This window comes from Oryzias latipes, chromosome 9, assembly GCF_053564925.1.
Source record: "Oryzias latipes strain Hd-rR chromosome 9, Olatipes_Hd-rR_3.1".
Classification (NCBI taxonomy): Eukaryota; Metazoa; Chordata; class Actinopteri; order Beloniformes; family Adrianichthyidae; genus Oryzias; species Oryzias latipes.
This window is the reverse complement of record NC_136245.1, coordinates 13187171-13309066: the sequence shown is the minus strand read 5'-3', so window position 1 is coordinate 13309066 and position 121896 is coordinate 13187171. Positions and strand designations below refer to the sequence as shown.

The window sequence follows — 121896 nt, the reverse complement described above, 5'->3', positions numbered from 1 at the left end:
GGTCTAGATGACCCAACTCCCAATGTTAAAGTGCCTAGGATAGCACGAGCGTTAAAACCCAGCTTCTTCCATGTAGATGTATTCTTGGGGTCTTCCCACTGCATCCAGTTGAAAAACCCTCTGTACAAATAGATATTGTTTTGTGAGTGATACAGAAACAGTGATTTTGGCCATACAGTTAATCACTACATAGAGTAAATAATAATTAATGTGTCTGGATATATGCCAACCTGTACAAACTGGAATCTTTGCTGTTTGACTCTGAGTTGCAATCACAGGGCACTCTGTATAGCTATTTCATGCGAAGTCTGTTGCGTTTGAGGACACGATCAACAGTAAAGAGGCTGACACTGTTGACAACCTAAAAACTTACATGGTCCTCAATGATCTTCTGTTGAATTTCCCCCAGTTTAATCGCATTGTTCTAATGGACCATATCCATATCCACAATTAGGGTCTCTTGGTGTGGGGAGAATATACCTGTCCTCCCACCTCCAAGTGGCAGTCTTTCAATTCTACGAAAACAGAATGTCACACTGGTGATTCAATCAGCTCAATAAACTCTGTGCAAAATTTATTTAAACAATAAAAATATTTAAAATGTTATTTAATAAATAGTTATCTATGAAAACAGTTGCAACAGGTTAAAATAATAACAAAGATAAGACAAAAAACACGATTTAAGTCCCAGCTTAAAAAAGTCCATCTCCAAAGCCGCCCCTCAAAGGTCCACCATTGAAAGGGATAATGGAGGAGGAAAACCAGCGTTTCTGCGGCTGAAGAGAACACAAACAAAGGGGAACTTTCGGGTGCTGCACAAGCATCAGCCACATGCATCAAGGCAGATCAGGAGGGGAGCAGACTGACAGGCTTTAAGGTCCTTCATGCAGCTTCCCGGTCAGCCCTGGCGTCCCTCCGATGGGCGTAAAATCTACTTTTGACACTTTTAAGTTGTATGTTCAGCTCGGAGCCCTTAAACTGTTGGGGGTTTCAGGCAATCGCATACTTTTGCCTTATGGTAAGTCCACCCCTGGTGTAAAATTAAAGTGATGTTTGAACATAGTATGTTAAAAAGCCTGTGTCCTCCTCAATAAAGCCAGCTCGACTGAACAAAAGTTCCGTAAAATTCTTTTTTTTTTGGTTACAGAAGCTACATTCTTATGATGAATACTATATTTATTTAAAAAATGTGATCAATTGGTTTGTGAAATTTTAAAAATGGTCATTCTAGAGCAAAATATTACTCATGTTTAGTCGCAAAAGTCCTACAGACTTCGTTGAAGGAGAAAGCTCCGCCTTTTTCCAGGTGTGTGTCGGATTCTGTGGGTGGGGCAGATCTGGAAATCGCTATGCTGACAAATCTGAGCATATTTGATCTGATCCGGTGTGGGTACCGGATGTTCTCGGGCTGCCAGATGTTCTCGGGGTCCTTCGGGGTCCTTCGACCAATGATGACGTCACACTATTTGATTGGCTGTAAGTTGCCACGACCAATGAGTTAACGTCGCTAAGTTTTTTTTAAAACTTTATTGACAATTGCGGTATCATACATTAACAATGACATCAACGTTAACAACGAACAATAACAATGTAATGAATATTGCTTCGAAGATCAGTCACCATTGCCAAACATAATATATTAACATAGAAAATAAAGAATAGAGGGGAAAAAAGAAACAATGAACATAACACACAAATAAATAAAAACATAAGTAAAATAAAATAAAGGAACATAGAAAAAATCTAAATAGTTAAGTTAGGGGTACTCATGAAGTTTGTATTTCTGAACAAAACTAAGCAATTTCAAGCCATTCTTCTTTTTCATATAATGAAGTGATTGAAAGTAAAAACAGAGCTCTTTATTAAATGTTATAAAAAGTGGTTTGGTCTTCAAAACTTGACCTCACCAAGATGGCGGTGCTCTCCTCCCATGAGGAACCACGTGATGTCTCCTCTAGTGATATAACTCATTGGAAGGACCCTGAAGGACCCCGAGAACATCTGGCAACCCGAGAACATCCGGTACCCACACCGGCAATGTTTTGAAATATTGGTATAAATATCTTTGATCCATGGAATTAGATAAAAGGATTTGGTAATCCGGATCACTTTAATTCTGATCCTACATTTTAAAATACTAGGGATAGTACCTCATTTTGCAAACTGTCACTTTTTTTTTCAGAGAGATTATTAAAAGTTTCAATATAAGCTGGTTCAGTAACTGTAGCAGTGTTGAAGAATACAGCTACATGTTTAGTAAAACCATATATTTATATAATGTAAATGTACAGGAAAGATTTAGCTAAAATGTCTAATCAATCGTTTTTAAACAGAACACAAAACAAATGGCAGCTGTAATTAATGTGTTTGATGCAGAATTGTCTGAGAGTGGTCTTAGAGTGGTGAGGTAGTAGAAATTTTTTGTTTGAAAAGAAATGCATAGCCACTGAGGTTTACTCTTATCAGGAGGGATAAGATGTTGTTTAAAAGATTCAAATCCTCATATTTTCCTTCATTCCTTCAGAATAAAATTTTTCAAAATAAAATCATTTAAACTTGTAGAAATGATCACATTTATTATCTCAATATGAACCCCTCCAGCGCAGTAAAAACCCATCTTTCACAGTCCTCCCTCATTCTCTTTCTCATTGTAGGTGTGGAACTCTTGGCACTTATTGTGCTGAATCATGTGAATATCAAACAATGACTGGCTGGACAAAACTGACAACTAATGAAATAACTCTGTGGGAGTGTGACGATGACCCCCTCATATTGGTTTTTGTGGGGCCTATGGCTGGTTGATCTGCTCTCATGTTTGGACGCTGCAGGCCCTGTTGGCAAAGTTTCCACCCCTGGGCGTGCAGTATAAATTAGGCTCATCATGCCAACACAAGCACACTGGCACAGACAGGTAACGGCAAGGATTCATGGCTGTTGTGGCAAAATATTTCAATTTTTTTTTCTATTTTTTAGGTGTTCAGGTTCATTGTGGCTGTCCTCTGTGTTTATTATCTGGAGACTCTGTTTGTTGATGTGTAGTAATGTGTGCTCATGATGTTGTGCCTTTTCTGATAGAATCAAAGATTGAACCTCTTCATAAATATCCATCCAAAAATAACAGATGAACTTTTTTGCGTCATGAAAACACTAACTAGCGTTTGATATCAACTGCTCAGTATCCCTAGATTAAGTCAGAAATTTCTTTGATTTACTTTACAGTTTTATCCTTGCAAATCCATTCGCTATGGCCACAGACCATCCAATCCCTGCATCCAAGCAGCAGCAGCCCGGTACCAGTGCTTTTAAGGTGAGTAGAAATCCTTTAGAGATCAAAAAAGTTATAAAATAAAAAAGTTTTAGAGGTAGTATTTTTCAATACTTTTATCACTAGTTCATCAGTTTGATCTTTTTTTTCCTCCGTGAACACAGCTGTTCATCTATGAGCAGGAAAACTTCCAAGGACGCTGCCATGAGCTGACTGGTCCCTGTAACAACCTCCAGGAAGCAGGCATGGAGAAAGTGGGCTCCATACTGGTGCTGTGTGGGCTGTGAGTGTGGGCTAGATAGAAAAATAGATGATTAACTAAGACAACAAAAGCATGGGCTTAACATATTTGTAGGGGGTTGACTAAAGGAATGGAGAAGCTAATTGAAGTTGAATGCCTTTTCACCTGTGTGAACCATGTCTTCCTTGTCAGATGGGTGGGATATGTACAGACCAGCTGTAAGGGAGAGCAGTATGTGTTTGAGAAGGGGGAGTATCCTCGCTGGGATTCCTGGACCAACAGCAGGCGTAGTGACACCATTCTTTCATTCTGCCCAATTAAAGTGGTACAAAAAAAAAACCTTTTATAACTCAATCCATAAAAGATGAATCTATCTGCTTTTAAATATGTCATCTATTGTTTGTTTGTTTGTTTGTTTTTTGTATTTTAGGACAGCCAGGAGCACAAGATTGTCCTTTACGAAAACCCTGGCTTTGCAGGAAAGAAGATAGAAATTATTGATGATGATGTTCCCAGCTTCCATGCTCATGGCTACCAAGAGAAGGTCTCCTCTGTTAGGGTACAGAGCGGCAAGTAAGTACCTCCTACGAAAGCATGTCTCTTGCCAACCATCATTTCACCTCTAAAATCTACTTTCCCTCTCGGCTGTGCTCCTGCTGCACCAGCTGGGTGGGCTATCAGTATCCAGGATACAGGGGCTATCAGTACTTGTTTGAGAAGGGGGAGTACAAGGACAGCTCAGAGTTTGGATCCCAGATTCCCCAGATCCAGTCTGTGCGGCGGATCAAAGACATGCAGTGGCATCAGAGAGGGGCATTTCACCCAGTAAACTAAGCATGTGACTGATTTGGGTCATGAATCCTAACCTCAGCGACCTTGACCTCTTCCAGCTGCTATTCCTTGCCTTTCAATTACATAATACTGCATTTTGATATCTATTGCAGCTGTTGCAGTAGTGAGATTCTGTTCTAAGCTGTCAAGCATACTAATAAATGAGTGTTGCCCTAAGACTTTGTGCTTTATTACTTTTATTCTGATCTTTTTATTATTATTAACTGTTTTGAGGTGACTATTAAAAGCATGCGCAGTGGCAAATTCCGAACAGTAGGGTGCGCTGCAAGCAGAATACACTTCCTGTTTTCCGCTGAGGAGGAAGTGTTCTGAAAACAGGATTTATTGAAAGTCTGCGCTTCCACTACAAAAGTATGGATATTCTTATATTTTAAGAAGCGATTTCCCTTTTTAAAATACCCAAAAGAAACACATGTTGTTTGAATAATGGTAATACATAATTATTTCATGTCAAATTTACTAATTCGTTTGTCGTAGCTTGCTAGCTTACCTAACTTTTGTCCATCAGATCATGTGGTGCTCTACAGTACCTAACCTACTACGGTACGACGAGTCATTTGGTGTTGTTTTGCTTCTCAAATATTTAAAACAATTACAGTAGGAATGACTTTTTTGTATTTATCGTATCCTTAATTATATGCTCCAGGTATTACTTGTTTGTTTAGTAGTCAGGTCGGTTTTCTGGTGTGCAGTGCAGAGTTAAGGAACTGGTGGGGTTAATGAATGTAAACTTTTGGTTAAAAATAAGTTGGAAGATACTACTATTTAGAAAAGTTTTAATAAACTTAATAGTAATGTAATGTGGGACGAAAAACAATTTAACCCGAGTGTTCGTGTTCCAAACTTAATTTATAATTATTATTATGAAAAACCTAAATCTGAATTTGACTTTGTCATCATTGTTATGACATTTAAGAAATTTCACCTTCGTGAGAGCAATTCATATTTACAATATTGAATAATGCTTGAAATCTAATAGCTGATTCTAATTAAGTTAACTAGATTTACCTTTGTATTCCACCTATGAAGTATATTTGCTATGTTTTTGGTGGATTGATTACTCTATATTGTCCCTTCTTGTGACTGTGAGTATGAATGGGTGTGTGATTTGTGTGGCCCCGAAACAGCAGGCTGGCGACCTGTCCAACGTGTACCCCGTCCTAGGGTTAGGCTCTAGGAGCCCTGTTATCCCAAAAGGGATCACTAAGAAAATGAAGGGATAGTTTTCCTTTATTCAGCTAGATTTAGACAAAACATAAAATGGGTTGAATATGGATTTTTGTACATTTAATTTATTATGTTTTATTTATAAATATTTTCAGGGACTTCTAGCAGAAACAGTTAAAGATAGTTGTCAGAGTATGAAAGTGGTCACAAAGAATGCAACTATTGACATTTAGTAAGCATAAAAATAAATAAAAGCAACCCAATATAAAAAAATAATTAATTTCTATAGTATACCTTAAATAAAGAGTACTGTAGTCTTGAGTTATTTGATTGTCCCTAAGCCTGTGAGTATTATGTTTTAAAAGTATGCTTTTGACTTGGAAACAATTTTTAAAGTGTAAAAATTATTCATTCAATTTTTTCATTTCATTCAAATGAATGAAGTATGGATGAATGAATGAATGAATGTAATAATTATTTTGTTTTTCCCGTATTCCACAGCTAAGATGCCTGTTTCCTGCAGCAGCTGCGTTGAGAAGCGAGCCATGTTGAAACGCCCCAAAACTGGCCACTCGCTCTGCAAGGAGTGTTTCTTTATGGCCTTTGAGGAGGAGGTACATCAGACCATAGTCAATGCAAGTCTCTTCAAATCTGGTGAAACTGTAGCAATCGCTGCCTCTGGAGGAAAAGATTCCACTGTTCTTGCACATGTCATGAAGGTCCTGAATGAGCGATACAACTATGGTCTTGAGCTTATGCTCATCTCAGTGGATGAGGGGATCACAGGTTACAGGGACGACTCTTTGGAGACAGTGAAGAGGAATCAGCAGCAGTATGAGCTTCCCCTGAAGATTGTGTCGTATGAAGAACTGTATGGCTGGACTATGGATGCTATAGTAAAGCAGGTGGGACGGAAAAATAACTGCACGTTCTGTGGGGTGTTCAGAAGACAGGCGCTGGACAGGGGAGCCCTCATGCTGAAAGTTGATAAGATATGTACAGGTATGTGTCAAATATTACAAAAGTGTGAATACATTAACAGTTTTAACTTTCTGTTTAAGAAAAATATTTTCTTGCCCAGGTCATAACGCTGATGATGTAGCAGAGACCGTTTTGATGAACGTCCTGCGAGGGGACATTGCACGTCTGCGACGCTGCACTACAATTTCCACAGCCAGTGAGGGTGAAGGTGTTGTGCCACGTTGCAAGCCTCTCAAATATGCTTATGAGAAAGAGATTGTTCTGTATGCCTATTTTAAGAAGTTGGACTACTTTTCCACTGAATGCATCTATTCTCCAAATGCTTATCGTGGACATGCAAGAACCTTTCTGAAGGATCTAGAAAGTATAAGGCCCAGCTCCATTGTAGATATCATCCACTCTGGTGAGAACTTGTCTGTGCGGGAGGGGGTGAAGATGCCTGTCCAGGGAACTTGCAGCCGCTGTGGCTACATCTCGAGCCAGGCACTGTGCAAGTCATGTGTTCTGCTGGAGGGACTGAATCGAGGCCTGCCAAAGCTGGGAATAGGCAAGCACCACAGACTGCATGGGAAGATCCTGTCCCAGCAGCCCCTGACTGAGAAGGAGGAGAGAAAACTAAAATCAGTTGAATCTTAACTTTTAACAATTTAAGCTTTTTTTTTTAAATGTAAACTTAAGTTATGCCCACAACCTGTGTTTGCAACATGGAAAAATCTGATGACTAGTTGGAGAAGGGAGGAAATAGAACTTTTCTTTTTAAATGTCACTGGCATTCTGATTATTACGAATAAAAAAATGTTTTTACAGAAATGTGTGACCCACTTGTTTTTCATGTACTTTTCCTTTAAATCGTTTTACCTGGCCCCACAAGTAGTTATCACAGAGATCGCGTTAAGTCTTAGACACATCATTTGAAATGAACCGGCTGAATTTTTATAGTAGGATCTGTGCTGTTATATCTTTATATTCATTTTAATGTTTTGTAATGTATGTAGTCTATTTTTTCATGTAGGTATTTTAATTTTTATTGTCTTTTTATTTGCATTTGTCTTGTATGTCCTTTTTATTGATATTTTCAATTGTTCTTTTTAGCTTTTATGGTCGACATTTTTCAAATCTGTTTCGGGGAAAACAGAAGCGGAATAGCCGCTGGTCTAATTCTGGCTCATTGTGGTGATGCTTTTAATGTGCATCATTCATCTGTCCCTGAGAAATAAAAAAAATTGAATTTAACTTTTAAAGGACACACTGAAACAGAACCACAGATGAATTTTTGTGCCTTATGACTTCCTTTTTCCTTCTTTTTTTAACTAAAAGCTTGCCAGAAAAATTATTTAGTAATATAGCGACCCCTGCTGATCGGTTGGTGCCATGAGAAAAAAGGATTTTATCTCCCCACCGATTGGACCAAAACTTTTCATCATTCTCATTAGAGTGAGTTTCTTGTAAACGACAACATTGAACTTTTTGGCTTTTGCAAAACAAGAAAAGTGATTTTTCTTTTAACAGAATCCCTAATACCCCTAGTATTTAGTGAAATGAAAGACCACACAGAATTTAAAGACATAAATAAAAAACAAAAAAGGAAGTAAACAAAAAGAGAGCTTCTTTAGGATTAAAGAAGCTGGTGTCTTTAATTAAAGGTTAGCTGCGCCCCTAACTCCGGAGCTGCTGGAGCTTATCCCAGCCACTTGTGGGTGAAGGCAGGGGATGCCCTGGACAGGTCATCAGTTTTTCGCAGGGTAGAATGTCCACATCACATACCCATTCACTCTCACAGTCACACCTATGGACAATTTAGAGTTGCCAATTAACCTGAAGCATGCTTTTGGACGGTGGGAAGTAACAGAATATTCTGTCAGTTAAAATGATAAAGAAAATGGTATTTGACATTTCATTTTCAAAAGGTTCTATGTGTAGCTAAATTCATTTAGAAATGTCTAATTTGACAATTAAAATGAATTAACAGGAATGCTTTTTAATTTTCAAAATGAAGCTGCATTTTTTGACTCAAAATTAAAATGAAAAAGCATTACTTTTAGAATGCTTTTTCCTTTTCTTTTTCAACACTGCTTATTCTGTCACTTAATTCAAATGATAATGAAAATGGTATTTGACATTTCATTTTCAAAAAGTTATCTGGTATATGTGTAGCAAAATTCATTTAGAAATGTCTAATTTGACAATTGAAATGAATTAACAGAAATGCTTTTTAATTTTCAAAATGTAACTGCATCAAATGACTCAAAATTAAAATGAAAAAGCAATACTTCAAAATGCTTTTTCATTTTATACTTTAAAACTGCTTATTGTGTGTCATAATTAAAACGAAAATGCAAAGAGGGGATTGCATTTGTGTTGTCACATCCACCCTGCGAAAAGTGTCTCATAATTCAATTCCACTTAGCATTTCCAGAGGGGAGGCGGGGTGATGACGCCATTGCTACCTCTGTGTGTCCGGCTGCTAAGAGGCACAGTCATGTCTAGAAGCAGCTTTGTGTCAGCGGCAGGGGAGATGGCTTTGTGACGTTTGTACTCCCCTGATGATGTACACAGCTTCTCGGGACGGGGAGGCTGGCCAAGATGGCGACCACGACCGCATGTAAGAAACTTCTGTGAGTTCTTAAAACTTGGAATTCGCTGCACAAACTGTTTTTTTCGCCGACCCTTTGCCTTGAAACAACAGAAAAAGGTTTTCCGTGGAGTTTTTTCAAATTAATATTTCGAAATCTAAACTAATAATGATGAAGAAATCAAAAGATATCCGTGGCTCTCTCAACCGCAGCAGCTCTTTGGAAAATATGGAAGTGGATGCTTCTAAGGAAAAACGAAACATCAGAGAGACCCATTCTTATGCATGTCACATGAAGGATGATGAAGAATGCTCTTCAATGCCAAATACACCTATGAAACATCCCCCCCAAGAAGGTGAGAGGAGAAGAAAAGCAAAATAATCCTGAGAAAAGCGCTGCAACTGAGCCGACTTTGTCTGAGCTTCAGTCCACCATCATCAAAGCAGTTACCGAAAAAATTAACGAACGAGCAGACAAAACCGACGAAGCTGTGCATTACAATACTGTCCAAATTGACAATTTGAAGAAGTCGCTTGAGTTTTGCCATCAGGAGGTCATGGACTTGAAAAAACTAAATGAGAGCCTATAAAAGCAATGTGAAGAGCTGGAAAAGAAGGTTGGAGAGATGGAAACCAAAATGAATGATGCAGATCGCTACAGCAGAAGAGTGAATCTACGCCTGTCTGGTGTCCCTGAAAGAAATCCAGAGGATGTCAAAACAAGAGTTCAAGACATTTTTAAAGAGATGTTACCAACCAAAGATTCTGCAGTGGTGGTTTCAGCAATCGACATCGCACACAGAGTTGGAAAGCCCAGTGGGAATGGAACCAATCAACGTCCCCGACCCATAATCATCAGGTTCCTGTCCAGATCGGCCAGAGATCTCCTGTGGAAAAGTTCTAAAAAGAACGTCTATCTACTGGATCATCATCTTCGTCTCCAGGAAGATCTCACATCTGCTGATAAAGAAGCTCGCAGCCGCTTATGGGCAGCAGTGGAGGCAGCCAGGAAGAAAGGAGAGAAAGCCTATTTCATTGGAAACAGGGCTTTCGTAAACGGCAAGGAAATACTACTGAGTTAAGCTGAAATCATGTTGTAATCATGCTGTAATCATGAAGTGCTTCGAGAGACTGGTCCTCCAGCACATCAACGATCACCTCCCCCCAGACCTCGACCCCCACCAGTTTGCATACCGCACAAACCGGTCTACAGAAGATGCCATCGCCTTAGCCCTGCATGCAGCGCTGAGCCACCTGGAGGAGCAGCAGAGCTATGTTCGGATGCTCTTTGTGGACTACAGCTCTGCCTTTAATACAATCATCCCGGACATTCTCATCAGGAAACTGGACACTATAGGCCTGCCCCCCCTCACATGTGCCTGGATAAAGGACTTCCTCACTGACCGGCCCCAGGCAGTGAGGCTGGGCCCCCACCTCTCCCCCACACGCACGCTGAGCACTGGCTCTCCACAGGGCTGTGTGCTGAGCCCCCTCCTGTACTGCCTCTACACCTACGACTGCAGTCCGCAGCACGACAGCAACCTCATCGTGAAGTTTGCTGATGACACCACAGTTGTCGGACTCATCTCAAAGGGAGACGAGGCAGCCTACAGGGAGGAGGTCCTGAAGCTGGCAGCTTGGTGCTCAGACAACAACCTAGCTCTGAACACCAAGAAAACCAAAGAGATCATGGTGGACTTCAGGAGGCACAGCACCGACCCAGCTCCCCTCTACATCAATGGAGAGCGTGTGGAGAGGGTTCACACCTTCCGGTTTCTGGGTGTTGTATTGTCCAACAACATCTCCTGGACAGAGAACATCACAGAGGTCATCAAGAAGGCTCAGCAGAGACTCCACTTTCTGCGGGTCCTCAGGAAGAACAATCTGGACCCCAGCCTGCTGACAACCTTCTACCGCACGTCCATAGAAAGCCTTCTGACGTACTGCATTACAGTGTGGTACGGCAGCTGCACCATGGCGGACAGGGAGAGACTGCAGAGGGTAGTCAAAGCAGCTCAGAGGATCATCGGCTCCCCTCTCCCCTCCATGTCGGACATCTATTCCTCCCGTTGTCTAGGCAGAGCGGGGAAGATCATAAAAGACAGTTCCCACCCTGGCTCTGGACTGTTTGACCTGTTGCCCTCAGGAAGGCGCTACAGGTGCATCAGATCAAGGACAAACCGCCTTAAAAACAGTTTTTTCCCAAAAGCCATAACCATCCTGAACTCCCACATGCACGGTCACTGACAGCTCCACCTCCATGTCTCTCTCTCTCACTATGCGCATCCCATCATGTAAAAACCATCCCAATATGTGCAATACCATCCCATCATGTGCAATACATTAAGTGCAATATATCTCTGCATTCATGGACACAGCAGGTTTCTTCTGTCTGTCATAACTACCTCTCTGCAGAAATTTCTATTGTAGATTTTGTTCTTTTGTAGTTTGTAATTTGTAAATTGTGCCCTTCATTTTGAGAAATTATTTTATTTTATTATTATTATATTATTCTGCGAGTTTTTTCTCTCTTGTATGTTTGCACTGAATAGTGAGCGGCTTTAATTTCACTGCATGTGTGTGTGATGTGAATTGTACATGTGTACAGTGACAATAAAGGCATTCTATTCTATTCTAAATACGTTTGTAAAGGTCAGTATGACGGTATAAACAGACTCAAAGTTTAAGGCATATTGAATATGTGCAGCGGTTCCTGAACAAAACCAGGAAGTTCCTAAGTTAATTTTCTCTTTTTTCTTGTTCTTATAGTTCATGTCATTATCTGTTCTAACTGTGAATGCCAGGGGTATTAGAGACCAACTGAAAAGAAAATGTGTTTTTTTATATTGCCAAAATAAAAATGCAGACTTTTATTTCATTCAAGAGACACACGCTTCTGAAGCAGATAGGGAGTTTTGGAGAAGTCAATGGGGTAAAAATGTCTGGTTTTCTTTTGGTAGCAACAGGTCAGCAGGGGTAATTATTCTACAGGGCAAATTTAAAGGCCGCACTCTTGAGCATTTAATTGACAAAAATGGGAGATGGATTGTTCTTGTAGTGAATTTTGACCAATTTTATTTTATTTGAATTAATACATATGCCTCCAATAATCCAACAAACAACAATACAATCTTTTTAACATTGGAAGAAAAAATTAAGACACTCCTACAAAAATATCCCACCACTGAGATTTTATGGGGAGGAGATTTTAATGCTGTAATGAATGGCCACCTTGATAGATTTCCACCAAGGAAAGAAGACGCAAAAGAGTTGAAAAACATATGTAATAGACTTGATTGACATATGGAGACATAAACATCCTGATAAGAAAATATTTACTTGGAGCAATAAGGACAGATCTCAGTGTTCCCGCATTGATTTTTGGCTAATTTCTAATGACGTAGAAAAACAGTTGATTCCGTTGAGATTATACCCAATGTTTTTTCAGACCACAATACAGTGTCCATTAAAATTAATATGGAAACTGATGCACCCAAATGCAACGTAGACTATTGGAAATTGAATAATTTACTATTAAACAATAAAGAATTTACTGGTGGAGTAGAAAAACTAATTGATAAATACTGGAAACAAGCCTTTACATTAAAAAAATATTCAAATAGTTGGGAGTTAATGAAGTATGAAATAAGATCTTTGGCAATATCATTTGGGAAGAAAATTGCTAAAGCAAAACAAAAAAGAGAGTCAGAACTAATAAGAAAAATAATGATTATCAATGAAAAAACGAATTTATCTGATCTAGAACAAAACTTACTCATTTCTTTGCAATCAGAATTGAATAAAGTGTATGAAGAAAAAGCACGAGGAGCATTTGTTAGATCCAGAAGAAAATGGTTAGAACAAGGTGAAAAATGTACTAAATATTTTTTCAACTTAGAAAAAAGAAATTTCGAAATTTCCTGTCTACGTCAAATTAAAATTGGCAATTCAATAAGTGAAGATACAAAAAAGGTTTCTCAATATGTTGCCAAATTTTATCAGAGACTTTACACCAAAGATTGCTTTAGAGAAGAAGATATTGAATTATTTATTAACAATATTAAAGATAAGATTGGAAAAGTCAGTGAAACTTTTGAAAAGACTTGTGACCAGAAAATTAAGACAGAGGAAGTTGAAGACTGTATTAAATCTCTTAAAGATAATAAAAGTCCAGGTAATGATGGACTAACAAGTGAGTTTTATAAATTCTTTATTGCTAAATCTACCCCTTTTCTATCAAATTTATTTGAAGAAGCTTTAGACATTGGTATATTGCCCCCAACTCTCAGACAAGGCCTCATCAAACTCATCCCCAAACCACAAAAAGATAAATTATGCATAGAAAACTGGAGACCAATTAGTCTGTTAAACAATGATGCTAAAATATTCGCTCTTATTTTTGCCAAAAGATTGAAACCAGGACTGGAAAACATAATTGATGAAGAACAATCCGGTTTCATGCCTGGTAGAAATATTGCCAACAACATCAGATTAATACTTGACATGATTGATTATAATGAATATATTAAAGATGATAGTTTTATCTTATTTGTTGACTCCTACAAGGCATTTGACACAATTAGTCACAGTTTTATGATTCGAGTTATTAAAGAATTTGGATTTGGAAAAAGATTTTTAAAGGCAATTGAGGTTCTATACAATGGATGCAACAGCTCCATTAAACTGGCACATGGCACAACTCCCAGATTTGACATTAACAGAGGAATCCGGCAGGGATGTCCTCTCAGCCCTTTTCTCTTTTTACTAGTTGCTCAGGTTATGGCCCTTCATTTAAAAAAATGTCCATTTCGTGGTATTACAGCTTTGGGGAGAGAATTTAAACTCTCTCAACTAGCAGATGACACAACAATTTTTTTGGCCAATAAACATGAAATAACAAATGCAATTAAAGGAATCAAGGACTTTTCTGGAGTCTCTGGTTTAGAAATGAACCTTAACAAATCTGTCCTGTTTCCACTAAAAGATTGTGATTCACCAGAAATCAACGGTATTCCAGTTAAATCTTCACTTACATATCTTGGTATAATTATTGATAAAAATGAAAAAAATCGCAGTGAAGTTAATTTCAAGCCAATAACTGAACAAATTATCAAAAGATATAACATGTGGTTAATGAGAGATCTTTCTCTGAACGGTAGAATTCTGTTATCTAAAGCTGAGGGAATCTCTAGATCTGTCTATGTGTCTCTGTCTTTAGAAATGCCAAAACACATCTGTAACCTATTAAACAAAACATTATTTGATTTTATTTGGAGGAAAAAATGTCATTACTTAAGGAAAAATGTTTTATGTAACACCAGAAAATATGGGGGCAAGGAAGTATTAACCTTTGAAACTTTAAACAACTCTTTTAAAATAAAGTGGTTAAGTCAGTTATTGAAAGAGGAAGACAATATCTTTATCCTTAATAAAAAACAAAACAATAAATCTTTTGTGAACCAGGCAAAGATAAGTGTTTTTAGTGTCATAACTTTCTCATTACTTGTCTAATCCAAGGAAAGTTGGCATCATTGCAAAGCTAGTCAAAAGAACCTCAAGAAATAAAGTTGATATCAAATTCATTTTTATTTTCTAAATTATTGATTAATCATTATTCAAGATCATTCAGAGGTTTTCTCCAACAAAACCGTATAGGCAAAAGGTTAAAAAAGGATAATACTAAAAACTGTTCTTTCTGTTTTCAATTTGAGGAAACACTGATACATATTTTTTGGACTTGCAGATACACTGAAATAATTTGGGACAGATTAAAAAATCTGTTTAAAAAAAATTATCCACATTTTACGTTAACATAGAAAACATCTTATTTGGTTCCATTAATTATGATAATAAACTTTCATCTCAATTTAATTCAATAAATCTCCTGATTTGGTTGACAAATCAAGTTTTGTATTCAAAAAACTAAATTTAACAATAACACTCCCAATTTCTTTTTCATTTATTGGCCCAAATTAGATTTTTACTTACATTCCATTTCCCCCAGTACAAACAAAAAAGCAATAAAAACATGTTATATTGCTCAGCTTTGTAATATTATATAATTCTGTTTTTGTGTAAGTATACTCCCTGGCGTTTATTTTGAACAATTAATATACAGTTTTTTGTTCTTTGTTATTTACTGTATTCCATTTGTGTTTTGAATGAAAGAAAAAAATCTCAAACAGCCTATACTAACTACCGAGTCTTTAAATAAGCACGGCAAAGCTCTGAAGGACGTGCATGTGTGGGAGGTCAGCAAGAAATTCATGTTGCTACAGGTAGGCTTTGGCCTTAGACATTATGCAGTTTTTAAAAATTCTATTCAGTTTTCCAGTATGCATTCACCCATCACCCGCCATGCTTTAACACTGAGCCGTCTAGGGTGACCATGAATCGAACTGGTGAGAAACAGGCCTTTGTTTGAGGCGCCAGCTGCACTCAGTTACTTCTTTAAAATTTATTGCATATACATACATACAGTACAGACCAAAAGTTTGGGCACAGCTTCTCATTCAAAGAGTTTTCATTATTTTCATGACTGTGAATATTATAGATTTACACTGAAGGTATCAAAACTATGAATTAACACGTGGAATTATATACATAACAAAAAAAGTGTGAAACAACTGAAAATATGTCATATTCTAGGTTCTTCAAAGTAGCCACCTTTTGCTTTCAAGGGATTCAAGGAGTATTTATTGCCATTTTCAGTGAACAGAGCAGTTTCACAGAATAGGAATTTGCTGCGGTGCTAATGTGCGACATAAAACACTTAAGAATAGAAAAAACGAACAACAGTAAGCAAAATAAAAAAAATTATAATGGTCAGAACAATAAATAGAAATAAAATTGTGCAAACAGTGCAAACTGAGGATGATCAGGGTGCAGGTAGTGGATTATTAAGTTGTATTACTGCTTTGCACACTTTTGGCATTCTCTTGATGCCAACAGCATTGAGAGATTGGTTAGTATGAAAACTTTAGTCAGCCACCAGTTTTCCCACCTAAAAGATTAGAGAGGTCTGTGATGTCAATCAAAGGTTTACCTAAACGAGCCCCCCCCTCGTTTAGGTAAATCTTTAAAAATCTCAATGTGTGATTTTTAAAGATTTTTTTTGCAAACTGCGCGGGAATCGTTTTTGTATTATCTCCGCCGGTCCAATGTCACTAAGCACAATTTTTATTCAGACAGAAACTCTTACAAGAAAGAAAGTACATTTTAAATATCGACCACGAGGTGTCGCATTTGTTCACTGAAAGCGCCACGGATGTACACGTGCCCGTCCTGTGAGTGCCGCGCGTTCACGCGACCAATCCTAACCTAATTTACAGAGCAGCAGTGAAGTTGGTGAAGTTAGAAGACGGGAAAACAAGACTTCGTGAACAGAACGGAAGCTTAACCAGCAAAACTACGGAGGCAGGCACCAACTAAGCAACCCACTATGGACGATTTAGGTAAGTCAATCTTGTTTTTCGTCCTTTAAAAAAATCGTGTTTTCAGTGCTAATGATGAGCGGTCAACACAGAGTGACAACTTTAGTCCTAACTATGAAGCAAAACTGTCCTTCGATTCCAAGTTAAGGAAACTATTCATGTTTACCTCAGGTCTTAGTCATTGCGTGAGTCTAGTAGCGATGTTCATTTTGTCTATTATGAGACAGAACAGTTGCAGACGGATGTAGAAAAAGTTACCCTACTGCACGTTTAATGAAATTTAATGTCCAATCTAAGCATCGCAGCGACTTAGCTAGCTACCGGACATCGCTAGCATGTAGTACCTCTTACTTTTAAACTCTCTCTATGCTTTCTGAGTTTCTCTAGTTGATAACCTCTATCAAAAGCGCTCGCACTTGCTAGCTGTTGTGTGTGTGTGCACGAGCTATTCGCTGACGTTTAGTCACGGAGCATTAACGTTACCTTCTTAACTCTTGCCCCGGGCTACTCTTTTTTTTTTTTAACTTGATGTCAGCAGGCCTCTGTACTTAACTGCAACCGATCGGATTTATAACAAAAATGCAGTCATGTGTATCATGAGTGTTGTCAGTTGTCGGTGGGTTTGTTCGTTGATAGATTGTGGTGTAGCCAGGATCTGGGGGGGGGGGGGGGGGGGGTATATTCCAAAAGTAAGGTTAAGTGTGTTACCACGGTAAGTTTGAGGCTAAGGAAGCGGATAACCTTTCCGTTCAAAAGACGGAGGTATGTTTCTTTCAGGTTATGTCAAGTTGCCATAGCAACTCATGCTCTAAACATAACCTGGTATGCAGCAGGTTTAGTTGAAGGTTAGTTGGTTTCGGAGAGGTGAAGGAGCATGGCCTGTCCATTTGAAGATGATTTAGTGGATGAAGAAGCTCAGATAATACCTTTTCCACCGTGAGAGGGTGATAAGACCACGTATCGATGTTGTAAGGATACATTTTTTTTTACATTGATCTAACTTAATTATGTGCTTCATTTAAGATAAATCATTTTTTGAGTTCAGTCAACTTAAAAATAACTCGTAGTTATCAGACAGTTATTTTACTTTCATTCAAATTAATTCAGTTAAGTAGGTGTAACTTCTGGTGCTGCTGTTAGATTGGAAGCAAGGAATTGTGGGATACCATTCCCTTTGCCTGTTTTTCATCAAATGTGTTTAGTTGTAGCTGTTTTACTGTGTTTTGCCGAGTTATTTTGTCCTACTATGTTTAATTTTTTCTACACCTTGAGTGAGAGGAAGTGAGAGGATGATGAGCTTATTTAGCACCCCTACTGTTAACAATCAAAAAACTGTAGATAAGTCAGTCATGATAAATGAATGCAAGTTTCGTATTGCAAATCCACACTGCAGCATCCATTTTAATGTTATAAAAATGAGAATATCTGCGGTCTCAATCTTAGACAAATGAGAGTTCAAGAAGTACAATAAATTAAGATGGAAAAACATTTAATTGAATTGGAGTAACATGACATTTAGTTGGATGAATTTGAGTTTTATAAACAATTATTGACTTGGATAGACATAAGAAATTACGTTGAATAATTTTAACTCAATTGCTTGTTACCAATTGAATTAATTCATTTGAGTTGGATAAGTTGAATATATTTACTGATGCAGCTGTATTATTTTTTTTTTGATGGGCTTATACTCTTCATACATTGTCATTAAAATCTCAGACGCCGTCTCACTGGAGTATAGCGCTCTTTTTTCCTCCACGCGTTTGCATGGTGACTCCGGAAATTGGTGATCTATTGAGAATTCCTTTATGTACTTGCCGTGCACGAGCATTAACCCAGGGTTATCAAGTCGAGCGTAATTACGCTAACTCATATCTGGTCTTTTGGAACCAACATACCCAGTGTAAGCAAGTTCAGGCGGACTTCAGCGAAAGTTCAGGGTTAAAATTAGGGTAGTGTGACGATAACCGCATCTACGCACGGTTTTTTTTGGAACGTTTTTTTATTGTTTGAAAGTTCTGCATATGGTGCGTGATTGGAACAAGATGGCTGCATTGGGATTGGGTCCAGCCGGGTCCCACGGGACCCAACGCAAATCTCGCGGGAGCGGGCGGCTTGAATTTAGCTGCGGGCAGGAATGGGTGGCTAAAAAAAACACCACGGGATATGGAAATTGCCTTGCGACATGATGGAGAAGATGTCAATAGATGATGTCGAAAATAACCTCAAACAAGGTATTTACAGCAGCGGTCCCCAATCCCCGGGCCGTGGACCGGTACCAGTCCGTGGGTCATTTGGTACCGGGCCGCACAGAAAGAATAAATAACTTGCATGACTTCCGTTTTATTTATTTCAGAATCTGAAAGATGTTTTATTTTGAAAAATTGCCCGATTCTCTGTTACATCTGTCTATGTGACTCTTTACACAGGACAATTCGCTCTTCTCGGTCATGTGATAAGTTACAGCTAAAATAAAACCCAGGAGCTAGCAAAATCAATAAAAAAACAAACTTCTTTGGAAAGTTGCTTTGCCAAGGGGAAAAGACCCAGCCAGGAGACAGGAGAGGAGCATTCGACTTTCAAAAAGACAAAGCAACATTTAATAGACAGTATCAGGAGTCCTACTTAAAATACAGCCCTATCCCAATGGGAAATTCCCTCGAAACATTCAGCATTGTGGTGAGTTGGATTTTCCATGCACTCATTTTGAAGGCATGTTTAAACATTAGCATAGCGACCAGAGAGCCTTGCGGGCAGAGACGACGTTGCTCATGTCATAATTCGTGTTTATTGTTGTGTTTAGAAAATACCACAGTTTTCATGCAAGTCATATTACTTTGTTGTATTGTAGTGTCGGTCACGTGCACGTTTGGTCTGCGGTCTGAGTTCCACAGGCTTCAGCCAGGGGTTACTCTCTGAGCTGGCATCACAGGGAATTAAATCAATCCCCTTTGCCTGCTTTGGTCAAAATAGGGTTGAGCTGGGGAGTTTCTTTTTGCCTGTGGGTCCTTTCATCTGGCAGTTATGTTGTTTCACCCTTAGTTATTTCTTCCTGTTGTGTTTACTTCTTTTTAGCACCATGAGTGTGGTAAGGAGAGAGGATGATGACACCTGTGCGATGTACAATGTTTTGAATGTCATAATAAAAGTGCAGAGTACGTCTTCTCATGCGTCTCTGCCTTTATTGTAGCGTTGCTGCAGCGTGTGTCTACCACATATAATATACCGGTCCATGAGAATTTTGCCAGACATCAAACCGGTCCGTGGCACAATAAAGGTTGGGGGCCGCTGATTTACAGCACAGCAGCTAAACAAGGAAAGTCTGACGTTTGGATAAGCTTCTCAATTGTTTTTATTTTACATGCAGGCCAAGGAAACGAAACAAACAACCCCATTAATCTCTTTAATAATATCAATACAAATACGTGTTTTTTTTTCCTGGGGGACGGGAGAAGACACAAAAACAATGCATCTTTATTATTGTGCGGGAATAAATTCACAGTTTTGCGGGTGCGGGCGGGAGTGGACATACATATTGCGGGATCGGGCGAGTGTAACACATACGTTTTGCAGGAGCGGGCGGTAATGGTCAAAAATTTGGGTGCAGGCGGGAGCGGGATGAAGAAAGCAGTCCTGCGCAGGGCTCTAATTGAAACTATAATAAACACATTCATCTTTGCTGATAATTTACTTTTTCTGCTAGTCCTGTGTTCAGACTTCATGGGCTTCTGGCGGAAACCTTTTATTACTGTTCTTCACTCCCTGCAGCTGCGCCCCCCTTCACTCCCTCTTGCGCTGCACGTGCTCCCTCTTCTTACACACATGTGCGTGGTTTCACAAGCACACACACAACCTCATTATACAACAGAAGTTTCCGTCTCGCAAGGAAATAAGACAAATTTACTGCATTTTAATGATTAATTTCCATTGTATTCATTTCCATTACAAGCTGCGTGTGTTAAGTGCGCGACGTGGCCCCCCGCCGGAAGATATTGTGTCTGTAGTCTGTAAAGTATAAACCTCAATTTTTTTTTACAATTATAATACAATTAAATACTCTATTATACAGTGAAAAGAAAGAAAGAACAAACCATATTACAGGCTCAAGCATTTGTTTCACAAATAAAAGTACTTTAGAAACGTTTTTTTCAATAAATAACTTCTGTACTGTACTGTCAAATAATAATTTTAATCATCAATGTGAACAGAAGGCTTCAAATTGATGCTAATCAAATTGGCGGTCGTGGTGGGCGGTGCTAATCTTGGATGCAAATTGGCGGGTAATTGGATTAAACGGGAGAAAATTTAAAATGATTATGAAAAAAATACAAAGTACACTTGGACAAATACTGACTCAGATGTATTTCACTGCTCTTCAGACTGAGTCACTGCATCCTGACTCCGCTCTGCAGTGTTTTCTTCTTTTGAAGCCTGCGGTTTGTTCGGGAGAAGAACATAGTGATAGGTAGTCGTTGTCGCAGGTGCTTTTGTCAGTTCACAGCATTTTGTCGACATTATGGGTTTTAGAGAAACTCGAAATTGGAAGAGAATTTTTGCGTACGTAATGTAAATTTGGCAAGCTGTTTTACGTACGTGTACTTATTAAACTGCAACGTTATTGACGCACAGATGGAGAAGAAGTGGAGTGACTTTTTAGCCAATCAGAATGCAGAACACAATGCACGATGCAAATCCGTGAAGTAGCGAAACCGTGAAAAGTAAACCGCGTTATAGCGAGGGATCACTGTACAGTCACATTTACCAATTCACACACACATTCACACACTACTGGCGGCTCCGCTGCAGAACACTGACGACACACTATAACCACCACCGTCAGTCTCTGTTCTAATTCATCCAAAAGCTGTTCTTTCGGGTTAGGGTCAGGACTCTTTGCAGGCCAGTCAAGTTCATCCACACCAGAATATATCATCTTCATGGACCTTGTTGGAAGACGACGGGGTCCTCTCCAAACTGTTCCCACAACGTTGGGAGCATTGAGTTGTAGAGGATACCAAAATGTTTTGGTATCCTGAAGCATTCAGAGTTCCTTTCACTGGAACTAAGGGGCCAAGCCCAAATCTTGAAAAACAACCACACCATAATTCCCCCTCAACCAAATTTCCCACTTGGCACAGTTCAGTAAAAAATGGAACCGTTCAGATTGCGAGATGGAAAAATGTGACTCCAGAGAACGTGTCCACTGCTTTAGAGTCTAGTGGTGGGTGCTTTACACCACTGCATCCAACGCCTTGCATTGCACTTGGTGACGAGTGGCTTGGATGCAGCTGCTCGGCCATGGAAACCCATTCCATGAAGTTCTCTGGACTGGATTTGTTATGTAGGTGCCATCCTAAGACAATTCCGTGATTCACTGAGCTCCTGAGAGCGGCCCATTCTTTCACAAATGTTTGTAAAAACTATCTCCATGCTGGATTGCTTGATTTTATACACCTGTGGCCAGGCCAAGTGATTAGGACATCTGATTCTGATCATTTGGATGGGTGAACAAATACTTTTGGTAATATAGTGTATATATGTTCTATAACTGCATAATCTGATGTACACTAACTTTTTTAAATCAGCAGAGAAGGACTTCCTTTAGAAGATTGTTAGCACACTCTTTGACAGTTCCACTGAGTCTAATATTTCCAGCAGATTTGTCCAATCAGTTCTTTACAGACACAAACAGGTGACAGCGAGACCTAACATTTTTTTCATTAGTTATGTGATCAAGAGGACATGTCAGTCACTCAGATGTTTACCTCACGGAAAAGCTTCTTGGCTTTTCAGGGCTCCAGACTAACTTTTTTCACTAGGAGCACAGTGGCCCCTAACTGAAAATTTTAGGGGCGCAACCAGAAAATTTAGGGGCGCATACTGTAAATCAACATTCTAATCAAATCTACTAATTTCCACTGTATTACTAATAAATACTTTAATAATAGATGCAGAAATTACAATGTGCTGTTTCTAATTCAGTGTCACATTTTATTCTGCACTTTTGAAGATGCAACAAGAAGGTAAAATGACAGCACCATCGCTGTCATGACAGTACAGATAAGTAAAGAAAACGGATGGAAATTTATCTTTGTGACACCAAATAAGTGCAGCCAAGATGCACAATAAGCGTGTTTGAGATCACCCAGGTGAACTCAACGCTGCGCAGATCACCTGGTGTGTGACATATATTTTTGTTTTTGCTCCAACATCAACTGTCAATCATCACAAAAATATCGCGAGAAAGGGGTGGGAGCAAGGGGCAAACCTACCCGGGCACAGCTGGAAACTGAACTGACTGAAAGCTGCCCTACAGACTACAAAACAATGCATTATGGGACATGTGTCCTGATGGTTTTTGTAGTGGAGTGATTAATTAAAATAATTTAAAATCTTCTTCTTTCTCTTTTGGCTTTTCCCATCAGGGGTCGCCACAGCGAATCATCCTTTTCCACCTCACTCTATCATGAACATCTTCTACCCTAACGTTAGCCAACTTCATGTCCTCTGTTAAGACATCCATATATCTCCTCTTTGGCCGTCCTCTTGCCCTCCGGCCAGGCAGCTCCATCTCCAACATCCTTCTACCAATATATCCACTATCCCTCCTCTGAACATGTCCAAACCATCTCAGTCTGGCTTCTCTGACTTTGTCGCTAACACAGGCAACATGAGCCGTCCCTCTGATGTACTCGTTCCTTATCCTGTCTAACCTGGTCACTCCTAAGGAGAACCTCAACATCTTCATCTCTGCTACCTCCATCTCAGCCTCTTGTCTCTGTCTCACTGCTACCGTCTCTAACCCATAGAGCAGAGCTGGTCTCACCACTGTCTTGTACACCTTTCCTTTGAGTCTTGCTGGCACTCTTCTGTCACACAACACTCCTGACACTTTCCTCCACCCGCTCCAACCTGCCTGCACTCGCCTCTTCACCTCTTTTCCACAATCCCCATCACACTGAACTGTTGACCCCAAGTACTTAAACTCCTGCACCTTCTTCACCTCAGCCCCCTGTAACCTAACGCTTCTACCTTGATCCCTCTCGTTCAGACACATGTATTCTGTCTTACTACGACTGACCTTCATGCCTCTTCTTTCCAGAGCAAACCTCCACCTCTCTAGCTGTTCCTCCACCTGCTCTCTACTCTCACTGCAAATTACAATGTCATCCGCAAACATCATTGTCCAGGGAGATTCCTGTCTTACCTCATCTGTCAGCCTGTCCATCAGCATAGCAAACAAAAAAGGACTCAAAGCTGATCCTTGGTGTAGTCCCACCTCCACCTTGAACTCCTCTGTCTGACCTACAGCACATCTCACCACCGTCATACTTCTCTCATACATGTCCTGAACTACTCTGACATACTTCTCTGCCACTCCAGACAATCTCATACAGTACCACAGCTCCTCCCTCGGCACCCTGTCATACGCCTTCTCTAAATCTACGAACACACAATGCAGCTCCTTCTGACCTTCTCTGTACTTTTCCATCAACATTCTCAAAGCAAAAATGGCATCAGTGGTGCTCTTACGGGGCATGAAACCATACTGCTGCTCACAAATCTCCACCTTCTTCCTAAGCCTGGCTTCCACTACTCTTTCCCACAGCTTCATTGTGTGGCTCATCAACTTTATTCCTCTATAGTTGCTGCAGTTCTGCATGTCACCCTTGTTCTTAAAGATCGGGACCAGAACGCTTCTCCTCCATTCCTCAGGCATCTTCTCACTCTCTAAAATCCTATTGAACAACCTCGTTAGAAATTCCACTGCTGTCTCTCCTAAGCACTTCCATACCTCCACAGGTACGTCATCAGGACCAACGGCCTTTCCGCTCTTCATCCTTTTCAGAGCCTTCCTAACCTCATCCTTTCCAATCTCTGCTACTTCCTGCTCCACAACAACCACATCTTCCTCCCTTCTTTCCCTGTCATTTTCCTCGTTCATCAGCTCCTCAAAATACTCCTTCCATCTTTTCTGTACACTCTCTTGGGTTGTTAGCACCTTTCCATCTCTGTCCTTAATCACCCTTATCTGTTGCACGTCCTTCCCATCTCTGTCTCTCTGTCTGGCTAGCCTGTACAAGTCCTTCTCTCCTTCCTTTGTGTCTAACCTGTCATAAAGCTCATCGTAAGCTTTCTGTTTGGCCTTTGCCACCTCTCTCTTCACTCTACGCTGCGCTTCCTTGTACTCCTGTCTACCTTCCTCAGTCCTTTCTACATCCCACTTCCTTTTAGCCAACCTCTTCCTCTGGACGCATTCCTGTACTTCCTCATTCCACCACCAAGTCTCTTTACCGTCTTTCCTCTTTCCAGATGACACACCTAGCACCTTCCTACCTGTTTCCCTGATAATCTCTGCTGTAGTTTCCCAGTCCTCTGGAAGCTCATCCTGACCACCCAGGACCTGCCTCAACTTCTGCCTAAATTCCTCACAAGTTTCTTCATTCTGTAGCTTCCACCACTTGGTCTTCTTTTCTGTTTTCCCTCTCTTCTTCTTCCTGACCTCCAGAGTCATCTTACACACCACCATGCGGTGCTGTCTGGCTACACTCTCTCCTACTACCACTTTGCAGTCATTAACCTCTCTCAAATGACCTCGTCTACATAGGATGTAGTCCACCTGAGTACTCCTACCTCCACTTCTGTATGTCACTCTATGTTCCTCTCTCTTCAGGAAGTAAGTGTTGACTACAGCCATTTCCATCCTCTTCGCAAAGTCCACCACCATCTGTCCCTCCAGATTCCTTTCCTTCACACCAAACCTGCCCATCACCTCCTCATCACCTCTGTTGCCCTCACCAACATGCCCATTAAAGTCTGCTCCAATAACAACTCTCTCTCCTCTGGGAAAACTCTCTATGACCTCATCCAACTCATTCCAGAATCTCTCCTTCACTTCTAACTCACAGCCAACCTGTGGCGCATACCCACTGACTACATTCACCATCACCCCTTCAATTTCTAACTTTAGGCTCATCATCCTGTCTGAGACTCTTTTCACCTCTAGAACACTGTTTACAAACTCCCCCTTCAGAATCACTCCTACCCCGTTTCTCTTCCTATCAACACCATGATAGAAAAGTTTGTATCCTCCTCCAATACTACGTGCCTTGCTGCCCTTCCACCTTGTCTCCTGCACACACAGTACATCTACCTTCCTTCTCTCCATCATGTCTGCCAGCTCTCTGCCTTTCCCTGTCATTGTGCCAACGTTAAGAGTCCCTATTCTCAAACCTATGTTCCTGCCTTTTCCCTTCTCTCTCTGGCAACGGACCCTTCTGCCTCCCCTCTTTCTTCCACCAACAGTAGTCAAATTTCCACCGACACCCTGTAGGTTAACAGCATCGGTGGCGGTCGTTGTTAACCCGGGCCTCGACCGATCCGGTATGTCTAAAGTGTTGTGGATGATTCGCATGGTTATTTTGGCAATTTTTACGCCGGATGCCCTTCCTGACGCAACCCTCTCTATTTATCCGGGCTTGGGACCGGCACAGAAGTTACTGGCTTGCAACCCCTGTGGCTAGATTAATTAAAATAATTTAAAATACCAATTCATTAAAAAAGGCTACATACATCACAAAACATTAAAATAATCATAAAATATGTAATAACACAGATCATACTAAGGGGGAGAAGAATATTGAAACTAAATTGAATGTTAAGGACAACTCCAATTTCCTGTCCTCCTTCAGTCTTGCTGCAGATTCGCTTTCATCTCACAGCCCCCCCACCTGGTGTCCCCAACGATCCAGGCGAGCCGCCGGTTCATCTCAAACACGTCTATCGTTGCATTTTCCCCACGTATTTTCAGTGTGTCTAAAACTAATGTTGTTTTTGCTCGAGCGTGTTTAAAGTTCAAGCCCCGTTAGCTGTCACGCATGTAGGTGTGGGACATTTATTCTCCTCAGCTGACCCGACTCCCGCGGGAGCGATGAGCTGCCGTAATAACAGCCGCGCATAAACCGTCTGATACGCCGCCGTAACCGTCACCAAAACCTAAACCTTCCTCCGGGTCTGTGCGGCCCAGAGAAAAGTTCAGCACGGACTGCATGTATTTAGAAAATTACGAGCGAATAGATACGTTCTAAAGGAAAGTAAGGAACTCCTTAATGTGGTTCAGGGAGGGGGCTGTCAGGTGTCCTGCTTTCGAACCCTGTCATTGTCACGCCCCCAAGAGTCATATACCCCACTGTGATTGGTTGGTCAGCTCCGCGCACGACAATGAAAAAGTGTCATTCATACAAACTGGCGGGCTGCAGTAACATTAAACCTTCATATTAAACATTAAACCTTCAAAATATCATCTTGGGGGCCGCAAATAGCCTGCGGGCCGCGAGTTTGAGACCCCTGCTGTACACTCTGGCACTGGTACACTAGCTGCAGGTCGGAAGAACGAATCAATAGTTCGCTTGCCCATAGTTCAGACGCACATATCAGGTTGTGATATTTGTCTCAGTTTCCTTCCCACAGATGTTTACGCGCACTCGATTATCTCTAGGCCCCTCCCCTTACACGCATTTTAGCCACTTACAGTGGCTTTCCCTATTCTTCTCACACGCAGTGGCCGCCTCACAGACAGGTATCACGCGAGAGTGTACGTTTTCGCGTTTCATGAGTATGTGCGCGAGTGTGTGTGTCTGCCTGCGTCCGTGTGGGCTTGCGTCTCATTGATTATTTCATTGATCATTGACGTGCCCCTTCCACGTTTAATGTATAAAAAATACGAAGGGTGGGGGAGGCAAATTTACTGGTCGCGCATGTGCGACTGGATGTAAAATTCAGTCCCACACTCTCAAATTTTGGTCGCAAAATGCGACCAATTGCTCGCAGTCTGGAGCCCTGCTTTTTTTGCTTTTGGGTTGCGAATTAGCTTTCTGCGAATTCTTCGTGTTTATGTCAGACAGACAAATCACCGTCTTTCACTCAGCCAAGTTTCATGTTTGCAAGCAATAACTGAGTGTTAAGGAGATAAAACTCCAGAAATATTGACGGTTTTATTCAAATGCAACTTTCAAATTTATTAAGAAAAAGAGCTCCCAGGAGCTTTTCCAAATAAGTACCATAAGCTTTAAAAATGTTCATGAGATAAAAATTGTTAGGTGCTATTAAAATTAAGTCACAAAATACAATAAATGCTTGAGATTTAATTTAATCTTTATATAAAAAGGAAATTGCTGTTTTTCATAGGGGTTTACTATTTGTTGGCTGTTGGAGTTGAGCACACAGTTGCACCGTCTTGCAAACACACATTGTTTCTGGAACTTATAAAGAATAATTTTTTTGTAATTTTTGTCAGACTTGGTCAAAGATATGTCCTATGGTTGCCGTATGGAGTGGGCCCCCCTTCTTTCGGTTTTATTTGCACCTTAGACATGTAGGGTTCTTGGTAGAGGGGTTGCTTGGACATCACTGCCAGCAAGCAGCAGTTGTCCTCCTAGCACCCTACCCTCCAATTTTAACCTCACCCTAGACATTCAGGGCCCCTTGGTGGGGAGGGTGAGGGGACATCACTGTGAGTAACCAGGAGATGTCCCCTTAGTGCCCTACCCGTCAATTTTAACTGCTCCCCCTTAGTACACACACCCCTCCCCCCTCAATATATACATTCCAACATAAATACACACACATGCACACACACACCCTCTCAAACACACATACACGCACACACATTTTGCAAGGAAGGTGGGACCTATGACCATCTGTCCCCTACCCCTTCCCCGGTGGGGGGTGCGGGCCCCTTGGCAACGGCGGCCGTGTCCCCTGGGTGCCTGCTTCCTGGGCCCGGCGGTTCTCTCTCCGCGCTGTGGGGGGGTATACATCACACCTGAGCCGGGGGTGTTCGTGTCCCTGGGGGGTGGGTCCTGGTCCTTGCCCCTGAGCGCTGGGCCCCGCCAAATTTCCAACTGTGGCCGAGCCTGGTCGGGCCATATATACAACACCACTTGTGGGCCCCCTTTTTTCCCCGGGGTTCCCCCCTCCTGGGAGGGGGCGGCGGGCCCCTGCCTTGCTCCTCCCTGGACCAACCGTGGGCCGGGTGGGTGGCTGCCTGGAGTGCGGAGCGGGTCTCCCTTGGGGGGTCCTGGCTCGTACCTGGGGTTGGGGCGGGGGGATGCCCGGAACTCCTGGGTGGTGATGGGGTGCTCGTCTGGGGCTGTGGGCGTCCTTCTCCGGAAGGGCCCTGCGTTGGGCTCTCCCGGCGCGGCGGGGGGGCTGCTCTCCTGGTTGGGCTGGGGCGGCGCTCTCTTTCCCTCCATGCCTCCCTGCTCTCTGGCTCTGGGGGCCTCGCGGCGGTCCTGCTGGCCCTGGCCTGGGTGGCGGTCTTGGTCGCCCGAGGGGCGGTTGTTCCCTGCCTGTTCCCGTGTGGTGTTGGGGGGATTCCGGCTGCCGCTGTTGCTGCGGCGGGGGTCTTGGGGTGGGGATGGCTGGGCACTCTCCCTCCTTCTTTTCACGTTCCACCATCCATTTTAGAAGAACATAAACACTCACCTGAGCACAGGTGTTAGCTCACCTTTGCACTAACAGTTTGCATGGTTTAATGACTGAAATATTTCACACTAGTTGGTTTTAAGGCATAAGTATGCGTGTGAACACTATCTGTTTTGTGTTCATGTCGACATGTGGACATTTTTGCAGCTAACAGGTGTGTTGATAACATTTGAGTGTGTGTGTGGACAGGCCCCGCCCTTTTTGTACTACATTTGAACCTTACCGTAACGATAAACAACCAGTAAACTTGTTGCTTTATGCTGCTTCATGGTCTTATCCCCCTCCCCTCCTATTATCACCCTCCTACCCCCCTCTCTCTCTAACATCCCTCCCTTTTCTTCCCTTCTTTCCTTTTCCGTCCGGTCCAACACCCAAGATTTTCAAACATGGTTGAAATTAATAAAGTTTGGCCTCAATTACAAAAGGGGTTTATTCAGACATACCTCTGGTTTGTATGAAGATTAATAACCCCTATTGTTAAAGTAAAATATGTCCAACACAAGAGGCCCTCAGCTCTCATCTGTCTGCCCAGCTGTTGGACAGGACAAGTTTATAAAAATAAAAATAAATAAAAGATATGTGCTGTTCTTTTCCAGCTGTCCTACATATCTTTAGACGCCTTTAGAGGTCTGAAGTGGTTTCTTTTGCTTAGTGTGGCAGCAGTTAGTATTGCCAAACTAACTATCATCACCATGTTAAAGCTTCAGCGTTTGTGCATTCCAACCCTAACCAGTGCACAGGCAGCAAGGCTTGAAAAAGTGCCTGGCTGTAAATCAGTTTTGTTCCAAAGTTCCACACCCATCCTGTTTCTGGATCTGGGGAAGAGGGGGCTGCATGGCTGACCTTATCACTTAGGCAACCAAGCCCGCACCACATCCTGAGTAAATGGAGAAAAACAATGAGCAAAGGCCAACAAACATGAGTGCAGAGGACAGCTTCAGCCCTCCATTGTAATCTTCCTGCAGCAGTTTGGGCCATACTGGTGTTTCCCTTTCTGTTTCTTTCCGTCATGTTTTAGGCATCCTCAGCTCCATGGCCTTGTGACTTTATTCGTCAGATATGGCTGGCTAGTGCTTATTATTTTACAAATAAGTCTGGGTGATGGAGTTAAACCAGTGTTTCTCAAACTTTTTCAGACCAAGGACCACTTAACCCATAACACAAACACTCACGGACCACCTAATTCTGAACTGCTCCCAAAACAACAGCTTTACCAATATCAAAGTCTCTACTCACTCACTGTCTTTTTTGCCATCTTAATGGGAAGAATGGTGCTGCTTTTTCTGGGCCATGAGTGAAGCAATGTCTGGCTGCAAACTGGAGAGTTTCAGTCTCATATCGTAGTCCACACTGATTCGGTTGCGCTGCTTTGTTTTCAGGCCAACAAGTGTGGAAAATCCAACTTCACAGTTGTAGGTAGTTGGAAACGGCATCAACAGTTTCAGAGCAGAGTCAGCCAGCTGGGGATGCTCAGGTTGGATGTGGAGCCAAAAGTCAGTCAAACCTTTCTCCCTGAAAGTTGTCTTCAGTGTCCCATCTGATGCAATGTCCACAAGGCTGTCAACCTCTGTTGGTGAAAGCTTGGAAGTGAATTGCTCAATGTGCGTTTTGTCCCCAAATGGATTTCTGATCCAATCAAAGCTTGCATCTAATTTTGGGAAATATATTCCTAGCTGTGAGTGTAGGTCTTGCAGATGTTGTTTGAAGGATGCAACTGTGCTCCCATCCACATCCTCCCCAGAAGCAAGGAGAAAATCAGCGAGTGTTGGAAAACTGTCGAATTCTCTGCGATCGAGACGGCCACACCACAATTCCATCTTGAGGCGTGTAGCTTTAATTTTGTCCTGGACATTGAAGATGGTGACAGTCTTCCCTTGCAGTGCCACATTCAAAGTATTGAGAGTGCTGAAAATATCAGCCAAGTATGCCAACTTTGCAAGCCACTGGAAATCATGCATTCTGTCGTACAGTTCATCACTGTGGTGCAGGAATAACATTACCTCATCTCGCAGTTCAAACAGACGGGTGAGGACTTTTCCACGCGACAACCAGCGAACTTCAGTGTGAAAAAGTTTTGTGTGTTCACTTCCCATTTCTTCACACACAGCTTTAAAAAGACGCGAGTTGAGTGGTTTTGCTTTGATCTTGTTAACTATTTTCACACTCTCATCCAGTACTGATTTTAGGCACTGTGGCATTTTTTTCACAGCCAGTTGTTCACGGTGGATGCAACAGTGTGTTGCTGCTGCAGATGGCGCTAATGCGCGCTATTGCGCGCTACGAGGCCTTTCTGTTTTCCAGTCATTGCGGTTGCACCGTCGGTGCAAATCCCGACACATCTTGACCAGTCCAAGTTATTCTTCACAATGAAATCATTGAGTGAATGAAAAATTGCTTCTCCTGTTGTGTTGGTTGGTAAGGAACGACAAAAGAGAAACTCATCATGCAATCCACCGGCATAGATGTATCTCACAAAACACAACAGATTTGCTTCATTCCCCAGGTCGATAGATTCATCCAATTGTAGTGAGAAAAACTGACTTTGGCGTAAACGTCTCACCAACTGATGTTCGACACTTTCAGCCATAGCTTTTATGTGCCGCTGGACGGTGTCATTAGAGAGGAATCCTGTTAATTTTGTCGCCGGCTTTTCCCCCAAACAATATGTTAGCCATCCCCTTTGCAGCTGGTTTAACTAAATTCTCACCAATTGAATGAGGTTTTCCTGCTTTAGCAATCAAGAGGGATACCTTGTATGACGCCTCTGTAGCCTTCGCATTTTCTCCAGGTGCAAAAAACTGGGAGGTCTCTTTCATCATATGTTTCTTCAGTTCATCGCGTTTTCTTTCAAAAAAATCCAATAGGTTTCCCCTGGTACTCCTTGTGCTTAGTTTCCAGATGCCTCTTTAATTTTGCAGGTTTCATTGCCTCGTTAGCCAAAGTTTCATAGCACAAAACACAGTGTGGTTTGGGATCTTCCTCCTCTCCAGTCCAAAAAAACCCGAACTGTATGTAGTCGCTGTGATATTTTCGTTTCACCTTAGCGGAGGATTTTTCACGCTGATGGCGACTTTCACAGCTTTGCGGCGGGGTCTCTTTTGATGAATTCGCTATGACGTTAGCCACATCTTCCTGGACCTCCGTACCGTTGTTAACGGAACTACTCGAATTTTCATCAACTCGTAGCACCTTTACAGTTGTGTCATATGTTTCATCTGAGTTTCTTTTAAGCGACCCTGTCCTATGCCACTGATCCACATTTTAAGTTGACGTTCAACTCCAAGGCCGACTAACTTTTCCGGTTGCCGCCGTGCCGCCTCACGGACCACTAGGGGGCGCTCACGGACCACCAGTGGTCCGCGGACCACTCTTTGAGAAAGGCTGAGTTAAACAGAACACAAGCTCTTCTAACCTTACAGAGCTTTCAAAAGCTTTTGCATTTTCCCCAGAGAGGTGAATTCTGTGATTTTCAGTAAAAATCTTTTCACTTCACTTTTTCATTACATTTTTTACTTAATTGCAGCTTAAGTTCTTCATTTTGCTTTTCAATTTTGTACTAGAAGTGCCTGGTTTGCCATACTGAATGTCTGTTAATGATTAAAATAATAAAAATGAATAAATGCACTCTTGGAGAAAAGTCATTTGACTTTTGTTCCTAATAAGGACTCAAATGTAATCGTTATGATTATGGGGAAAAAAAATCTTTACCTAACAGAACTAAGATTTTTAAATAATCTTCTCTGGCTTCTATGTATTTACTGAGTGGGCAAGTTACTGTCTATCTCAATATTTCACCTGGTCCTCACTGCTTGTGTCATCATTATGGGAGGAAATGTGTTTTCAGATGTCATGTTTCTGCTTCTACCTCAGATTAATTCCAGTCCAGCTTTCAGTAGTGGTGTCCTCTTTGATTTTAGGAGTTTGCAGTACTACAGACTTTTAACGATTAAATATTGTGTGCAGCTGTGGTCTCAGAATCCTCAAGCCTTCTAAATCTGGTGCATTTTTCTATAGTTTTCTAGTAGTATGGTGACTAACCTCCGGCTCCGGTGCCACATTCGGCTCTTTCATCCTTGTGCTGCGGCTCTTTATAGTTTTGTAAAATAACTGTTATGTTCTAAGATTGTCGTGGTGCCTTTAACACAGTCGGGTAGTGCGAGTGGGCAGGAAGAGGAGAGCAGCGTGAACAGGCGGAGGGGGCGTGTCTGCAGCTGTGAATGCAGACCAGAGTCTGTTATGGGATGGAAAGTTCTTCTAAAAAGACAGTCAGTGGCAATCTCGGAGGGGGCACATGAAAGCCATTTTTTTTCATAGACTAAAACCACCCATTTCCGCACAAAAATTATTTACATTTGCCTTAGTGCACCCTTCCTATCCTGTTAACTTGCTGCTATGATGACCGTATGTTACGCTGTCTGTGTAGGACACGCTGGAAGAGGGGGGTTGCATGCGGGACAAAACAACTTGGAGCTGCAGAGGATGTGAACAGGTAGAGAGGCGGGGAAAGGGGTTAGACTAACCACTTATGATTCCAGACCCTGCAACAAAGACAGAAAAGTTTATTCAAACTTGTGACAAATGGACAAAAGATCAGAGGAAACATCACGCTCATAAATAATTAAAATAAATAATTAAATAAATATTCTGACAGCATTTCGAATCATTACAAGTATCGCCAAATGAACTATCACGCTATGTAGAACAAAACAATTTTTTCTAACACCCTAGGCTCCCTGTGCTTTCATTTCTGTGGGAAATAGATCCTAATGGCTCTTTGAGTGGTAAAGGTTGCCGACCCCAGCTCTATAGATGGATTATTTGAACTTTTTTGTGGAGTTTTATTAAAAAAAAAAGTGAAAGAAAGAGCTGGACTATAATGATGCGAGAATAAAACATATTTTACTCTTTTTAGCATATTTAGACTAATTTCTGCTAATTCTCTTAATTTCTTTTCCATTTCTGAATCAGGACAAAATTTGTTACGCAGGTTGCTTTAATTTACAGTGTTCCCTTATTTATCATAGGAGTTGCATTTTAAAAACAACATGCGATCAGTGAAATCAGCAAAGTAGGATTACGGATGTGTACAGATTGTTTGCTTCCATCCTGTTTTGCATTGGATTCCCCCTGTCTTTCTAACTTGCATCTCAACCTCCATCCCCTTCCCCTGGCCCGGTCTGTCTTGTTCGATATAAATATCACGTTAGGTTGGTGAGGGGGCCGGGTTCCTTTTTGAGACTGTTGGTTGACAACTGGTTGTGCTCCTTAGCTCACTGCTATTAACAGGTAAGCTGTGGACCCTTATGACCCACCCCTGCTGCCCAACTGCTAATTGAAAAGGTTAGACAGCCCTGGCATTATCCAATTCACAGGATTCTTCATGCTACAAATAAGGGAAATAATAATGGCTCTTATTGTGGAATTCGAAGCATGCTGTAGTTAAAAAGGGCCTTGTAATTGTCTGTGTTACTTTCATTTTCTGGTTTACAAATGTTTCGGATTTAAGCACATTCTTGTAATACCCACAATCAAAATTCTATGGAAGTGAAAGTTTTGTCTTAATGTTGGTTTAATGCTAAGGGTCTTTGATTTTAGAGATGCACTATTTGAACTTTTATTGTGGGTTTGAGCCCTTCTGTTCTCACATGGTTGCTTGCTTGAATGATGGAATGTATGGAATTCTCCACGAAGCTTCATTCCCATCTGATAAACACTGCAGGACTGTGGCAGGGAGTTGTGTATGGCCTTCAATAGTCAAGACCAGACATGAACCCACTGCCACAAGAATGTGTGGGATATGTCCACATGACTTGTTTGCTAAACATAATGAAGATTTGTGTCTACACAGGACCTTCTGACAGAATGGCTGAAAACCAAGGTTTTGTTTTACGTATTTAATGAATTCATCAGAATTATTAGATCAAGTTATATTGGCTGGATTCATTCACAGAACGCACAATGGACCATTGAGTTGTTAGAGCAGAGCTGCAGTTTGTCCTTTGTCACTCCCACCCGCAGTCTGGAACCAAAAAATATATTTTTTTCTTTCTTTAAAGCAGCTTTCCACATGCCAACAAGCTTCAGTGCTGCTTTAGTGATGATAAAAATGTCATTGCTGGATTTCCTCATACAGTGGTTTGAACGTGTGGTGCTCATAGTCAGTGGCAATGCTTGACAGTTGTTATCAGTGTAAAAAAAAAATCAATTTCTTTATATTTGTGTGCAGGTGTAACACACTTCAAAGAAGGGATTGTTTTTGTTTATGAGAATGCACATTAGAGCCGTTCAGTTAGGGTCCCTGTGCACACAAGCCTGGTTCTTGCGGCAGTTAGAGCGAATAAAATAAGTCTGTTAAAATCCTTTAATATCGGAGCATCAGCTCCAATGTTTACATTCTTTTGTCTACCACAATTTTTTTTCAACATTTAAGATACAACAACAACAAATCCCAGTTCAAATGAACAAATACTAAACACAACGCAACAGCAAATCATGGAACTAATTACGAAATCACGGAACAAATTACTGAGTCCTGAAACACAAAAGCAAATCTGGGTGCAAATTACCAAAAACCGACTCGCATAAAGCAATCCCATCACAAATGACCAAATCCAGAAACACAACAACGAAGTGGAAACACGGCTTCTAACAGAAAGGGACGTAATATAAAACCAATCGTGTATGATTGTTTATTATTATTTATTATTAATTTCTTTATGTGGACATCGTAAATACCGTAATTTCCGGGCTATAGAGCGCACCTGATTACAAGCCGCACTCATTACATTTTTAAAGGATAAACCATGTCGTACATACATAAGCCGCACCTGTCTATAAGCCGCATGTGCCCACACTGAAACATGTGATGTAGATTGAGGATGTGTATGTTTTGAAACCTGCGCGTGTGTAAGTAGGAGGAGGAGGGAGCGGAAGGAGGGGAGAGCGCACTTGCAGCGTGAGAGGGAGTGAGAGCAAGAGCAGTGAAAGTGTGTTGGGGGTGTGTGTTTATCTCTGTTATACAGAGTGAAAGAGAACTGTTTTTAAAGAAAGTTTCCCCAGAAGACCGATGAATGATTCTTCATTAACCCACTCTGGAGGCTCTGAGGGTCCGAACGGGGAAGTGAACAACTTTAGGAAGATCCGCCTTCGGCGGATTTTCCGATCACAGTCAGAAAGTAAGAAAGTAATCGCAGGAAAGGTTCAACACATGATATATTTACCAAGAAAGACGGTACACAGAAAGAGTTTTCAAAGTTTTAATAATATACCTGAGCTCTTCTTTCTAAAAAAAAAAAGCCTAGATCAGAGTTCACAGTGGTGTCCAGGAGTAACTTATAGGCACGCGCGTGCCTCTGAGCAGCACACGCAGAAGCACGAGCTACGCAGCGCATGCGCTGGGAGTTTTCTTTCACGACAGTGACTCACCATAACACAGCACTAAGAGGGCTGGTTTAAAAAAACATGAACGTAAAAGTCACTGAGAGCTTTCTTCATCTTCCTCCTGTGCACTGAAACCATGGAAGTCTTCCTCCTCAGTGTCTGATTGGAATTGTTGTTGCTGTCAGTGTCATACTCATCCTGAGGCAAATTCCCTCCTGAGCTTGCGCTGTCCAAACCCGTTGTTGATGGTGGATTTTTTTCACACTGCTTTTAACAATTGCTTTTAACTTGAAAGCTGCGTCATATTGTAGTGGCGGTCACGTGCACGTTGGATCTATTGGCAGCAAGGGATTGTGGGATGCGGCAAAAATAGGGCTGAGCATGGGTGTTTCTTTTTGTTTCACCATGAGTGAGGGGTTTGAGGGCAGAAGTGACGTCCATGCTGTTTGGCTGATTGTGGGTGTGTTAATATAATTAGGCTTGATATCGGAAATGAGAGAGCGCATTAAGTTCCTCATTTTGCCTCCTCCTCTCTGAGACTGTTCGGAGTTGTGCGTTGGCTGGGACACGGACAGCCCTCCAGTGCAGCCATTTGAGCGGGAACTCACATTAAATTTGCGTCACACATATGCCGTAATCTCCCAGTCTCCAAGTGTGCACCAAGTGTGAGAGCATCATCATCATCTCTGTTCATAGTTTTTTGGGCTCGCTTTCTGATCTCCATTGCCTCCATGATGCATATACAATGTCTGTTTTCTTCAGTGCGGATGATAAAATATTTATTTCCCATAGTGTCATTGTTCACTAGGATGCCAGTAAAAACTACAATACAAATCATGGCGAGGCTTCGTAAAACGAAGATTATGAAGAGGGCTGTCCACGTCTTCTACAAGCTCGCTCGTGGCTGAGCAATCCAATATGGGAAAGGCAGACCCTGCAGCAGAGGCTGCAGGTGAAAGTCTGTTCTAGATTCAGTACAGTCGTGAGGCCGGCTATTCTCCTTTGTCGTTTGTCTTTTAGACTAGTCCGTCGCTTGTCTTCAAAAGAGGAGACAGCGTCTTTGATGTACTGGCGCCAGGTGTCACGATCTTTTGCCAGAGTAGACCACTGACGATGGTCGATGTTGCAAGCACCAAGGGATTTCTTAAGAGAGTCTTTGTATCTCTTTTTTGGTGCCCCTCTATTTCGCTGGCCTGATGCAAGTTCGCCATACAGAGTGATCTTTGGCAGTCGGTGGTCCTCCATCCTGTGTACATGTCCAGCCCACCGCAGTTGTGACTTAAGAAGCATGGCCTCTATGCTTTGGATGTGTGCCCTCTCAAGGACTTCGACATTGGTGACAAAGTCGCTCCAATGGATGCCAAGAATGGTGCGTAGACAGCGCTGGTGGAAACGTTCGAGGACTCGCAGGTGGTGCTGGTAGGTGACCCAAGACTCAGAGCCGGAAAGAAGGGTGGTCACCACAACTGCCCCGTAAACACTGATCTTGGTGGGTTTCTTCAGGTGCTTGTTGTTCCACACCCGACTGTGGAGTCTGCCAAAGGCACTATTCGCCTTGGCGAGCCTGTTGTCTAACTCTTTGTCAATCCTGGCATCTGAGGTAATTGTGCACCCCAAGTAGGTAAACTGCTGGACAGCTTTCAGTTCTGTCTCTCCGATATAGACATGGGGAGGCTGGTACACTTCCCGAGGTACTGGCTGGTGGAGGACCTCTGTCTTCTTCAGACTAACTTCAAGTCCGAACAGCTTGGCAGCATCTGCGAAGCAGGAAGTTAATCGCTGAAGTGCTCTCTGAGTGTGAGCTAGGAGTGCTGCGTCATCTGCAAAGAGGAGGTCACTGATCATTTGCTCACAGGTCTTGGTGTGAGCCTTCAGTCGTCTCAGGTTGAACAAGCTGCCATCGAGGCGGTAGCGAATGTACACGGCATCCTCGTCATCAGGGCCATCAGTGGCTTGCTTCAGCATCATGCTGAAGAAGATCGTAAAAAGAGTGGGTGCCAAGACACAGCCCTGTTTTACGCCGTTGATGATGGGGAAAGTGTCTGAAAGGTCGCTATTGAGCCTGATCTGAGCGTTCTGGTCTTCGTGCAGCTGAACAACCATGTTGAGGAATTTGGGTGGGCAGCCGAGACGTTCCATGATCTGCCACAGGCCTTTTCGGCTCACAGTGTCAAACGCATTGGTCAGGTCGACAAAGGTTACATAGAGTGCCTTGTTCTGCTCACGACACTTTTCTTGAAGCTGTCGGAGGACAAACACCATGTCAGTTGTGCTCCTGTTGCTTCTGAAGCCACATTGGGATTCTGGAAGATGGTCTTTGGCAATGGTGGGCACAAGTCTGTTGAGTAGGATTCTTGCGAGGATTTTCCCTGCGATGGAGAGTAGAGTAATCCCTCTGTAGTTTGAGCAATCAGAATTTACTCCCTTGTTCTTGTAGAGGGGGATGATGACTGCATCACGGAGATCTTGCGGTAATTTTCCCTGCTCCCAGCAGCAGATAAACAGTTCATGGAGTTTGGAGTGTAGCGCTGGGCCACCATGCTTCCATAACTCTGGTGGTATGCCGTCAACTCCTGCTGCCTTGCCACTTTTCAGTTGCTTAATGGCTTTTAAGGTCTCTTCCATAGAAGGCGCCTCATCCAGTTCCTCCTTAAGTGGTTGCTGGGGAATACGGAGAATTGCTGACACGCCGACCACACAATCAGACCGCTGGACGCTGTTCAGTCCAGCGGTCCAAGATGGAAGTCTTGTCTGCTAGAAGCTTCCGTTCGTCTGAGCTGCGCAAGGGACTCTGGATTTGGTGCGTGGGCCCGTACACTGCCTTAAGGGCTTCGTAGAACCCCCTGGAGTCGCCAGTGTCTGCACAGTGCTGAGTTCTTTCTGCAAGGATGGTCCACCACTCGTTCTTGATTTCTCTGAGTTTGCGTTGGGTGTTGCTGCACGCATGACGAAAGGCAGCCTACTTCACAGGACAAGATGGCTGGGCTAGATGAGCCTGATGAGTATGGAGTTAATTCAGTCTCAATAATCAGAAATGCACACAATCTGTTTTACAAATGCACACGCTCCGATTCACAAATGTCATTTTATGCAAACGTGAAAAATAAATTCGGAAATACACACCCTGTGTTTCACAAACACACAGATTGTGTTTCACACATGCACACTAAATGTTTTACAAATGCACAATAAGTGTTTCTCACAAATGTGCACACTGTTTTTCACAAAAACATTTTAGAAATTCACAATAAATGTATCAGAAATGCACAGTAAGTGCTTCACAAACATGATTTTTAGGTACACATGTGATGTGAACTCACAGATCATTCGAATTGCAGAATTTGCATTCAAAATCCCGTTCTCGTTTGTGAATCTCCCCGTGTGTGTGAGAGATTTTTCTACGGTGAATATTGAGACTCATCTGACGGAGCAGGTCAACTAATGTCACCATTGGCTAGTGAATCTGTCAATCAAACTCATCGGCACTAAAAAAGGGACAAAAACGGGTAAAGCAGAGAAAATACAAAGAAACAAGAAGAAGAAAAAAAGACAGACAGAAAAGGAATAGTCATATTGCCATACATTAGAGGAATAGCAGAACGCATCCAAAGGGCCATGAAAAAATATCCACATTAGTACCCCGGTCAAACCACACAAAAAATGTAGACAACTCCTGGTACACCCGAAAGCCCAGATCGAGCAAAAATAATAAATGCAACATTATCTACAAAGTACCATGTCTTATCTGCAATAAAACATACATCAGAGAAACGGGATGAAATTTTATGACAAGAAAAATAGAACACCAGAAGAAAGTGAAAAGAAGATGAAAAAAAGGCTAACAAGAGCAAAATGACAACGCGCATCTCAAGGAAGCATGAAATCAGACCTCTGCAAGCGAGAAATAAAAAAATCTGTTTTATTTTCTAAGACCTTATTATTGCAAAGCGGCAGGGGTTCATTAGAAATCCATCTCTGAGTTGTGGGCGGGACTGTTGGTGTCGAAGTAACAAAGATTGCAATAAAATCCTTGTTTACATTCTCTACCACTAGTTACAACCCCTCACAACCACAACATAACATTACTAGTGAAACAAAATCGGCAAGCGATATTGGAGTCTTCCAGACTTACAGTTTTGAGCCAGATATTAGCTCAGACAAGGAAAACAAAGATGGAAATTATTCTATTTATTAGGGGTGTAACGGTACACTTTAGGTTCGGTTCACGTTCGTACCGTTTCGTTTGTTTATTTTCCCCCCCGTAAATGTATTAACTTTGCGTTGAGGCGGAACTAACGTTACTCGCGGTATTCCGCCCAGACTCTCACTGGTTTCTGCACTTGCGTGCCTGTAGGAAGGGGGGCGGGGGAGGGGGGGCGGCAGAGCATGTCGCGCGCAGCGTAAAGGCCCGTACACACCGGGACTAATTTTGCGCGCGATATTCGCCGACGTTTAACGCCTCGTGACTAAACAAAGGACACCAATGTGAGTGTGCACACCGACGCGAAAAACGCCACGCGTAAAAGCGTAATTTTTTTAAAAAACGCCTCGGGTTCCTTTTTTTTTGGTTTGATGTACCGCGTCAAAAACTATACGACCAATGAGAATGGCGCTTCTGCACACGTGTCTGGAGCTTCTGAAGTTACAGTAAAACACAACTTGGGGGCGCTCAAACACAAAACTGTCTTGCTGAGCACACATACGTCACGGCGAAGAAGATATACGCCAAGTAGCGTCTACACTGCCGCTAAGAAATAAGACGAAGAAGATACACTCACTGACGGACATTCTAAAATATCCCCGAAAACGCTAATGATACATTTTCAGCTCTTGTACCAGTCGATAAAACTCCCCATGTTCTTCTCATCTCGTGACTATGGGATGTACTCAAAATCTGCGTCTTTTCCGGTGTCTTTCATCATTCAACAGAACAATTTCGTCATCGCTGGAACTGGAGCTGGAGCTACTGGTGCTTGAAATATTCATGTTTTCTTTGTTTGATTCTGACAAGCGCGTAAATACTTGCTCTCTTCTTCTGAGTGAAAAGCGACTTTAAGAAGCGTAAAGTTGCGCAGCGCCACCTTGTTTGCAGGGGGTATTTCTGTTTTACATTAAGCGCCATCTAATGTCAGGGAATGAAATTGCATGTTCGCTCGGCTCATCGTCAGCGAAAATCGCCTGGGTGTGAACACAAAAAACGTGGCGAAAAAAGCTGGCGAATATTCGTCCTGGTGTGTACGGGCCTTAAGACTGTGTGTGAGCGCGCGTTCAGTTTGTGTAGCTAAGTTATGGAGAACGGCAATAAGTCCAAACGGGTATGCAAACCCCGATGGAAGATCCGCCTTCCACGGTCAGAAACGTCATTGCAGTTCAGCTTCAACAGCTATTAGGTGACGGAGGTGACAGTGCGCATGTCCACAGGATCAGCATGGCTAATGCTTAGCTTACGCTCTCCTGTGCTCCTGTGCTGTTGTGTTGACATCGTTACACAAAGATAGTGTATGCCACAGAATAGATCTGTTAATGCTCTTAAAACGGCATGACCCGACCGTAACAATCGGGTATACAAGAAAATAAATGTGCAAGTAAATTTTCAGGCCAGTGTTAATGAGTCAAAGTTTGTAGTTCCTGGCAGCTAAGAGTTTTTATTTTATTAAGCAGATCACCTAGAGAGGTCAACTTTATTTATTGTTGTATAAAACCAATAAATGCATTTTGTAAGTAATTATTTTCTGGCTTTTTGTACAGAAAAAATACAGAAAATAGATAGATTAAAGCTTTATTAATCTCCCAAGGGAGAAATTCAGGTGTCCGACAGTAAAACACACACAATAAATAACAATAAGATAATATTTTATAAAATAGCAGTTCATATATCAGGCAGATTTGTATTTTATTAGGCAGCCGTACCGAACCGAAACGTATCGAACCGAGCCCTATGAAACTCTGAATCAAACCGAAATGAGATTTTAGCGTATCGTTACACCCCTACTATTTATCTATAAATGGATGCATCAGAACGGAGCGAAGCAGCAAGACTTTAGTCCACACATTTCACTTGGTTTCACAAATTTGAGCTTTTCAAACGGAGCATTTTTATTTGCTCTGAATAAAGGGATGCTCAAAAATGCTGTTTTAATCTTAAATTATTTTATATATGCCCTCTATCACAAGACAAATGCTACAAGAACATGTTCAAACAGCAAAAACACATTTTTCATAGAAGTGGGTCTTTAAACACCAACTTTTTCATGTAAATTAATCATTATTGTAGAATTGTGTTTCAAATACCAGTTTGTATGTTAATCATTTTCAAGTCCTTAATTGACACCAATTAAAAAGGAATGTGTGGGCTGCACTGTGGCACAGTGGTTAGCGATCTTGCCTCACAGCAAAAAGGCCCCCAGTTCGAGTCCCAGCTGGGGGACATGAAAAACATAACATCAATGGGGACCTTTCTGTGTGGAGTTTGCATGTTCTCCCTGTGCATGCATGGGTTCTCTCCGGGATCTCCGGCTTCCTTCCACTGTCCAAAATCATGCTTCATAGGTTAATTGGCAACTCTAAATTGTCCATAGGTGTGAGTGTGAGAGTGAATGGGTGTGTGAATGTGGACATTCTACCCTGCGACAGACTGGCGACCTGTCCAGGACATCCACTGCCTTTGCCCACAAGTGGCCGGGATAGGCTCCGGCAGCCCCGTGACCTTGAAAGGGACAAAATGTAATAGAAAATGAATAAATGAATAAAAATGTGGCCATGTAAAACTGCTGAGTTAAATGCAGTTTGGTTAAGAAGGTGGTGCACCAAACCTTCGTCCTGGTGCACCTAGGAAAAAAAGTAAGGCACACCGGTGCGACCAGAGCAAAAATTTAGTCTAGTGTCCTGTTTATGGTTGCAGAAAAGTGTGCGAAGAGAAAAAATACCCTCTGGCTCAGTGTTCATCATGTCACAGGTCAGACTGATTTGAAAAGACCATCCTCTGTTCAGAATATTTTTTTATAGCCTTTTATTAGTTTTATATAAAGAACGCAAACCTGTTGCTTTAATTGTGACTTTTACTAAGACAGTTTTAGGTAAAGGTATTTGGAGTTTACACCCTTTTGCCTGAATTAAACTTGTGTTTGATTATTCGATGGAAAGGCTTCACATGAAGGGCCCCATCAATGTCTCCGTTTTCTATGCCAAAACATACTTTCTGGGAATACATTTGAATTCCTTAAAAGTTTAATAATTTTTGGCTTAGCTAGTTCAATGCACTTTTTAAAATCACTTTGGTTCTAGAGCCATTTGTGGTATTTCTCTATCTCAAGTTTTTGTTTTATGAGGGGACAAGCTCAACTTGGGTAATGCCTTGTTTAGCGACTCAGCGCCAGGTGCAGATTATTTTGAGCCGGTCCTGATATTTCAGCACATTTGCACAGACGTGGGTACTCTCTGAGCTTAGTGCTTTAAATAGGTTGGTGCTACCATGTGGTTTAAAGCAAACTTGAACATTTGGCTTCTGGACAGGACCCTACATTGGTCCAAAGATGAAGAGTTGAAAGAGATTATAGTTTACACAATACTCCTACACTAACTGAATCTTATACAAGATTAATTACTTTGAATTTTACAACTAAGAATATAATATTCTTAATATTCTAACTTTTTGGTTGCGTTTAGGCATACATTTTGAACAAGATATTTTTTTTTTCCTTCTTAATTTTATGCTGGAAGGACACTAAAAGGATGTTCCTCCTGGGTCTTTTTAACCACTCCCCCATTCCTTTTAGTGTTCAGGCCACATGTTATCACTTCTTGATGTGAATGCTATCTGTGTCTGTTTAAAACAAAACCATGCCTCCACACATTCGGGCATCCACAGACAAGCCGAATATGTGAGTATGGAAATCATTGTACGTAATGACTGATGCACGTTTATGTGCTTCAGCAACACCTCCATTGATTGTAATGATGGGTTAGCTTTTGTTAGAGAATAATGTTTTACAAAGGTGAAGGGAAAATTGTTTACTGGGGATGCAAGGTTCATTTCCCTGGTGGACATGTTTTGAAAGTGATCAGTGTGATGAATACCTACAGCTATGAACAACATTATTGTACCTAAACCGAATAACTGAGAAAAGAAAACATGTTAGAGCATTTATTCATGTTACATTTAAGAGATTACCCATTAAAAGTGTTTCTCTTTTTCAACAGCAACTGCAGTTAGTTTTTATGGTAGTTCGATCTATAATGTATAGGGGTTTTAAAAAAAACTGTAGCAGATCCTAGTATCTGCACTATGACAGCATACCACCAATGATTACCTTCTATTCTGGACAGGCTGTTGATAGATGGGATGTATGACGTAAAAGTCTATTTTGTTCTTGTGTTGCGGAATAGTTTCAACAGGGTAACTTAGCCCCCTCCGTACTGGCCTGGATTCAGATTTGTTCTCTGCTTGTCAACTCCATTATCATTTATTACCCCAATGGTACACTGTAAAAGAACACATGAAATTTCAACACATTTTAAGAGCTGTCTTAAAATTTTAAGTCAAGATAACAAATGTGATTTTTGTTGACATAACATGCTGCTCATTCTTGATTTATTTATCATTCAGTTCTCCATGCCTCTGCATCGTGCAGTGCGATTCATACATTGTGCTCCAGCACACGACCATGTCCCTCGTCTCTGCTCCTGCTCCTACACCTGGTTGTGGACCCTACCTCTGGCTCTTCTTTCGCCCTCAGCCATCCTTCCTCTCATCTGGATGAAGCCCATCTGCTGGACTATTCAAACATGTAGTTGTAGAGTTAGATAAGCTAATTCTACTCGAAGAGCTCTGGTACATCGCCTATCCGTCCTGGGGAGGATCCCTCCTTCATGTGGGCGCATATTTTTGCAGAATCTGTTTTTATTTATTTGTGTATTTTTTAATTTTGAGTTTTTCCTTACCGTGAAGGAGGGTCTAAGGGCAAGGATGCCCAGTTTAGTTTAGTCTGTTTAGTTTAGATTAGCAAATACTCGTTGAATTCTATGACTTCATGTTCTTTATGATTCTTGTTTATTACGCAATTACCGGTATGAAGCCCATTGAGATGACTATTGTTGTAAATATTGGGCTATATTTTAAAAAATTGAATTGAGTTGAATTGAAGCCTTGACTTCACTGCATCTTGGTTTTTGGCTTTTTGGCTGCTCTGCAGATTGGAATCCCTGCCACATCACATCATCCTGTTTTTCTAAAGTTGTCAGACACATGGCATCTCATTTGACCCATGGACACTGTCATCTGCCTCCTCGATTTTGAAGCTTAATCTGTACTCCCACGTCCCTTTTACAGAGACAAATTTTATCCATGGAAATCACTCCGAACTATAAAAGGACGTTTAAGAGTTTTTGATGGTTTTCTGAGCTTTTTTCACACGTGACATTAGGGAGAGGAACTTTCTGGTATGTCCACTATTGGACTGTAAAATAAGATAACTCCAAAATAATTTTAAGAGAAATATGCAGATTTCTTTTTATTTTATTGTTTCCAAGATTGTCATCTTTGCCTTTCCTGATTCTATCAAAATACCTGAAATCACAGTCAATAAACAGTTAAAACTGTAACTCTTCTGGATGTTTATTATTTTTCCTTTGACATATTTGTTTAAAGAAGTCTAAAATAAATTTTGCAAAAAAAAAGACATGTTTTTCTAAAGTAGGTGGGAATCAATACTGGTATTTTAGTCATAATTGGCTTTGCCTTTACTTTGTTTCATGTCTTTCAGATGCTTTGCTTGCAGACTTAGAATCAACAACATCCCACATCTCAAAGCGTCCAGTCTTTCTACCTGATGAAACTCCGTATTCCATCCCCACCGGAGGACAGTCCTTCCAAGATGTGTCAACACCACCACCTCTTCCTCCCCCACCCTCAGCTGAGGCTCTGAACGGGACCCTGACTGATCGTCCAAACTCCCACCTCTCATGTCAGCTAGTAGGTCTCAGAGGGACTGGCTTTATACGAGGGCACCTCCTTTTACATTTATTTTTTTGTTAGGTGAGGTGAAACTGTGTGAGGGCCAACCATTCCATCTGCGTTTTTGAATTATTTTAATAAGATAAAATGCGAATCAACAGTTTAATGAACATGTTTTTTGCAGTGGTATTTTTATTTCCTCACATAGACTGTCAACACATCTAAATACATTTTGACCAACATTCCACATTTGAAGAGTAGAAATGAAATTAAGTAAAAAGTTTGTCTGAAAAAGAAAACGTTAAATCTAGGTTCATGAAATGTTAGATTAACTTTTACATTTAAACAGTTTGAACAGGAAAACTTAACAGTTATCTTTTTCGGTACAAATCCCTGTAGTGTCAACACACACAAAATGACCCACTGACTTTAGAATTGATTCACCACAGGAGACAAGTCAGATCTGGCTCAAAGACTATGGTTTTGATGCGCAAGATGTCCCACAAGTGGGAGTCCTTTACTCTAGTTCTCACACGGTTCTTGTTAAGGTTCATAACAGAACATGTCTTCTCTCACAAGTTTGTGGAGCCAAACAATCTCAGCATTTTCTTAGCAAATGTTCACATTTGTTGAAAGCTGCCTTTATCCAGCTAGCAGTAAAAGTTGGCAAGAGGGAGCTGTTGGTGTCGACTGCGACACTCACTGAGCTTCATCTGCAGGAGCGTCATCAGGGCGCTCACAGAGAAATTGTTCACTGCTATAAAACAAAATGAGTTGGATGAGTCGGTTTTGCATCGAACGCTACTGAAAAAACTCGAACTGTTCTCCTTTTGCCTCCAACTATCTCTTAATATCAGATAAAATGTCTTCAATTTGTTGTCTTCAAATGTCTTAAAATGTCTTCAAGTTGTTGAAAAATTTCCCTAACTTTGGACATGCCCTTCCTCCCCCCATGAGAATTAAAGTTTTACAAGATCTTCTCCCAAATTCTTTTCAATTTTAGTTTAGATTTTATCTTTCACTTGAGATTCTGTAAATTTAGAGAATTTTTGTTTGATCTACAGATTAATTGTCAGTTTTTCTTTTATTTTGAAATAAAAAAAATCAAGCCTGGTAAATGATTGATGCTCTTTCTGCAGTCTGTAGGTTCAGCCCAGAAGAGCTTGTGGTCTAGGGACAGCAGCAGTTCCCCCCTGTCTCACGCTGAAGAGGACCACGTTTACAGGTATTCTTCCTGCCCAGGAGATGTTGTAACAACCTGAGAATTCAATCTCATGTGTTTTGTTTTTTTAATCCTTTGGTCATTCTGTTCTTCACAGTTTTCCAAACAAACACAAGACTTCCGACTCATCTTCTGTAGCCATGACATCTGGCCTCGGCAGTAACCTGTCAGAGCTCGACAGACTTTTACTGGAACTTAATGCAGTCCAAAAAAGCTCCCCTTCCTTCCCCACTACAGGTAAGACTTGAAGACTCCTCGTGTTTCTCTGGTATGTGTCTCTAGTTAGAACAGTGTTTTTCAACCAGTGTGCCGCGGCACACTAGTGTGCCGTGGGAGATGGTCAAGTGTGCCGTGGGAAATTGCCCCCATTAACTGATCTAAAAACATTTACCATTTCCAGGATATCAGCTCTTTGTTCATCCAAACAGGCCCTGATAAAACACTGAGAAATTAGGAATATGAAAGATCATAAAATACTTTTTTCTTTGTGTTTATTTGATTTTATCAAAGACATTTTGATAAGAATGACGGTACCGCGATTTAGCCGCAGCTTAAGCTTTGTTTTAGGAAAAGTCCCGCCCCTTTAACTGTCTCCACCAATCATTCTTGGAGTCTTAATCACATGTCATCAGTCTGACCAATCAGAAGTGGTTAAAGTCTACACTTCCTTGTTTCGATTTAGCTAAAAATGTCGCTCAGTTCTAACAAAAATACCAGCTAAAGCTTGTCTTTAGCGGTGTGGCTTTCCACAGAATCCGGTGTCAGACCGTGGAACGAGTGATCAAAACAATGAAGCTCAGAGACGCTTGTCTGTCTGCGGTCGGCGGACTTTTGCACTACATCTCCCATGATGCATTGGGTTAAAGTGACAGCGTCTTACCGCACAATGAGTCTCTCCTCTTAACGTCTTAAAACTTTTAACTTTTCTTACATCTTTTAGAAAAAACAACTGCAGCTTCCAGCTTTTTCTGCCACAATTATCACAAAAATGCATGTGAGATTGTGGAGGGACTGTAGATCAATACAGACTATGAGTTTCTCCTTTTTTTTTGGATGCTGATGTGCCGCGGGATTTTTGTCAAGGTTAAAGTGTGCCGTGGCTAAAAAAAGGTTGAAAAACACTGCATTAGAAGAAAGTGCTGAGATAACTAATTGATGCAGACATTTAATCTACTAATCAGTGTTGGGAACACTTTAAAAAATAAGTTAGTTATATTTACTCACTACTTATTTCAAAATGTTGAATTACAACATGAATTAAAGCTATAAGTAGCATTTAGCTGAGGAGCCCTATGCCGAGGGGGGCTGGGGGACGCCTGTTTGACCACCGGGGGACAGTCTACCAGCTGTCCCCGACTTATCCCCTTCCTCATATAATCTCTTATTAGGGCGATGGGGGCAAGGGGAGGGGGTCAGCCTGCGATGCACCTTGGGGGGAGGAGCTACTTGGCAGTGTTCCCCCTCCCATGGTTGCCGTATGGAATACCCCCCCCCCCCCCCCCCCCCCCCCGGTTTTAATTGCACTTTAGACATGTAGGACTCTTGGTAGGGGGGGTTCTTGGACATCACTGCCAGCAAGCAGGAGATGCCCTACCTGCCAATTTTAACTGCACCTTAGTCATTTAGGGGCCCTTGGTGGGGAGGGTGATTGGACATCACTGTGAGTAATCAGGAGATGTCCTCTCAGTGCCCAACCCGCAAATTTTAACTGCACCCCTTTAGTACACACTCCCTTTACCCCTCAAATTATACACTCCAACACAACTGCCTTTGTCTGGCCATGTTTACAACACTTCCTGTGGACCCCTTCCAGGCTGGCTCCTGCCTTGCTCTCTCCTGGACCAACCGTGGGCCCCCTCTATAATCACCCTCCTATCCTCCCCTCTCTAACATCTCTTCTCTCTCTTCTTTCCTCCTTTCTTTTTCCGTCCGGTCCAACATAAAAGATTTTCAAATATGAGTAAAATGAATAAAGTTTGGCCTCGATTACAAAAGGGCTTTATTCAGACATACCTCTGGTATGTCAGAAGATCCATAACCCCTGTTGTTAAATTAAAATATGTCCAACACGAGAGGCCTTCAGCTCTCAACTGTCTGCCCAGCTGTTGGACAGGACAAGTTAAAAAAAAGAAAAAAGGACTTCAAGGATAGAGGTTCAATTCTTGTTAAGACATCCTCATTGAATCCAAGAGAGTCCAGCAAGCGCCAGAATTACCTCTTAATGGGGATTCAGCAGCTGGATCGAAGTGCCACCAGTGCAGAGCTGCTCAGGATAGCAAAAGGCAAGTTTGAGGGCATCTGCACGTACAGTAAGGCCAAGACTTTTGGAAGATGATCTGAGCTGGCCGCGACTGCTAAGCAATGAAATCAACGAAAATCATACGAAGCAGCAATGGTGCCTCTGATGCACCTGAGTAAAAACACATCAATTAAAACAAAATAACTATCAAGACTAAAACTGGCAGAGGCATAGACAAAATAAACTTTCCAGGGAGTCAGAGGATTGCCTGCAGAGGGAAGCATTGTCCTGCTAAATAACCTGACACCAGAGGTGCAGGCGGGGGTAGGGGGGCTAACGTCTGATACTCTGGGGAGAAAGGGTTGTAGCTGCAAATTAGAGTAGAAAAAAGCTGTTGAAAACTAATGTAATGAAGAATAATTCTTAAAATTCACCAGTTCATTTCTAAAATTCTGAAAATAATCAGGGATCATTCGGACACGTACAGCTATATGTTTATGAAGTTTGATTATGATAACTGAAAGATAAGTTATGAAAAAAAATATTTGTTTGGAGTCCAGACAGAAAAAGCACAGATTTTGCGATGAAAAAAATGTCTTAAAATTCATCTGTTCCACCTAAAATTCAGAAAAAATATGGAAGGCAGTAGGACACAGATACCTTCCTCTTTGTAGGTTTTGTATGTATATCTGAATGCTAAATAAAGAAAAAAATAGGTGTTTGTAGTTTTGCCTTAAAGAAACTTTTTTGGACATTTTTGGATGGAAAAATGTCTCAAAATTCATCTGTAACTTTTTAAATTCAGAAAATATTTAGGAAGCAGTAGCAAATAAAAACGTATATTTCTGGGCAGTTTGGTGTTGATAGCTTAAAGAGAAGTTATGATAAAAATTATTTGTTCAAGTCCGAAATTTCAGAAATCACTTTCAGCAAGATCAAGTATAGAGCTGCGTATCAAAGGTGGAGATTTGTAAATGGCATTGAATTCTGAAATCCTAGCTTCCTGATACAAAGGCAGATTTTTTTTGAATTTTTATTATGAGTGCAGCGAAATCAACCACTTCCTGTTTGGCTGTGGCTTACGCAGGCACGGTCAGGTGTACACCCATGAAACCTCCGATTATGAGAGAAGACCCTTCTGAGTACCTCCAGTTTTAATTTCATGCACATCGGACAAAGCACTGGGAAAAGACAGGTCAAAATGTGACAAAAACTGTGTTTTTCAATAATTAGGTGGGGCAAATCGATTTAATTTCAGTGAGATCTGACAAGGAACTTGCACGTGAGAGCAACTTTTTTGTGAACGGCGAGACGCCCAACTTTGCCACACTGTCACGACCACACCCCCGCATAGAAAGTTGTGTTTTTTTGTCTGAGTAAACTTCAATGGATTTTAACAGGTGGACATAGTTTTGAGGTGTGTCGGCTCATCCCACTTGGAGCAGTGCGGCTTAGAGCTGTGACGATGTAGGATTTTTGAACACCGCGGTGATGAAGCAGCAATAATCACGGTGTCGCGGTTAACCGTGCTAAAGTGTGTTGAAGTAGAAAATAAAAAAGCATTTTGGAGGATTGATTTTTAATTTCTTTTGAGTCTATTGATGCAGTTAAATTGAAAGCATTTCTGTTAATCCATTTTAATCATCAAATTAGATGTTTCTAATTGAAATTTGGTACACATTTACTAGAGTACTTTGTGAAAATGAAATGTGAAATACCATTTTCTTTATTATTTTAAGTAAGTGGCAGAATGAGCGATTTTGAAAAAGGAAAATGCGGTTTGGAAGATTGATTTTTTTATTTTAATTTTTAGTCAACAAACGCAGCTTTATTTTGAAAATGAAAAAGCATTTCTGGTATTTACTTTTATTTTTTAATTATGCAACAGAATGCTTCCATAGTCTCACTGAAAAAGATGAATTTGGTCTTTAATGTTTATCATAGATACCCTTTAACTGTGACAGACAGAATGTAAAACAAAATCCAGGATAATGTATGTTTTTAAAGAATGTATTTATATATCCATCTATTCATTTTCTAAACCCGCTATATCCTTTTCGGGGTCAGGGGTTGCTGGAGCCTGTCCCGGCTACAGATGGACAAAGGCGGGTTACACCCTGGACAGGTTGTCAGTCGCAGGGCACATAATCACTTCCACACACACTCACACATGCATATCTAGGGACACTTGAGAGTGACCAATTAACCTATGAAGCATGTTTTTGGACTGTAAAGGGCAACTGGAGTGCTTGGAGAAAGCCCACACGTGAACAGGGAAAACATACAAACTCCTACAGAAGTGTCCCAGCTAGGATTTAAACCCGGACCTTCCCGCTGTGAGGCAAGAGCCTGTACTACCATACAGTCCCTTATTTATGGGATGGTGCAGAAAATATTTAATTTGCTAATAACTTTGGAATGTAACTCTGGTAGTCAATGACAGAGGTCAAAGGTCCTCACCAAGTTTGGACTGTAGCTGCTATTTTGGTCCATTCTTATGTCATCCTGGTCCCTTTGCAGAAAAGCAACCCCAGACCATGATGTTCACATGATGACCCCATGCTTCACAGTGGGTTTGCTGTTCTTTAGATGCAACTCAGCATTCTTTCTTTTCTGAACATGGCAGGTGGTGTTTATACCAGAGTTCCGTTTTGGTCCTATCTGACCACAAGATTGTCCAAATCCTATGGATCATCCAGAATGGTCTCTGGAAAACATTAGACAGGCCTGGATATGTGGTGGCTAAAGCAGGGGGACCTTAGGAGCTCAGCAGTAACTGCTGAATGCTTGTTTATTCTCCTGTACTGTATGTCCTGATGTGCTTGATACATTTCTGACTTAAAGGAATAAAATATCAAAAAGGAACGAGGGCTAGATAAAGGACAGATAAAGGACAACTACTGTCAAGTATTTGTGTTTGTGGAAAGTGTCATTACTTGTGTTTCACTTTGCAGAAGAGGCAGCTCCACCTTTACCATCCTGCAGCATCATCCACTTTGAAAATGGGGGCACCCCTGAGATCCTTCTAAGTCCCCCATCTCAGGAGAAATCAATAAGAAACGGTGCAAAGTTGGAGGAATCCCGACCCACGGTGAAGAGCCTGCTGGACGAGCTTGAAGGACCAGTGCCTTCACCAAGGTGCTGTTCCTTTCTTTGACTCGCGTTGAGTCTTGAATGTGTCTGCTACAGTAATGAACCCATAAGCAGCAGAACTCACATCAGACCATCTGGTGCTTTCTGTCCTAAAAGAGCTTTTGCAAAATGTGTCTGTTTGTGTGAGGAAGTGTTGAAAGAATAAAACAAGATTTAGAGGATTAGAAAATGTTTGCATGTGTGCGCAGACACAGCTGCATTCTTTAATCTTGTTTGCATATTTTTACAGATATGAGGTAATAAAGTCTTATTCTGACAGTCTTGTCTTGATGGGGATTAAAATCTCAGCTGACCTCAACTCTTCATGTACAGCCCTCCTGCTCGCCACAGTGATTTGGATACGCCCTCGCAACAACAAACCAGAATTTCCGCTTCCTGTGCCACAAGGGAACTGGATGAACTGATGGCCTCTTTGTCTGACTTCAAGGTAAAAAGCTACAAGAGTGAAAAACTGTAAACGCTGACCCTCCTCTGATAGTTCTGATGATTTCGTTCCTCTTTGTCTTCATCCTATTTCTGCTTTCTGTTCTCTAGCCTAATTCTTGGGGGGCTTTGCAAGACCCAGGAAAGGCACCCTCCAGCTTTCCTTCATTTTCCTCCGCTGTCACCCTTGTGCCTTTCTCTTCCCTTAGTCTATCCCACCCACCTGCCTCTACTCTATTGTCATTGTCTGCTGGTGTAGAGCTGCACATAGACGAGGATGAAAGCAGTGGTGGCAGGTTGGTGCCTCGTCCAGGCCAGTGTCCTGCTCACAGTCCTGCATCCTCACTGTCTGCAGCAAGCGACGTAGACCTGGACTCTGAGATGGAAGGTTCTGCCACCATGCTGGTTTCTCAAACCAAGACCTTGCTAGTCCTCTCTCAGTCTGCTCCCTCCAACTCCAGTTTGTTGTCAAACGGCTCGAGCCTTTCCAATATTGCCAACCTCTTTGCCTTTCCTGTTGAAACTGTCGTGGACCAGAAGGCTTCCAAGTCTTCCAGCCTGTCTGGTGAGCGGATCTCGCCTTCAGTTGCTGTTGGTAAAGTGTCTTGTGCTGCGGAGCTTCTAAGCAAAGAGTATGCTTGCTGCTTTAAAAATAATTTAAATTTCTATAACTCACTTCCTTCAAAAAGGCTTACTCCTCCGGACTTGTTACCCCACCCTGTTGCAGTGTCCCAACCGTCTGCATACAGCCTGTCCAAAATATCATCACCATCTCCAGTCTCCTCAGTATTGGTGCCCTCACCTCCTAAGTTCACTTTTACCAGCAGACAGCTGTCATCAGTAGCCCAGTGTGACACTCCTCTCACTGTGCAGCAGCCCCCCATAGTGGAACCCTCCCTGGATGAGGCACTGGACAAGCTGCTGGAAATGAGCTTCAGTCCCAATCACACAGGACAGGAGGCGCACCTGAGCATAGACGCATGTCATCTCCACAGAGAAGCGCAGGAGGAGCTCATCCTACCGATGGACAGAAGCAGTGTGCAGCCGAACACTTTCACTGCAGCAACCAACACTCTCACGGACTACTCACAAGACGGGGGCACTGAGGGGAACGGAGGTCTGGATTGGGCTGACGAGGAGCTGTCAATGTCCCTGCGTGACGGACTGGATGGCACCATGACTCCTTACACAGAGAGGCTGTACACAGATGGCAGCATGACGCCGCTGACAGAGGCCAGCTGGATGGATGATTCCATGACCCCCTCCTCATGCCCGGGGAGCCCTGATGTTGCTCTGGACCTCCCCCTGCTTCAGACTCCTACTATTGACAGAGTGTCTGCATCAGGACATGTATGCATGCTTTGCTGCAGCTCTTGCCTGAACACATGTTTCTTCTGTTGTGCTCCACTAAGCTCCCAGCTAGTAAGAAGTAGGAAAAGGGAATAAAATCAATCAATAACAGGCAAGCATGATTGTCGTTTAGTTAGATGAGACTTTTCTTTAAGTTTTTAGATGTTGCACACAGTTAACGTACTGCTTTGCTGCACTAATCTTTGTGTGATAGTGCAGCATGAGGAGAGACCCTGAAAAGTGGCATCTTAAATGATCATTACCTCTGACCCAAGCATGTAAGAATGACATGAAGTGTGTCAAGACCTTCCTAGCATGCTGCTCACTCTGATTTCTGATCACTGTGGATGGACGAATAAGGTGCTCGCTGTGCCCATGTAGATCAAATCAGTGATCAGGCGTACTAAGGAGACGGACAACTTTCACCCCATGTACCGGGATGGCCAAATACGCAGGAAGATGGGACCCATCATTGTCAACAAAAACAGCTCCCAGGACCGCCTAATAGAGGAGCTGCAGGGGAAGCTGGGGATCGCTCGCTCAGAGCGGCGGCGCAAACAGTCTGACGACTGGCTGACTGAGGGCGTCGTCGTCTCCTCCAAACCTCAGCGTTTCCGTCTTGAGGGGGTTTCCACTGATGTGGACAAGGTTTGCTGTCAATTTTGAAAGAAAAAAAAAACATTTCCATTTACTTCCTCTTGCTTTCTTCACATTTTCCCATCTGTTTCCTCCTTTCTGTCTTTACTTTTCATTAGATTGTTTTTCCCTCGGAGTCACCTCTCCCTGCCAGGAGGGTACTCCCTCCTCTGTTTCCTCCTACCTCCTGTCGAGCCCCCGTTGTAGAAGAATCTAAAGCACAAGTCCCAGTTTCGCACTCTCCTGTCCCGATACCACCACCACCTCCTCTACCTGCCTGCACCCCCCCACAAACCACCCACGTTCAGCAGCTAGTTTTTGTTGCACCTCCACAGATTAAAACAACCCCACCTCCGCAAGCCCCAATTAAGGACCATCAGAGTCCAAAGCCGCAGCCCCTTCCTGTTCTCAACACCCCAGCCAGACCACCTGCAGTGAAGCCAGTGCAACCAGCTGCCCCCAAAGTCCTGGTGTCTGTAGGCTGCCAAACAGAGTATGATCCAATCTTCCCTCTGATGCAGGCACGAGTCTCTTGCCATCTGTGGTTTCCTCACTTTAAGATGTTCCCTGAATTTTACAACACATTATTGATCTCCTTCGCTTTTCTGTGGCTCAAAGTCCCACCATGAGTATTTTTCAAACATTTCAGATTATGGCACAATGGAAAGGTGGTGCTTCTGGCGGGCCTCCAACGCAGGTCAACAAGCTGGACAACATGCTGGGCAGCCTGCAGTCTGACCTCCACAAACTCGGAGTTCAAACGGTTGCTAAAGGAGTCTGTGGTGCCTGCTGCAAGCCTATTGTGGGACAGGTGAGTCAGAGGTGTGAGTTTGTGATGCATTTAATGACCATGGTGGCTGTTAACCTATTCAAAATCGACTCTCCCAACTGGTCAGGTGGTGACTGCCATGGGCCGCACATGGCACCCTGAACATTTCGTGTGCACGCACTGTCAGGAGGAAATAGGCTCCAGAAACTTTTTTGAGCGAGAAGGACAGCCGTACTGCGAGAAAGATTACCATAATCTGTTCTCTCCACGGTGCTACTACTGCAATGGGCCCATACTGGATGTAAGTTTTGCACACGGACGAGCGTTGCCATGGTGACGGAGGCACATATCAAATGTTGTTATGTCCATTTAGAAAGTGGTTACCGCACTGGACCGGACATGGCATCCTGAACATTTCTTCTGTGCCCAGTGTGGATCCTTCTTTGGCCCAGAAGGTATTTAGTTATTGCCAAGCTCATTTTGGAAAATTCCCTTCTTTAAACCCCACTCTGCTGAAATTTTTTTTTTTTTTTCCAACATGTTCTTGTGGCGTTTGTATGGAGTATGGAGGACGTGTGGCGTGTTCGAAATTACTATGCAAATTATATTTTTCCATGATTTTTCTAAATACTCAGTGTAAAAGACAGTCAGCATAATTTTTTATGTCACTTACCATTGAGTATATATTAAATTTTATTGAACAAACAACCTAAAGATAACAGTATTTTTATCAAAATTAAAACCCTTAAAATGCACTGTTCCACATTATTATGCACAACAGAGTTCCACAAAATTTTATAAATTCTAAAGAATTGAAAATGGTCATTTGTTGAATTTACTGCATTAAGAGGTCAAATTTACTGAAATCAAAAGCTATTCCAATCAAAAACATCTTAATCGGTCAAGTTCCATTTTGCTTGAGGATGCTCCAAAGGTTCTCAGTAGGGTTGAGGTCAGGGGGGATGGGGGACTACACCATCAGCTTATCTTCTTTAATTGATGATACAAAGGTATTCTTGGCAGCATGAGATGGGCATTGTCATGCATGAAGATCAGGGGTCACCAACCTTTTTGAAAATATCTTGATCGGATCAATGGTCGGGTTAAAATTCACCCGTGCACATGGGCGCAGAAAACCTTTTTCCGATTAGAACAAACGTTCCCATGGCTCACACTTTCACACTCGCATGTTGTCAAAGCTGTAAAATGAAAACTGCTAGTTTCCACAGAGTCATTTCACTTCTCACTGATAGTATCCCACCTGGTGATGTCACAAAATATGTTTCAGATGGATCTGATGTGGAATTTCAAAATAAAAAGCAATTGAAATCTGTTATTACAGCGTTATTGTCATATGTTGACAGACCTGTAAAATGAAAACTCCTAGTTTCCACAGAGTCATTTCACTTCTCACTGATAGTATCCCACCTGGTGATGTCTCAAAATATGTTTCAGATGGATCTGATGTGGAATTTCAAAATAAAACCCAATTGAAATCTGTTATTACAGCGTTATTGTCATATGTTGACAGAGCTGTAAAATGAAAACTGCTAGTTTCCACAGAGTCATTTCACTTCTCACTCATACTATCCCACCTGGTGATTTCCTAAAATAAGTTTCAGAGCGATCTGATGTGGAATTTCAAAATAAAACCCAATTGAAATCATTTATAAATGCGTTATTGCCATATGTTGACAGAGCTGTAAAATGAAAACTGCTAGTTTCCACAGAGTCATTTCACTTCTCACTGATAGTATCCCACCTGGTGATGTCCCAAAATAAGTTTCAGACGGATCTGATGTGGAATTTCAAAATAAAACCCAATTGAAATCTGTTATTACAGCGTTATTGTCATGTTGATAGAGCTGTAAAATGAAAACTGCTAGTTTCCACAGAGTCATTTCACTTCTCACTGATAGTATCCCACCTGGTGATGTCACAAAATAGGTTTTAGATGAATCTGATGTGGAATTTCAAAATAAATCCCATTAGAAATCTGGTGATGTCACTAAATAAGTTTTAGATGGATCTATTCCGACTATTCCGAATGGCGCGTTTACATGACGCATTTTCTTTCTGATCAGGCGTTCATTCCGATTACTTTTGCCCATGTAAACGCGGCTACTGAGAGCTACTTTATAGGTATTCGTAGGTCTACCAGTTTGATAGGCTCTCCTTAAATAACAAATTTTCCTCAGTTTACCTTTAGTTATTAATTAATAAAGATTAATGATACTCATATATGTGAAAAGATTCATCACTTTAATGATTTCTCACAGTAATTGTCAATAATGACAACAAGGCGGGAAACATACCAATATTCAGATGATCCCTTACATCCCTACATTTCATAGAATTTTTTTTCCCATTTTCCCTTTGTTGCATAATTTATCAATTATGTAATGTTAAAGAAAAATTCACTTACATATTTTTAAATCTTGTCACATTTTGAACTGATGACCAAATTTGCAGTGTCTTTACCAAAATTATAACCGCTACATGGCATTTCTTCAATATTTTAATTCAACTTTGCCATTGCCATGTTTCCACTGCAGGGCTCCAGACTGCGACCAATTGCTCGCATTTTGCAACCAAAATTTGAGAGTGTGCGACTGAATTTTACATCCAGTCGCACATGTGCGACCAGTAAATTTGCCTCCCCCACCCTCAATATTTTTTATACATTAAACGTGGAAGGGGCACGTCAATGATCAATGAAATAATCTGAGACGCGAGCGCACACACACGCAGGCAGACACACACTCGCGCACATACTCATGAAACGCGAGCACACACTCTCGCGTGATACCTGTCTGTGAGGCGGCCACTGCGTGTGAGAAGAGTAAGTCACTGTAAGTGGCTAAAATATGTGGAGGGGCGGGGCCTAGAGATATTCGCGCGCGCGTAAACATCTGTGGGAAGGAAACGGAGACAAATATAGTCACAACCTGATATGTGCGTCTGAGCTATGAGCAAGCGAACCATTGATTCATTCTTCCGACCTGCGGCTAATGTAAAGCAGGGGTCTCAAATTCGTGGCCCGCGGGCTATTTGCGGCCCCCAAGATGATATTTTGCGGCCCCCGACTTAATATGAAAATTTAATGTAACTGCAGCCCGCCAGTTTTAATGAATGACACTTTTTCATTGTCGTGCACGGAGATGACCAATCAATCACATTGGTGTAAATTACTCTTGGGGGCGGGACAATGACAGGGCTTGAAAGCAGGACACCTGACAGCCCCCTCCCTCCCCGGACCACACTAAGGAGTTCCTTACTTTCCTTTCTAGAACGTATCTATTCGCTCGTAATTTTCTGAATACATGCAGTCCGTGCTGAACTTTTCTCTGGGTCTCACAGACCCGGAGGAAGGTTTAGTGTTTTGGTTACGGTTACGGCGGCGCATCAAACAGTTATGCACGGCCGTTACGGCAGCACACCGCTCCCGTCCCGCGGGAGTCGGGTCAGCTGAGGAGAATAAATGTCCCACACCTACATGCGTGACAGCTAACGGGGCTTGAACTTTAAACACGTGCGGGCAAAAACAACATTAGTTTTAGACTCACTGAAAATACGTGGGGAAAATGCAACGATAGACGTGTTTGAGATGAACCGGCACCTCGCCTGGATCGTTGGGGAGACCAACGATGATTGACAGTTGATGTTGGAGCAAAAACAAAAATATATGGCTCACACCAGGTGATCTGCGCAGCGTTGAGTTCACCTGGGTGATCTCAAACACGCTTATTGTGCATCTTGGCTGCACCTATTTGGTGTCACAAAGATAAATTTCCATCCGTTTTCTTTACTCATTTGTACTGTCATGACAGCGATGGTGCTGTCAGTTTCCCTGTTGTTGCATTTTCAAAAGTGGAGATTAAAATGTGACACTGAATTTGAAACAGCACATTGTAATTTCTGCATCTATTATTAAAGTATTTATTAGTAATACAGTGGAAATTAGTAGATTTGGTTAGCATGTTGATTTACGGTATGCGCCCCTAAATTTTCTGGTTGCGCCCCTAAAATTTTCAGTTAGGGGCCACTGTGCTCCTAGTGAAAAAAGTTAGTCTGGAGCCCTGCACTGACAACACCTGGTATATTTTTTTTTTGGTAGTTTTAGCCCATGTCTGTTTATGACTTCACAGTACTTTTCTGCCACTTTGTCAAATGTCTCAGATGCAGAAGCAATGTCTTTCAGCACTGACGGCACAGAGGGAAAGTGCAGCACTTTTTTCTGTGTAAATCCACAGAGAAAATGTTGTTTATGATTTTCACACCGGGAGTCATCACATGCCAAAACCCGATCTCTTTTACACATAACACCTGCTGATGAATTATGCAGTGGTAATGCAGAAATTTTGGGAAATCTTGGTTAGCTTTAAAGTGAGCTATGTTTTTAAGTGCACACGCGGCTGAACAAACATTTCTGCTACTTTGTAAATCATTTGTTAAAATGCAAAAAATATTTTATTGCTCAACATAAAGAGATGTATTTACAGACAGGACCAAAAATATTTGGACAGAGACACATTCTTTCTAATTTTGTTTCTGTACATTACCACAGTGAATTTTAGGGGGCAACCTGGTGCCCGCGGGCACTGTGTTTGTGAACCCTGCTCTAGACTCTAGTGGCGGGGTTCTTTACACCACTGCATCCGATGCTTTGAAAATAGCTTTATCTTATTGACAGACACTTAAATAGAATTTGGAACACAGACAATTAAGCTTAACATTTCTAAATATTGTTTATTCAAATTGTTGTGAATCAGGAGCAGACGGAAAAAATGCAGCTGGGAAAAGAGTGTATTTCTGATGTAGAAAATATGCTGGGCAGGCTATAAGCTCCTTGCTCCACTCCATTCTAATATGTCCACTTGTAGACGACCAGATCCATGTATGTCTTGGATTTTCTCGTCCGAGCTGGCATTTGTCTCAAAACTGTACGATTACGTAGCTCCAACATTGCTTGTCATTTCTGTTGCACCAGTAATGTTAGGTTGGGATTGAGAGGGGCTGTAAGGGAGAGAGTGTAAATAGAGAGCTCTCAATAGTGGAGAAAGGAAGTGGGGGAAGGCTTACTCCACGCCAATGGTCCAGCTCACAACTCAGGCGAATTTCTAATGAACTCCTGCTGCTCTGCAGAAACTATTTCCTAGAAAACAAAAGTTTTTTTAAATTTTGCCTTAAAGTAAAAATAATTCAAAATAATAAAGAATATTTAAAAGACCACTTTTAAAATAGAAAAGCAAAAGCCACAGTTTTGAAATAAAAAGTCCAAAATAAGTAAATATATATATCTATATATAGATATAGATATATAGATATAATTTTTTAATCAAAATTAAAGCCGGTTTTCAACCAGGTTCCGTGTTATTTCCATGAGTGTTTTGGATTACCAAAACACTCCACGCATCTACTCCTTCATTCTCCATATCTTTCCCAAATAGCTAGTAGAGGTATCTGGAGGTAAGGAGGTCTGAGCATCCTTGTTACGAACTAATTAAAAATAATTGTTTTACCTTTGAAGGTTTTCATGAAAAGGATGGAAAAGCTTATTGCAGGAATGATTACTTTGACATGTTCGCACCAAAATGTGGCGGCTGTGCCAGAGCCATTCTGGAAAATTACATCTCAGCGCTGAACTGCCTTTGGCATCCGGAGTGTTTTGTTTGCAGGGTAAGTAACGTAGCATCCTCAGGTTATTCCTAACAAGACAAATGGAGCCTGAGTTTGTGTGTTTGTGTCTGCAGGAGTGCTTCACCCCATTTGTGAATGGAAGTTTCTTTGAGCACGACGGCCAGCCCTACTGTGAAGTGCACTACCACGAGCGGCGTGGCTCCCTCTGCTCTGGCTGTCAGAAGCCCATCACAGGACGCTGCATCACAGCCATGTCCAAGAAGTTCCACCCAGAGCACTTTGTTTGTGCCTTTTGTTTGAAACAGCTCAACAAAGGCACCTTCAAAGAGCAGAACGACAAACCCTACTGTCACAGCTGCTTCGTCAAACTTTTCAGTTAGGGATCTTATTAGCTTGGTGCGACATATGAGATGACATATATGTTCCAATCAGTAGCCGCGGTTACATGGGCAGAATATCTTGATCGGATCAATGGTCGGGTTAAAATTCACCCGTGCACAAGGGATCAGAAAACCTTTTTCCGATTAGAACAAAGGTTCCCATGGCTCACACTTTCGGTCGGAATGAATGATTTGGGCATGCGCAGTAGTGTTAAAAACTCCCGGATGAGGAAATAAGTCCCGTTCTAATCAAACAGCTGCCACAGACATTTATTTTATGCAGCAGCTCGGTAATATAAGAGACGATCTTCCAAACGTGCTTTTATTGATGTCATGAACATGCACGTAAATGTGTGGGAATAACATCAGTCTTTATTTTGTCGGGACACAACTGGAAACACAAATCCACGTGATTGTTTGAACAGTTTCTAAGGACTGAGCGATATTTATTTCTGCTTCCCCAAAGCCGCTGTGTGTGCTGGCAGTTCCTCTTGAGTCCTGCAGCCGCTAACCCAGAGCGGCGGGACGGCTCGCAGTCTGAATTCTCCCACACATAACAAAACAAAAAAAAACGCACACGTAACAAAGCATCCTCCTCCCATCAGACACGAAGTTATTGATCCAGCTGTTCTGCTCACTCGGGTGCCAGTGGACCGAGTGAGCGTTGGGGGGCACGAAGCGCTCCTTCCCCGCATCTCCCTCGTGAGGGGTGAAAGAGAGGGGAGAGCAGAGGGGCGCTTTTCACGAGGCGTCCGCAGAGCAGCTGGTCGGTCCTGTTTGAGCTCCAAAGCTTTCTCTCAGCGAAACACCGTCTATGCATGACGTAAACCAGAGCAGTAGTGACACACGATCGGAATGACCGTTTACATGCTCCACGATCGGATAAACGATCGGTATAACCCACCTATCTCGATCGGAAATAAATTTTGATCCGAACGAGTCTGACCGGGGCAGAGTATTCCGAATGGCGCGTTTACATGACGCATTTTCTTTCCGATCAGGTGTTCTTTCCGATTACTTTTGCCCATGTAAACGTGGCTATTGTGTCTCGATTATTAAAAGGTATTTCTAAATTTTGGGGAAAAACATTACACTGCGGTATACCCTTTATGTAGCTGCATTTTCAGTGTGCAGATACTTTTATATTTGACAGGATTCTTTAAATATTAATAGACAGGAGGAAAACAGTTTTGTGTATGTAGCTTTTGGCTAAACCTAATTTTGTGTCTTTTCAGATGTTGAATTAATAACACTGAATAAAACACCATCAAGCAAACACTGTGAGGGCTTGATGGTGTTGCTCACTGGTTGAGTGTTATTTTTAGCAGTTTTTGACGATATTTTTTAAGTAAACTTTTGTGAGTTAGTCAGTTTTACTCTTTCCAAAATCCGTTAAACACTTTTTTTGAAGGTAGAAGTTAATGTGCATGGTGTTTGTGGTGAAGTTTGAAGGAAAATCTGTTCTTAGTCATCCACAAACTGCTCTTTCACTTTGTGTGATGCTAAATCATTCCTTTTTCAATGAAAACCAATAAAATATCCATACTAGTTAAGGGGGGATGCATTCAGACACTGGGAGGAGAAATATACAGTCTAAAACATAAATATTTGGACAGACACACATTTTTTCTAATTTATTTTCTTCACATTACCACAGTGAATTTTAAATAAAACAACTCAGATGCCATTGAAGTGCAGACTTTCAGCTTTTATTCCATGGGTTGAACAAAACAATTGCATTAATGTGAAAAACTAAAGCATTTTTTAAACACAATCCCTTCATTTCATGGGCTCGTAAGTAATTGGACAAATGAAATAACTGAAAACAAAATGGTCATTACTAATATCTGGTTGAAAACGCTTTGTTGGCAATGACAGCCTGAAGTCTTGAACTCCTGGACATCACCAGATGCTGGGTTTTCTCCTCCTGGATGCTCTGCCAGGCCTTTACTGCAGTGGCTTTCAGTTGCTGTTTGTTTGTGGGCCTGTCTGTCTAAAGTTTAGGCTTCAACAAGTGAAATGCATGCTCAAATGGGTTAAGATCAGGTGACTGACTTGACCATTCAAGAATATTCCCATTTCTTTGCTTTAATAAACTCCTGAGTTGCTTTGGCTGTATGTTTTCGGTCGTTGTCCATCTGTATTATGAAACGCTGCCCAATCAGTTTGGCTGCATTCACCTCGATCTGCGCAGACAGTATGTCTCTGAACAGCTCAGAATTCATTCGGCTGCATCTGTCCTGTGTCACATCAATAAACGCTAGTATCCCAGTGCCACTAGCACCCATGCACGCCCAGGCCATCACACTGCTTTCAGTGTTTTACTGATGATGTAGTGTGCTTTGGATCATGAGCTTCTCCACGCCTTCTCCATGCTTTTCTCCTGCCATCATTCTGGTAGAGGTTGATTTTGGTTTCATCTGTCCAAAGAATGTTTTTCCAGAACTGTGCTGGCTTTTTTAGAGGCTTTTTGGCAAAGTCCAATCTAGCCTTCCTATTCTTGAGGCTTATGAGTGGTTTGCATCTTGCAGTGTACCCTCTGTATCTACTTTCATGCAGTCTTCTTTTTATGGTAGACTTGGATATTGATACGCCTACCTCCTGGAGAGTGTTGTTCACTTGGATGGCTGTTATGAACGGGTTCCTCTTTACCATGGAAATGATTCTGCAATCACCACTGTTGTCTTCTGTGGACGTCCAGGTCTTTTTGAATTCACCAGTGCTTTCTTTCTCAGGATGTACCACACTGTTGATTTTGCCACTCCTAATACTGCAGCAATTTCTTCTTTTTTTCCCTGTTTTCTCAGCTTAATGATGGTTCCTTTCACCTGCATGGAGAGCTCCTTTGACCGCATGTTTTCCGTTCACAACAAAATCTTCAAAATGCAAGCACGAGTCCTCTAATCAACTCCAGGCCTTTTATCTGTTTCACTCATAATGACATAACAAGGGAATTGCCCACAGCTGCCCATGCAATAGCATGGAAGACAATTGTCCAATTACTTACGAGGCCATGAAATGAAGGGATTGTGTTTAAAAAATGCTTTAGTTTTTCCACATTTTTATGCAATCTTTTTGTTCAACACATGGAAGAAAAGCTGAAAGTCTGCACTTCAATGGCATCTGAGTTGTTTTATTTAAAATTCACTGTGGTAATGTACAGAAACTAAATTAGAAAAAATGTGTCTCTGTCCAAATATTTATGGTCCTGATTGTAGATCACAATTCAGATTAACAGATTCTTACTCTTCTTTTTTTTTTTTTTTTAATCAATGCAGCTACACCATTCTTGTAGATTTGCAACTGCGGATTACCACTTCTGTGTTGAAGCATGTATTGATCTTGGAATTGTTTCTCAGTCCTATGTCAAATAACACTGGCAAATCCAGAAACTTCCTGGAGGCAGGTTAATAGTCTTTGTCCTGTTGTGCTGTTAGAGTGCTTTATAATGTGAAGGCCACTGAAAAAGACCTGTGTGGTTTGCCAGATGACTATTGTGATTTACTCCAACATCTCAACTGGCTTTATCTCTACAGTTATAAAATAAAAAATGTACCTTTTATTTTTATTCAGGTAACTGTAGTGACAAAATTGTTTTCCTTCTATTTGTCATGTAACCAGCCCCTTTAAATGAGTGTAACAGTTTTAACCAATGCAATATTCACTTTTTTTGTTACTTTGTCACTTTAAATGTCAAATATTAAAAGTGAATTTCTACAGTCATAGTTTTATTCTGCACATGAATGTTTCGCAAACAATAAGTTGCAACAGGATTTTTCTTATATCAATTGGTTTTCTTATTTTTTCTAACTTGTTCTGTCAAACAGCTGAGCAAACAGATTAGAGCTGAAGGCCATTTGTGTTGGACAGGTTTTACTATCACAAAAACAGGTTATAGAGCTTCGAGAAACCAGAGTATAGGTTTGTATAAACCCCTTTTTGTTGTATTATTTTTTATTCATTTGTTACATTAAGTGTCTGTGGGGAGGGAAGGGGAAGAATGTAAGAGGGGGGGTGGGGGTGGAAGAGAGTAAAGGAAAGAGAGGTGAGAAAGTGGGGGATACAAGTACTGATTTGAATAAGTTATTATTTTAAGCTGTAACAATTATACCAGATCTGCTGGAAAGACAAATATTACATCAAAGGTGAAATTCTAACACGAAGATGAGGGAAAATGTCTGTCCATCAATGCACTTTGGGTTAGGAGGAGGGATGAAGCAGACAGGGAGCAGTGTGCACGTGCACGTGGGGGTGGAGATACATGCATGCTTCCAAAGTGAACCATGTGTTCATAAGGGGAACCAGATCCTCGCCAGCCAGACCAGGAGAGGGGAGGACAGATTCACAGGCCAGGAGCGCCCCTGGCATTAGGACCCAAGCAGCCTGGGAGCGGGGGAGGAGGGGACCGCCCACCCCCCCAGTCAGGCACAGAGAACACCCCCCCCCCCCCCCCCCCCGGCGCCCAGAGGCATAGGCGAAACCGGCGTCCGGGCCCCCAGGCCACAGGACAGGAGCGCTTAGCCGTACCAGGCAGCAGCCATGGGGGCCACCGGGCACCAGACCTGAGACAAGGACCAAGGACGAGGCCAGGGCCCCGAGAACCCATGAGCCGCCCACCACCCAACCGGCACCCCGTCTCTGCAAGCCAGCACCCGACCCGAGCAACCCAGAGATCGCCGCGCACCCACAGCTCCACCCCCCCCACCCCCATAACCCTACCCTCTACAACCCTCCTCACCTGCCATATTATCTGACCGCTCCTCCCAAACCCCTCCACTGCCCTCCCTACTCTGTAATTGGTAGGGAGAGCCTCAGAGGATCCCAGTGAGCCAGCCCCCAGGTCCGTCCCACCCATGCACTCTCGCACACATACTCACAATGTTCTGGTTGCCCCCCACCCCCCGTCGCCACGCAGTAACACCCTCCGGCCGATCGACCCCCCCAGCGCCTCACGCCAGACCACCACCGCACCCGACAGGATACCCACAAGCCCGGCCGCCCTGAGAGGACCAGGCGGGAGAAGACCGGCCGCCCCTCCCCGACCCCACTGATGTATGGTGGTGTGGGTGTGTTGTGTCTGTGCTGCAGGTAAAATAGGAGGTCTCCACTGTGGCAGGCCCCACTGCTGCCAAGCAGCAGAGCCCCCCCCACTCCGGGGTCCCTCTGTGTGTGGTATGTATTTGCTGTGTGTGTGCTGCTAACATGCAGTATGTGTGTCTTAAGTGTAAGTTAAAATTGTGGGGAGGACCAGTGAAATATGAGCATGGATGTTTCACCGTGCCTCCCTCCACCAGACCATCCCCACAAGGCGCTAGATGAATCAGGGTGTCTAATATGTAGGTAAAAGTGGATGGAGGGCGGGCGCCGACGCGACCCAGAGAAAGATGCCCCCAGTGAGCCCTGCCAGCATAACCCCCCCATCCAGTTCCCGGAGCCATATGTGCCTGTGTGCAACATTTATTGGGTGGGAGCGGGGAGGAGCATGCAGATGGGCACAACCGGGGGAAGAAAGCACCCCCGAGCGACCGGCGCCCCAGCCGGCCGGGGTAGGCGCCCCTCCTCCCAGGGCGGCCAGGCAGCCGCAGATAGAGGCCAGAGCCTCGCCAGCGCTGATAGACAGTCAGCAAGGAAGGGGCCCGGTGCCAAAACGGAGGGGCAGGAGGTCCAGCCCCACCATTCATGCCCTGACTAGCACCCCTCCCCAGGGCGCCCCCCCTAAAAAAATAAATGGAGAACCCAAAATAGATTAATAATGATAATAAATAAGGAACTAATAATAATAATAAATACTACTAATAGTAATAATAATTAAAGCCGCAAGCGGCGTTGTATGGCCCGCAGACGCAACACGCCTTCTACGCCCAACTCTACGCACCACCGCCGCCCTCACCGCCCACAAATTAAAAGCTAGTAAAGGCTGATTTTGCTAATTATGCTAACTATGCTAATGTGGCTAAAAGTGCTAGCATAGCGATCAGCATCATCAACTGACTCAGAAAACCACATTACCTAAAATGCTAATTATGCTAATTATGCTAGCTATGCTAATGTGGCTTAAAGTGCTAGCATAGCGATCAGCATCATCAGCTGACTCAGAAAAACACATTACCTAAAATGCTAATTATGCTAACTATGGTAGCTATGCTAATGTGGCTAAAAGTGCTAGCATAGCGATCAGCATCATCAACTGACTCAGAAAAACAAATTACCTAAAATGCTAATTATGCTAACTATGCTAGCTATGCTAATCTGGCTAAAGGTGCTAGCATAGCGAGCAGCATCATCAACTGACTCAGAAAAACACATTCCTCCATTGGTGAGAGCTATGTGTCATAAGTTAGTAAAAAAAAAAACTTTTTTTCAAAATGGCGGCTTTTCTGTTGATTTTATCTCCATAGCAACTATTTTATGTTTTCGTCCCCTCGGGAGGACGAACAGATTGACGTCAGTTTCGGACAAATCGGTAAAAGTAAACTTTTTGTCGTCCTTAGCAACAGTGGTTTTATGCTAACCACGCCCACATTCCTTATATGTCCATATCCAGTGTTTTTCAATGTATGCAGTTTCAGGCATTATTGCATGCATTCAAATTTCACAGTAGTCCTTTGAAAAACATAGGAGTTATAACAGTGCGCCACTTTGCTAGCTCGCCACGCGCACGCCGTTTAAAATCTACAACTTCTAATTCCAACATTTTTTCCACAGTAGCTTGCCATTGATGCTCAAAAAGTTTCGAGACAATGGATGAAAATTCCAACGACAAGTTTACGTTTGAATCCGGTGGTAAAGGTGTTTTTTATAGAAAATTCAAGATGGCCGCCTTTTCCCGAGGTCAAAGGTCGACGAAACCCCAGAGGTGATTGTAGACTTACGCTAAGGACATTCAAGTCAAATTTCGTGAAAATCGCTCGAAAAAAAGTTCATTTTTCCATATTGTGTAAAAACGCGAAAAACTCAAAATGGCAGATTTTGGCACAAAATGGCCGCCAAACCGTAGGTCATGTCGCCACCACGTAATGATTTCAAAACTTTCTTTGGATATACCCGACAAAGTTATCTGGGTTTCGTTAGCCGATTCTTAAAAATAAAATCCGAAAAAATTTTTTTTTGCCGAGTCAGCACTTTTTTTTGCGATCGTTTTTTGTTTACCACGGCCACATTCCTTTATCGATTTTGTCGTATGTGACATCATTTTGTTCAGTGTGGGCCAGGGTATCGCATATTTCCGTTTCAGGCTATTCCGATAAAATATGTGCGAGCTAGCTAAAATGGCGACGGTTGCGAATTCGCCACGCGCACGCGTTTCAAATTCTACAACTTCTAATTCCAACATTTTGTCCACAGTAGCTTGCCATTGATGCCCGAGAAGTTTCAAAAAGATCGAGAAAAATCCCTAGGACGAGTTCTCGTTTGTATCCGTTACTAAAGGTGCTTTTTTATGAAAATTCAAGATGGCCGCCCCTTGCCAAGGTCAAAGGTCAACAAAACTTCTTTGGTAGTTTTAGAATCGTGTTTGTGGCATGTGTGTGCAATTTTGTGAAAATCGCTTGAACATAAGTGTCGTTTTCGCATATTGTGAAAAAACACGAAAATCGCCATTTCTCTGAGTTCGCCACAAAATGGCCGCCAAGCCGTAGGTCGTGTGGCCATCCCATAATGATTTCAGAACTTCTTTGGGATATCTCCAACACGCGTGTTTTGGTTTCGTAACTGTATTTCGAAATATTTTTTTTTGGCCCCATAAGCGATTTTCGGCCCATTCATTTTTTTTACGGGAACGCTCGCCGTGATGTCATCGTCGTGGGGGGGGTGACGTACTCTTTGCCGAAAATTCATTTTCAATTCATCCCAGATGTGTGCCAATTTTGGTGAGTTTTCGGGTATGTGGCGGGGGTCAAATTTGAGGTCAAAGTGGAAGAAAGAAAGAATAAGAATAAAAACGAAGCAAAAACAATATAGAAGTTTTTGCGGTTAGGATTTCCTATGTATTTCAATGCGGCCTGTCTTTTACTATAGGCTGGGCATGTATTTTTGGCTTTAAACCTGTCTTTTGAGGGCTTTTTTGTGTTTTTGTCGTCATTTTGCGATTACAACGTTGTCGTTTGTGCGATGGTGTTGTGCGTGTGTTTGTGTATTTTTGTTGCGTTACACAATTGTCGTGTCATTGTGTGCTTTGGGCGACTTTTGACCCCATTTTTTGGCGTTTTGACGCGTTTTTTTGACGTTTTGGACCTTTTTGAGTGTTCGACCCTCGTAGCAGTTACAATATGGTCCTTGCACTCTGTGAGTGCTGCGGGCCATAATAAAAGAAATAAATTGAAATAAAGAAATAAATTCAAAGAAAATAATTAGTATAATAAAAGAAATAAAATGAAATAAAGAAATAAATTCAAAGAAAATAATAATAATAATATTAAAAGAAAAAAAACACCCAAGGGAGCCCCATTACCCCTGCTGTGAATGCAACGTCGACCTCCGGGAGGCCAGGCCATGCGCCAACTACTGGCCACGGGCGAAACACCGGCCGTGGGCAGACGACCCCAGCCCCAGCCTCCGCCGCGGCGACCAGCCGCCCAGCACGGCACCTGGCCGCCGTTCCCGTTCAGCCGCAGTGCCTACCCTGCGCCCAGAAGGCACCAGCCCAGGAAACCCTGCCAAGTCCGGCAGGGTGCGCGATACATACAGCGGTGAGAACCATATAAGCCTTGTTAGATTCTATGTTGATGTTATTCAGGTCACCTAGTAAGCAGAATTTGGGGCATACAGGAATCTTATGATTAAACCATATTAACAAATTCTTGCAGACCTTTACGCCAGAATGATTGGAACGAATTGGTTTTCTAAATTAGGTCTGTCCATTGATCTGGAAGGGAACTTCAAATTGTCTTCCTCAGTTTATGACCCAGCACAGCAAAAGCTTTTCCTTATGTGTAAAAGATGAGCTTTAAACATTTGCATGAAATGCTGATTTTTAAATTAGTATCTGAGGCTATTGTGACTGAAATGTCTTGCTTGGAGTTGTTTAATTCTTGGAAAAATTCCGGACATTAAATTGTAAATAAACCGTGGAAGATGATCACCACACATTTCCTCAAAATTAATTAATTTCAATGCTGTCCACGTGGTGGCGGTAGTGCTAATTGTTTTTGCCATCATATCTAGGAAAAAAACAGAAAAGAAGACTTTTTTTGTTTTGATTGGACGAAGAACCATATGACCTGGAAACGAGAAAGACGGAAGAATGATATTTTTTTGCTTAGTTCTCGGGTGAGTCCTGTAATGTTTTTCTTGAATCAACATTTATAAGAAAATATATAAGATGTGTACAAAGGTTCTGCTATCTTGATAAGCTGATGTTATTCGCACGTATTTACGTGGGACCAGCATAAAAAGTGATGGGAAAACGCATTTCCCAAATATATTTGTGCGTGCAACAAGGCTATATTTTGTTGTTGGCCGCACGTATTTTAAACTAAAGTTAAAGTCCGATTAGCTGTCACATTCCTAGGTGTGTGAAATGTGTTCTCCACATTTGATCCATCCCCTGGAGGAGCGGTGAGCAGCAGAAACAGTCGCACCCAGGAACCATTTTGTGGTTTCTAACTATCTGTAATCCTAACTTTAACCCTTCCTCTTGGTCCGTGCAGCCAAGAAAAAAGTTCAGGGCTGACCGCACGCAACGACACTTTCTTCTTTTTTTCCTTTAGCTATATTTTCAGTTAAACTCCCTTCAATATTTGAAGTTTTGCTCATAAATGATAATGACCTCTGGCTTTTCCTTGACTGTTCTCGTGTTTCCTAACAGTATGTTTCGCTTTTGTTTTTTACGCAAACCCCATTCAATGCTGTCTTGGCTGCTTTGAGATAAAACAGGGTTTGCTTTGTTTACTGGTTGAATTTCATGACGTGTTTGGTGGAATGACACTACCATTAATCAGTAAGTTATGTCCAATTTGTCTGTTAGTAAGGTTCTGGTCCTAGAATGGCTTCTTACTTTGATGAGCACAACTGTGAGCCCACCAACCCAGAGGAACAGTACCGGCAGAACGCTCTGCTTGAGTTGGCCAGGTGAGAATAGACCGGTTCCAATCCACACATTTGGTTAAAACTCCTTCTGACTCATCAGTTTTCATCTGTTTGCGTGCAGGTCTTTGATGCAGGGTTTGGACTTATTTGACTCCGGGTCGCTAGACTTGTCAGACTGGGACCAGCGACTTCCTCCTCCAGCTGCTAAAACTGTTGTGCAGAGCCTGACTGTGGTAATCATTTCTGCAGAACAAGCAGGTGACCGACCAGACCAGCTCAAGGGCAGCTATACAAAAAAGATAATAAAGATATTCTGTTTAGATTAAGGCTCACCTTAAATGCACCACACCTTTCACAAGTGACTTTGATTTTACCTGCTTTAAATAAGGAAGGCACGTGTCTTTAATAAGATCAGAGCCAAAATTATGTCCGACCTATTCCTATTCCTCAGCTGAGAAGATGTAGTTTTGTATTTATCTGTAATTGTTTTCTATAAAGAGAAAGATGGAGAAACTACTCGCTTCTATTATTCTTAAATTCTTTGAACTGGTTAAAAAAATATTCATATAAAAGTCAAAAATTACTTAAGTTTTTGTGAAACCTTAGGTAACAAAATATGTTTTCATTTCCGAAATGTGAAATTTTGCTCTCTGGTCAACCTTTTGTTTTGAAAAAATAAACCTCAATAGACTTGAATGATTATCAATACGCAACAAAAATCACTAATTTTGCAGTTATTTATTTACCAAGCATTATTTTCAGGAAATAAAATGACTTTTTGTTGATGTAGACAAAGGAGTCAAATGTCCTGTGTGTTTGCTGGAGTTCGAGGAGCAAGAAACAGTTCGAGAAATGCCTTGCAAGCATCTATTCCACTCAGGTTGCATACTGCCATGGTTAGGCAAGGTAATGTTAGAAAGCATTCTGATGAATTTTTTTTTTGTTTTTTTTAAGTTTCATAAAGCATACGACTTTTGTCTGTTTTAATTGTAGACAAACTCCTGTCCCCTTTGCCGACTGGAACTACCGACTGACAATCCAGAATATGAGGAGTTTAAAAAAGACAAGGCAAGTGTGGAAATGTGAGATCAGTGTGTAATATAACATGTCAGCTGTGAAAACTTTTTTTTTTTTTTAAGGAGAGAAGAAAACAGAGGGAGCACCGGCTAGAGCACCTTCACGGAGCCATGTACACATGAAGCCACCCCACATCAGTCTGCTACTGAAACCCTCAGAAATGTACAAGCTGCACATAGTTGAAATCATGACTCTCTTATCTTTCTTAGTGTGAGCCATTCATTTTGGTACAATAACTGCTGCATCTGGCAGCTCTATTAAAAACCACATTTGACCAGTTTCGTGTGATAATTTGAGAACACAAAAAATCTTGAACATTTTAAATGCTCTTCAGTCTAAAGTGTCAGTGCTACAAAGTACTTTATATTAAAATGTGTGGGTTTTAGGTGCGACTAATAATTTTGTGTAATACAATAAATTATATTTTGTTAATTTAGGTTTAACTCTCAAAGATTAACGTCATTTTTTCCTACACCTGTCTTATTGAAATGCTGGAGTTTCCCTCTCATGCCTGTCAATGTTGCTCAAATGTGCTTTTCTGAAAATAATGCAACCCTTATGGTTAGAATTTGGCTGTAGTGCCTCATGATACACATTTAACCCTTGTTCTATCCTATGCCCCTCACTTTACATTGACGTGTTATCCCTACCATGAAAAAGGTGGTAAATGGTAAATGGCATATACTTATAGCGCTTTTCTACCTCCAAGGCCAAAAGCGCTTTACTCTCACAGACTCATTCACACACTGGTGGCTCAGCTGCTGAACACTGGCGCCAACCTCCCACCAGAGGCAAGGTGGGGTTCAGTGTCTTGCCCAAGGACACTTCGACTCATGGGCGTGCAAGGCGGGAATCAAACCTACAATATTACCATCATGGGTCGACCACCCTACCGCTGCACCACGGCCGGATAAAGGTGACTAGGATTTCATGTAATCCATGTACACCAGTGAAGATCACAAATCATTGAAGAAAAAAGGTTCAGCGCACTGTCTAGACACTAGAACCTTCACTGGTGTCCAAAGATTTCATGTAGAAATCTTTCCACCTTATCCACCTTTGTCATGGTACGGAGAACACGTCAATGTAAGGGTTGGGTCAATCTAAGATAGCACAAGGGTTACGAAAAGAACACTTATTAGATGTAAGCCCTTCTGGCCCACGTTAGATTTCCATCCTTCTAAATCTGTTTTAATGAAAATACTCAGCCGTAGATTTGAAGTTCATTTAATATCCCCTGAAATGTTCACAACATCAGCACAACTTTGAAAAAAAAATACTCAGTGAAAAATTTATCACTTTATTTATTTTATGTAAATCTGTCAAATGAAAACTAAATGATAGACAATTCATATTTACACAATTTAAAAAAGGGGAAAAAAATTGTGTTGGTTTTGAAGAATTCTTTGTTGCCTCTGTCCCCAGACTAGTTTAAGTCGAAGCAAACAGAAGCAGTACATTTCATAGACATGTAAAAGGTTCAAGAAATGTACAGGTCAGGCAGATCAAAGAAAACAAACCGAATTTAATATTTGGTGTGTTGATTGTTAGTGGTTCAGTATAAGTTGTAACCCAGATGTAAGGGCTCGCACAAGCTGCCAGTTCATCACAACCTGTGTGACTGGTGACGTAGGCTACACATAAAAAAAAACATGTATGTGCAAGGGATAAGGCTAAACCAGTGCATTGCTACCAGTTCATGACCTACTTCAAGTGAACAAAGCAAAAAAAAACTTTTCAGTTGATCCCAAAACATGATCTGCTGCAGTTCCAAAAAGAAACCAAAGGCTCAGACAGAGCTCTGAACCACCATCATGAAAACCTGAAACCAGCATAAAAACTGAGAACATGTAGACACTGCTGCTTTCAGTCTTTTCAGCCATCAAACCTTATAAAGGATGAGAGGTAGGAGATGCGCCCTTTAAAACGTGCTTTCACCATTAGCTTACATTAAGCCTTTCGGAGAGTATGAAATTAAAGCAGAGAAGAAAAGTGTTCAGACAGGAGTTTGTGAAGCAGATTCTTAAAACCAAAAGGCTGACTGTAGATGGCTTCTTTAAACAGCCTATACATGCTATTGTTAAGCCTTTTTTTGGGTAAACAATATCCATGTATATGATAATTTATTACCTTTGGCACACAAAAAAATGATTTTTTTAAATTACATATTATTTTCCTGAGTTCTTTTCCAATCCGGAAGTAAAACAACTCGATCTCTGAGGCACCAGCTTTCGCTCCTTGTGGGTGCCGCCAATTTCATGACGTCAACCTAGAGCCTGTGCTCTAACCATTTATCCTACCTCGTGAGAGTCTCCTAGCTGTTGCAAAAAATTATAGATATAGCTATCCAAATTTCCTACCTTATCAGATAATACTACCTACTGTATATGAACGAACGACAGTTTTGGTGTTGGGTCGTAAACACAGCAGGGTAGGAAAGATTTACGGGGAAGCAGCGCAGACTCACAGGAGGGGGTAGCACAGTGCCATGGGTTAAAATGTACATTAGGCCTGCACAATAAAATCGCAAATTTATCGCTATCGCTGTATTAAGGTGTGCAATACGCATATTGCAAAAGAAGGCGAAAATTGCAATAAATGGTAACCTTAAATGTGCTAAAAAAATCTAATGGCAGCTTGAAGTATTTAACGAATCAAATAAATCTCTGGATGGAGCCCTTTTATGTTAGATGCTTGTCTCCTCTGTAGACTAAGGTCATTTGGAGTATAATTTAAGGTATGATGACTTATTTAAATTAGGCTGTTGCAGTGTCATGGAAATGGTGTTTTTACTTGTTTTGCTATTTTTTAATGTATTGCAAGGTTTATCGTCATTGCAATATTGATCATTAATATCGCAAATCGTGAGTTTTTCTTCATATCGTGCAGCCCTAATGTATACATGTGTGCAGGCGCGAGTATAAGAAACGTGTGCAGCTGTCATTAATGAGCGGCATGGAGATAATCCAGAAGATCCACGGTAGATCCGTGTCTACAGTGCCCCTCTGTCATTGTAGGCACGGATCTGCTGCAAAGTTATGAAACCACAAGTCCCAGAAGTTAAGTAGTGAGCTCGCCTCAAAGTCCAGAACTAAGTTAACTAATGAAGAATTAAATTAGCTACATTAAGCATATGAATGTAACCTAAACTCACAAAATCGGCAGACAACAGCATAGCACAGATTTATGGGCGGTCTGTCAAAGCTGAAAATATGAAGTAATTTCGGTATAGGTTGGAAAATTTCACGGGTAGGAAGGATTTATAGAACACTGGCCTCTGCAGAGTATCCGTGTCTCGCCCAAGAAAACAAACAGAACTTTTGCAAAGATGGATGTGCATATTGTGCATATAAAATAAAAATAAAATAAAGTGTTTTTGACAGAGAAAGTGGGTGTGTGCGTTAACCTGAGGGCGATGCTGGCAGCGCAGACTATATCAGCTCGAGAACCTGCTCATTTTTGTGGGTTGGGAGGGGCTGGTGCTCAGGTTTTAAGAAAAATATTTAAAAATGCGTGAATGGATCAAAATACTGCTTTGAAGTTACTTTTAGTGAGGAATGAACATTATATAATATACTTAAAGCTTAATAAAGAAAAATGCATGGTATAGGCCTTTTAATGGTTTTGTGGCAGTCTTGTGTTTCAACAACAGCAGTAAATTCTTTCATCTTCTAATCCGTTTTTCCCTTTCGGGGTCACAGGGCTGCCAGAGCCTATCCCGGCCACTTGTGGGCAAAGGCAGGGGACACCCTGGACAGTTCACCAGTCTGTCGCAGGGTAGAGTGTCCGCAATCACACACCAATGCACTCTCACATTCACACCTAGGGACAATTTAGGTTGAGCAATTCACCTATGTAGCATGTTTTTGGACAGTGGGAGGAAGCCGGAGTCCCCGGAGAAAACCCATGCATACACGGGGAGAACATGCAAACTCCACACAGAAAGGTCCCCCATTGATGTTCTGGTTCAGGTCCCTCAGCCGGGACTTGAACCGGGGCCTTCTTGCTTTGAGACAAGAGCGCTAACCACTGCGCCACCGTGCAGTCTCCGCAGAAAATTCTTTATGAAAATAAAAGTTGAACAGGAAATGTAAGCACTGTTTACACACTGTATGGCAGTATCTTGATTGGGCACACCTTTGTAAAGAAAATCCTCTGTGCAACTTTTACAAAAGTGTCACATGATGTCATACTTAATAGAAAAGATTTTCTTTTGCATCAAATAAGGCTTCCAAGGTTCCAGCCTGGAGTCGGAGCAGTGTTCGGACTAAACATATGCAACACTTACATTATCATTTCACCTTTACAACCTATCAGAAGAGGTCACTTCAAATATCTATCAAACAACAAGAGCCCTGTGCTCTCCTCGAACACACGGGAAAAAAAGGCATAACTTGTTCCTGTGAAGCATCAAATAGTAGATCATTGAGGACAATTATTGCATTGTGACGTAAAAATGGTTAATGTGAAATGTCAATGTTACAAAGGAACTCGGATCATGCAGCACGTGAATTAATCCGTAACCACAGGAGTCATTACACACACACACAAAACATCAATTTACCTCTACTGGCATTAAATGCACTTATCCAATCTCACGTTTTGTAAGATCTTGCAAAAATGTTATCATTTGAGTCAAAATTTTTAGTGCAACTTATAAAGATTGAAGTGAATGGGACAGTTGATGCAGCACTGATTAGACTGACCGTGAACTTGCAGCCAGTGAAGTGTACTTTATTTACTTCTCAGACATTCACTATTTTCTATTTCCTTTACAAAATTCCAACAAAAAATGTAGTTTTCCTCTCAGCAGGTGTGCCGTGCAAAAAATATAAAATGCAAAGCAGGTGGGCAGGATTAAAAATGGGAGATTTGTCTTTTTATGAAGACAATGGTTTGAAATATAATTGGGAAAAATAGAGAGAAATCCATCCAGGCAGCACTCTTTTTCCATACTTAATTTACCCCAAACATTCATGGCTGCAGTGCTCAAGCTCTCTTTAGACATTCTGAGCTTCTTCAAACACTTTCTTTGCAGCAGGGATGAAAAGAAAAGATTGTACAGCAATATCAATGGAGATACCTGGTGTTGGTTAGAAGGTTAACATACAGGAACTCTCCCTCTTCTTCCCCATGCTTCTTCTACCGTTGCATCTTTTCAGTGGAAGTCCATTGAGGGACTGTCCACATTCCTTCTGTGGAGCTACAACATAGCTACGCTCTCTGGAGTACAGTTGAGATGCGTTGATGTGCTGCTTCCACCAGGAGACTTGAGGCCCTTGGTGGCGCTGGCCAGTGTAGAGCTGTGGGAGCCGGGGCCCATCATGACCCCTGAGGTGTGCTGGCTCATCTGCAGGCCCGCCATCATGGTCTCTCTGGTGACGGTGCCAAACTCGTAGGTGAAAGTACCATAGAAGATCAGGATGTCCACAGTGAAGATCCACTCGCAGATGGCTGCAGCATGCTGGAGGAGGAAACTCTCATGGATGAAGAAGATGCCACCTGGAGGAAGAGCAAGTTAAGGAAACCAAGTGTTTCTGCTGATGAATAAGCTTAATAAAAGTCTTTTCTAAAGGATACTGAGGACAAGCGATATCATGGCTCCCAACGACAAAGCCACCCTGAAGTGAGCCATCCAGTAGTCCAGAGTGGTCATGGCCACCCTGTAGGTGAGCACACATTGCAGGCACACAAACAGCAGTCCTGCTGGAAACGCAACGCCAGCACCAACGTAATGAAGAGATTTGGCATGATCGACCTGCCAGACAGACACAGGACATCATGATGAGACTTGTGCTCCTGTTTCTTTATGTGTACCTACTGAGTGTAACCCTTGTGCTACCCCAGGTACTTTAACATTGGGAGTTGGGTCATCTAGACCCACTAGACAGTTCACTGAACCTTTTTTCTTCAATGATTTGTGAACCTCACTGGTGTCCATGGATTACATGAAGTCTTTCCACCTTTGTCATGGTAGGGAGAACACGTCAATGCAAGGGTGGGGTCATCTATGATAGCACAAGGGTTAAAGATCAGGGTTGTTCACTTCAGCTCATTTATTGTCATTTTTACCTGAAAGTTTCCCACCATGACCAAACCGATGGCGTTGATGCAGCCAGAGACCAGCGCACTGGTGTTAACCAAACCTTGGTGACTGTGTTCTATCATCTGAGCATAGCGCAGGAAGCACACCATCACCACTGTGGGAGAACAAACATGGCTGCTCGAATATGTTCAAACAAAGATGCAGTTTTCTACAGACGGCAGAGTCTGACACTAGTGCTGCAGTTTGTGCCTACAGCAACAGCATCCAGACTCCAAACTACAGTGAAACATGAAATAAAAGACTTATGGAAGAATCCCTCATGTTTTTCACATTTGTTTTGATTGATCCGCTAAGGAGATGCTCAGAAAACCCGACACAAACTCAATTATTTCAAAAAATTATTTGTGCAGAAACCAAACATTAGAAAAACAGAAATACTTTAAAATAATGTCAGATTAGTAAAGTGGAAAAGCTTAAGAGAGAAGAGAAGCTTATTTTCGACTTCAAGTTAAAGTTAGATCGAAGCCAGAGTAACTGGGACGACTGTCAAAAAATATTGGAATAGAAAGGCAACTAAAATCGATGTGATTAATGTGAACATATTTGTACCTTCCACAAGTATATATAAAGTTAGCTAGAGCAATGTTTGAATGTTTTTGCAGAATCAGCAGAAGCTTACGGGAATTGAAGATTCTGTAAATTTTGTAAATACCGGTAATAAACGCTTTAAAATAAACATGAACTAACTCCATAATTATTGCAAATATTTATTTGAGATATTCTGGAATTACTGTGTTTTGCTAACCTTTAACCTCAAAAAACTAGACTAGAGCTTCTTGAAACATGAGACAGTGCTGTAAAATGTTTAATACAAGCAAAACTGTTTGTTAAATGAACCTTTAATTAAAGAAAAGTTGACACAGGTATATTAGATATTCATCAACCACTACAACATTAAAAAAATCTAAATATAAATGTCAACTCCCGATAATTGGATCTTTTTACGTATTAGCAGTGAGAGAATTGCCTCTTTCACCCTTTTAAACGGGTAACAGCAGCAGCTTTCAATTAGAGTTGATAAAACAATATGTAGCAATAGAGTTATTATAGTGTGATGCAGCAATATTTGACTATAGAACAGAGACATGCTTCTCCTTAAGTCCCTCTTACCCATGAAGGCTCCAACGTTCCCTATCAGGCTGAAGAGACAGCTTTCAGGAGGGTAAGAGCCACATTTACTGCAGACAACAGGATAAAAACACAAATTTGAATACACATTAGTATACCTGTTCACTTGCTGACTCAATATTTGGCCTCATTTTTTATGTTTTAAAATAATACAGTGGCATGAGCGAAAGTTATAAATAAACCAGCACCCCTCATTTATACAAGCTTGAAAGGAAAATCTTCGCTTGAGGACAAAAACCAACTTGCAGAAGAAACAAAAGGACCCGATTGCGGTAGAAAGGGTGGCAGTTGCAGTCTGTTGCAGGGTAGAATATCCTCAATCACACATCCATTCGCTCTCACACCTATGGACAATTTAGAGTTGCCAATCAACCTATGTTTTTGGATGGTGGGAGGAAGCCGGAGATCCCGGAGAAAACCCACGCATGCACGGGGAGAACATGCAAACTCCACACAGAAAGGTCCCCCATTGATGTTGTGTTTTTCATGTCCCCCAGCCGGGACTTGAACCGGGGCTTTCTTGCTGTGAGGCGAGAGCGCTAACCACTTCGCCACTGTGTAGCCTCAATAAATCTGACATTTAAAAGCAGAAATTTGACATAAACATTCTGTTCCGTTATGCTGGGTTTATCTGTTCTGTTTTGTACGGATCATCCGTGACCCCTTGCAGCCCTACTGTTTATCAGTGTACATGACAAATGACAGCTTTAAATGCATAGTATGCTAAATTACAAGAACTGTTCAGAGAATGTGGTGTGTGATTTCTGGTTCTTTAAGAGAAACAAGCATTTTCCTGATCACATTTGTTTTACTTTAAAAACATATTCATCTTCCCAGCTACCAGCTTAGACAATGCATGTTATCCTGGAGTTTGCATTAACAAACTATTTTTTTGTCTTTTTTCTCCTCCAGAATCTGCCCATGTCATAAAGCAGAGAGTATGGTTTACCGCCATTGTTGTTTAGCACACAGATCAACATCTAAGTTTCTCCCTAAAAATACAAATGTTAGGGAGACGAAGATAATTAGCTGCACTAAAGCAGTTGGAACTGATGTAATAGTTTTTTTATTAATTGAAATTAACTAGTAGTTAATATAAAACTAATTGCAACTGTGCTGACATTTAGCTTGTATGTTCTCTGGGACTCAAACTGTAAAGTCAGTGATACAGGACTGCCACAACTGAACACTGCAGACAGTACAGGACTGTTGACATGCTAACAACAATCAAAGCAGAAATTCTGCTAAATCCCTATACAACTTTGTTTTTAAACTGGACTTGAACCCCTACAGCAGGGGTCGGGAACCTATGGCTCGCGAGCCATATATGGCTCTTTTGATGGTCACCTGTGGCTCGCAGACAAATTTTTAATTATACTTTTTTTTTCATTAGACCGGTCCTTCCCGGGCGCGATGCGATGCCAGAGGCGCGCAGTAGTAGCGGTGCTTGGAGAGAAGGATCTGCGCCAGCACTATAAGTTTAATATTATCTATTATTTCACAGAGTTTGTACCAACTGGAAACCTGTGAATTGCCGTGCCTAAAACTGCGCGCTCCCGTCTCTGAGAAAGAGCGCGCAGTTGCGGGGACGGGATGTGTGAGGAAGAAAGCAGAGGGTTTGGGGGGGGGGGGTTGTGGTGACGGTCAGCAAAGGGAATCGCGCAGGGATTGTAAACAATTAAAACCCGCTGCCCTTCACTGCAGCGTGTGAGTGTGTGTTTGGATCCGCGTCTGCATGTGAGCAGTCTTTGTCACATCTACAGAACATTCAGACCTACGATCACGTTTAAAGTCTCAACGCCTGCATGAAGCAGAAACTCACCACGTATCAACCAGACTAGACAATCAGCAAAACTACCACAAGAAATACTCATCATTTATTAGCAACAGCATAACAATGTTATTAAAAATAATCCACAGACTTATTGTACTTTAAAAATGTTGAAATTATATCAAATCCACACATTCACTTGAATATTTAGTGATACACATATTGTCGTGGACTGACTTTGACTGGTTGGCTGTTGGGCCGCGTTAGAAGTTCTGGAGTTCATTGAACGCATCAAGCAGAGATCTGATTGGCTCTCAGTTCTGTCGCTCAGCCTGTTGTTAGGTAATTTGGACCAATGGGGTTCAGCTATGGGCCGAATAAGGGTAATTGGATGGCTGGAGCGGGAGCAGTTGAATATAAAGTTGGGAGAAGCGCTGTCGTCCCGGCGGGAGAGACTGAGGAGTTGCTGAATTAATTGTACGGCGTTTGTTGTGGTCTGCAGTAACCAGAATAAATAACCTTAAAAGAGGTTAAGTCTCCGTGCCTCAGTGTGGGAAAGGGACACTACATTATTGTATGGCTCTTTATGTGGCCATACATAAATGCCTTCTTGGCCAAAAAGGTTCCCGACACCTGCCCTACAGGATCTTACTGGAGAGCAAAAAGCCATGGGAAAAGCTAAGAACTCGAGGTGGGACAACTGTGTGAAATTACACTTATTCATATACCATAGCCATAGCCATAGTCATTTCTGACAAAAGGGCTTTTGAACTTCGCAATCTTGAAAAGCTTTTTTTTTTTAAGGTTTCACACATGAAAGTTATGCAAACCGTGGCACAGAGCAGCAACACAAGATGCTACAAGGAATTCATTCCAACACAGTAACTTCTGTTTTCTGAGACAAAGCCAAAGTTCAAGTTATAAAAAAAAAACCAAAGACCTGATGAGAGGAATGTCCTGGATGGTGCAGCATGCCTTCGGGAAGCCTGGTCGGGGCAAGTCTTCTGTGCACGTAGCATTGTAGGTCCTGCAACAACAAAAAACACTGAGCTCAGTTTGTTTAATCCAGCAGCAAATGAATGCAACAGGAGAAATATCACCAACCAGTTCTCCACGGGACACACATGGTGATTCATCACAGCCATGTAATATCTGTAGAACAAAAATAAACCTTGATTTAAAGAGTTTGCATTTATTTATTAACATTTAGAAGTAAATAAGGTATAATCACTACACCAGTTGTTTTTGCTGATTCTTTTCTCTCTCGTTATTATGTACACAATAAGAACAGTGTTTATGTGTTGACAGAACAACTAGAGACAATCAGACTCACACTATCCATATTCCTGTGATGGAGAAGGCAGCCAGGCTGACAGGCAGGACAATCCAGGCAGTCATTGGTGTTGCAGTGAGCCAGCTTTGTCCCAAGCATGGGGTATGAGGGGGGCTTAGGACTTGAGTGGCAACACAACAGGAGAGCTCAGGAAAGGAGGTGGGTGGGGGTTTGGGGTCACTAATACACAGGGTAACACACGAGGGGACATGAGAGGACAAAAGGGGAATATGGCACCACTCCTCCTCCTCCACAGGATCCAGCAACTACATACAACCTACAGCAGGAGGACAGACAGGCAGGTTTCAGTAAAAAAAAGAATAAAAGCTGTAACCAATAAACTTTGTTAAGAAATAAAACAGCCTCTATACAGCTGTAGTATTATACAATACATTAATTTCTGCTTTTTTTTTCCCAGTCTATTTGTTTCTTTCAGTTGCATTTGCCAGTGTTCCTCTTTTTCAGAGGGAAATTCTCTTCGTTTGTATACAAAAGCAAACTCAAAAACCAAAGAAAGTGCATCATGTTTCGCAACCTTAAGGCCCGTACACACCGGGACGAATATTCGCCAGGCGTTATTCGCCAGCGTTTTTCGCCACGTTTTTTGTGTTCACACCCAGGCGATTTTCGCTGACGATGAGCCGAGCGAACATGCAATTTCATTCCCTGACATTAGATGGCGCTTAATGTAAACAGAAATACTCCTGTACACAAGGTGGCGCTGTGCAACTTTACGATTCTTAAAGTCGCTTTTCACTCAGAAGAAGAGAGCAAGTATTTACGCACTTGTCAGAATAATACAAAGAAAACATGAATATTTCAAGCACCAGTAGCTCCAACTGGTGCTTGGTTCGGGGATATTTTAGAATGTCCGTCATTATTTCTTCGCTGCAGTGTAGACGCTACTTGGCGTCTATCTTCTTCGCTGGTATGTGTGCTCAGCAAGGCAGTTTTGTGTTTGAGCGCCCCCAAGTTGTGTTTTACTGTAACTTCAGAAGCTCCAGACACGTGTGCAAAAGTGCCATTCTCATTGGTCGAATAAAAAAAACGAACCCGAGGCGTTTTTTTTTTTGACGCTTTGGCGCGTGGCGTTTTTTGCGTCGGTGTGCACACTCTCATTGGTGCCCTTTGTTTAGTCACGAGGCGTTAAACGTCGGCGAAAATCGCCGGCGAAATTCGTCCCGGTGTGAACAGGCCTTTAGACCAGCAGTAATCATAAACAAGATGCCTAACTACTTTTGATTTCATATTAAGGCTATAAAACTTGTGATACAGCGGGGCAAAAAATTATTTAGTCAGCCACCAATTGAGTAAGTTTTCCCACTTAAAAAGATGAGAGAGGCCTGCAATTTTAATCAAAGGTTTACCTCACTCATAGCTGAGGTTACATGTGCAAAATATCTTTGATTGGATCAAAGATCGGATTAGAATTGAACTGTGCACATGGGCCCAGATATACCTTATTTGACTATAACAAACGTTTACATACCCCACACTTTCGGTTGGAATAAATCATTTTGACATGTGTAGAACTATCTAAAATAGCGGAAACGACCGTAGAAGAAACGTCAAGTTCTGTTGTAAACAAAAAAACCTGCAGCATAGAGCAAAACGATCTTCTAAACATGCTTTTATTATTGTTTTGATAATTATTAAGTGTTTGTTCGCTCATAATTCTTTTTAATTCGTGCTTTCTTGGCAAAACGGAGCCAGAAGAATGGTTGGGCTAATACGTGCCAACAACAACATTTAGCCGTGGATGAATTTAAAATGCCGTGCAATGCCGCAATGTGCATCTTGACTGAGCGTAAATATGTGGGAATAACATCAGCCTTTATTTTGTCTAGACAAGATTGGAAACATGAATTCACATGATTGTTTACACGGTTTCTCAGGACTGTGCAGGTTTTTCTCCATTCAAAAGGCGCCTCCATTAGCTCACACACTGTCTTAAAGCCGCTCCTCTTCTATTATCCTCCCAGCAGCTCGCTCCCGCAGAGCGCCCGGACGGACTGCGGTCCAAAGCCTCCTTCAGAGCACACACCGTAACAAAGCACCCTCCCCTGCCTGCAAACATGAAGTTACGAGTCCGGCTGATCTGCTCATAAACTTGCTTTCTCTGGAGCGCCACACCGTCTATGCATGACGCAAAGCCAGCACAGTAGTGACCCACGATCGGAATAAACGGTTTATGTGCACCACGATCGAATCAACAATAGGCACCCACCTATCTCAATCTGAAAGCAATTTTGATCTGAATGAGTATAATCGGGGCAGAGTATTCCAATTACATGACACATTTTTATTTCGTTCATTAGGATTACTTTTATCAATGTACCCGCAGCTTATGAGAGACAAAAAGGAAGGAAAACAATCTAGAAAATGACATTGTCTGATTTTTAAAGAATGAATTTGTAAATTATGGTGGACAAAAAATATTTGGTCATAACAAAAGGTCAACTCAATACTTTGTTATATATCCTTTGTTGGCAATGACAGCTGTCAAACGTTTACTGTAAGTCTCCACAAGGTTTTCATAAACGTTTTCTGGTATTTTGTAGGGGTGTAATAATACGTTAAAATCTCAATTCGGTTCAATCCAGAATTTCATAGGGCTCGGTTTGGTAAATTTTGGTTCGATACTGCTGTTTAACAGTAGTACCGAACCAAATGTTATGTAGGTGATCTGCTTAATAAAGTAAGAAAAACTATTAGGTGCCAGGAACCAAAAACTTTGGATACTTAACACTGGCCTGAAGAAAAACATTTTAACTTGCACATTTTCTTGTAGACGCGATTGTTACAGTCTGGTGATGCCGTTTTAAGTTTGTTAACAGATTGGATGCGTCACTTGTGGCATACACTATCTTTGTGTAACAATGCCAACACACAGCATTCGACTTATCCAATTTTCTTTTTCCTCCGTGGATGCTGACAACAAAGCCAAAGTGTTCCCAGACAGGAGAGCGTAAGGATATTGGGGGGGGGGGGGGTCCTCATCTCTGCCCTTGCGTCTGCATTAGCCATATGTTGACATGCTTACTGTCCGTCACCTAATTGCGTCTCGAAGGTACATTAGTTCCGCCTTGGCGCAAAGTTAATACAGTGGCAACCTGGGTAGCCCCGCCTATAGCCACTAAGACTCATGGGAATTGTGAAGTATTGTGTGTTGAATCCTTCACCATCACTGAGAGAGCTATGAAGTGAAGTGAGGTTCATGTCATTACGCTGTTCGTGTATATTTATAATAAATGGGTTTTAATGCCGGAAAGGAGATGGACCAATCTATTTTCCTGTCTACTCTCACTCTGACTGTTTGAGGGCTTGAGGAGCATGGGGCAAAGACAGTAATCGCAGCTAGTTAATTACCAGCTCGGCTCTCGTTTTGCTGCTACGAGTGACAAAGCTGCTGGGTCGTTACAATGTATATGCGGGGGGAAAAAAAAGAAAAAACGTACCGAAATGGTACAGACGTGAACCGAACTGAAACTGCCATACCAAAACGGTTCGGTTCAACTACGTGTATCGTTACATCCCTAGTATTTTGGCTCTTTCCTGTTTGGGATCGTTGTCACGTTGAAAGACCTAGCCACGTTTCATCTTCAATGCCCTTGCTGATGGAAGGTTTTCACTCAATATCAGACGATGCATGGGCCTATTCATTCTTTCCTTTACATGGATCAGTCGTCCTGGTCCCTTTGCTGAAAAACAGCAGTCACAAAGCATGATGTTACCACCTCCATACTTTACCATGGGTATGCTAAAGTAGCCTTTGGAGGAGCATTTTTTTCTCCTCCAAACAGGACGAGAAGAGTTCTTACCAAAAAGTTCTATTTTGGTTTCATCTGACCATAGGACATTCTCCCAATCCTCTACTGGATCATCCAAATGCTCTCTAGCAAACTTTAGACAGGCTTGCACATGTGCTGGCTTTAGCAAGGTGACACGTATGACACAGAGTCCCTGGTGGCGTAGTGTGTTACTGATGGTAACCTTTATTACTTTGGTCCCAGCTAGGGATGGGTACCCAGCGCCGGTATTGAACGGGCCCCGGGGCAACATACTTCAAGACCGCAATATCGTTAAGATCTGACCTCAACGGTTCTGCTATCGGTACTGGAGACATCGCTTTTTTTGTGTCCCACAAGATATAAACTTTATCTGCCATATGTAACTCTACAAGTCAGTCAATTTTCCGTTAGTCAATGGTGATATTAATTTCGCTATTCTCGCTGAAGAGGAGAGGTCTCTCTGGTTATTTGTGTGCACGGGGGGGGGTTGTTCAGACAGCATGCGGCGAGCGCGCACACAAGACACGACAAGGAAGCACACACAGGAACGCTACCAAAGATATACGATGGCAGAAAGAGCTTAACGGTCCAAAATGCTGCGGCTCTCTGTGTTATTGTAAAATAACTATCATGTTCTCAGAGTGTCGTGGTGCCTTTAACACCGTCAGGTAGTACCGAGCAGGTAGAACGAAAAGAGCAGCATAAGCACACGGACTGACAGAGGGGCGTGTCTGCAGCTGTGATCGCCGGCAGAGTCAGTGCCGATCTCCTAGGGGACACGTGAGCGCCCAAAAAAGTAAAAAGAAAATCATTTTATCCCCGTAGAATAAGACCACCCATTTCCGCGTAAAATGAATTAACTTTGTGTCAGGATGCCCCCACTATCCTGTCATTTTGCTGCTACAATGACCATATGATGCGGGAGAGAGGCGGGGGCGTGGCTTAGACTCACCGCTTATGATTCCAGACTCGCAACAAACTAAGAGCTCCTTCCTAATAAAAACTAGTTGTCATCCATAAAATTAATATAATGTATTGGGTTTAATGGATTTAAAGAAAATAAATAAAAATTAAGGAGTCTGCATCAAAGTGAGTTTCTTTCCATCATTTCACTCATCTTAACTCTGGGTGTCTATTCAAGGTTTGTGGAAAATGGGCAAAAGATCAAAGGAAACATCACTCTCATAAAGAATACAAATAGTTAAATAATTAAATAAATATCCTGACAGCATTTTCAATCAATATAAGTATGGCCAAATGAACTATCACGATATATCGGAAAAAACATTTTTTCTAGTGTTGCAGCTCCCTGTTCTTTCATCTCAGTGGGAAATTGATCCAAATGGCTCTTTGAGAGGTTCAGGTTAGCGACCTCTGGTCTAGCACATCCACGTACATTCCAGGTTTGTATTGTGACATTATCATGTATAAAGTCAAATGTTTTGTTAAAAAAACAATGCTGTTGCATAATGAGGAAAGAAGACACTTTATGTTCCTTATTTGTTATTTTATTTATTTATTTGTATATTTTTCGTCCTCAAAAAGTATCGATAAGAGTACCGTTAAAATACCGGATTGATAAGCAGCATCAATAAGAGTAGTAGTACCGTTAAAACCTTAACGATACCCATCCCTAGTCCCAGCTCGCTGCAGGTCATTCACTAGGTCCCGCCGTGTAGTTCTAGGATTTTTGCTCACCATTCTTGTATCATTTTGACCCGATGGGGTGAGAACTTGTGGGGAGCCTCAGATGGAGGAATATTATCAGTTGTCTTGTATGTCTTCCATTTCTTAATAATTGCTCCCACAGGTGATTTCTTCACACCAAGCTGCTTTTCTATTGCAGATTCAGTCTTCCTGGCCTGGTGCAGGTTAAGAATTTGGTTTCTGGTGTCCTTAAGGCCTGTTCACACCGGGACTAATTTCACGCGGGATATTCGCAGATGTTTAACGCCTCGTGACTAAACAAAGGGCACCAATGTGAGTGTGCACAACGACGCGAAAAACGCCACGCTTAATAGCATCATTTTTTAAAAACGCCTTGTGTTCGTTTTTTTGGTTTGACGCACCGCGTCAAAAACTATACGACCAATGAGAATGGCGCTTTTGCACACGTGTCTGGAGCCTCTGAAGTTACAGTAAACCACAACTTGGGGGCGCTCAAACACAAAACTGTCTTGCTGAACACACATGCATAACGTCGAAGAAGATATACGCCAGGTAACGTCTACACCGCGAAGAAATAAGACAATGAGTTCTTTCGTCAGTTGTTGAAGTAAATTTTCAAACTCACTGACGGACATTCTAAAATATTCCCGAAAACGCTCATGATACATTTTCAGCTCTTGTACCAGTGGAAATGGGATGTACCCAAAATCGGCGTCTTTCATCATTCAACAGAACAATAATTTCTTCATCGCTGGAACTGGAGCTGGAGCTACTGGTGCGTGAAATACTCATGTTTTCTTTGTATGATTCTGACAAGCGCGAAAATACTTGCTCTCTTCTTCTGAGTGAAAAGCGTAAGGTTGCGCAGCGCCACCTTGTGTACAGGGGTATTTCTGTTTTACATTAAGCGCCATCTAATGTCAGGGAATGAATTTCTATCTTCACTCGGCTCATCGTCAGCGAAAATTGCTTGGGTGTGAACACAAAAAACGTGTTGAAAAACTCTGGCGAATAACATGCGCCGATCTTCGTCCCGGTGTGTACGGCCCTTTAAGGCCCGTACACACCGGGACGAATATTCGCCAGGCGTTATTCGCCAGCGTTTTTCGCCACGTTTTTTGTGTTCACACCCAGGCGATTTTCGCTGACGATGAGTGGAGTGAACATGCAATTTCATTCCCTGACATTAGATGGCGCTTAATGTAAAACAGAAATACTCCTGTACACAAGGTGGCGCTGCGCAACTTTACGCTTCTTAAAGTCGCTTTTCACTCAGAAGAAGAGAGCAAGTATTTACACGCTTGTCAGAATCAAACAAAGAAAACATGAATATTTCAAGCACCAGTAGCTCCAACTGGTGCTTAGTTCGGGGATATTTTAGAATGTCCGTCATTATTGCTTCGCGGCTGTGTAGACGCTACTTGGCGTCTATCTTCTTCGCTGGTATGTGTGCTCAGCAAGGCAGTTTTGTGTTTGAGCGCCCCCAAGTTGTGTTTTACTGTAACTTCAGAAGCTCCAGACACGTGAGCAAAAGCGCCATTCTCATTGGTCGAGTAGATTTCGAAGCGCACGCGTCGGAAGAAAAAAACGAACCCGAGGCGTCTTTTTTTTTTGACGCTTTAACGCGTGGCGTTTTTTCGCGTCGGTGTGCACACTCTCGTTGGTGCCCTTTGTTTAGTCACGAGGCGTTAAACGTCGGCGAAAATCGCCGGCGAAATTCGTCCCGGTGTGAACAGGCCTTTAGACTGCTCTTTGGTCTTGGCCATAGTGGAGTTTGGAGTATGACTGTTTGAAGTTGTGGACAGAGGATCCTCTTACAGATTAAGTTACATGTCTGTGAGAGCCAGAAATATTGCCTGTTTGTAGGTGACCAAATACTTATTTTCCACCATAACTTAATAATATAAATATTTTCCCTAATTTTTTATCTCACAGTTGAGACACCTGATGAAAATTACAAGCCTCTCTCATCTTTTTAAGTGAGAGAACTTTCACAATTGGTGGCTGACTAAATATCTTTTTACCCCACTGTACAATAAATAAACCATTATTCACCCTTTACTCCGCCGAAATTAAAATATTGTGTATAAATAAAGTAAATACAACCTAAACTTAAAACACCCAAGACAACAACAAAATGTCAGAAAATAAAAAGTTAGGAGTCATGGAAGGTAAAATGTTAAAAAGCTATGCATGAATGAATGACCGCAAAGCTTGTAAAAAGGCCTTGTAAAGTTTAGCATTAAGTATGTGGCATTTACCTAAAAACCAGTCTTGCAATGCAATTTTTCACCCAGACAAAATAAAAACATTCCTTTTTCAATCTACATTTTCTGAAAATTAGTTAGAAATGTGATACCTTTTTAACCACAGAGTGCTTTTCTGCATTTTGCATTCATTTTTCATCCCTGTTGCTCAACAATTTAATTAATGGGTAAAGCATTACTTCTGCATTTTTAAGTTAAAATTTGGATAAATAGCATAAGTGTGTGAGGCGCTGTTTTTCTTAGGTATTCAGATCATTTGATCCAAGAAAACTAAAAAGAACACCTTAAAAAAACATGTTGGTTAACAAATAATTAACAACACTTCTGAAGCATAAGAAAGAGCTTCGAGAGAACAGTGTGTTTTAAAGGACCTCAGCTTAACCAAGGTCATGAGTATGGTGAAGGGAAGCAATGGGACAACAGCCATATCAGTTTACACAGCCTACCGTAACAAACATGGTATGCCCTTGGTAACTCAAAGACAGTGAACAGCAGGTTAAAAAGAAGGGGGAAAAAACCCACAGCAATGAGACTACTCCTGATTTCCAAAGAGATCACTTTACCAACAATTTAATTTTTTAATAATTATATATATATATATATATATATATATATATATATATATATATATATATATATATATATATATATATATATATATATATATATCACACCTTTCTAAATTAAATATGTAGTCTGACAAAAAACTTAATCATAAAAAGATTCTGAATTAAACATTTTCAATTCATCAAAAAAAAGTTTAGCTAAGAAGAGCGTTAGCAATTTTTAAAAACTATCAGAAACTGTGGTATATAGCACAAGTAAATTTGAATGACTCTGTGGACTTCAAAACATTAAACAACATTAAAAGTCGAGATCATCAAGTTGAAACTACAATCTTAATTTTATAATTTTTGTTTTGTTTTAGTTTACAGACTAGGGGATGCATCTTAATGTCAAAAAACGCTTTGGTAAACTAAAATTCCTCCCTGCAAGTAGTATTTTGAACAAAAATACAGCCACAAACGAGACTCACAACTGAAACATATCTATCGTTAGCGTCTTCCACTTTCGGCTTCTCCCATCAGGGGTCGCCACAGCGAACAAGTCGCATGGTAAATTGTTTTGTAAAATGTTTTACGCCGGATGCCCTTCCTGACGCAACCTTCTCTAACCGGGCTTGGAACCGGCAGAGGTAGAGAAGTGAACAGGGAGCAGCCTGGAGTCGAACCCGGGTTTCACGGACGGAAGGCGCTGCAAACCAGCACGAGCTAAACTGGCTCCATCTATCGTTAGCGTCAATAGCAGTTAAAGCTAGCAAGCTAGTTGGCTTGCACTTTGCCAGTTCCCTTGACGTGACTCTTGGTGGCGTATTGATTTTTGCAAACCTACTCGAAAACTGCTGCTAAAATACATTTGGACAGCAAGTATACCTGTGACACGTGAGAAGCGTATGCACAAAGATGAGCTTTCACCTACCTTCCACCTGCTATGGCCGCCACAGAGCTCAACAGCCGTGTTTTTTTCTTCTTTAACTTATTTTTTTAATAGCAGATGCAAACAGCAGAATGGTGCATTACCGCCACCACCTGGTCTGGAGTGTGGGTGGAGGGCTATGTCACAACATGTAGACCATGTAGACTCATAGGTCTCAAACTCAATTTACCAGGGAGCCGCTGAAAGCAGGGTCTAGATCCGGTGCCCACACCGCTATGGAAGCGATTATGTAGCATAAATAAAAAGCAAAGTCAAAACCAGAAATGCTTTTTCATTTTCAAAATGAAAAAGCATTTTTTGACTCAAAAATATAATGAAAAAGCAAACCACCAAAATGCTTTTTCATTTCCTTCCTCAACACAGCTTATTCTGGCACTTAATTAAAATTAAAATTAAAATGGTATTTGACATTTCAAGACGTTCCATGGTAAATGTGTAGCATAATTCATTTAGAAATGTCTAATTTGACATTCAAAATGGATTAATTGAAATGCTTTTTAATTTTCAAAATGAAGCTGCATTTTTTGACTCAAAATTAAAAAGAAAAAGCAATACTTCAAAATGCTTTTTCATTTCCTTCCTCAACCCAGCTTTTTCTGTCACTTAATTAAAATGATAAATAAAATGGTATTTGACATTTCATTTTCAAAAAGGTTCCTGGTAAATGTGTAGCATAATTCATTTAGAAATGTCTAATTTGACAATTAAAATGGATTAACAGAAATGCTTTTTAATTTTCAAAATGTAGCTGCATTTTTTGACTCAAAATTAAAAAGAAAAAACAATATTTCAAAATTCTTTTTCATTTTATACCTAAAACCGCTTATTCTGTGTCATAATTAAAACGAAAATGCAAAGAGGGGATTGCATTTGCATTTTAACATCCACCCCGCGCACCTTGTCACAATATTCATTTCGAATAAAAAAAAAAAAAAAAAAAAAAAAAATATTCATTTCGAATAAGCATTAGCAGAGGGGAGGCGGGGCAATGACGTCACTGCTTTCTCCGTGTGTCCGGCTGCTGACTGACGCACACAGTGTTGCCAGATTGGGCGGGTTTCCGCCCAATTGGGCTTCTTTTGGTTATGTTGGGCGGGTAAAATTGGCATTGGGCGGGTCTATAAAATTTGGGCTGCTTTTCAAAATATTTAGCGGTTTTATTGTCATTATTATTATTTTTCTTATTATTTAAAATATTAAGTAAAAGTATACTAATTAATATATAGCCTAAAAAAAGCATTGTGAATATATGAAACATTACAGTAATCCCCCTGTTTAGTCCCCCCCCTCCCCGTGAATAACAAAAATCAGCGAATAATTGACGCTGTTTTAAAACTCCCAGAGCCTCTGCAGAGTCAGAACCCTATTCTGCCGTTTGGGTTCATTTCCAAAAGATGGAGATGATGCAGGGCTTTTATTGGCTTTTATTAACCTTGTCAGAATGGTTACAGCTCGAACAAAAATAGCGCAGCCTGCTTATACACTCAGCCGGAGGAGAACGTTCAGCCAACACGCACCCAGGTAGGCCCCGCCCCCTCTAATCCACCAGTCACCAGCCCACCGCTGATTGACATACGCTGTGGTCCAGCAACTGGCAGTGGCAGAAAGAGGGGGGCGCCATCAAAAGCCATCTAGAGTACACGATACGAGAAACCTATAACTGGATTTTCTGTACTTATTTTATAAAAAAAATTATTATAACAGACTTATTATATAATAATTTATTATTATTGCGTCATTTTTTATTAGGCTACGGCTATACTTTTACGTTCAACATTAGGTTTTTGCTAGGTTGAGATTTGGGCTGGTTTTTATTGACGTGGGCGGGTTTTACGATGAGTTTGGGCTGGAAACTGTCACTCAGATCTGGCAACACTGGACGCACACACACGCACCAGGAGCAGACTGTGTTAGCGGCAGAGACGAGGGTTTTGTGATGGTTGTGAACTTCTGATGAGTTTCCACAGCTTCTCAGGACTATAGCAGCATGTCCGCCTGCTGTGGTCCTCCTCCTGACGCACCGCGGACAAGCTTTGTTCTTCGGACCGCCAGCTGCCTTCGCACAGCGGAGCGCGAAGCTCCCGACGATCGCTGAAGGCGGAAATGCTGCTGCGATCTGAGAAACCATCATATGAATTTGTGTTTCCAGTGGTGTCCAGAACAAAATAAAGACTGATTCCCACATATATTACGAGATATTACGAGTCACCATGGCAACCGTGGAAAAAAAAGAGGTCTGCATATTTTTCGATAGCTTAACTTGACGTGCTGCTGCAGAGTTACAGTGAATATGAGCACATATTCCGGAAGAAATGCAACACCGCTGCATCTGCAAAACAGAGACAGTTAGCGTGGGAAAACAGCTGCTCAAGTTGATGCGCAAGTTTGCATTTAAATCATTGTTATGAAATATTGGCTGTAATAACTTTTTAAATAGCGTAAGGTGTGAAATAAAAAATGGCGATATTTAGGTGTACTTTTGAAGTGTTTTTCCTGGTGTAATTGCATGAAATGCTGCATAGTGTACAGAACCAATCGGGGGAAAAATGCATTTAACGTCGGTAATGTTTGGAGGACTTTTTTTGTTAACCTTCCCCTCTTGCAAACGTTGGTCTGTTTAATATTAATACATGCAATTGTGTTTTTAAAAGTGAACTTTTGTCTACCCTTGTATTGATCAAGTGGTATAGGTTTATACGGGATTAAGAAAGTGAGCAGTACTAGCAAATTGTGTTTCCAAAAAGTAATTGTTACATTAATCTAATTAAATGTCCCTGATTTCATTTTCATGTAGATGCAATCCTGCAGGAATTAAAAGAACATGGCAGCAGCTAAAAATTAAGTATAAAAACATAATTTAATCAGGTAAAATTTGAGCATGTCATGGATGTAGGCTTTGTTGACAATATTTGACATATGAAACATCTACATAGCAATACATATCTAATGTTGTTTTCATTCACTGTAATTGACTGCAACGAAAAACGGTAAACAAAAACGTTTGGGCAAATGACAAAAAAATCGAGTCTAGGTCTCAAAATCCTCGCACGACGTAAATGTAATTCTCTACGAATTAATGCAGCTTCCTCGTCTATTGGGTCCTACAAAAAAGGATAAGCCATTCTTGTCACTTAGACCGTCTCTGTGTGACGGAAATGTGGGCAATCAAGGTAAAAGCGAAAAATACCGCTTCGTCTTTAAATAGGGGAGGGGACCGGCAGAAACCTTGAGTTTAGAGAATAAAACCTGCTCCCGACCAGGTTAGGTTCACAGTGTAAGTAACCATGGACACTGACTCTGAGTATAAGTTACCTCTCTTACAGAAACGGGTTTGACTTACTCTGCTTTCTCTGGTTTAACAAACCTCCCATTCTGAAACGGAAAACCCAGTGTTTCCCTAATTTCAGGGTTTTTTTTCAGTTTTGTGTTTGAGCGCCCCCAAGTTGTGTTTTACTGTAACTTCAGAGGCTCCAGACACGTGTGCAAAAGCGCCGTTATCATTGGTCGAATAGATTTCGACGCGACGCGTCAAAAGAAAAAAACGAACCCGAGGCGTTTTTCTTTTTTGACGCTTTGACGTTTTTTTGCGTCGGTGTGCACACTCTCATTGGTTCCCTTTGTTTAGTCACGAGGCGTTAAACGTCGGCGAAAATCACGCGCGAAATTCGTCCCGGTGTGTACGGGCCTTTAACCTCCTTTCTGAAACAGGCCCCTGGTGTGTGACATGTATTTTTTGTTTTTGCTCCAACATCACTTGTCAATCATCACAAAAATATCACGAGAGGAGAAAGGGGCGGGAACAAGGCGCCAACCTAAGCGAACGCAGCTGGAAATTTAGTACTGCACTGACTGAAAGCCAAAAATGACCACAAAACAATGCATTATGGGAAACGTGTCCTGAAGGTTTTTTTAGTTGACATCACAAAACATTAAAATAAATATAAAAGATATAATAACACTGATCATACTAAGGGGGAGAGGCATATTAAAACTAAATTGAATGAAAGTTAAGGACAGCTCCAACTTCCTGTTCTCCTTCAGTCTCGCTGGCGCTGTTCATCTCAAACACGCCTCTCGTTGCATTTTCCCCATATTATTTTTAGTGTTTTTAAGACTAAATGTTGTTGTTGCTCGCACGTGTTGAATGTTAAAGTCCCGTTAGCTGTCATGTGTGACATTTATTCTCCTCAGCTGACCCATCTCATGGGGGAGCGGTGAGCTGCAGTCACAGCCGCGCACAAGAACCGTTTGGTTGGGGTTAAGACGCCGCTACGCAAAACCGTAACCATATCCTCAACCTTCCTCCGGATCCGTGCGACCCAGAAACAAGTTCAGCACTGACTGCATGTATTTAGAAAATTACATGCCAAATAAATACGTTATGAAAAGGAAAGTAAGAAAGTCCTAAATGTGGTCCGGGGAGGGGGCTGTCAGGTTTCCCTAAATGTTCTCCTGCTTTCAAGCCCGGTTAATCTCCCACCCCCAAGAGTCATATACTGTGAGTGGTTGGTTCGTCAGCTCTGCGCACAACACTGAAAAAGTGTCCTTCATACAAACTGGCGGGACGCATTAACATTAAACTTTCATAATAAGGCGGGGACCGCAAAATATCATCTTGGGGGCCGTGAGTTTGAGACCCCTGTACCAGAGTCTATGCAACCCATATTCTCCCCATCAGTTGCGTCTTCCATAAAAACTGAAACAAATACACAAAAGAGTCACTATTTCCTAAAATTTCATAAATATTCCACAGAATCTTCAGCTGTTCAACCTGATTTCTTCTCCTTTAATATTTTTATCCTTCTCCTTTTAAATACATTTAAAGTGAATCAACACAAAACACTGGAACCACAATCCAGAATAAAAGTTAAAATGTGCAAGTAAAATTTCATGGCACGCTAAGCGAGGCAGACCCAGGCCTTGGAACCCGGAAGGAAAACACAGGTGAGTAAGATGGTAAGTTATTGTTTTAACCCTTGTGCTATCTTAGATGACCCCACCCTTGCATTGACGTGTTATTCCTACCATGATAAAGGTGGATAAAGGTGGAAAGATTTCATATAATCAATGGACACCAGTGAAGATCACAAATCATTAAAGAAAAAAGGTTCAGTGCACTGTCTAACCCTTGTGCTATCCTAAGCACTTTAACATTGGGATTTGGGTCATCTAGACCCACTAGACAGTCTGCTGAACCTTTTTTCTCTTCAATGATTTGTGAACCTCACTGGTGTCCATGAATTACATGAAATCTTTCCGCCTTTATCCACCTTTGTCATGGTAGGGAGAACACGTCAATGCAAGAGTGGGGTCATCTAAGAAAGCACAAGGGCTAGTGGGTCTAGGTGACCCAACTCCCAATGTTAAAGTGCCTAGGATAGCACAATGGTTATGTGATATAAAAGGGAATGATTCAGTAACGGGGCACCGTCGTATGCAGAGTGTTTATTAACCAATGAGATAGTAAAAAGACTAGATGGACTTATTTTCAGCTGTGACCTTTAATCATGTTTTATGTTCTTTTTTTATTATATTTTTGCACAGTGTTTATTGAGCTGATTGAATCACAGAGGTGTGACACCTGTAACTTTTGGCGTTGTTGCAGGATCAGCTCCACTATGTAAAATGACTCATCAGTTGCCTGTTGTGATCCCACCTCAGTTGGAGATGGTGCTCTGGATCCAGGTAGCAGAGGGGGACTCCAGGGTTGTGATAGTGGGAATTTGATCAAATGTACTTTGGACTTTGTAATGCCTCAGCTACTTCTCAGCGACTAATGCTGCGCTGGTTAGGGGGAATGGTGAATGACTCATTGCTAATCTACCTTGAAGATGTGATTGTATTTTCATTGAAGCTACAACCAAAGAAGTGTCTTCTATTCCAGAAAGAGGTAACGTACCTTTGGCACATTATTAGTGAGCAGGGTGTCGCAAAAGACTGCGGTCGTGAGAGACTGGTCTGTTCCTCAAATAGTGAAGTAGGTTCAGTCCTTCCTGGGCTTTGCGGGGTATTACTGCAGGTTAATCTCTGGGTTTTCCAAGATAGCCCTGCCATTAAATGCCCTTATCTATGGGTCGGCTGCGCAGATAGGAATTCGCCCATTGTGTACCCCTATAATTTTGAAGGTTTGGGAGCTATTCTTGCCCATGTGGAGAATGGGTGTTAGAGTTACGTAATCACCATTTGCTTACATTTTCACCATAATTTGATTGTCTCAGTTCTGTCTTTCAGAAAACAGTGATCTGAAAAGTTCTGATTATACAAGAATATGATGTTCCTGTTGTTCCTGATTAAATTACCCACATTCATGTCTGCAACCTTCAGTTTTCAATAAAAAGAGGCTCCATGCACTACGAAGGCAGAACTCCTCTATAACATTTCGCACTGTGACAGACCGATTCTCCTTCTGCAGAAAGTCAAGCAAAACCTCTCATCTCCTGTGTGGTTCTTCTCTTTATCAAGGAAAAAGTCATAACCCAGACAATGGGAAAGAGCGGGTCATAGCGTACGCCAGTCACAGCTCGTATCCAACTGAGCAAAGTTGGAGTTGCTAGCTTTGAAATGGGCGGTTACTGAAAAAATTCAAAGACTATCTGTATGGGGTTGAGTTTACTGTGTACTTGGACAATACCCCCCTGGTGCACTTGGACTCAGCTTGGTTGGGTGCTGTGGAGCAATGTTTGGTGGCGCGGTTAGCAAGTACACAAGTGCACAATCAACTACAGGCCACGGACGCAAAACAAAAATGCAGATGCACTGTCATGGCTGTATTCAGAGGAAAAGCCAGTTTGCCATAATATAACCCAAGTGGAGACTACAGTTGAGGACTGAGAGAGCAGACAGCTGCGCCAGTAGAAGCTTCAGCATATAAATCAACCTGAGGTATGTGAGATTGCCTCTGAAAATTTGAAACTGCTTCTCAGACAGTGGGACAAGATTGAGCTCTGCAATGGGGTGTTAGGGAGGTGTATTTGGTGGCCGGTTCAGGGCAAGAGGTTTTCAAAGTTCTTATTCCCAGAAGTGAAGCTAAGGACCTGTGGGGCAACCAACATTAAGAGATGGGTAATCCAAACAGTGATAGGACACAAGCGACCCTGCGTCAACGCTGCTACTGGCCACAAATGGCTAGAGAAGTAAAGGACTGGACCAGCACCTGCCTTCAGTGTGTCTGTGCAAAACGTGGCCCTGAGGTGAGAGCACCACTGGTGTCCATCACGACATCATACCCTTTCGAGGTGGTGGGGTTGGATCATTTGTCCCTGGGTCGACCTGAAGACTGGTGACCTTATATCCTGGCCATGACCGACTTTTTTTAAAGTATGCCCAAGCCGTTCCAGTATGCAATATATATATATATATATATATATATATATATATATATATATATATATATATATACTGCTTGAACGGTGTACAATGGTTGGATTCAGAAGTTTGGTTGTCCAGAATGGATTCTAACTGATCGCGGTGCTGCCCTAGAATCCTTACTATTCAAAGAACTGTGTCTCTTATATGGCTGCAAGAAAAGTTGCTCTACGGCATATTGGCCTAAAACCAGTAGAGGTCAGTAGACTGGTTGACAGGACTTGGACCTAAGGAGCAAGCTACAGACATTGCAAGGTTGGGTGAACTCTCATCATAAGGCACTACAGAATGCTTATAAATTTGTGAGACAACAAACTCAGAACAGGCACTGGATCAGAGGCTTTACAACAACCGTACCCACCCAACACCCCTGTTGCCTGAAGAGAGGGTACTGGTTTGTAATTTTTGCAGAAGGGTAAAAGGGAAGCCTGCTGCAAGATTTCTCCTGCACCTTTTGCAGTGGTCTCCAAGCTCTCAGAAGGTAGTCCAGTGTATATCTTGCAGCCAGAGGGTAAGGAAGCACTAACCCGCACTGTACACCGAAAAAACCTGCGAACGTGTCCCCTTGTTCCGTTTGAGGCTACTCTAGTACTCTAGTGGACACCAATAGGCAATCAGCTGACCTCAGGCCCAGACTTCCACCTCCAACGTTGTGGTTGCTAAGACTAATAATGGGACAAAACCAACATGCCCTGAAAGACAACCACCAGCTGCTCCACCTGACCCTCCAGAAGCACTTGTGGGCTTTGATGCTTTGAACCTATGTCGGCCTTGAACCTATGTCGGTCTGAAAAGGTCAAACTTGGGGAGACCCCCGGTAAGATATGAACCAGAAAAATGTTCGAGATGACCATCTGCCATTGGAGGGGCGGACTTTTTTCAGCTTCTAGCTGAAAAAACACAGTTTTTCACACAGTTCACACAGTTTCCATTATGAGATGGATGATGTCAGATAATGGCACAAACTTAATGTCTGCTTAAAAGGAGCTCAGGGAAGCTATCCAACAGAAGCTATCCAACAGATGGACAATGACATAGTTGAACCAGCGTTGCAACTAAAAGGAGTAAAGTGGATATTCAACCCAGCCCAGCTGCCTCCCACCAAGGTGGGGTGTGGGAAAGACAGACTGTACGCAGAATACTAAATTGTCTACTGAAGGAGCAGACAGTTAATGATGACTGCCTACACACAATAATGTGTGAAGTTGAAAGTATCATCAAAGGTAGACCGCTCACCACTGTGTCAGATGATGTGAATGATGTTGAGCATTTGACACCAAACCACTTGCTGTTGCTAAAATCCCAGCCCTGCCCAGCCTGCCCCCTGGAATCTTTACCAAAAATGACTTTTACTCAAGAAGAAGATGGAGACAGGTCCAGTTTCTTGTGGATTTATTCTGGACCAGATGGACTGTGAATATCTTTCACAACAACAGGAACACTGTAGAAGAAATTTTATGGCTGGAGATGTCCTCCTTGTGGACAGTTCTTCCCCACGCAACTCTTGGGTTCTGGGGAAGGTGCTAGAAACGATACCAGATTCCAGTGGGACAGTGAGTAGAGTAAGGATAAAGACCAAGACTTGTCTGCTAAAAAGGCGTGTGAATAAACTGCGTCTGCTGGAAAAAGCAGTATCTGAAGAAAAAGGAAAGAGGATGTGTATTATGGATGTTTGAAGTATTTGCCTCTCTATGTTTGAGTTTGAAATTGCTTAGTCATCCTGCTAACCAATTAGGGGCCGGATTATGTTGGAGCCAAATTCACTGCTTCCATTTAATGGTTATGAAGTTAAATAATCCCTGTTTGAGCTTCCAATTAAATACCGCTACGTCACAGAGATGCTGTTAACAAGACTGCATTGTGAGATTGAAGTCTGAGAAAGTTGGAAGTGACATAGTTTTTTTGAACAAGTGTTTGTGTAATTTTCAGTTTTGGAATAAAAAGTTGAAAGAAGAACAGGTCTCACTCGCGTTTCGAATAACAGTTGCTGGACAGACTGCAAACGGGGTACAGAATAAAGCCATGAAGAGTACCACTACAACTTTCACATTTAGCCTTTTAGCCTTTTAATGAGCTTTTGAAAAAAGCTGCAAACAGACAAGCAGTGCCTTATTTAGGTTTCATAAGTGCTCTAAAAGTTGTTCTAAAAGTTATGCATCACAGATATAAGCAGAAAGAGAACAGTTGCCTAGGAATAGTAAGGTTGTCTGGAAGTGAGCCACAGATTACTCCCACTGGTCAACACTGTGTTTGAGAGGGTTTTGCATGTGTTAAAACTGAAACCACTGGCAAATGGGTTGTCATTAAACCTCCTTCAAAAGCTTCTTTGCCAGGAGCTGTGTTAGTCAGTAACTGTTCGATTATTCTGTCTGACTCTTTCCCACGGAAAGTACCAGTTGCTTTGCGCAATGAAAACAAGCATGTCATTTCTCCATGAACTGTCATCGCTGAGATTCAGGCACTGGAAGAAATTGTAGCAAGTAAGAGTAGCAGGGTGATGCTGCAAAGCTGCAGGCAATCCCCCTGACTACCTGGGAGCAGTATAAAAATCGTTTTGCCCAACACTTGCAGCACTTGGAGTGTGGTGCTCTTACACTGCCAATTTCCTGGTGGCTAACCCACTGTGCTTCCTGGTAAGTGTGGTGACGCTGTCTCCCTGTGAATCTGCTTTGGGTTTTAAACAAATTTCATTTTTAGCTGGAAAAAAAAGTGCTCTGGCATCTGGAGCTCCCCTCTATGCCCAAGTGAGCTTGAGGCGTGGATGAGTTTCTCCTCCCTGCTCAGGTGATCACTTTGTTTGGTCTCTGCCTGTTTAGTTTTAATGTTCATGAATTGGGGTTTTGACAGATTTGTTTGTATTTAGGGGCAGCTGAGGCGCCACTGCTTTTTTGTTTGGCTTCCCTGTATTTCATCGCACAGCAGTTACAGCTTGCTTCAGCCAGTGGGCTAGCAGCTCGACCTTTCTACCCATAGGATACACTCCTCTCTGCAGCAGGGCAGAGTGTCTGAAGAACCTGAGTGTGGTGGGTACAACTGCAGCTTGTGGCTGCCAACTCCAGCCCTTGGTGTTCCAGCTCCTGCCAGTGGGCTTCAGGCTGCACTCTGAGCCCAGACACCCATCTTCTTGGCCTCTACTGCAGCTAACAGAGAGCGGCGTCCACCCCTCTTCTCCATGGTCAGAGAACCTGCTGAGAGGTGCCACGCCCTTCCCAAGGACCTGTGCTGGTTTTATCCTGTTTTTACCTTTTGGTTTCATGGTGTGTGTGTTGGTGCGTGAGTGAGGGTGGGCATTGTTTATTTATTTATTTTTAAATGCTCAAACACTATTACCGACCCTTTAATTATTATTCCCCCCCCCCCTCGTCTTTTTTAGGGCAGAGTGTAGCGACGAAGCGTGTCGGGCGACAACAGTGGCAATCTCCTCTGTGGGTCGGCCCAGCGTTCCGTTGGTAAGCCTCGGCCCTCGAAGGGCCCCCCCCCCATTTTTTTCCCCCTCCCCAGCGTGATTGAGTCCCTTGTTTTTAATACATTTTAGCATTAATAAAATTGTGTTTAGACCGGTTACCACGTCTTGGCCTCATTTTGAATAGTAATCTGCGCGCCTTTGGGTTCCCCGGACGCTGTGCCCGGGGTGGCGTTGTTTCATCTTTCTGCTACACCACTTGCCACATAAGCAAAGTTAATCTACAAAACTGACTACATTTTGGTGATTCTCATGTTTCCTTAAAGTGGAATGAGAAGATAGTGGAAAAACTAAGTACCATGCTCGATGTCTTTGCTCAGCATGATCTAGACTATTGTCATACAGACTGCATCAAGCATCAACTTAGATGATGAGTCAGCTTTTACACAAGTCTTGCCTGATATGTCTACAAGATCTGGATGCTGTTCGGCATTTGCAAGAACTCAGTCAAGCAGGAGTAATTAGTCTGAATCTTCCTTCTCTTCACCTATTGGAAGAAAAATGGGGTTGGCAGACTATGCATAAACTATAGGAAGTTAAAGATGCATATGCACTCCCTAACATGGAAGAAACCTCAACTTTTACAGGTTCCAAATGGTTTTCTCTACTCTCAGTCAGGTTATTACCAAATTGAGGAAGTTGACAAGCAGAAAACTGCTTTTGGTTGTCCATTCGGCTTCCGGGAGTTCAACAGAATGCCTCAAGGCATAACTAACGTCCTAGCACTTTCTAGAGGCTTTTGGAGAAATGCATGGGCGGCAAACCTCAAGGAAGTTTTAGTCTTTGAGGATCTCATTGTGTTTTAAAAACCGCTTGAGATGTGATTCCTAAATTGGTTAAATCACCTGTGAGAATATAGGTGGAAGTTGTCTCTGAAAAATGAAAGTTTTCTAGAATGTCAGTTAAGCACTTGGGTAAAAGTGGAGGCCCTTAAAACCTGGCCAATTCCCAAATGGGGGGGGGGGGGGGTGCCTGGGGGAAGAGGTGGGTCCACTATCAGTACGAGACCTTGGAGGTTTGGCAAGTTTGGGTCTCTACTGAGGCAATCGGTGGTTGCCCCAGCTAGTTGGCTACCTCTGTCCCATTGAGACCTGACCAGAGACCAAGGTCCAATGCTGCGGTGGGTCTGGGGGCAGTTGTTTCACCAACTGGAGGCCAGTCTAACAGTTGTCCCGACTTACCCTTTTCCTCATATGATCACTTTTCGTGGTGATTTTGGGGGAGGAGCTACTTGGTAGTGGTCTCCCTCCCATCCTCCCACGGTTGGCGAATGGAAACGGGCCCTTCCCCTCTCGGTTTTAATTGCACCTTAGACAAGTAGGACCCTTGGTAGGGGAGGGTGCTTGGACATCACTGCCAGCAAGCAGATAATTTGTTCCCAACAATTAACATCTTGTTCGCATGAAATATAATTCCATTCCCACAAGATAATATTCCGTTCCCACGAAATACTATTTCGTAGTTACGCGATAGTTGTGCAGTCACATTCGGAGCGGAAGTCCAGGTGATGCTCCGGAGCGCCTCCCCTCATGTCTGACATGTCTCAATTTTAACACTGACGTGTTGTCAGAGCACTGATTGTTAGGGCGGAGAAAAAGCTGCTGGTGAGGCTTGCCTCACCGCAAAATTCATTTAGAAATGTCTAATTTGACCATTAAAATGGATTAACAGAAATGTGTTATCATTTTCAAAATGTAACTGCATTAAATGACTCAAAAAAAAATCAATCCTTCAAAAAGCTTTCTCATTTTCTACTTAGAAATCACCTATCTTGTTACATAATTAACCCTTTGTACTATCCTATGACCCCACCCTTACATTGACGTGTTATACCTACCGTGACAAAGGTGGATAAAGGTGAAGAAGATTACATGTAATCCATGGACACCAGTGAAGATCACAAATCATTGAAGGAGAAAGGTTCAGCGCACTGTCTTGTGGGGTCTATATGACCAACCTCCCAAAGCTAAAGTGCGTAGGATAGCACAAGGGTTACAGCGAAAATGCAAAGGGGGGATTGCATTTTCATTTTCACATCCACCCTGCGAATTGTGTTGCATTTTCTTTCTTTTTGAAGTTTAATTTATAATTTCTGAGTAATTTTCTTTTCTTTCCTTCTAATTAATTAATGAATTATTAATCAATTATTTCATTTCTGTCCTTCTAATTTATTTGATGTTTTCCATGGTGAACTGCGGCTCTACTGGGGTTTTTTTTTTCTCTGTATATGGGTGTATGTATGTGTGGGTGTGTGTATATATATGCATTTAGGTGAGTACATGTATGTACATATAAATGTAAACACATTATTTTTTAAAAATTTAAAAATAATTATAGGAAGCCCTTCTGATAAAAAGATATTTCACCAGAAGATTTGTGGAATGGTGTTTGGCCTGTTGCTTGTCTCAGTTACAGAAGCAAGTATAGGTGTTTTTGTTCAGGGACAGTTTGTGCATGGGTTTTGGGATGGGAATTTGGGTGGGAACTCTCCTGGTTTTGGGTGATTCAACAAACTTTTAAACTCTCTGCAAGGCCATATAGTATACCTTCCTTATATTTCCCCCTTTTTGTCTTAACATTTTTTTTTCTATAAATGAGCGCTTATAAGAGACAAGCTGGTGTGAAATTTGTTAGCTGGAATGTGAGAGGGCCGAATTGACCTGTAAAATCAGCATGAATCTTTAATCATCTCAAATCTTTAAAATGTGAACTCGCTTTTTTCCAAGAAACCCACCTACAGAACAAAGATCAGATCAGACCTTAGAAAATCTTGGATTGGGCAGATTTCCATTCAAATTATAATTCCATATCCAGGGGCTCTGCCATTCTGGTAAACAAAAAAGTACCATTCAGACCTACCAGGATCATATCAGACCCACAAGGTCGCTTTGTCATGGTCTCCAGGGTTCTTTACAATGAACCTGTTGTTTTGGTTAATGTTTATGCTCCCAACTGGGATGATGGGGATTTCATCATGAAAAGTACCTTACTAATACCTAACATAAATTCCAACCAACTAATCTTTGGAGGTGACTTAAACTGCGTAATTGATCCTACATTTGACCGGTCAAATCCCAAACCCACAAAACAATCAAGAATGGCTAGATCTACAGCAGTTTTTATGGAACTAATAGGGTGTGTTGACCCTTGGCGCACTCTTTACCCACAAGGTCGTTCCTTCTTCTTCTTCTTCTCACCTGTACATCATTCATTTAGCAGAATAGATTGTTTTTTTTATTGATAAAAGCCTCATCCTGCTGGTTTCTAAAGTTAATTACTCAACTATACAGATCACGCCCCGTGCTCTTAGACCTAAAAATTTCTCTGCGATGCAAATGTCGCCCTCCCCTGGAAACTAGATAAAACGTTACTAGCGGACAGCGAGTTCTGTAAATTCATTGCTAAAAAAATAGACGAATATGTAGAATTAAATAAAGATGCCACTCCATCATTACTTTGGGAAACACTTAAAACAGTAATTACAGTTCATACACAGTTCGACTCAATGAGTCGAAGAAGCTTGAACAAGACCAGCTCAAGTCAGCATTGAACGAAGTTAATTCATTATATGCTACTGCCGCTTCTCCAGAACTGTATAGAAGCAGTTTCGACCTCCAGACTAAATATAATCTCTTATCCACAGCTAAAACAGAATGTTTATTGCTTACGTCACGAGGACATCACTATGAGCATGGGGAAAAGGCAGGTCGTTTTCTTGCACACCAACTTAAACGACGAACAGCCAATCGACAAATTCTTCAAATAAGGAAACCCAATGGTTTCTTAGCAATAGATCCAGATGAAATAAATAGTACATTCTCCTCATTTTACTCAAATATTTATAAATCTGAATCCAAAAATGCTCACAGTGAAATGAAACAGTTCCTTAATAATCTCAATGCCCCATGCATAACCCCTCACCACAGGAATGAGACTGAACGCCCACTGCAACTTGTGGAAGTAACTGATGCAATAACTGAAATGCAGAGTGGAAAGGCACTTGGCCAAGATGGCTACCCTCTGGAGTTCTTTAAATTTTACTCTATGTTCAACAACTCTTTTTCCCATGGTTCACTTCCAAGAACACTTACAGAAAATATCACCACCCTCCTTCTGAACTGGGAACGGATACCTCTGAATGTGGCTCATTCCATCCTATTTCTCTTTTAAATAGTGATGTAAAAATTTTAGCCAAAATTCTAGCCTGGCGTTTAGACCCAACAATACACAATGTTATTTCAGTTGACCAAACTGGTTTCATCTCTGGACGCCAGTCTTTTACTAACATACGTGCTATCTTGAACGCTGTTTATTCTCCTGCGTCCACTGAGATACCCGAGGTGGTTGTCTCATTGGAAGCAGAGAAAGCCTTTGACAGGACTGAATGGTACTGAATGGTACTATCTATTTGAATGTCTAGTAACATTTCGATATGGTCTAAATTTTATCTCCTGGATCTGGCTCTTTTGTATACTTTTCCTGTAGCTTCTGTGATCACGAATGGCAAACAATCTAAGTATTTTAAGTCTGTGAGTACAGAACCCACTGCCCCACAGTTAAATTTTTTTTTTTTATATATAAAGTAAACTATATAATAATGAATATACTTCCCAGATTCCTTTACCTGTTTCGGTGTGTCCCCCTGTACATCCCAAAATATTTTTTTAAATCAGTCGACAAAAGCTTTTTTTCATTCATCTGGAGCGGTAAGAACCCAAGAGTCCGTTTAAAATTATTACTAAACAAGACCTAAACATCAAGGTGGCTTAGCCCTACCAAATCTGTACCACTACTACTGGGCCTCCAGGCTCCTGACATCAACTGGTGTCGATATGAAGCCTCCTGTAAAACAACAACTTTGGCATTCCTGATTGAATTTAGTCTCCCCTGTGTCATTTCACACTATATTACATACAATCCAGTAGTTACAAATACCTTAAAAATTATGTTTCAATTCAGACAGACGTATGGACTCACTCAGGTTCTTACCACTTTGGGAAAAAGGTATTGTCAACTATGAGGACATGTAGCTAAGTGGTATATTTGCAAGCTTCACTGATCTTGCATCCAAATTTAATCTGCCTCACTCTCACTTTTTTCACTTCCTTCAGCAACATGACCCTAACTTCCCTAACATACCCCCAGTCTCTGCGTTAGATGAGGTCTGTGAGTTGCCACTTAATCCAAAAAGATCAATTTCAGACTGCATATCACTTCATGACAGCACAGCTCTTCTGAAAATAAGAAGTAGCTGGGAGGAAGAGCTTGAGTGGAGTTTGGATGATAATGTGTGGAACAGCGTCTTACAAAGAGTTCGCCACAGTACCTCTTGTGCCAAGTTAAATATAATACAGTTTAAAATTCTATATAGGGCTCACTTCTCTAAAGGAAGACTGTCAAGAATTTATCCTCATCGGAGTGCAAATCGTGACAGATGTCAAAAAAGTCCAGCCAATCTAACCCACATCTTCTGGTCATGTGCTGCTTTGGTGAACTATTGGTCTACAATTTTTAAAACCTTATCAGATGGACTCTATATCACTTTCCAGCCTAGTGCAGAAGCAGCCATATTTGGTGTTACACACCAATACCCAGATACGCTAAGAAAAAGACACAAAGGGTGTCCCTGTGGCTGACTGATCTTATGCAACTATTACAACTTGAGAAAATAAAATCTTCAGCTCGGGGATCGAGGGACAAATTTTTCTCAGTCTGGGGTTCGGTTTTAGATTACTTTGGCAAACTCAGGATTCTACCTGAGGCCTCCTCGTATTCCAGCATCTCGTCCCCATAGTTTATAGTTTAAAATATTCTAACTTCTTAATTATTATTAGTCTTATTCTTATTATTTTTTTAACGTATAAATGTCATATTATCTATTTTTTTACCTGTATTTTCACATTTTATGTTGCCATTTGGTTGACTGATCTGCCCATCGAGTTGGTCATATAGAGGTGTGCTTTTCTACATCGCCCATGTCATGACATAATAAATTTAAATATAGAAGCTTTTATCCTGTTATTCACATCATAGGCATTCATATAGTTGGATTTCCAGATACTTTCACATTTCTGTCTGTGTGTGTCTCATTAAATATGATTGAAGGCACAGAGGATGTTTAAAGATCAGATTTATTTATTTTAAAAAGCTCAAAAGCATCAATCGGTAAATTACGTTCATTTACATCATCATGATCCTGCACTCTCCGTCCATGATCTTGCTGCAAAAGCCGCTTTCTGCCGCTACTTCCGTGTCTCTGAGCATTCAAAAGGGGTAAAAATAAAAAAACAAGAATGATCGATCTATTATTATCTCAATAAAAATCAGAAAAATATAGGATTTTATTGCATATAAAAATTGATGGAGGTATGAATGATAACAAAAATCCCCAAAAGCTCTGAAGATGCTTAAGTTTATGACACCAAACCTCTTGTACTGACTAATCATGACCTAATTGTCATACAATAACAGAGATTTGGACAGAATTTCACTTAGTTTATTTTTAGGAATTTTTCATATTGAAATATGGATCATTTTTGGTCATAAATGTTTAATAGCTCTGAAGATACTAAAGCTTCTGTCACCAAACTTTAAGTACGGACTAATCATTACTTTATTGTCCCACAACAACAAAGATTTGGTCAGAATTTACTCTATTTATTTTTTTAGGAATTTTCCATATTGAAATATGGATCTTATTTAGTCAAAAATCCTCTATAGCTCTGAAGATGCTTAAGTTACTGTCAACGTAACTATAAGGGAGATTGGGTAAAATTATATTTACCGAGCAAAAAATGTCGCTGTTTCAAAATTTATTTAAATCCCGATAACAAAATGGGATGCAGATTTGAGCATCAGCACAGTTAAAAGCTTTTGGTCAGAAAAGTGTCTTAACATTTTTGCACTACATCTCCCATGATGCATTGGGTTAAAGAGACAGCTTCTCGGCGCACGAGTCTCTCCTCTTAAAGTCTTGAAACAACAACGAACACACATTAAACAGTTTCTAAATCTTCTAACTTTCTTTTTTTTTTTTTTTTAACTTGTCCTGTCCAACAGCTAGGCAGACAGATGAGAGCTGAGGGCCTCTTGTGTTGGACATATTTTACTTTAACAAGAGGGGTTATTAATCTTCAGACAAACCAAAGGTATGTCTGAATAAACCCCTTTTGTAATTGAGGCCAAACTTTATTAATTTCAATCATGTTTGAAAATCTTTGGTGTTGGACGGACGGAAAAGGAAAGAGAGAGCTTGTTAAGTCTCTTCCTGTCCCGGTCTGTGCTGCCTGCTCCCCAACAGGCCACGGCGTAGTGGACAACAGAGGCCACCACAGAGTCATAAAATGTCCTTAAGAGAGGCCTGCACACTACAAAGGACCTCAGTCTCCTCAGAAGGTGGAGGCGACATTGGCCTTTCTTATACAGGGCATCAGTGTTTTGAGTCCAGTCCAGTTTCTTGTTGAGGTGAACACCCAGGTACTTAAAACTGTCCACTACCTCAACGTCCGAGCCCTGGATGCTCACCGGTGTGAATTGTGGTGTTCTCCTCCGGAAATCAATCACCATCTCCTTTGTTTTACTGGTGTTCAAGCACAGGTGATTACGCTGACACCAGTCCACAAAGTCCTTGATGACTGACCTGTACTCCAGCTCGTTCCCCCCCGACACACAGCCAACAATGGCCGAGTCGTCAGAGAACTTCTGGAGGTGACAAGTGCCGGTGTTGTAGGTAAAGTCCGAGGTATAAAGGGTGAACAGGAACGGTGAGAGCACCGTCCCCTGAGGAGCACCAGTGCTGGAAACCACCACCTCCGACACACAGTTGTGTAGCCTCACATACTGTGGTCTGTTGGTGAGGTAGTCGGTCGTCCATGCAGTCAGTACCTTTTTCTTCATACGAGGAATGTGTAGTTGCTAAATTACTACCTAGTAAAAGTGAGGCATGTGTGAAATAAACCCGACGCCAACGCAATAAAAGTTTAATATTAAATTCATTTATAAAGGCTTAATATTAAATAAATCGAAACAACGTAGTTTATTTAATTTAACCTATCGAATTGAAATGACATCACAAAAAGTAGAAGCTATCTTCTTCCCGACAGTTAACTTATAGCACGTTAGCATAATCTTATGTTAGGTTGAAGAGCTAATTACATTTAATACGTTCATTTTATGATAAAACCAACAAGTAAACCATTTTTGGCTATAATTGAGAACACAGACCTTAATTAAAGGAGACACTGCAACAGGAGGCGCCATGGCTTTACAGTTTGTTTGCTAGAAGCAACAAAGGTCAAGCACCGCTGAGATCTGCAATAAGTAAACGACTTCTGTGGTTTTGACCTAAGCCACAGCTCTCTGTAAGCTAACTACTGACACCTGGTGGACACAATGGAAGAACGCAATGGTGCTACAATACCCAAAATGCTTTTTCAGTTTCACAATAAAGCTGCGTTTGATTACTCAAAAATAAAATGAAAAATCAATCCGCCAAATTGCTTTTATTTCTTAGTGTTACGGATTATGACATGAGCTTTCAAAAAACACCAACAGCAGCACTCCAGGTTGAGTGCATCTAAATCTTAGACGACTTCAGCTGGGATTGAATTACTGGTGTCTTTGAAGGTCACCATTTCAAAAACACCCAGTAATTTGCACCAGTTTCTATAAAAGAAATTAAGGAAATTTCCACACCCTTAGGTAAGACCTGGAGGTTTAAAACATCTCTTTTGAAATACCAAAAAATGATTGAAGTCTTGACTCCGGATATCTCACCATGTCTTCTTTGGGAAACAGCAAAAGCAGTCATGAGAGGGAAAATCATGACTGCTCACTCAACACATTAAAAACACAAAGAGAAAGCAGATTTATTAGAACTAGAAAATAAAATCAAAACTCTGGAGACTGCTTATGCTGATTCTGCACAGGAACACATTCTGGGAGATCTGAAAACATTAAAGCTTCAGTTAAATGACATCATTAATAAACAAACACAAATGCAAATACAAAGGCTATGACTTGAAAGATTTGAAAACTCAAACAAATCTGGCAAATTTCTTGCTAATCACCTTAAAATTAATAAAGAAAAATCAACAATCACTTCCATCATTGACCAAACAGGAAATGTCACTCATGATCCGATCAAAATCAATGTCGCGTTTAAAGACTTGTAAAAAAACTTATACACATCACAGATTAACCCATCAAAGCAAAGCATCAACTCATTTCTTGATAAAATAAATCTACCCAGATTAAATGAAGATCAGACGGCAAACTTAAACTCACTGCTCTCGATGTCTGAGCTTCATGAAGCTCTGGTTCGTATGCCTAATGGTAAAGCACCAGGGTCTGACGGCTTTCCTGCTGAGTTTTATAAAAAAAAAATTGGGAACATGGTAAAATTGGTAAAATTTATCAAGGAAAGCCAATCAATGCCACCTAACATGAACCCCGCCAATATAATTCTCCTAAAACCAACAAGGATCCCACGAGTGTGAGGATTATGGGCTCCTCCCACTCCTACCGGGGAATAATCGCCTGACCTGTTTCCAGTCTCCTCGTCAAGTCAACCTTCAGCCTATTTATGGACTCCTCACCTTCCAGCCGATTTCAGTCCGTCTGCTCTCAGCGGTAGAGTATTGACCTATGCTAAACTCTAGACCTTGTCAAAGCCATTTCTATGCCTATGCCCACGCCTATGCCAAGAATCCTAATCCACTGTTAATCTGTTTCCTTCAGACATTGCCTCCAGCATCCTCCACACCTCTGGTCTCATCTGCCGTCCAGGATCCAGCCGTCTTAGCCGGAACTTCCCCACCACCACTGTGGGACTGATTAAAAACTCTTTCTCACCAACCATCTCTGTTCTGTCCTGCTTCTGGGTCCAGACTCGTGAACTCTAACAACGAGCCCTTCAAGCTATTGCCCAATTTCTTTAATCAATGCAGATGTAAAAATTATCAGCAAAGCACAAGCACCAAGAATAGAAAAAAATCACTCCTCACATAATTCACCTTGATCAAACAGGATTCATCAAAGGCAGACACTTGGATGACAATGTCTGCAGACTCGTTAATATAATTGACTTTGCCAGCATTAAAAACCAGGAAATGACCATACTATCGCTGAATGCTGAAAAAGTCTTTGGACAGAGTAAATTGGAAGTTCCTCATTGCTGCCCTCCATAAATTTGGTTTTGGAGAATCATTCAACAATTGGATTAAAATATTATATCACAACCCCAATGCATCAGTCAGAACTAATAAACAGACTTCAAACAGGTTTTTTCTCTGAAGAGGAACCAGACAGGGTTGCCCACTCTCCCCCTCTCTTTTTGCTATATTTATTGAGCCTCTAGCTACAGCAATAAAGACGGCAGGAGAGCATTAAAGGAATTAAAACCAAACACAGCCTTCATAAAATTAGTCTCTATGCAGATGACATATTGTTTTTATATAATTCACGTTCTGTAAATGAAACAGCAACAATTATTAATGAATTCTCCTCCATATCAGACTATTCCATCAATTGGAATAAGTCTGTTCCGTAATTACTGTTCCGCATTACTGTTCAGTAATGACTCACAATACCAGTCAAATCAGGCAACATCAAATATCTAGGTATCTATTTTTCCCCCAAACTATCAGAAATGGTGCAGCTAAACCAGCTAAACACCCCATTACTGAAAAGCACACAAGACGATCTAACACGCTGGGTCAACCTGTCCGGAACTGGTGGTGGAGGACCCAAATGCAGGAGACCAAGCTTGGTGACAGGAACTAAAACATTTAATAGGCAAACTTAAACATGACATGACAAAACTATGAGGAGGACAAAACTATGAGGAGAAACAAAACTGTGACAAAACATAGCAGATGACCTGACAAGGAAGAACAGAAACCAAGACACTTAAATAGGCTGAGGGTAATTAACTGAACTGAAGACAGCTGTGGATCATCAACTGAGCTATCCAGCTGCTTTAACAACAATAACAATACAGTGTCAGAAGTACTCTTTCTACTCCTCAGGTCACCAGTGGTAACTACCACTCCTTTTCCTTCCTTTCCACCTCCAGAGAACTGAATGGACTACACCTCCCAGCAACCCCAGCGTGCAGTTCCTGGTTGCCACTCACCTTACTCTCATTCACTCAATCAATCACAGTCTACTTAAGCACTGCACTTGAGCCACACTCAGTGAAAAGTTTGTGCCACTCTGCCTTCCTTACAGAGTGTTATATTTGGACCTGATCTTCTGTCTCTTGACGCTGTATCTGACTCGGTTTGTATTGTAAAGGTATTGTAGTGGGCTTTCTCTGAAGGTACACAATTTACTATTGTTGTAAGAAAGACAGCCTTTTCGACAAAATCAAGAAAAAATGTTTATTGCAAAAAAGATTTGAGACTGCACTCTGTGATAATATTGCATTTTACAGCAAGTAAATTATATTGCATAGTTTGAAGATTACAAGCTGTTAAAAAAATGCAAAAAACATCAGAAGCCGGTCCAACATTTTGAGATTTCCTATAAAGGTTGTTCACCTTTTTAGTACCACTGTGGTGACCCTTAGGCAGAGTTTTTATGCCAGATGCCCTTCCTAACACAACCCTGTATTTTAAAGGTACAGGGAAACCAACATAGGTTTTTGGGAAACAGGAGGGGGTTTCCCACACTGGATTTATAATATTATTATAATAATAATAATAATGGATTGGATTTATCTGCGCTTTTCAAGACACACAAAGCGCTTACATTATGTCCATTATTCATTCACTCCTCATTCATACTTGGTGATGGTAAGCTACGGTTGTAGCCACAGCTGCCCTGGGGCAGACTGACAGAGACGTGGCTGCCATTTCGCGCCTACGGCCCCTCTGACCATCACCGGGATCATTCATGCACATCCACACACCAGTGGAGCTGCACTGGAGGCAAGGAGGGTGAAGTGTCTTGCCCAAGGACACAACGACATTTTGGCTGGTGGGAGTGGGGATCGAACCGCCAACCCTTCGATCATTGGACGACCCGCTCAACCACCTGAGCCACTGTCGCCCCAGGAAGCAAACGCAGGTTTCCTGCATGACAGTCTTCCACCCAGCCAACTGAGCTATACAGCCACCCTAAGATGCAAATTAAGTTTAGATATCTTTAAAAAGAAGACTCAAAAACATAAAACCTAAATTGGAACATTTTTGTTGCTAGAATGTTGTCAAATTTAAGAAGAGATCAGTTTACAGATATTCTTTAATTAACTCATGCCCGTTTTTGGAATTGACTTAAATCTTTCTATTAACTTGCTTGAAACAGCTGTAGATACACACATGTGATTGTGACATAAGCAAATTTCTTGCTTTTGTTTAGTCTCTTCTGTCCCATCTTATGCTTTTCTGTTCAACAGTACATCAAATCCTGTCAGATCTTTGCTGAGATGGGAAATTATTGTTTGTTACCAAATATACTGCCGAGCTTGTTTACCGTCCTCTTGGCAAATCTCATCTTCCCCCGTTTCTTCATTGAGGCGGTGTACTGATTGGATTTAAGTTTAGAGTAATAGTCAGAGAACTTGTTGAAGAGGATTGATATGGGCAGCCCATTAAGGATTATTCCAAAGGCGATGCAGATAAACGCAAACACGCGACCCAGCATGGTCTCAGGGTACACGTCCCCATAACCAACAGTGGAGATGCTGACCTGTAAAGCATTAAAAAAGGACAATTAGTGGTGAGAGAGAAAAACAGATGACTAACTTAAAAAGGAAGAAACGTTGTACTGGCAGGTTTGGCACAGACTGAACCGTCTGTCCCTATATTTTACTTTCAAACCCCACAAAAGAGTCATTTTTCATCTCTGAATAATTTTCTAGATCACCCAAATCACAACTGCACGAAAACACCTTTAACATAATCAGAGTATAGCAACGTCATTCATTATTATTATCACTCTTTGTAGTTTTGTAGTTTTGTGTTCTCCCCACACTTTTAAAAGACTCTACCACCAGTTTGAGAGTTTTTGTCAATAACTGTTAATAAATTTTATTGAGTTACCAAATTAAAACACTTTGAATTCTACTTGTTCCATCTGAAGCCAACATTGCTAAATATGTTTTCAATCTTGTCATTGACAACAGAAGCTGCAATTCCATTACCAGCAAATTTGATTTGCAATAATACATTTCCTCAATGGAAACTACAGTTTTCAAAAAACTCGCATTTATCAAACAAAAGTTTCTGCAGTAGGAGGTGATGGTTTTTGAGGCTTATCGAAACGGACATATTTCTTAAAACTGCAATGGAAACACTAGAGGTCCACAAAACCTCTAGATCACAAGAGGTCCCACTGGATCACACAGATTATCAAACGTTTGTCATGTGGAATTGTTGGATCAACAGCTCCTCTGTAAAATCACCATCAACAAATTCCCAAAATCGGTTCATCTGTAGCTGCTTCCACGTAGCCAGCAACTCCATGGCCAGAATTAGACACTGACATCTCCTTTGATAGATGATGATCAGCGCTAGTGGCATTGCAGCAATTTGACTATATCTTGTCATGTTATCAAATAGTAAAAAGTGTTTAACTGCTGAACAGGGGGGTATTCCAGGAAGCATGTTTAAACTAGCCTGACTTTGAGCCTGAACTCTGGCTGAAATTCGCCTGAACTTGCTTACTCTGGGTATGTCGGTTCCAAAAGACCGGATAAGAGTTGGCGTAATTACGCTCGACTTGGTAACCCTGGGTTAATGGGCGTGCACACCAGGTACATAAAGACATTCTCAATAGATCGCTGATTTCTGGAGTCACCATGGAAACGCGTGGTGAAAAAAAAAGAAAACGCTGTACTTCAGAGAGACGGAGTCTGAGATTTTAATGACGGCGTATGAAGATTACACGTCCATAAAAAAGTAACACGGCTGCATCATCAGTAAAAGAAAGAGTTTCTGCGTGTAGAAAAAGAGCAGACAAAGTAAACGCACGAGTTTCTGATCTTGTTTGCATTTTCCTTGTGACGCATATATATCTATATATATATATATATATATATATATATATATATATATATATATATATATATATATATATATAACGTATCCAATTCTGCCAATTTAAATGAATTACTTCTATTGGGAACAAACAATTGAGTTAAATTTATTTAACCTAATTTCTTACGTCTATAAAACTCAATAATTGTTTATACAACTCAAATTTACATATTTGTTTAACTAAATGTCACATTACTCCAATTCAATTAATCTTTTTTCCATCTTAATTAATTATTTTTCTTGAACTCTCAAATGTCTAAGTTTGAGCCGGCAGATATTCTCATTTTTATAACAATAAAAAAGACGGGGGGAAAAATGTACGGAGTGCAAACTCTCAATAAGGAATTTACCGTCATTGTTGTTGCACCAATGTACTGTAGGGGTGGTATATAAACTCATCATCCTCTCCTTCACTCTCACTCATGGTGCAGAGACGTAAGCTCAGTAGGGCAAAATAACTCGGCAAAACATGGTAAAACACAGTAAAACAGCTAAACAACTAAACACATTTGGTCAAAAACCCACACTTAAACCCAAATTCGTCCAGACAGGCATAGGGAATGATATCCCACAATCCTTTGCAGTGCCGATCTAACAGCAGCACTAAAGTTACACCTACTTAATTGAATTAATTTGAATGAAAATAAAATAACTGTCTGAAAACTACGTGTAATTTTTAAACTGACTTACAAAAAAAAGATTTATCTTAACTGAAACAAATAATTAAGTTAGATCAAAGTAAAAGAATTATTTTTCCAACATCCATATGTGGTCTTATCACCATCTCACTGTGGAAAAAGTATTATCTGAGCTTCTTCATCCACTAAATCATCTTCAAATGGACACTCCATGCTGCCTCACCTCTCTGTAAACAAACTAAGCTTCAACTAAACCTGCTCCGGACCAGGTTATGTTCAGAGCATGAGTTGCTAGGGCAACTTGACCTACCCTGAAACATACCTCCATTTCTGGAACCGAAAGCTGAGGTTATCAACTTCCTTAGCCTCAAACTTATCGTGAGAGCTAGCATAACCTGCTTTCTGGAATACCCCCCAGGCTTCTCACATGCGTCTCTGTGTCTAGCTCATTGACATATATAGAAACTGTCAATGGTCTAGCTGCGCGGCACGTCTGACACTGCTGTGACGACATCCAAATACTCCCTTTATGTTCTTTAATAGAATTAACTTTAAACAATACTTATTATTATCCATCACAGTGTTTTTGAATGACTTATAGTGTGAATTGGTTCGTGTTTATTCGCATAATTATGAAACCATGTAATTGCAAAATTGTGTGTTTTTTTTACATTTCTAGGAATTCAATAAAGTTTTTCTCATGTGTAATGAAAATGCAGCTACCGATCACGTCATTTGGAGCACAAGGGGACACTACCTTAAGCAGAGCTGGGCTCATTGTTCTGAGTGAAATCATTGCAATACATGCTCTACATGCAATAAGCCAGCTTTTGAGTAGTTTAAATATTTTGTCTGAAATATTCTACTTTTTTGATTGTGTTACTGATAACAAAATCCTACAGTGTTTGTTGTACAGAGTTGCACTTACAGCTGCCCACCACCACGCATGAGGTATGCTGGTAAAGTTTGTCTGTGGCATGTCATGCTCCACGGTGTAAACCATCGCAGAGAAGCTGAAAATGCCCATGGCGATGAAAAGAAAGAGGCAGCCTACTTGCTGGTAGCACTGACGCAGAGTGAACCCAAACGCCCTCAGACCTGTGGAGTGACGTGCCAGCTTTAAGATCCGAAAGATTCTCATCAATCTCATAATCCTTAGCACTTGCCCCAGCTTTCCAACCTGCCCCACTGCCTGCATGTCAGCTTCATGCTTTATGTAGTTTTTTTCACTGTCAAAGAACTCCAGGACGCCCTGCAGATACTGAGGCAGGATGGCGATTAGGTCCACTGTGTTGAGCACACTCCTGCTGAAGGCTGTGAGATCGGGTGTGGAAATCAGTCGCAGCAGATACTCCATGGTGAAAAAGGCAATGCACATGGACTCCACATACTCCCAGTATGTCTTGCCACTGAGCTGACCTGTATGGGTTCTGTACTGCATCTCCTCAACAGTGTTGAGAGTCATGGCCACCAGGGAGATCAGGACAAACAGACTGGAGGCCACAGCCATCACCTTTGCTTTGACAGAAGAAAAAGGCTTTTCCATAAGGTTCCAGATAGCTCTCCGTGTTTGGCCCATGAACATGTCATGGAATAGCTCCTCGTTTTCCTCAATCTCCACCTCAGCTTCTAGCTCCCTCTGGATTTTCAGCTGCTCGTTTAGCTCATCCTGTCTCTCCTCAAAGGAAATGCGGCAGCACCGGTGAGTGTTTTTGATCCTAACACCCCAGTAGTTGATCTCCTCTAGGAAATTGCGAGGACACAGCTCGTCTTTGATCCACAACACCCCAGTCCTGTAGAAGTTGAAAATGCAATGAAAGATCTCTGGATCCCGATCAAAGAAGTACTCATTGTTAGTCACTATATAGTCATCACAGAGGTCCAACTTCATGTTGTGATCTGTGTAGGTGGCCAGTCGTCCTATCCTGGTCTTAGGGTACTTTGCTGCCATCTTGTAGGCTATCTGGTAAGGCTTCCCTCCTACATTGATGTTGATCACATAGTTCTTCTTAGAGGGTGAGATCTGTCTGGGGAAGCCTATTGAAGGACATTCATCCTCTTCTTCCTCATATTCTGCATAAATATCATAGATGTCTCTGCTCAGCTCTTGCATAGAGTTCCATGTCTTCACGCAGCTCTCCTTGGCTAAAGGATAAACGATCTCTGAAGGTCTTCTGCTTGCATCTGAGTCTGTTACTTTGTAGTTGGAAAAAAGACTCTGCCTTCTGTTCCAAATGTTTCCCACCTTTTTAGTGCTCCCCATAGTGATCCCCCTGGGTTTACTCTGTAGCTCTGCCTGTCCAGGGTTAGTTGTTTCTAATACCTCCTTTGCCTAAGCATGGAGCACATGAGCAGGATGCCTCATGCCCCCATTAATGTTGCTGACTGAGAAGATCTGGGTGTTTGCAGAACATCTAAATACCATTATCCTCTGCTGAGCTGCTTGGCTGACATTACATTGGCTCTAAAGCATACCTCAACAAACAGCTCTGAAGAATTAGTCCAATAAAAAAATAAAGATTTATGATCCAAACTTTATTACTTTGACCAATAAACCAATCACAAATATTATTTATTTTAGAAAACTCCTAAATACCTTTTCAGAAATCATGGGAAGTATGACATGCTTACATGTCTAAAATCCCTACGGATTACTTGACAAGTGGAAGGTTATGATTAGAAACACTTCTTGGTGTCTTTTAGTGCTTTCATCTTGTTTCTAGAGTAAAGTGGAGCTATTTTTTATTTAGATTTCAAAATTTGGCTTTTTAAATTTTATATTTATGCTTTTCTCTTGTGAGTATTGATCATTGACTATTATTGATTTGCTTTATTTAACTTTTCTTTGTGTTAACATTTGTGTGATGAGGGGGGCAATGGCGGGCTGGTCGATGCATAAAGAGGATCAGAGCTTTAAGCTTTAGCCTTTTTCCTAATGGGGAAGGGGTGTGGGGTCCGTCTGAATTGATTATGACTGTAAAAACAGTTTTGCAGTTCAGTAAAAAAAAACTGTGAAAGCATTGGCTGTGAAAAATCACTAATGAGGTGGGAGTTAGAGGAAATAACTGGAAAAACGTGTACATGGAACATACATAACTTAATTTGCAATCTGAATCCTCTTATTGGCCATGAGATTATTGCCCTCCTTGTTGATTAACAGTCCAGGCTGATCACAGATGGCATCCTTCAAGGCCAGGTCAGACAACATCAGCTATGAATTATGCTTGCCTTGTTGCTACTAAACTTGTACTGTCCACTTGTGAAGGAATTTGTTTTATTATTATCATTGCTTAAATGTATTTGGTGAAATGTATTTTTAAATGTTAACTCAGATTGACCTTTTTACCTCTTCTGAAAACAGTTCTGTGTGTTTGTTCATCTGCTTCTCATCCCCAGCTAAGAGGGGGTTTTACGACACACTGTCCTCAGCTGATAAGGAATACTGTTTGAAGTTAGAATCCACCAAAGGGGTCATTGTATGACACCCCCTAATGAACTTTTTCTCTTTGTCTTGAAAATGTTACCTCCTTCTTGTGTTCTTAATAAAAGCAGCACGAGGAGAGGCAGACCTTTGAGAAGAGAAGCG

At 41.6% G+C, this 121896-nt stretch overlaps 6 protein-coding genes and 1 long non-coding RNA gene across 15 annotated transcripts; 5 read left to right on the top strand and 2 right to left on the bottom strand.

Annotated features, from left to right (window-relative positions):
- The first annotated feature begins 3190 nt into the window (after positions 1-3190).
- Positions 3191-4516, top strand: crybb2 (crystallin, beta B2). Its single transcript, XM_004072558.5, has 5 exons — positions 3191-3307; positions 3430-3548; positions 3699-3831; positions 3937-4079; positions 4172-4516. Exons 1-5 carry the CDS (start codon positions 3245-3247, stop codon positions 4338-4340), a joined length of 627 nt encoding a protein of 208 aa, XP_004072606.1. The 5' UTR covers positions 3191-3244; the 3' UTR covers positions 4341-4516.
- An 88-nt stretch (positions 4517-4604) lies between these two features.
- Positions 4605-7316, top strand: ctu1 (cytosolic thiouridylase subunit 1 homolog (S. pombe)). Of its 3 annotated transcripts, none has more exons than XM_004072560.4 (3): positions 4605-4709; positions 6027-6527; positions 6607-7316. In XM_004072560.4, exons 2-3 carry the CDS (start codon positions 6032-6034, stop codon positions 7140-7142), a joined length of 1032 nt encoding a protein of 343 aa, XP_004072608.1. In that variant the 5' UTR covers positions 4605-4709; positions 6027-6031; the 3' UTR covers positions 7143-7316. The 3 variants fall into 3 exon arrangements, with proteins under 3 accessions (XP_004072608.1, XP_004072609.1, XP_004072607.1); XM_004072561.5 differs by having other exon boundaries at positions 4653-4787; XM_004072559.5 differs by having other exon boundaries at positions 4664-4901.
- Positions 7317-16366: 9050 nt separating this feature from the next.
- Positions 16367-65864, top strand: LOC101171750 (paxillin). 4 transcript variants are annotated; one of them, XM_020706165.3, is made up of 15 exons: positions 16367-16532; positions 46139-46347; positions 47469-47554; positions 47649-47788; positions 52745-52928; positions 53256-53370; positions 53478-53931; positions 54094-54716; positions 55098-55364; positions 55472-55873; positions 56002-56163; positions 56249-56422; positions 56495-56576; positions 61652-61800; positions 61875-65864. In XM_020706165.3, the coding sequence occupies exons 1-15, from the start codon at positions 16520-16522 to the stop codon at positions 62139-62141; spliced, it is 3327 nt and encodes a 1108-aa protein (XP_020561824.1). In that variant the 5' UTR covers positions 16367-16519; the 3' UTR covers positions 62142-65864. The 4 variants fall into 4 exon arrangements, with proteins under 4 accessions (XP_020561824.1, XP_020561823.1, XP_078808807.1 ...); XM_020706164.3 differs by having other exon boundaries at positions 53478-54716; XM_078952681.1 differs by lacking the exon at positions 16367-16532 and adding an exon at positions 33349-33486 and having other exon boundaries at positions 53478-54716.
- Positions 65865-70651: 4787 nt separating this feature from the next.
- rnf181 (ring finger protein 181) lies at positions 70652-73521 on the top strand. Its single transcript, XM_004072562.5, has 7 exons — positions 70652-70828; positions 71304-71408; positions 72106-72209; positions 72289-72425; positions 72958-73073; positions 73161-73235; positions 73307-73521. Exons 3-7 carry the CDS (start codon positions 72124-72126, stop codon positions 73364-73366), a joined length of 474 nt encoding a protein of 157 aa, XP_004072610.1. The 5' UTR covers positions 70652-70828; positions 71304-71408; positions 72106-72123; the 3' UTR covers positions 73367-73521.
- Positions 73522-74530: 1009 nt separating this feature from the next.
- Positions 74531-92927, bottom strand: LOC101168220 (transmembrane protein 150A). Of its 3 annotated transcripts, none has more exons than XM_023958673.2 (8): positions 92788-92927; positions 83583-83859; positions 83354-83401; positions 83190-83276; positions 80461-80528; positions 79317-79444; positions 78825-79002; positions 74531-78746 (listed from the first exon to the last, which is right to left on the bottom strand). In XM_023958673.2, exons 2-8 carry the CDS (start codon positions 83645-83647, stop codon positions 78448-78450), a joined length of 873 nt encoding a protein of 290 aa, XP_023814441.1. In that variant the 5' UTR covers positions 83648-83859; positions 92788-92927; the 3' UTR covers positions 74531-78447. The 3 variants fall into 3 exon arrangements, with proteins under 3 accessions (XP_023814441.1, XP_023814442.1, XP_078808804.1); XM_023958674.2 differs by having other exon boundaries at positions 92742-92796; XM_078952678.1 differs by lacking the exon at positions 92788-92927 and adding an exon at positions 85529-87051.
- A 9814-nt stretch (positions 92928-102741) lies between these two features.
- LOC110015576 (uncharacterized) lies at positions 102742-105870 on the top strand. 2 transcript variants are annotated; one of them, XR_013657949.1, is made up of 4 exons: positions 102742-102803; positions 102868-102954; positions 103034-103439; positions 103544-105870. It is a non-coding gene; the product is annotated as an uncharacterized LOC110015576 (long non-coding RNA). The 2 variants fall into 2 exon arrangements; XR_002290788.3 differs by having other exon boundaries at positions 103034-104553.
- Positions 105871-115000: 9130 nt separating this feature from the next.
- Positions 115001-120682, bottom strand: LOC101172249 (potassium voltage-gated channel subfamily V member 2-like). Its single transcript, XM_011479498.4, has 2 exons — positions 119239-120682; positions 115001-116323 (listed from the first exon to the last, which is right to left on the bottom strand). Exons 1-2 carry the CDS (start codon positions 120571-120573, stop codon positions 116069-116071), a joined length of 1590 nt encoding a protein of 529 aa, XP_011477800.1. The 5' UTR covers positions 120574-120682; the 3' UTR covers positions 115001-116068.
- Positions 120683-121896: the final 1214 nt, after the last annotated feature.

Coding starts and splice junctions, on each gene's coding strand:
- crybb2 (XM_004072558.5), top strand. CDS start 3,245: ATGGCCACAGACCATCCAATCCCTGCATCCAAGCAGCAGCAGCCCGGT. Junction 3,549..3,698: donor ATACTGGTGCTGTGTGGGCT/GTGAGTGTGGGC, acceptor CTTCCTTGTCAG/ATGGGTGGGATATGTACAGA. Junction 3,832..3,936: donor CATTCTGCCCAATTAAAGTG/GTACAAAAAAAA, acceptor TTTGTATTTTAG/GACAGCCAGGAGCACAAGAT.
- ctu1 (XM_004072560.4), top strand. CDS start 6,032: ATGCCTGTTTCCTGCAGCAGCTGCGTTGAGAAGCGAGCCATGTTGAAA. Junction 6,528..6,606: donor AGTTGATAAGATATGTACAG/GTATGTGTCAAA, acceptor TTTCTTGCCCAG/GTCATAACGCTGATGATGTA.
- LOC101171750 (XM_020706164.3), top strand. Junction 52,929..53,255: donor GGACCAGTGCCTTCACCAAG/GTGCTGTTCCTT, acceptor CTTCATGTACAG/CCCTCCTGCTCGCCACAGTG. Junction 56,577..61,651: donor ATCCTTCTTTGGCCCAGAAG/GTATTTAGTTAT, acceptor TTACCTTTGAAG/GTTTTCATGAAAAGGATGGA.
- rnf181 (XM_004072562.5), top strand. CDS start 72,124: ATGGCTTCTTACTTTGATGAGCACAACTGTGAGCCCACCAACCCAGAG. Junction 72,210..72,288: donor GCTCTGCTTGAGTTGGCCAG/GTGAGAATAGAC, acceptor GTTTGCGTGCAG/GTCTTTGATGCAGGGTTTGG. Junction 73,236..73,306: donor AGGAGTTTAAAAAAGACAAG/GCAAGTGTGGAA, acceptor TTTTTTTTTAAG/GAGAGAAGAAAACAGAGGGA.
- LOC101168220 (XM_023958673.2), bottom strand. CDS start 83,647: ATGACTGCCTGGATTGTCCTGCCTGTCAGCCTGGCTGCCTTCTCCATC. Junction 79,445..80,460: donor GAACGTTGGAGCCTTCATGG/GTAAGAGGGACT, acceptor GTTCTCCCACAG/TGGTGATGGTGTGCTTCCTG. Junction 79,003..79,316: donor TCATGGTGGGAAACTTTCAG/GTAAAAATGACA, acceptor TCTGTCTGGCAG/GTCGATCATGCCAAATCTCT.
- LOC101172249 (XM_011479498.4), bottom strand. CDS start 120,573: ATGGGGAGCACTAAAAAGGTGGGAAACATTTGGAACAGAAGGCAGAGT. Junction 116,324..119,238: donor ATGCGTGGTGGTGGGCAGCT/GTAAGTGCAACT, acceptor AATGCTTTACAG/GTCAGCATCTCCACTGTTGG.